At 39.4% G+C, this 144,179-nt stretch overlaps 1 protein-coding gene and 2 long non-coding RNA genes across 4 annotated transcripts; 2 read left to right on the forward strand and 1 right to left on the reverse strand.

Annotated features, from left to right (window-relative positions):
• Nucleotides 1-5,419: 5,419 nt before the first annotated feature.
• On the reverse strand, nucleotides 5,420-9,873 carry LOC130432388 (uncharacterized). The gene is made up of 2 exons (XR_008908461.1): nucleotides 7,450-9,873; nucleotides 5,420-7,200 (listed from the first exon to the last, which is right to left on the reverse strand). It is a non-coding gene; the product is annotated as an uncharacterized LOC130432388 (long non-coding RNA).
• Nucleotides 9,874-12,979: 3,106 nt separating this feature from the next.
• Nucleotides 12,980-16,515, forward strand: sox4b (SRY-box transcription factor 4b). The gene has a single exon (XM_056763107.1). The coding sequence runs from the start codon at nucleotides 13,496-13,498 to the stop codon at nucleotides 14,630-14,632; it is 1,137 nt and encodes a 378-aa protein (XP_056619085.1). The 5' UTR covers nucleotides 12,980-13,495; the 3' UTR covers nucleotides 14,633-16,515.
• Nucleotides 16,516-19,966: 3,451 nt separating this feature from the next.
• LOC130432304 (uncharacterized) lies at nucleotides 19,967-96,122 on the forward strand. Of its 2 annotated transcripts, XR_008908456.1 has the most exons (6): nucleotides 19,967-20,080; nucleotides 21,657-21,826; nucleotides 23,673-23,917; nucleotides 67,395-67,717; nucleotides 73,930-73,972; nucleotides 93,503-96,122. It is a non-coding gene; the product is annotated as an uncharacterized LOC130432304 (long non-coding RNA). The 2 variants fall into 2 exon arrangements; XR_008908455.1 differs by lacking the exon at nucleotides 23,673-23,917.
• Nucleotides 96,123-144,179: the final 48,057 nt, after the last annotated feature.

Genomic DNA, 144,179 nt, shown 5'->3' on the forward strand with positions numbered 1-144,179 from the left:
TGGACCTCTGGGTGGATCAATGTCAAAATCCATTTCATCAGTAGGAAACAGTAGGTAGTCGCTAGGTTGAAGATCAATGATATTTGCTGATGATCGTAAATCATTAGCAATCGTTCTTAAAACACCCGCCATCTTAAACAGGGCTAGTTGTAGCTGTAGCATTTCTAGAGCTGGCCAATCATGTTTTGAGAGGGGAATAGGACCGCCTACCTTTTTAAAATACGGACACAGAAAAACAGAAATAAATAAATGTAGAAATGCAGAAATAAATGTAGAAATACGGAAGTAAAAGTATGACAAAAAATCTTATAAAGTTGATATTTGACAGATTTATGTACGCAATTGTATTAATTGATTGATTGATTTAATTTTTTATACATTTATGCATGTATTTATCAATTTATTTAATTATGCATTCATTTATTTAATTATGTATTCCTGAATTTATGCATGTGTTTATTTATTAATGCATGAATGTGTGTATTAATATATTCATTTATGTTTTTATACTTAAGTAATCCTCCATATTCCAAATTTTCTCAGCTTTAACTGACAAAGAATTTTTATTCAACCTATCATTGAGATGGGATTTGAAACTGCTATTTTCTTTTTAAGTTTAAAAAATATAAAGTGTTGAAACTGGCCTTTAAGTAAAGACTTGCTTTCTACACTGTCATGTCGTAATGAAAATATATTTATAAGGAAGTATTAATCATTGCCAGGTGAGCAGTAGGGAAAGACATCATTTTTAACTACTGTGAGCCTCTTTCATGGACTCGCAGTGGGAGTTTAATGAGACTAAAATGGCGTGAGGATCGCAGCGAAGCTCAAGGTGTTGAAAGACAGATCACATGGTGTTGCTTTTTTTCTGTTACTTCCAGTATACTCGACTTTCACAAGGATAGAGCCGAAGAAGCTTCTCGCTCAACGGCCAACGAGAAAGAGAGAGAGAGAGAGAGAGAGAGAGAGAGAGAGTTTTTTAATCTTTTATTAGTAATATTGTTTTATTTGGAAATTAAATCCTTCTCGTTATGTGTGTGTTTGTGAGTATGCATTTTGTAAATATATTCATGTTAGTGAAGTACCTTAAAGCCAAAACCAAAAGAAAGAGAAATTGCGAGGACGAAAACCTTGACAGAGTATTCTATCCCTGTCACCTTGAGAAATCAGAGAGGTTGTCATGGAGCCCAAAGTGAGACGCATTACCGATGCTAATATCTGAACAAAAAGCAGCCGTCCAATTAATCGTCAGGGGCACGGGGGACACGGGTGGCCACAATCCAATTTCCAGCAGGCATTTTCACCCTCTGCTCCTTCTGTAAGCTTTGAGCTTAAACTCCTTAAATCCACCAGGACCCCTGCAGTGGATCCACTCCAGTTCAACTCACATTTGAAAAAGAATAAAAGGTCAGCAGGAGTTCACAGGAAGAGGGATCGCTGTAGAGACCTCCCATCACCCTGAATATACACCTGCGACCTGAAGCAAGTGTACTGAGCCACGGTTAAAACAGTTTGAATCTTATTTATGGTGACTAGCATCACACAAGGGATAGAAATACTTTTAAACACAGTGTGCATTGGTGAGCATGTGAGTCTGCGTATTTATTACAAATTATATTTCTTGCATTTAAATCTTCCTTCATTAGAAATCATTAAGGCCAAATAATCGCTTGCCAGGCTTTCAGAAGCCATTTTGGGAATTACTTTAAATGTATATTTCAAAGTCGTTTTCTGTCTGGTTATTACATGCCATCAGAGAAGAACCAACCGAAAATAATTTATTTTGTTGTTTAAATAAATAAAAAATTGTGAGATGTTTGGTTTGCAAAGTTTGTGAAATATATATGTTTTTGTTATTTTTTGTCATCTAATGAAATGGCAATAGCCATTTATGACTGGTGTCTGGCCTAAATGTCTATAAAGTGACCTATATAGGGTTACTTTATTATAGAGCAGCAATAAATAAATGATGCTGACAAATGTTGTTTTTACAGACAATTTAATATATATTGAAAATGGACCCAGTGACATAATGAAGAGATCAGATATTTGTATATTTCTGTGAATGTGTGGTTGTTTGCAATCATGATCTCTGATTGGACTCCAGTCTGATGGGTAATAATGCCTCCACATTCCCCATCATTTCCAATAATAAGTCCATCTGCTCACCATGGTGAGCCCGTCTCAATCCATTTACACTAATTTACGCTTTTGGCCACCTCACATGCAGCTACACATCTCTCCCTCTGTGACATCCCTCCTCTCCCACATCTCAGGTACATTGAAGAGGTCACTTGGGACCCTCTCCTTCCTGCTAACCCACTTGGAGGCGTGTGTCTGCCCATGATCAGATCTTTCCATTCCAATTATGACCAGGCCTGCAGACGATCCAGCCCGGACGCTCTATGGGGAGATATTGATGCCTCCGCATATCAAACAAGTCCACTGTCTTTATCTAAAGCCCTGTTGATGGTGAAACCCCCAGAATTCAATGCTGGGCTAGGGAGACCTGTGACAGACCACCTGGGTGGAAATGTTTGCTGGTGATGATGAAAACATATGACACCAAAGCGAGCTCCCATGGAGATGATTTCACGTTCTACCTGAAGTTGTTTTTACATGCTGCAACTCAGACCAATAAACATGGTAGAAAACAACAAAATGCATTGCAGTTAGTAAATACATTTCACAAAGAAATGACAAGTCTGCAGTATTCACAGGGGATTATGTTTTATCCTTAAATTGATACTTCAAAAAGTGAATACTCTTGCAACCATTTGCATGACGAGAAGGCTGATGCAACATCTGTCTATTTGTTTGACGGACAGTAGACTGAAAAGTTATGGAAAACTGTCTCAGAACAGCATGCAAGAAAGTTACAATGTGAATGTATATAAGAGTCAAGAATCACTCATAAATATTTTGCAATACAGAAAAAGAAGTGAAACCTCAACACTCTTTCAAAACCTCCTAAAACTGAAATTAGTTAATAAAACTAATCGATTTGCAGAATCAATACAAAACAGACATTTCTATCGACTTTTATAAGTTTATAAATAAAACTGACTTGACTTGAATTGAATTGCAAACGTTATGATGGTCTTCAATCCTTACTTCTGTCATCCATTCTCTATTTAGTATTTGAACAAATAGGCTGTCCAACCCCAAATTCAGTCTATCTGCTTCAGCTTGCTGTATTGGGCTGTGCAAACTACACCTCAAAGACAGTGTTCACACTTTCTGGAAAAAGTAAAAAAAAAATGCTGCCTTAAATTCTAAGGATAAGAATTGGGACTTGGGAAATAATTGAATGTGTACTTTTAAATGTCTTGACTTGAAATTAAAATTCAACTTTCAAATTAATTTATTCCAAGTTATAAAGTGAGTAGCAGTAAGAGATGTTTGACTAGATGTGGCTCTGATGAGACGTACTGTACCATTAAAATATTTCAAGGACCTGGAATTAATGTTGATTAAATGTGTGACTTGAAAGAATTGTAGTTTAAGCATAGTAAAGTAGGCCTTACCTCCTAAAGATCAGGCAAAAAAAATCCCATTTTGTACATAAGAAGAAATCTACATAAACATTATCACAGTCATACGAGACAGCCTAATATTAGTGCTTTTGAAGGCGGCGCAGGCTACTGTTTGTTGAACTGTCACAGCTCTGCTTTCAGCTGAAGAAAAAGAAGCTTACACATGTGATTGACAGAACATATTTTTCAGATACTTTTGAATGATAAATGAGCACAGTGTCCACAAGAGCCGTGTTAATTCAAGGCTCTTCAAAGCTGATGGACAGGAGTCTTGCCGTGTGAGCGTGAGCCATGCAAACAAGAAAATGTGATTAATCACCATGTCTGAAATCATGCTGCTGTCTGTCATGTCTTTCACAAGTGCGTAACAACCCTTCTGCTGTTTCCCAATGTGTTTAGAAGAACAGAGCGAACAGACGCTCAGTGTTATGAAATTAAAGGCTTGTTTATTAGCCAGTCAGATATTGATCCATTACCACCCTGCGTCTCGGACCAAAAACATGGCATTCAAGAAAAAAATTAAGCTTGTGTTCTTTAAATGTCACACAAACCATTTTCCCTCTTTAAGGTGTTTCTTTTTTTAAAGAATAACATAACCCATTCATTGTATTGAATGTAATAGATGCTCATTATGTATTGACATGATGTAAGAACATTTTTACTGAAATGTCAAAGAATTTATATTTATCTAAGAACAGGGGTTTGGAGACTTCGGTCATTGTGCTGGTATGTACATACAGTAACATGCAGTCGTATGACATTTTCCACTGGATACATACAGTATTCTATCACATGGTGTGCATGATATTTGACGCAACGAGACAGAGAGACATATTGAGGCTATTAGAACATTGATGTTGAAATATTGATTATAAAGATCATGCATAATTGTACATTTATGATATGGATGCTTAAAATGAAAATTATGTCATGACTTATTCAACCTCATGTTCTCCAATGTATGACATTATGAATATATTAAAATAAAAGGTCCTTTAAAGTATCTTTTCAATAAAATCAAAACGATGGGGACTTCAAGGTTTAACAAAGTTTGATAAAATTATCATAAATGTGATATGTGGGATATATGAGAAACAGAATGAAATGCATATTTTTATTCTTGCCTATTATTGTTAAATCTTACTTGACAGTTAAAATCACTGAACATTCTGCTAAGTCACTTTTGTGTTTTATTTAAGAATGAGTATCTCAAATGTCTCCAAAAATGCGAATACATAAAGCCATAATTTTCTTTTTTGGTGAACTTTTCCTTTAAATGACCTAAAATTGAGAAAGCAGTCATTGCTAGCTGAAAAGATATGAGATTTTATTCACAACAAGATCAGATTGTTCCTAGATAATATTATCACAATCAAAGACTTCCCCCACAAAACATCTAAACAAAAGAAAACAATTCTGTCTGACATTTCAGCATTTATTGAGCCATTGCCCTGCCATTGGGTGATTTAGAGTCGGAAGCACAAAATGATCTGATATGGCAGTCTAGCTTCAGCTCCTAGAGGTATAATATGGTGCATGGCAACGGAAAGGCCAGTGGTATTATGATACACTAGTATGTGATTCAGATAGAGCGGGCTGTAATCATGATGTCTAATATACTCTTCTGTTATCCACACCAAGCTGATTTGTCTCTTACATGGACATAGATGCAGTTCAAAGGTGAAGAGCAAAGAGATTGATGGACATCCTGTGATTAGACCATGATGGCATTTGGATTGTTCTTCAATGCCTTTTTGATGAAAAGCTTATCTGAACAATTTAAGAAGTGTATGATGAAATGCCAAAGTTTGAATCCTAAACAAATGTGTTTTGTTTTTTCTGTTTTGTGATTTAGACACAAGATTGAAAAAGATGAAATGTCATGACCTTATAATTGGTTTTATTTATTTGAGTTACAGTATATATTGTAATCCAAACATATGTGTGAAATCAGGTATGCACATAAAAACAATTCACGCACAGTTTAAAGATGGGGTAACATGCTATTTCATGCCTATTTCACTTCTTTACACTGTTAAAAGTGCTGGCTTCTCATGCTTAACATGGTAAACTTGTTAAAAAACGAGGTGGATGTATGACGTAGTGTTTCTCCAGCACACCAACTTGTTTTGGAAAGTTTTTTATAAGTCTGGATCACTGTTTTAATGGCCATTCTGCCGGAAAAGCATGCCCACGCGTCATTTACCGAGCGAAAGACCAGGCTCACGCGCTATCTTGAGAGAAAGAGCACGCCCACGCATCACGGCCATCAATGGCAGTTCACTCGGCTGACGGAAGTTGAGGTGCGTTTGTTTGCTTCCTGTATTTGGGTGATAAATGTTATATAAACGGTGGATATAACGCTGGATTTGGAGACCGTTTGAAACTGATAGATGGTGCGATCCAAGAGCTAAAAGATGCCGGACTTGAACCACACGCGGTCAGTCAACTAAGTAATCTGTCTGTGTTTTGTTCCCAATCATCATGTACGTAAATTATGTAAATAACACGAAGGGATAATGCGATGATGTATTGTGTATTTGTATTGTCTCCAGCAGGTCGTACAGCTGTATCTCTCTTTTATGAATTTGATCAAACTAAATATATTTACATATACATTTAGTCATTTAGCAGATGCTTTTATCCAAAGCGACTTTCAAGGTGGGTAAACAATGGAAGCTATTGGGTCAAACATTAGAACAACAAAAGGCATAAGAGACATAAAAACATCTCTCACAAAGCCTACTACAGTGTACAGAGCCAAGTTTAGTTTATCTAAGCATGTTTTTTTTATACTCTTCGAAGATACAAAGTATATACTACTGTATAGGCACTCACGATTAATATGAGATTTGTGGAATCTGTGTCACCCCATCTTTAAGAAGGTACCATAGAAAGGCACTTTAGAATTTTTTCATGTGGGGAGGGAGTTTCATCGGATCTAATCAAACAACTTTTTTGAATTTCTGATTCTAAACTCATTTGTGATCCAATAGTTCAATTTCCAAGCATATTAGATCGTGGATTTAACAGGTTTTTTTGTTTCTTGACGTAATCCCAGATTGACTTGAGGATGGATGAGATCTTTGCATTGGCCAGATACCCTGTTACAAGACTCCTTATTCATACTCAAATCTTTGCTGATTATAATATTTGATCGTCATGTTTAAAAATCTATAATAAAATGTCCCACTAATACCATAACGCAAAAATAGTAATAAACTTCTCAAAGAAACATTTATTTTTGGTAAAGAATCTAATCTGACTTTTTACATAGTACAGTATGTCTAATTCCAGAGTTTGAGACGTATCATAAAATATATATGCCAAAATAAAACAATGAATATGGTTCAATCTAATATAATAATGGCTAATATTTGTATCTATGCTTTTGGAAAATGGAATTTAAGAATTTATCATATATTCATTACATGCAAGTATGTGACATATCTGTGAAATTCATACATAAACATATACATTATACATCTGTTTTATATTATTTCACATATATCTGATTTCTGTATATGTTTGTCTTCTTTTGCTGTAAATAACTAAATGTAATTTCGATGCTCTCTGTGGCAACACATTGTTTCCTGAAGCCATTGTTCTTCACCATTACATTCTCATCTCAATAAATCCAGCGTCCTGCGTCCCAGGTGAAGTCCTGCAGGTTGGGTTTGCTAAATGTATGAAAAATATCAAAAACAGTCTCTTGGATATATTAGTCGCACAACACACTGTTCACAGAACAGCTTTACTAATACAGACAGAGGCAGCGATACAAATAGTACGAGAGGGCGATATAGAAAGATGTTAGTCAGACAGGAGAGAGAGTAAGAGAGACAGCAAAGCATATTACACTCACAGGAAAAACAGGCGGTGGAGAGGAAAGAGAGCATAAGGCAAAGGATACTTTCTATCGGTAATCCTCGAGACATGTCATCGAAAGCTTATGTTATGGTCCATTTGGCTCACTGTAGTTTTGCTCCCCACACATCACCGAAAAAACGGGTGTGCAGGTAGTCGCAGCAGTGGAGTCCAAACCCCGATAGATGTTTTTCCCCCAGCGCCGTCTGATAAGAGCGTCTCAGAGTGTCGACTAATTCACCATAAAAAGGCAGCCGGAGCCTGAAGGATGGATACCTGCTGGAAGACAACCGGAAAAAAGGAGGAAGCGGATGGAAAGAGCCGAACCCCAAGAGATGTGGCAAGGCGTGCCAGTTTCCCTCCAGCAGCTCAGAAAAAGAGAGCGAGTGAAAGGGTCTGCAATCCCTTCGATTCTCCACACGATGGCTGCCGGTGTAGAGCAGCTCTGCTAGTTAAGAGCTACGCAGCTGTGTCTCTCTCTCTCCCACTCTCTCACTTGCGGCTTCCAGACAGTACTGGGATCGATTTAGGTCAGCTTGTCTGGGGCAACTATCTTCCCTGAAAGCGGGACTCTAGGTTTCTATTATCCAGCTACAGGATGGTTGTGTCATATGTGTCGGAGAAGAACTGGGATAGGCCTGTGGTCACAGCCTTAAATATGAAGCAGAAGCGCCATCCGTGTCCAGTAATCCAGTGCGACCCAAGTCCTCCACAGAGCCAAGATGCTCTCCTTTCTTCGGGAAATACAGCATATTTGGGATCCCTGTGAGTATGCTTACCCTGCACAAGTGCCATATTCCCAATTGACGCCCAGCGTACGGATCCAAGATTTCGCAAAATTTAGCTTCCAAACTTCTCTGGAGCGATCGCACGTTCCGAAGAAAGCCTTCCAAGCGAGAAGAGACTTGAAGAAAGAAGAGTTTGGCTGAGACAAGACAAGAGAGCCGTCCCACTCCCTCCCTCCTAAAAACAGAAGTGAGTGGAGTGTGTGTAGGGTTGGAAGTGTGTGTGTGTGCCGTGGCTGCCGCAGTGCGTCTGAGGGGAGAGAAGAGGGAAACACTAGCGGTCCGGCTCTGCCAAGACAAACTGGGACTGATCACAGACTCTGCCATCATTCTGTGCAATCCCCAGACAACAAACCTAGAGGTGAGGAAGGAGAGAGACAAAGGGAATGACTCGAAGATTGAAAGTAGAGGGAATTCCCTTTGACCACCATGGGTCCAATCCAGATACCTGTAAACTCAAGTAGGACTGGACATCTAAAGCTAAGGAATTGAACCGATTCTAGGAAACCTTGCATCTCTGGATCTGTAAATGTTAGTTATACAGAAAGCTATTACTTCTTATCCTAATGCTGTGCCTGCTTACAATTATGTTAGTCTAGTTAGAATAACATCAATACCACAAAAGGAAAAAATACAATTTTTTTGCTTACATTGCAAACATCTTTCTTCCAAATCCTCAAACTTTCTTTAAGAGATGAGATGGATGAACTAAAAAAAACTCCTGAATTAAGTTAGCTGACAATTATTTTACCTCAGCTGTCAAAGCTACATTGACCCCTTGCTCTTTTGAAGTCTTTCTGGTCTCTTTTACATAGGATACCTTTGTAAATGGTCTTGTTTTCCATCTTACAGGTAAAGTTTGGCAGACTGACTGGACATTAATTATTAAGTGACAACACCACCTTCACCACTTTCTGATCTGTCCGTGTCTATGAGGAAAGGCAGTGTGGAAGCATTTACACCTAAAGCCATCCACATTTTCCTAAACCAACACTTTGTAAGGTCAACGCCAATGTTGTAAAGACAGCTAGAAAGATCATTGGATTTGTTGAATAGACGAAAGATGGAGCTCTGGTAATTGCTTTGCGATCTAAGGTCAATCCAAAGGAGCTCTTGTGCACTGTGGTCAGGTGAAGGTGTTAATACACCATATGTTTCTATAAATGACCAGAAAAAATGCTTTGTCTAGCCAACACCACCTGCTCAGCATACGTTTCATACTCTGAAGATTAATTCCAAACGCCTGTTTTTTCAATCTATGTATTTTCAGTACAAAAATATTAAATAAACGCTAAGATTGTTAAAATCATATAGACACAGATCTATTTAACAGAAGGGACAACCTGTTACCACATATGTTACAACTCATGGCAACATATGTTTACATTACCTCATGTTTTATTTTTACAGCGACTCATCAAGTTAAAGCAACTCATCACTTGTTGAGATTTAAGTAAGATTTGATTAAGTTGAAATGACTTGTACAGTCAATTAACTCAAACTTACATTGGGAAAAAAACAATTATTTTACAGGGTTGCTATAAAAACAGCAAGGCCGCAAACTATTCTATTGATATATTTGTTTGATTTTTGCTTGTAATATTAACAGCTATTTTTGTTTGTGTAGTCAAAGTATATTTTTGATCCATGATGGAACATTGAATAAAATAAGTTTTCATTGTGCATTTTCCCGACAGAACTTCCTTTTTTTTTTGGTGTTTTTTCACTCACTCAAGGTAATATTGAGTGCTTTTTAACATATGAGCATCAGCTGTTAATCTAATATATTTGTTACAAATACATCCTCACACTAAACGTCCCCGACACGATGCTCTCAAACTCCTTTATACTTTACAGTGGTGGCCATAGGGTCATGGAATTTGAGCATTTTATCTCTAGATGTCATCTGACCTGTGTCACTATATTGCCTGGTGGCAGGTTCCCTTGCCACATCTTTCATACACTGTCATCTCTCACCATGCATGTATGCACCTACATTAATGAGATTCAACTAGGAAACCTGCCACCATCTTTTGTCATCCGCGTTTAAAAGTCCCCTAGGAACAGCGAGTTAATACGTATGGGCATTACACACAGGGGAACGCAATGTAGACTCCTTCAGGAGGCAGATAAACATCACTCCAGTAGGTTTAGGACTGTGACAGTATGGGTTTTGTTTGTAAATGTCCCAGAGGATTTCAGCCATCTGACGACAATGTCAGACCATGCTTCCCTCCATTGGCATTTATTAGAGGGACTGTTGTTTAACCATTAAAACTTTTTTTATGCAAGCTCTTCCATGTTAACTCCCTGTATAAAATGGCATGATGAAAATTAACTATATCAGTGACAGATGCATAGGCCCATAAAAAGACCAACATTTAATCTAATCTTTCAGTGGGTATCTGTGTCTCTCACATCTCAACCCAACCCAGACACCAACAGATGTTTACACTACCCCCTGCTAACTTCCAAAATCAAAGTTTGACAACAAAAGTCTTGTCAATAGGCATGTCGGGAGCCATGACTAGAAATGATTAACTGGGTATTACCAGACAGCTGCTCGGATGATAAGATAAGATGGATCTAAAACAGCTGTTCAAATATACTTTGCATGATATGATGATCAATATCTTCATTATAGCAGAGCAGATGTTCGGTTCTTTCTCAGTGCATGACACAGATTTATGTACGTGTGTGCTCCATGTACATGGTGTATGTCCACACAGTCAATTCACAGAAAACATGGATCGTCTTGTACATACTTGCACTCAATGGACGACTCCCCACAGTCTCAGAGTGAACTTCGGGAATGATTCAACCATGTGCAATCAATGTGATCAATAATCAGTTTAGGTGCTGGTTGAGCAATGTAGTGCTGGATGAAAGAACTTTTTGTTAGTTGTTGACATTACAGGCAGTGACACTATACTGACATGAAACACATAAATCTCTGTTTAGATATGTTTTTTATTGTTATTTATAGATGTTTGAAACCAACATGCAAAACCACTGCTAGATTTTACGATAAAATAATTGATCCTAATATTTATTTCTATTGTTTTTTTACCACCAACATAATGAATAAAGTAAAGTACTATATTTACCACACAAAAACACTTCCACTCAATTCCGCACTATATTAATGTATTATTTTTGTTTTGGTTATTATAATAATGGATAGGAAAGGCAGTGCGGTCTAAATTAGAGAAACCCACAGCACCTGCTGTGTTGCGCAAGTTTACACGCACGAGTTCAGCTGCACCACGCGCCAACACGAGCCATAAAGTAAAGCGCGAGGAGACTCTTCTCCGCGCACCTGCCCTGGAGTACAGATGTAGACAGTCGTTTGTTGAGTGCTTTATCATTATTCACCACAATGTTGTTTTTAAATGTCACTGTGAGCTCGAAAGAAATACTTCCAAGAACCGCTTGGAAAGAACAACAAGGCTTTAAATCAAAACAATGGTCGTACGACGTCATATCATTAAAAAGGAAACCATTACAGAGACACCCTGTCCGTGTTTTATTGCTAAACATGACTTATAAGATCGTTTGTGCTGTTGATATTCTCATCATGGACCCAAAATTTCTCTATTTAACGTTTTGTGGCTGATTTACAGTCAAGTTAATGTGAAGTGACAGTCCCATTATTCTTTAAAACCAGATCTTAAGCCTGTATTTTGGCTAAACAATATCGAGGATGTAAGGCAAACCCGTTAAGAAATAATCGGATGGGCGTTATGTAATTTGACAAAGATACAGTCTGTTGCATTTAAACAAAACGTGTCCCTTGACTCCACTCTGCCATCTAGCGTCACCCTCATTCACCCATTTGCTCAAAGTAGATTTGGACCACTTCCCAGACTCTTGTAGGGCTAAATAACGACTGTGCAAACCGAATTTGTTAACATTCTAACAGGCTCGTTTATGACTTCTAGGTTCTAGCCCAATTTAAAACATGCCGTCCAGCCATCTCCACGCAACATAATTAGGCATTTGGTGCTGCATGGAAGGGGGATGCAAACTTCCCGTGCATTCAACCAGATCTTATGTTAGCCTATATATATGGTAGGTAGATTGTTGCTTTGCCTTTGCTTTGAATGTCAATACTACTGCTCTTGCTTTTTCTGTGTAGGGTTTAAGGCGTGCGCTCTGTGACAAAAGGACCGCCCGTAAAATGAGCAGCTCCGCCTATCTCCGATTCAGACGGAACATTAATGTGCATAGACACGAGACAGGGACTCAGTTACACAGGTAGCTCTGCGATTCACTTCTTGAGCCTTGAGCTTAAGAAATAGTTATCGGACAGCACATAGGGGATGGATAAATGTGCACTGTGATAAACAAAAACGTCAATATAAAACTATGGTTGCGTTTATATAAAATAAATGTTGTTGTGCAATATTTATATTTAAATCATTTTATATACCAAATAATAATTCTTATAATTTTATTATATAAATCAATTACAATATAAACTGCCAGAACACATTTAGCAGCATGCTTACAGACCTCAAAACAGTCCGTGTTTCTGTTTCAAAGCATCGGAAACACAGCACAACATCGCACCTCTCTGCTCGACTAGCAGAAAATGAGATATACACATACGTGTGTACCTTTAAAACTAAGTTTATCGTGTATACTGGAATGAGGTCAGAGCCAAAGCTCCTCATTGCACGCGCTGATTATTATTAGATTCCTTTTTCGACCAATGAACCGAGAGTGGGCGTGTTTTGGCGCAGGGAAGGCTAGAGACAGTTGCTGATTGGCTGGGAGCTGTTGCTATTATACCTTTGGAAACGGATAAAGCTGCATGAAGCAGAATAGAAGTCTGTTGAAACTTACAGACTGCGTTTAAGCGACGGAGCCTTTTTGCTAGTATTACACCCTGTTTTCCCGCATGGTTTGAACAGGGGAAGGATATGCAGACGGAGTTAGACATCTTCAGAAACTTGAACAGAGCTTTGCTGCACCGCAGCGCACACACTGACGCTGTGTACTCGCACAGCTCCGCTCATGTAAAAACTTTCAACTGCTCATCGACTGTTACAACATTTTATTACTGGATGCACGGACACTGTGGAAATCGGACACTGTATTAGCTCGTTGAGTTACATGAAAAAGCCCCGAACCAGAACTTTACTCACGCAAAGCAACAGCACTGAACAAGGTTGAAAGCGGGTTTTCCGTGGTTCAGCCAGCCGTCTTGGCTCTCCTCAGGACTACTATCTGTCGCACATCACACTGAGTTTTCTGTAGCGACACGTTGGACTCGAGAGGGCTATCTCTCAGACTGTTGTAGCGATGGTGCAGAAAACGAGCAGCACGGAAAATCCAGAGGCGCTGTTTGCTGGGGAGTCCTCGGATTCCGGCGCACTGGAGCTGGACATGGCTTCTTCACCGACCCCCGGTTCCACGGCATCCGGGGGTGACAAGCTTGACCCCGGCTGGTGCAAAACCCCCAGCGGTCACATCAAGAGACCGATGAACGCGTTCATGGTGTGGTCGCAAATCGAAAGGCGCAAAATTATGGAGCAGTCGCCGGACATGCACAACGCGGAGATCTCAAAGAGACTTGGCAAGCGCTGGAAGCTGCTGAAAGACAGCGACAAGATTCCCTTCATCCGAGAGGCGGAGCGGCTCAGGCTCAAGCACATGGCAGACTACCCCGACTACAAGTACCGGCCGAAAAAAAAGGTGAAGTCATGCGGGTCCAAACCGGGCGAGAAGGGAGAGAAGATCAGCGGGAGCAGCTGCGCAAGCGCCGGTTCAAAACCGTCCTCGAGAAAGAGCGGAAGCCCCAAATCAACAAGCAAACCCCACAAGATCGTTCTGGCAAACGCCAAGGCTGCGTTTCCCGAGCAGGGACCCGCGGATCACCACTCTCTTTACAAATCCAAGTCAGTATCAGCTTCCAAGCAAATTCCTGACAAGAAGACGAAGCGGGTTTACATCTTCGGAGGCAGCAGCGGCTTAAGTCAGTCTTCGGCAGCTGTGCCCGCCAGTCCGACATTGAGCAGCTCCGCCGAGTCCAGCGATCCACTCAGCCTGTACGAGGACGGCGCGACTAGCGGAAAGGAGGGCGCCGATTCCCCCAGCAGCTCGACATCGGACCGCCACAGGTACACCAGCATGCGGGCTTCTTCACCCACTCCGTCCGCTTCGCACTCATCCGCCTCGTCGCAGTTCTCCACTTCTTCAGACGAGGAACTCGACGACGACATGCTGGACATTAATCCGAGCCCAGGTTTTGACAGCATGTCACTGGGAAGCATCGGATCCTCGGTGCTGGACAGAGACTTTGACATGCATTTTGAATCCGGGGCTTCTCATTTCGAGTTCCCTGACTACTGCACCCCTGAAGTGAGCGAAATGATTTCGGGGGACTGGTTAGAGTCGACCATTTCAAACTTGGTGTTCACTGCTCACGTATTGAACTAGGAAAAAGTTCAGGAAATGCGTCCGAGGAAGAAATTTAAACAAAAAGGGATAGCAGACAAGTGTGTTTGTAAAATAAGCCACCATGTGACGGGTCCCGCCTGAAAGACAGCGGCAAAGCGCTGATAAACAAAAGCTAGAACGCTTTCGTTGAACGTTGACAGGACGGAAAAGTGCAACATTTTGTCGCGAGAGGGCTGAAGTCATTTTGCCTTGTTTGGCACGAGACAAGAGGAAGAAATTGCCGAGGAGTGACTGGGGTCCTACTGAGAAAATTCGAAACGATAAAACGGAAAGTGAACTGGAACTGGGAAACTGTGATTGATTTGCACGTACACGAAGACTGGCTGAAGTCGTCTGTTTTAATCATTTGTACTTAAAAAAGAGACTTTTAAGAACTTTATTGATGCGCCTTGTGAACTTCATTGCTTAAGAGGTACTGACATATAGGCTGTGTTGGGCTGTTTGTCATCATGGCGGATTTATAAACAAGGTGGGTTTTCGAAAGACAAAGCATTTTTACAAAAAGAAAAAAGAAAAAAAAGAAACGCATGTTACTTGTCCTCTCTTGTATTGAGATTTCTGTAAGACTGTCGAACAGTTAAACTAGCGTTAGGATATTTAAATGGATAGATGGCGCTATGTTTGATATCCTACTCACAGGAAAAAAAATCACCAGCTGTTTTCATTCTTAACTTCAGGATTCAAACACAAACTCAAATCTGTGCTGAACTTTATATACTCGACAATTCAGGACCAAAACTCTTTAAGTTGTTTGTTTCCGGAGGTATTGAGAAAAACTGTTAAGTTGTCATGGTTGTTTGCTTTTCGGTGTTCTTCAGATGCCATTTTTATATGGATGTATTTATATACCGGCCAAACAGTTTGTCTTATTTTTATGTTCTCCCGCATCAGTCTGTCTCCTTCTCCGAAGAAGGGCTAGAGTTTTAATCTTTGTTTTTTATATTTAAATGTAGACTTTTGACACTTAAAGAGAGGAAACGTTTGATTATTTTCTCAGTGTATTTTTGTACAAATATATATAAAAGGGGGAAGGGTGTTGATCGGTGTAAAACGCTGTTCGGATTTCTTAATTTTAAGAGCCAGGTGGGTCGGTGGTCTCTGAATCGACCCCCTGTTTCATGTTTACAGTCTCAATCTGCAGGCGTCTTAAAGACACACACACACACACACACACACACTCTCTCCAAACCCAGTTCAAGCCAACATGTGCTTCGTTTCTACATTTCCTCATCTGATCGTGCCGAATTAAACAGATTGTAGCTTTAAAACGATCGATTTTCTTGACGTTTTATATATCGAGAAACCACTGGATGGACATATTCAAATGGTCGATTTGAGTTTCGCGATGATTATGTACTGCGTTCCTCATTGTATTTGAATATTTAATCTTTTCTACTTGTCAGATAAGTATAGGTAATTGTTTTAGTATCTTAAGGCATGGTAAATAGATTTGTATTTCCGATTCAGGTTTATAGCTGTTGTGTTAAAAAAAGTAAGAAAAAAGAAAAATCATCTTTGTACAGCTGTATCATAAGCAAAAAGATTGTGTGTTTATGTATGTTGTTGCGCTTTATCTCGACAGGCACTAGAATCTTTATACATCCTTGCTTAGCCTACTTAATTTCGAGATGGTTGTTAAGGATTTTTATATATACATTTGAAATATATTAACTTTATTTTCATCCATTCTGTGCAATATGCTGTGTAGAAAAATTGTTTTGTCTAATCATGCCACAACACATTTTGAGGGGAAATCTCATGCCAGCTTATCGTGTCAAGTCACTGCCTGTCAGATTGTTCATATGCTCTTGTACAGAACTTTTTCATAAAGGAAATAAACTCAGCTGGAACTGAACCCTAAACACTGCTCTGTTGACTCACTTTCTCATTTGCATAAGTGGGCGTGCCGGTCTGTTCTCCAGATAAACCGTCTGCCTTGTCTGTTTGGACTTGCAAAACACATTAAATATCTCAACGAATTTTTACACTCACGTAATGCCTAAGCTGTATGATCTCTAATATCCTTTCATTTTATGAACAAATATGTAAATATCTATACTCCAACGTGTGTTACTAGGTCTGTGCCTGTCACAGTAATTTAACCTGTGCTCCAGATACACCCTGTATCTGAATTCACACAACAACACATCTCTTCAAAACGCACTGCAAGGTGATACATTAGGCTTCCTGCACTCAGTGACTGGCTGTCTCGTAGACTGCACCTCCCCCTACCCCAGACACAGTCTGGGCTCTTAAAGAGGGGGATGGGCTGCTAGGGCCCTCCGGCACCAAAGACAAACTAGTATCAATTTGACTGCTATTAAATTCTTTTTATACTCTATGAGGTTCATTTTTAACATGACCCAGGTGAGTGATGTCATTATATGTGATCAGACTTACAAATGCATATGAACTTAACAAATAATGATTATAAACTGAATGCACCTGCAAAACCAGCTAGGGCTTTGCTGATTGTCCAGTTCAGTAGAATATCTTTTATTGTACAGTCTGTGCACATTCCTCTCGCTGGAAGTGTGGGAGTTACCACAGTGCCCAAATAACAACTCAGCAGGGGGCTTCGGCCAGATCTCTTCTGGAGAGGGAGGGGTGTCAGACAAGAAGAGGAGAGAAACCTGCTTGCCTGTGTTTTGCAGTGCAGCAAAGAAAAAGAAGGCGGGGAAAGAAAGCATGTATACCCTGTGCAGTTTTTGCGTGGGCGTATTCATTGTCTTCTAGGCAGCCATTGTATTTGTGTGTCCTCCATAAAAAGAAAAAGGTTTATCTTTCATAAGACACTTCCTGGCAGCGGCTAGAGTGTAAAATGGGACAGGTACCAGTTTCTCATTTTTATAACCTTGGAAAATGACAGCAGGGATATCACAGGTTTACAGTATCTTCGATGATGCATAACCAAATATAGGCCTTAAAACATTTTAACCAGTTTCGTGTAGACGTGAGAATAGATGTAAGATTTTCTCTTGCTTCTGCTATTGGAAATTATAATACTGGTTACTGGTTAGTGAATTATCGTTCACTTTTTTACTGCTTTTGTTTCCTTCTGTTTTCAAGTCACTTGCAGGTTGGGAGAGAGATTCTTTGGATGCAGTCTTCAATCTTAAAAATAATGTGTATTTGTATCACTTTCAACAACTGGCTTATGAAAAGCCAATGATAAAACAATGGCCAATTACATAATATATGGAATATAAAAAGAAATATGTGAAATTCTCTCATTTCTTAACATTTTAACATTTTATGAGGCTTTAAATGTATTTTTTAATGTAGGTCCAGCACTCATAATTCTTTTTTAATGCATTTATTCATGTTTGTAGTTTGTTATGTTGTATGCATGTAAACAAGTAGCCTTAAACTTTTGTAAAATTGTTTTACAAATGGTGCAGATACAGCTGTATGGTGATCCAAAATTGCACTCATTGAAACATGCGACTCTGTGACATTGAAATATTTAAATCTTAACTGGCGGACCCCCCAACCCTTTTGAAATACGGTTGACATTTGCATCTTAAATGGAGGTTGGATAAATTTCAACCACAGTTTGTTCCATCTAGAACTGTTCCACATTCCACAGAATGTAACAATACATTTGGTTCAAGATTATTTAGCCCTAATCCAACCAAGTAAAGCTGATGTGAAAAAGTAGAATTTCTAAAGATATTTATAAAACATCACCCATATTGTGGACTGTGAGTGGCAGAAAAATCATGTCAGTGATGTAAATGAGATGCATTTAATAATATGCTAATGGCATTAACAAAAGGTAATAATGATAACAATAAGACAGGTTTTTACTTGACTGTGTTTTACCCTTAATTGTTGACACTACGTTATTATTGATTCTTTTTATTAAAAAGTCTACATTGTGGCTCCAGGAATGTGTTTTTTTCTCAAAGGAGTAAAATGTAAAGACACACAAGTATCGAAGACAAGAAAGCTTCATTGTGTACATTGTGTAACATGTTAAGAACCATATATTGCTCACTTCCCAAACTTCAAATATTACAAATGGCAGTATAATGTACCCAATGTATCAAAAATTATACATTAGCATTATACATTAGATTTGCTGACATCAAGCATGGAAATGAAAAAGCAGGCCTTCTGAGTAAAAAACATTTGACTATTATTCACATATTGTTCTTTAACACGACACTTTTTAGGTTGAATGTTTTACTATGGTGATATTTGTGTCAGTCAGGGTCATTTATCTGCAACTCTTTATCTCTAATATTAAATATGATAAAACAGTGTGCTGATACTAGTGATAATGACCTCAATGACCTCATATAGGTCCGAGAATTTGTAACAGCACAAGTTGCACCAAGTTTGTTTATGAGAGTAAAATTTACAAGCATGCAAAAAAAAAAAAAATTGCTATATTTCTTATTGATTTTGAGCTGTATTTATACAAACAATCTGTTTTCTTGATATTTTTGTAATTAAATACAATCATGTTCATATTTTAAGCGTAAGCTTTTTCCTCTTTTGGAAAATGTAGGATTTACATTTTAGTTAAATCGTTAAAACCTAGACTTTATAAGTTGCACATTGAATCTTTCACAGTTTTCTGTTGATCTTATACATTTTTTTTTAATGTGGGACCACTAGTGCATGGTCCTGTTCATTCCTTTCATGTCAATCCAGGAGATTTTATTTAGTTTATTAAGAGGGCATGTCATATACATAGGAGCTACTGTAACACGTGGTGGCTATGACACACATGCTGACATCATAGCAGAAATGGTGTGTTTTAACGAGTGCGATTTAGGTCGGCTAATAATGTGTGCTGAATTTTTATTTAATGTTTGCGCACATCCAGATCTGGTAGTATTATACGACAATTAATTCAACTCTTTCACGGTTTAACCTTGGCCTATACTATTCACTGTAAAAACTTTGAATTAAACCACTTAAAACAAGTGCAGTACCAAAAGTTTAACAAAACATCAGAAAAAGGTCTGTTAAAAATAACTCGATGTAATGGTGCAGACTCTTGAACTGACAGTTATTTGACAAAAAAACGAAAACGAAAATATAGCTCACTTTGTGTTACAACATGTTTGTACTGCAAATCCTTTAGGAATAGAACTGGGTTGCAATTTGGACCCAAAATGTGCACGTTTACAGTTTGAGCCTAAAAAGACTTTACCGAATGTTTGTACCATTCAGGGCTACAAAAATAACTAATTTATTGATTTGTCGGAGAACTACAAGAAGTATAGTAACTTGCTCTCTGTGTTGTTATTTAGTTATATGTGGAGGGCGGGACTCGAACTGAAATGAACAAGGCGCGGCCAAGAACCCCCTTCACACGTGTAGACAAAGGGACCCATCAACACAACCTAAATATGCACTCTAAAAGTTTTTCCGTGGACGCGACTTTACGCCAAGACCTCGCAAAATGCTCAGGTGAGTTACTTGCATTCGCTCATCATACTGGTTTCATGCCCAAATACATTTCGTCTTTGAATTTGATATTTTAAAGTTCTCCAAGAGTTGGTACGTCAGCTCGCAAAGTTGAACACAAAGAGGAGCGTTCCTTTGTTCAGCGGGGCGCTTTGAAGGGCGACTCTACATGCACAAATTAAATAAGAAGATGGAATAGCGAAAAACTTGAGGCCAAAACCGAAAGGATCTATTTCGTTGAAAAAGCTTGAAAGTTATTTTGCACTTTTGTGTCATGTGGGACTGTAAGGATGACGCAGGAAGACAAAGCTGTCAAAAGTTGATTGGCGAAGGAAGTTGAGCGAAAATTACGCACGGAGAAGTATTGCGTTTTGTTTGCGAGAAATTTCGTAACAAACTAACACTATACATTGTTGTGTTTTACTATATATGTTATAGTGTATGATTGCAGTCTGAAATCTCGTGATGGATATCTTCAATTATCTGAACAAGGATAGCCTATCTATTGTAAAATTTCGCATACTTTCACATCTTCTTATGCATTAAATCGTTCACTAATAATGCATTTGACGTTTTGGTGCCACTTTTAATGACTTCTCATCGCAGGATTGATGCATCTTTAACATTAAATGTCTTGATTGCTTGAAAGAGCAACAGGTACAATGTGCAGTCGATCTTAGTCCTTTGTTAACTTAGAAAGACACGATGGAGTTTCTTTGTTCTGCTGCTGCCAAATACAGAATATGGATGCACGTTAAAATAAATTATTATTTTGCTAGATACAAATTCCATGTTTAATAATAATTTTGCAGTTGACCTGCAAAAGTTTATTTAACAATATATTGCGAAAAAACACCATATGACAATGTTTCTCTAACTTACTGCCAAAAAACTTTGCTCCTCTGATAGAGTCATTTATTTTTTTATGAATGATCAGCTTTAATAGTTTTAATTAAAAATACTCCGTAAAATGTTACAATACACAGTAACTAGAGCACTTTTTCATAGTTTCCAAGAAGGACGTCATCTACGTGCAGGTTTTAATAAACTGGCTAGCCTATATTTGAGTGTTTATGCCTCCTCTTCTCATAATATGCACGTTATTACGGATAATACACCCTATTTATAGGATACACTTGATGTGACTTTGAAGGATTGTATATGTTAAGTAGTTCTGGACAAACCGTTCACAAACTTTTTAAATAAATTACAAAATATTTCGTCATATTTTACGCTTATATAAAGATTAATTCATAAGAGAATAATACACAATGTATGGCAGACCAGTTTTAACCATAACTTAAATAAAACATTGACAAATGCTAATGCAATAATGTGTGAAAGTAAAAAGCTTTTAAATGAATATTTTTTTTGGCTCAGACTGTTCAAAACTTACAGACGTTAAACTACAAGAGGGCCCATTTGCAAAGGCTTAAATATTCGATATACTGTATGTAATTATTAAAGCCTTGCAAAGGTTGAGTTTAGCATTTCTACTTTTTCTATGGCTAATACTAAAGAGAGAACTCAACTGCTTTAAATCTGTGTAGCTCTTCAAATAATATTATTTATGTTATAGGCCACATTCAGTTTTGGGATTATGAAGAATGGATCGCAACTTTTGTCAACGGACAAGCTTATACGGATACTTGAACGAACTTGTATTATTTCTCTTTAGTGGAATATAACTTTTCTTTGGGATTATTCGGCTGTGTGTAATGTGAATGGACGTCCTGACATAAACCAAAGGTAAGTGTGAAACGCTTTTGGTAACCTGTATAACTATTCAAATAATAAGGCATAAGCAATATATGAATGTACAGTAATTAATACAGTCAAGTCTGTTATTATTGTTAATGAACGTGTTACCACACTTTGTTATCTCAGTATAGTAATACAGACAGAGATATTTCTGCAATTAGTTATTTGTACATTAGGCATTGTCGTTGTTTCCAAAATTAAACTTTAACTCAGCACTTTTACTCTGCATTTATTTATTTGCGGGATGATTTGAGTCTGTGACGGTCAATCGCAATTCATTTACATAAAGGCTACATAGGCATTTTCAAACGAGGGTGGTCAGATTTCTACATAAATCACGTGTTGTTGTCATTAATATTACTGTTGTTTTTATAAACAGCCATTAGCGGCTTTTCATTCAGTTAAAAGGGGCTCGTGGAGCAGTTTTTTCAGCAAGTGTGGCGCTGGACAGCGTCTCTAAGACTGGCGGGATTGCGGGAGTAGAGTCTAAACCAACCAGGAAAAAACATTTACAGCGGCATTGCAGCAATTTCTTTCATTAAATGAAAGTTTGGGATGAGTAATCCTATCATTTCCCCCTAACTCTTTACGACAAGTCTAGGATAGAGTGAGCTCAGACTGCGTCGGAGCCATCCAAGCATTTCGCCTCACGGCGTCTCTCCACCATGATGTCATTAGTCTCTGGTATGATGTCATTAGCAGCCAATCAAACGCGAGCGGGAATAGTGCGAGCCAATGAAACAAGAGCGAGGGCGATACGGCCCCACCTACCGCATCCCCGCAGCGTGCGGCCGCACGTTTTGTCCATGTTGGAGGTCGTAGCTCTGAAATGAAGTAATGAAGTAAACCAGACACAATTGACATGGACATTTTTCTTAAAAGAATTCAGTGCCATATGCTTGATGTGTAATGGTTCGTTTTAAAACCCAATGTTGGATTAGGTGCATAAAAATACACATTTGTCTAAATTAAAACACAAAGAAAAGCCTGTAAACATTATAATGAAAACTCAAATTTAAAAGCAATCTCTTTTTTTACATGCTAAACAAATATTGATCAGAAATGCAGCATTATGAGGACTGCTTTTCTCCTTCTCCAGTCAACACACATCAGTGGTGATGATGTTATTCTTTGTACCATACTAGCAGATGGTGCCGTTAGGTCAGGATGATGTGATTGTGACTCTTCTTTATTTGTATGGAAACTATTGACTAACCAACAGAGAGCAGAGTGTGATGTCACATCTGTGGCTCGGGTTTATACAGTTTACAGTCTAGGCGTAAAAAGATCTCCCAGCTTCTGTGTTTTTTCTTTCGCGTTGTTCCCTATTCACACCCCTTTCTGCATATCAATGTGCTTTGGAAAAGCACATTTAGACATGCATTACTAATTGTTCTGACAGTCTACCTTCTCACTGCCTGTGGTGGTCAGTCTGCAAAATAAAGTGGAGTATCTGGCTTAGTTTTATTTTCAGCGCCTGCCGTTCACAGATAAGTGAAAATGTTTTGTCTGGGCACTAAATCGTATCCAGCAACAAGAATGCATTATTTCTCCAAGACATTTTTGGAGTGATTATTTATCAGTTATACATTTGCAGTTTTATGTTATTATGAAAAAACTGCTGGGGCCTCAAATAGTTTTTGTTCAAAGACTTTTAAAATACTTCATGCTTGACAAAGGCCTATCCACTGGTGTGATGCAAATTAGTACAAACTATTCGGCAAAACAGCATTCAAGATAAAAAGACGAATGCTATTAGTGTGCTATTTTTGCATTTGAACACATAAAAGAAAATTTGAAACTGGAAAATTCTCTGAACTGTTTTTTTCTACAGCCACACTCCCCTCTGCAGGGTCAAGTGTCAGAATCTAGCCGTGTTCACAATCATCTGCTGATGCAAACGGCTATCCTATCATAGAGTAGAAGAGACCACTCATTCACACAGGTTGAACCATGTTGAGAGTTCAGGAGCAACATGAGGACACCACAGCTCTTTACTCAGAAAGTGGAGAGAGATATAGAGACAGATCCAGACATACGCGTGGGAAGCATGTTGTTCGCTCTTCCAGCGATTCGCCGGTAGGTCACTCATCCTTGAATGCATGTGTAATGAATTGGGAATCCATAGGCCATAGGCTGACACACCTCAGAGAGTTGAGATAAGTCATTATTACTTAAAACAAGAATGAAATGTGTCCATGTGAAAAAGACACACATAACACCTAATAGAGTACCGGAATTAAAATGAATCCTTGACCTTTTGTAAATGCATTGGTGCAATGATGTCATTCAAAGCAGGTGTTAACAATGTTTAGAATCTAATTGCCTCTTTGCTAGGTGTTGTTCTCTCAGATATGCTCTATTAAAGATTTAGTAGGAATACTTATCAGATTGCTGCATCTGTACTTGAATTAATGTCAACATTATAAGTATAGATTTTCTTTTCCGATATTTTGAATTGTTATTGGGCCATCTCATTAACTGTGTCACTTACTAAACTTCATCATAAAAATTAATTATAGTGATAGATCACCCAAAAGGGAAATTTCTTTCATTATTTAGTCATAGTCATGTCATTTCATACCTTTTTGATTTACTTTCTTCTGCTGAACACAAAAGAAGATAGAAGACACTGGCCATCATTTACTACCCTTGTTCGAACACCAAACCACCGAGACATTTCTCAAAATATCTTCTTTTGTGTTTCTGCATAAGAGCCAGCTTTTGTACCACACGAATGTGAATAAATGATGACAGAATATTCATGTTGGGGTGAACTATCCCTTTAGGTGAAAAAAGTCAGAAAGTCAAAAAATCCCATGTATGTCCTCCTCTCTGGGTAACTTGTGTCACTATTACAAGTCGCCAAGCAACATTTTAGCCTGTTTTAAATAATCACTTTAAATCAAAAATACACTGGACTTTCATAGACGTAGAAAACGGGGTTTAGCAATGTGGCAGAAACAGGACCGCAGAGATTTCTGAGCCCCCGACTGTATTTTACTCGTGGCTCCATACATTACAGAAATAGTTCTGGGACTGCACTACATTCTTCTTAATGTCTTTTGACTATCGTTGTATTTTTTCCTACTATGTTAGTCAATGGAGGGGGTAAAATCTGTCATTTCATAAGCATTCTTCCAAATATTATTCTCTGTGTTCATCAGAACAAAGGTGAGTAAATGATGACATAATTTTCAGTTTTGGGTGAAGTATCCCTTAAAGCTTTTGAAATATATGGGCTGCCTAGAATAATTACCACCTTTCACCCCTGTAGCTAATGCGGATAGCAGCAGTTGCTATGGTAGGATTGGTCAGGGGGTTTTTGAAAGGAAGAAAGAAAGAATCCATCCACCCACTTTTTTGTTGTTTCCTTGCTTCAAATCCCCAGCAATGACTCGGGTGCTGTGGTATGCAAGTCAGTAAACCAGCCCCTCTGTCAGCTGTTAGACTTACATCCCTCTACTGGGAAGTTCAAGTTCTCCACTTAGCTGTGCTTGGCTGTTTGCTGTGGATACTTTCTAACACCACTGTGTTGTAACAGCTGTGTAAGGAATCTGCTCAGGGTGTGTGTACCTTGGCATGGCATAGCTGCGCTGTTCTGGGTAGATATGGCAACTGCAAGAAATAAACTAATAATAAAAATGTGGCATTCGCACTGCTATGGAATAGTTTCTCTTATAAATTTACTTCCCGCTGTCATAATGATTCAACACCCACCTGTGATTTAAACTTCACCTAGAGCTATTAGACTACAGTGTTGATTTAGATATATGCGTAACATGGCAGTCATGCGTGTGCATTAATTACAACGTACAAGCATTTTTATTTCATGAATACATGAATATTTGAATAAATCAGCTGGAACTGAAATGAGATCTGTATCTAATGAACTACAAAAATGTGTGTCATAATGCAAGGCAAAGTCAGTTGTGTATTTAAGTCCATTTTCCCTCAAATTTAAATGCTGAAAACCAGAAAGACGTGATGCAGTGGCCAAAGAAGTTAATCTAATTGTGTATATAGTCAACAAGTATAAAATATAACAGACAGAATGCAGGAATCTCTGTGCAGATGGCTTTCAGGTCAACAGACAGATGCTTAATTCTGAAATGATGTTCTTTGGAATGTTGAATTGTGGAAACAAAACATTACATTGACTTCTCAAAACCTCTTTTCAATTTTCAGAATTTATCCCACAAATAATCGCATGTCTTTAAATTCTCCTTATGTGATGTTTTGTCTTAGCAAAAATTTCAATGCGATTTATTAAATTTCATTTTTTCAAGTGATTGACAGCCCTCCCGAAAAAATGACTGCCGTTACATCTGGATTTCATACCATGTGCAGGGAATTTTTGACGATTTGATGACTCATTTCTACAGTTTAAAGACGTTTTTGCATAAAACTGAATCATAGTTGAAGAGCCAGTACTCAAGGATAAAGTAGGCTTGTTAAATATATTTTCTATCTGTCTAACCCATTCTAGTGTTAAGCATACCAAGAAAAAGCCATCCAGTGAGAGGGATGCAATGCAGGAACTGCATGGACAGTAAAACTCAATTCCCGTGTGTGGGTTTTTAAAGTCCAAATGCTCTCATCACATGCACAATTAACTCAGTCAGTGCTCAAGCTCTGTAAAGCTGCTGTCATAACGCGCATTTCAGCCTGCGGCCATCCCGGGTCAGAGGTTACTGGGACGTCAGAGCATTAAACACATGTGTTACTCTTTTCCAGTCTGTCTGTCTGTTCTCACGTTTGACAAATTAAGGTCATTCCTGTCATAGGTGCCTTCAAGCGGTGTGGCAGTAATGATGTTTGTCAGTACTGTGACACTACTTTATCCTGCCAGGTGTGTCCATAACGTAAGAGGGGAAATTAAAGTGCTTATGTCAGCTTTTGGCCTCTTGCTGTGGGAGGCTGCCAAGCCGGTTGAATCTGAATTTTGTTGTGGCCTGCAAAGGTCACTTGTAATTCCTAAGAAGAGGGCCAGGTTATGAGATTTAGCCCAGTTAGCTCACAGTCTCTGAGGAAACATGAGCTTGATCTGTAACAACATGAAGCCAAGCATGGAAAGAATGAAATGCATATAGTAATGTTCACTCTGTCGACTTACATTATGTGGTCCAGTCCCCGTACGTAATCTAGAAATACTTCAAGACTCAAGAGCTTGCCAGACTTTAATGTAGGTTAGACAACTTTGCCAGGCTTTATTGTTAAAGGTTCAGACCAGCATTGGAATTGAGCATTTTGGAGGGATTGTAGGTCATGCTTGACACCTTAAATCAAGATCTCCAGCTGGGCCTTAGCTGCCACAAGGACTGCAGGTTTGTTATTAGGCCAAATGAGTCACGGACTTCACAGCCCAAGCCACGCCAACACAATGTGTTAACATACTTGATACTTTGCCAGAGACAATCTGTCGAGTGCAAATGCAGCGTCATTTATTGACTGAATAGGTGTTTTTAAAAACAAAGCACATAACCTGTTTTTCTGGCTCAAAAATATGCACGTTTTCACAAGTGGGATATTTAAAGGAGAAAATGACTATAATTTTAAATATTTTTTCTTCTTTTGTGATACATGACTGCAAAGTAATCTTTTAGTATGATACATTCATTCATCAATACGTATACACAACATTGCATTTATTATTGTATATATATTAAAAAGAACAAGAACAGAAACAAATGAAAAGTGCTGAATAACACTACGAAAGACTATTGCTGAGAAAAAGTATTTCCAGGGGTACCTGGGTAACATATAAAAACTGAAAAAAGTCAGTTTGAGGATTAGTACAAAGGATTTGAAAAATGTATTGATTTGTAAAAATGGTACCAAAGCATGGTAACAAAGTATTTTATATTATCTAAATATCTTTTTATGGCCTTCCAGAACCTCTGCCGTAAAAGACAAGAAATGTTATGGATCTGTGATATGGATCTGCGCCTGTAACAAATGATCCCATTACTATCTCGAAAGATCTCAGCCCCATGTTGTTCCAAATTCCCCCTTCCAAATCTCAGTGGGACCCCTGCTTCCCCCTGTGCTTTCTGCAGCCTGGCACGGCAGCCGACGAGAGTGCGGCTAATGTATGTGCATCGTGCCTGGAGGGCTAATCCAGCGCTTCGTCTGCTTCTCGGTAAAAACAGTCAATGATGCATCAGACAACAAAACCAATGAGCTGTTCCTCCGGCACTGGAAGGCAGCGCCGCCACACGCAGCAAGAGCAGCCGCTGTCGACAATGGTACAATAATTAAATGCGATAAATTATACATGGCGAAGGATTGGGACTGAGTGACAGCTGCAATGAGAGCCAGTGTGAGGCGAGCCAAGAACGTCAAGGGCTTACGCCATTTTTAAATGTTTCAGGTGACCCTGAGGATAAGCTGAAATGTGACTTTCTGACATGAGGCAAACATGTAATGTGAGAGCGAGCGGGAGTTGACTGTTGGGAGGCTGAATGCGGCGCTGAGAGGATATTGGCATTAACAGGTTATGGGAGGGGGTTCTCGTTATGAGGATGAAGCACTTTGGGAGGGCAGTGATTACACTGACATTTTTACAGCCCTGGTGAGGGCAGGAATGTCACGGGAGGGTGGTAGTTACAGTCCACTCCACCGAGGGGAAGATGGTACCCTCTGGCCCTTGACGAGTTTTAACTTTCCTCTGAGAGCCAGGTTACTTATCTAGCCAGGCAGGCGAATGTGTGAGCCCACTCTGCCCCCGGTGGTGAACGGTGGTCATGCGCCAGCAATGTTGCATGATTCCTTGCATGGTTACCTCACACACAGAAAGGTCATCGAAGTACACAAGGAGCGCTTTGTGGTTTTCTTCAAGTGGACGTGTAAATCAACCTTTTTTCTAAATATGACATCTAAAATATCAAGTCTGTGACTTTTCTGAAGGTTTTTTAGAAATATTTATATTTATTATTACATTTAATACAACATCTATATATGAATGTATATATTAATAATATAATATAAAAATTTGTCACATTTGTATTTTATTTTGCATAAGTTGAATAAGTTCATTTTTATGTTTTTGATTTTTTTCTTTTAAAGAGATATCGAGGCTTAATCATTGTGAGAGGCGATGATTTAATCATTGTGATAATTCTTCTGATTCTGTTGTTGGTTTTATCTTTTAATTTTGAACACTCAGAGGACAGAAATAATGTCATCATAACATCTTCAATTCCCACATGACTGTATATAAGAAAATATAATGACACCATAATTAAGTGATGCTTGTGAAGGCACTGAATATTAAAACTTGTACACTTCTAAATTTTCCCATATGCTGTGGGGCTGTTGAGACGAAGGTCGGTAAAATTACAGAGTGGTCGGCATGTGTCAACAGACATTTCTTTCACCGTTTGTCACAGTTACACAACACGAAGTAAACACTGCGGCCAAAAACACAGCAAGGCAGGGCTTTCAACCATCATAGGTTAATGCTTTTTCCATTCAACAACTTCGACATCTGTTTCGCACCTAAACAACCGCAACATGTCAACTTGCTGTGTTACAACTTCCTGTTGAGTCGCAGTGCATCTGAGTCTTTATGGGGATAGAATCCATTCGACACGCACACACGTGCATTTCTCACACACATGCACACACCTACTATCTCACCCTTGCTGTTTTTCCTACTATGCCGGGTGGCAGAATATGTGTCAGGTTCAGAAATGCTGATGCGGTTTGCACCCTGCCTGGCATGCAAATGAGAGCATGCCAGCCAGTATTGACTTCTCACTCCCTTCCAAGTGCGCCGTACCAGCCTGCACGCGGCAGGAGCTGCTCTGCCATCACATGCTTCACCCAGACTTTGGGTGTCTGATGACAGGACTTCTGCTGTTTCCGCACGCCGCGGCGAACGCGTCTGCAAATGCGAAGCGCGTAGTGGGCGGCCGGCGCTTGCCAAATGTGCACTTTCTTGGCCTGTGGAGACATGCTCCGCCACAGTCGGCGGTCTGTCAGATCAGTGGGGTCCCTGTGTGTCAATAGTGGTCACATTTGCATGCGGATCGAGTGGTGTGCCATCCATCCTAATCTGTAGGGGATGGAGAGTACAGACAGGCTCCTAGCGGATGAAAACTTTTGAAATCTCTGGCTACCTGTATGGACTTCCGTGCCTTATCAACAAAGATCCTGGTTGGCCTGGGAACAGAGTTAAAAGGAGCGCCAGGGGTCTTTAAAGTTTATCTCTGCTGAGATTTCATATCAAGGCAGGTGTGTAGCTGTTTTGCGAACAGGGCGAAAGAAGCAATTTCATTCGTATTGAACTCAGGACACTGAGGTATAATCAGAAGCATCTGGTGGGAAGTAAATAAAGGAGGATGACCTTTGGAGTTATAGTCTCGAGGAACAGGAACGCCACATAAAAAAGTTCACTCAAAAATAAAAAGAGAGGTTTTGAAGGAATCTATGCACCACAGCAGGGGTCTTCAACTACTTTTCTTTGAGGGCCAGAATCCAAAAGTATAAATAGGATGCGGGCCAGTTTTGTACCATATCCTCAGTAATTTTGTGTTTCTGTTATTTATAGCGATTTGTTCATTTTATACCGTTTTTTTGATGCTGTTACTTATAAGTCATATAAACATGCACACAAATATTGCATCCAGTATTTGTGCCTTTACATGATATTTAATATAAAAGGATATTGTCCTTTGAGATGTATTTTACATTCATTAATCTATTAGTTAACCCAAAATGAAATAGCTGTTTATTTACTCACCTTCCAGTCCCCCAGATCATCCGAGATGTGGGTGGCATTGTTTTCAAGAAGATATTTGGTTGAATTAATGAAAGTCAAAACAACAAAAGTAAAAAACGGCAATACATTCAGCTCAAAAGTAATCCCTGCTCTGTGTGATGGTAAACTGGCATCTAATAAAGCGAATAAATTGGTCTGTGTGAGAAACTGAACGCTATTATCGCATCTTCGTGTGATTCCAAATGCATTCATGTGCCCCCGCACTTAGAAGGGCAGATCCTTTGTAGTACGAGTTCTGGAGGGAGATGAAGAACTTTTTTGTAAATATAGCTGTTTAAATCATTCCTAATAAATGCAGTAATAAACAACAGAGTTTTTCCCTGATCTCTGAGATCTCTTATCTCCCTTCCTGCAGTTATGTTCAAGGGCAAAAGATGCGATTTAGAACTGTTTAGTCGGTAACCGACTGCCTGCATGTGGCTGGGAATGGCGAATCTAACATTGTAAGCAAACATTATCTTGGACAGACCGATCAAATCGTTTGATAAGACGTCAATATATCGGTATGAGCCGCGGAAACTACTTTTGTATTGAATGTAGCAGCGTTTTGGATGTGGCGTCTCAGGAGGCCGTGCATTTCTTAAAGCACACGTATCTTAAAGTCTCTCCACTTACTTGAAAAGGCGGGCCAGGTAAAGATGATTGGCAGGCCGGATGTGGGCCGTAGGCCGCAAGTTGACTAGGCACAATTTTTTTTAATAAAAAACTGTTCACTGTCAAGCTAAAAAATGCACTTTTGAATATGTATGAAAGAGAAGATAAGATTAAATACATTTTCTTCTGTGCAGCATTGTTTAGTTTCAGAAGTCATCATTTATACTTATATATTTGCCATTAAAAGAAGACCCTTTAGGTGAAGTAGCTGTTGTTTTATTAGAACAATATTACAATCCTAATGACCATTTCATGCCAAATAACAGTTTTTTATTTATCGAAGTAATTCTTAAGACTTATTAAGATAAAATATGATTTTTTTATAGCATCATATATCTCCAGTAATACCACTGTGGTCTTTACCTGACATTGTTTGCATTTGCATGTTTTACGTTTTCACACACAGCAGAGTCAGCTGTTACTTTTAACAGCCAATGCACAGTTACTCTGTGGCCCTTGTTTGCATTCGTAGAGAATGGTCTTCCTCTCACTCATTAACCTTTCCTAATACCCTGCATGTATTAATAATGATCTGACGAAAAGGTCAGTGCATCCCAGCATGCCTTGCAGCACCAGCATACCCGCTTCCAGCAATTTGATTCCACAGTGTGAGAGACTGCCACGGACCGCTTGTTACGGGCAGGTTGTACAGTCTCCCCATGTGGTGCCATGTGGAAGTGATTTCTCCTGAAAAATATACAGTGATTTTAGACAATGTTTACAAGATGGGCTTATATGTAAATACTTCTGGTTTATTGTCCAATGCGAACTGACAGCTCGACTCAGGTAGACTTGTGTTTCATAACCCTGCCATTTTAATTGCAGGGCCAGAAAATGTAATCAGGCTAAGAAGAACGAAAAAAACAAGACCACCCATTTTATCGTCCATGTAAACAACATTCATAAGAAAGGTCACATGATTTAAAAAAAGCCATGTGTACAACCAATACAAACTGTTGCTTTTGTTTCAGTTGTGGGAACATATACATGCAAATCACATAAACAAAATATTTTTCATTGACTATCATGTGACTGTCAACTGTAAAAATAAATAGACACATTTGAAGAGGCAACTGGCTCTATTGAGACTTATCAATGGAATGCTGTGCACCCAGTTTTTTGTGTTGGAAATTTTAATTAATTTGTGCGCATCTGGAATATCAGGCTTGCATTTACCTCACAGCAATTTCTTAACGGACACAGCACAAGTTATCACTGAATTTCACAACCAAAGTAGGGAAACCAGTATGGCAGGAAACTCCAGTAGCGGTTTCCTCTGTAAAATATAGATTTGAGTTTGTCAACAGTCTTAACTGTATGCACGCTTGACTGTTTTAACTCTCTATCAGATTACATCCCAGAAAGCGAATATGTGAAAAAACAATACGCAGTTGTCTAGAAGCAGTGTACCTTTTGCGAAAACCGGAATGCCACTTACACAAGACATTTTAATATCTGATTGGTGGACTTCTTTCACAAGGCTTATGGAAAAGGATCACTCATTTGATCAGCTTCAAATAATTTGTTTGTGCAATCTTGACTGGCAAAACAAAATAAACAGCGCAAGGTGAGCAATTAAATGAATTAAAGCAATTTAAACACACGAAGACATTTCGCTTAATAAACCATTTCTGTAAGCCACCCTCTTAAAGCTTAGGGGGAGCTCAGTGCATTAAAAACGTGCAAAGTAATTTTGTTTACGCTTTCTTATGTTGTGTGGACGTCAGTCTTTATGTGACGTGTTAAATTTTGATAAATCATCTAGTGAAACAGGTAATCCAGTGTGTCGATATTGGGGATCATTGTGCACATGCACAATGTCTATTCTGAACAATTTAACGGACTATTCATCCAAAATTACTTTAATTGCATGCACAGCCTCCACGGAGCAGAACAGAGTTGCTGAAGTTGCTCAAGGGCATGCTGGTGATAAAGCGAGATTGTGATCTCAATAACTTGCCAGGTTCCTTGCCATCACAGATCAGGATTAAAACTGCAACGTGTTCATTACGGGACTGATGTCATTCCAAATCTACTTCCAAATTGTCACAAATACTTGAATCCAAGGTTTTGGGGCTACCATGGTATCATTGTTTTTAGTGGACACAGTACCAAGACAGTACGATGCTCCTCGGTGATGTACCATGGTACTAACAGTACATTCAACGTTGGAGTACCATGTAAACACTGTTAATATTGAAATCATTTAGTACAACTGTACATAGAACAATCTGATACATTACTGATACGGTAACGTGGTGCCATCACAATATATTCTTCTAAGGTAAGACGGGACAAATATTTTATTGCCTTAAATAATATATCTAGTGCCTGGAGTGTTTTGGAACATGACTAGCTTACATGACACTGTGCATGACGTCAGGCAGTGCATTTATCTTTCCGTATTCTGTTTCAGCTGTCTTTGTGCGTTAACACAAACATGCATTCTCAGGTCATCTACTGCTGATGTGTCTCCAGATCTGTCTGTAAACACTGCGATTATGTGGCTATTTGTCTAGAATATCACATTTTAGTGTCAGATTTGCATGCAGTGATAGAGTATGTGAGGACACAGGGGCTGTGAGAAAATACGCATGTAATGTGAGCCAGTTCAAGGCTGAAAAACAAACAGCTTGTAAAGTTCACATTTTTTCCACTTTCTCACCAGGTGACTTAAGGACTGTGCTTTCTCTCTCTCTTCCTTTCTCTCTATCTCTTGAGGGAGGTTGTTCTGTTTGCAGGTTAATTCCTCTCATTCTTTGCTCTTTAAACAGGAACTTATTCAGTGCGCAGCAAATTAAAGGCTCATTTCATTTACGCATGAGTTGTCCACATTCAAACATCATCACTGTATCATTAAAATAAATTCTTTGTTGGTGTGGCATTTTGACATGATAACCTCCTGTGGAGTTTACTGTAGCTTAGTGACTCTTTTTACAGTGAAAGTGCTTCTTACGGTTTTTAAGCCCAGTCACATCTCACATAAGCAGTTTTTTTATCTAGACTTACATTATTATCTCTTGCTTGCATAACCAACCTCTCGGTGTGCTGCTTGATAACAAAGAGCCTCGAAACTTCTCTGTCCTCAGTTTAAGATCAGTGGTTATTCAAAGACTAATGTTGTATTTAATCTTTATGGACACTGCTTTGGCATTTGAGATGGTATGCGTGTGTCTCAGCAGCTGTAATCAAAACTTATGTTGGCTCCACCTGTCAGATCTAATTGTGTACCCTACAGGGAGTTTTCGGGGTTAAATTAACCTTGTCCAGTCGCTTGGAGTGACCTCCAGTGTGGCTCGTCTTTATTTAAGGGTCCCTGCACCAACAAAGTCTAGAGTGGCTTGTTTACCGTCACAATCAAACAAATGGTCAGTGCAACCAGCCTGACTGGACTTCTAATGCAGGAGGTTAAGATGATGCTAGGGTCTGTAATGTGAATGTACAGTATATTGTGCTGGAACGATGAACAAGACCTTTAAGGTGCAGTTCAGTCAAACAATTCTGTTTCGATTTACTCACTCTCATGTCATTCCAAACTTACTTGATTTTCTTTCTGCCATCTAATCAAGCACAAGATATTTGGCACAAATAGGCAGATGGCTTGTTTTGTTTTGTTCTAACAATGAAAGGGAATGTTGACCGGAGGTTGTCATGTCCAAAAACATTAGTTCGGTCCATTAAAGACAAGATTGTGCTATTGTAAATAGTGCTAATTTCCATTTGCTAACTACACATTTAGCTAACTATCTAAATACTGCATATTATTTATGCAAATAGTTTGTGGAAAGCAATTTCTTCATTACCCAAATGAAGCTATGACATTTGCATATTTTTCTTGCCAGTAATAATAATTGATAATAATTATTAAAAACTGTTTGGGTCTTTAAATAATCAGGATTTAAAATGTATCGCTAATGTCAACATAAATGAAAAATATGCAAACCCAGTTTCGGTTTGTTAAAGATTCATTTTGCGCTTTGTTGGGTTGAACTTAATGTACATTTGGATAACACACTTATGAGACGTAGACAATACCAGCAGCACACGTAAAAAACACACTGAGTTTCTTTAAATGATTTATGGGAAGCAAATGCCATTAAACTTTCTTGCCTGCTTTGATTGATGAACTCATGTGGCTAGGTTACTTGTCATATAACAGATGCTTAAAAGCAACTTAAAGTGTGCTAATTGTGGGGATGGTCCTTCTGGAGCAGAGCTGTGCTTAATGGCTTGATTTAGGGAAAAATCTGGATCAGTAAAGGGGAAGGTTTGCATACTCAATAAAATATATATTTTAAAGAACGTTGGTAACCAGACAACATTGGACAGCATTGAATTGCATTTTATGGACTCAATACCACTGGGACAGTTATTGAAATATCTTCTTTTGGGTGCAACAGAAGAAAGTGTCAGATTTGGTTGCTCTATCCCTTTAACAATTGGCCCATCACCACATGTTCCGTTTTCACATAATGTCTATTGCTGTATTACTTTATATTCTATTATGAGATTACACAAAATCTATTGAGTAACAATTTTATCAATGCTATTCAGTCCGGCATAGCAGAATTCAAGGTGTACAGTTGCTTTGGGCATCAATGTGAAAACATCATAACAGCAAAGGCGCGCCCACCAGTCGCCTCAATCACCCTTCATTTCCAATTGCCTTCCTTCTATACATACTTTTATTGTTCCAATGTGATGACCTGCTGTCAGTAACTGCAAATATTGAATCTTGATAACAGTTATGAAATTGAAGACATATACGATGTCCTTCCCTCAGGAAAATATTATCATGTCAGAATATGTCTATATTAAGATATCTAGCATCATAGTTTTAAAGAAATATGTGCGTCAAATGTTTATATCCATTTGCGCGATTGCTTTTATTGTTGAGATACACGAGACCGCGACATACGCAGAAAATAGAATAATAACAGTGTCCATAACCAAAGCCAAGGAGGCTGTTTTATTTTAGACATTTGTTTCGTTTTGTCAGATTGTCAGTGGTAATGATAAAAAAGAATTATCCCATGTTTCCTTTGAGGTTGCCAAAGCTACAGCGGTAAAAGACTCGGCCATTATGAGGAACTGAGTGTACCATGCTGCTGGCTGGTTGAAAGCATGCAGCACCGTGGCAGGGCTTGATGTCCTTAAGGCCGTTGCCATTCATCTTTTCCTACTGGGTAATCAGAGACGAACAGGCCGCAAAACTGGGTGACCTGCAGCTGAACCTGAGTGGCTGACAGATCTTGGTAACAGAAGCTTTCATATGAGGCTTTTAATGTATTTCATTTCGGACCACAAATGGATCGTCCTGCAGGATCAAGTGATGTCGAATTGATGTTTAGTCCCTTTGTGTGAAAAGAATAGAGCGGGAGACGCTGCTGTAGCCACTAGCAAAATAATCTTTATACGAGCCTTCAACATTTTTGATTATTAACCTCGCGTGGGGGAAAAGGTCACTGAAAGGAACATGCAAGGTTTAGAGTTTGTCTGTTTGTGACTGAGGTCTTCAGGAATGCAAGAAATAGTTGTTGTCACCATATCTCGTCCGGCTCTTTCATAGCTCGCGGGAGTTTTTCAGTGATGTTTCTGTTAAGTATCAAGATTTGTGTGATTTTTGATTCATACGTTCACAGGTAAAATAATTTACATGCAGTTAGGGAGTAGATTAGTTTGTTTAGCATAGTTTAGAATCAAATCTGAGCAGAACCTGTGAAAAAGCTGACATCTTACCTGATTTTGAGAGGAAAAGTGTAAGCAAAAGGCCATGTCTCCATTAACTTCTTTTCACTGTCTACAGTTAACTATTGAGATATTAAAGCTACACCAATGTTGTTCATAAGCGCAATTGTCTTTATAAGTGTTGTAAATAATGTCCCTGTATAAATTCCCCATGGGGAGTGCAATACACGTGTCAAAGCTGATGAAACCAGTGAATGCAGAAACGTTGCTTGGAAACCATTTCACTCTCTTCCGGGATGGGCGGAGCTGTGTGTACCGACTCGAACACAAAACTTACACAGTGTGGTTGTAGCTGCTATGAGGCTGCTCAGGGAGTTGAATTCGTCCAGTTAAGAGTTGTTCTACCACTGAAATAATTTTTGAGACATTAGTTTAAGGTAAAAAAACTACAAAGTGTTGCTTTAAAGCAGAAAAAAATGTGTGTGTACGTTTGCATGCCTGCATCAGCATAACTGTGGTTGTGTCCTGCTCATGTTAAAAGTGTCATGGCAGCAGTGTCTATGTGAACGCCTTCACACGGCACTCCAGCCAATTTTTTTCCCCTTACAGATCAGGGCTGGCACACTGGTGAGAGCTCTGGAAGGTCATTCATTCTGACTTCAGCAATGCCAGAGGACTGCTGCCAAGACTTGGTGATACATTCTCAGCAAAGCTCAGCAGTGATCTCCTTCCTCATGCAAACCCGGCCCACTGCTCGTTACCATGCTCTCCTACTTGAGCGAGGCTGATGACAATGAGGGTGTGACCAAAGCTAACCGCAGATAGGAAGTGTTCAGTTCAGCACTGGGTTAGTCCCCAGATGGCCCATGAAGATCAAAGCGTGTGTGCTGTTCACCTTGCATGTGAAATCAGCTGCGGGACTAGACCAAACCCCTGGTGGACACCTTGGCTCTGGACAGCCGTTATGATTGGCTGCGGCTCAAGGCAGGTCAGCAGGAGAGAGCTGAGAGTGCAGACTTTGAGTAGGTCTTTGTATCATTTGGCCCAACTGCCGACCAAAGGCCACATTTGAAGGATGTGTATGTGTTAATGTGGGGTTTCTATGGGGTTAGAAGAAGGGAAGAATTTTATGTGCTCTAGATTGCTCTCAAAACTTTTTGTCAAACTACATTAAAACAAATACTGTATAATAAATTATGTTTTTGTATTTTGCAATACATTTACCATAACATTATTTGCTTATTTGTTCTTATTTAATGTTGCTTTTAGCTAATGAACCTGAATTAGTTTGAATACTTATTATTCATTTCTGTTGTGTTATTAAAAAAAGTCTTTCTAACTAATTACTCTTAAAAAATTTGTTTAATTGACATGATTCATTGAGCTGCATTATTAGTCAACTGATATTGGTGCACACTGGAAATAATACCATATTGATGTATGTTGGTAAACATTGTTTGTTCTCAATTATAATTCATTTATTTGTTTACTGATATGAAAATTCACGGAAAAAATTGTCCGTAGTGCGTGAGTGAATGAGTGAGTGTGTGTGCCCTGCGATAGGTTGGCACTCCATCCAGGGTGTATCCTGCCTTGATGCCCGATGACTCCTGAGATAGGCGCAGGCTCCCCGTGACCCGAGGTAGTTCGGATAAGCGGTAGAAAATGGAATGGAATGGAATGGAATGAAATGAAAATTCACACATGAGATATTTAATATGTTAATTGCTTGTCGTAGTCCAAAGATATCTCACTTTTGTCTCGACTAGAGTTTCAGAAGTGATCTCAATGTCACAAGCTGTGCTCAGATTTGCCATGTCTGACATAAAAGGTCAATTTAATTGAAGATTTCAATAACTCAAACATGTCTTATCAAATTTATCTCAAACCAAATTATCTTGGTTGAACAATGTACAATGTTGCATCCACTATTTCAGAAAACAAGAGACAAGCTAAAACTTAACCTAACAAATAACAGATTCATCTTATTTCGTTTTTTTCAACTAATCAAGGTTGTGAGCCTTCTGGAATCCTTCATGGACCACAGTTTAAGTTTACCTCAGCTCAAGCCTGTGTGTATGGCCTTTGGTTTGTATACTCAAGTGCTGATTTTCCAAGCTGTTTTGAGTGGGAACTTTAATTGTTTAGCATACTGAAGTGTTTATAAAAGACACACCTGAGCTCCGCTATCCTGCGGCACCAATAATAATAAACTCCTGTTAAAGAGAGGTTATGATGGAAGTCTGCATTTTCATTGAGAGGAAAAATGTTAATTAGACACAGCTGAACAGACCCCACAGCCCGCACACACACAGCTCATAATCCAATCCTGGCTTATAAACATCGCTGGCAGTTCCTGCACCATCTTCCTGGGTGGCCAATCGGTCAGTCTGAGAAGGTTTAGGGAGTAAAAGAGCAAGAACTGTTTTTCTTGGGTTCTGGCTGAAGACACACAGCTCTCTCGCCCCTCATATACAAGCTGCGGGCTAGTAGATTTCCGGTCAAATGAAAAGCGTTTTGGGAATGTTTAGTCTTGATTTAACAGGGACTTTTTAATCAAGTTGCTCTTTCGGAGTAACGCTGCAGTCACAAGTCAAAGCGGGGCACATGTCATCATGTTGGCAAACAGATACGTTTGATGTTTGTTTTAATACTCTTAGGTCAAAGCTGTTGGGATTTTTTTTTGCTGTCAGTTCTGGTCATGTTGAATGAAGGGCGTATTTACAGAGCTGCTCCCCAGAGATGTGCGGCTGGTTTTGGTGTAGAGTGGAGATCTAAGGACCCCGTTCCACTAGCCGACGGTGACTTTAAACTCTGAAGTACTTTCTCTTTAGACCACTTGTGGTGTGGCTGTAAGTTTTGAAATTATGCTGAGAGGACATGTTTTTTTGTCAGTTTCCCCCTCTACTTTTTTCAGAAAAAGCGTGCGTATAAATGAAGAACACAGCGTTGCATGCACTGACTGGGTGGTCAAAGAAGATTTTCATTTACTCTGTCGAAATATTTATGTCAAATATTTATGTCAGGGTATTTTTGTCTCAAAGCTAATTTTCCCTTCAGCCATAGGCGTAAACCTAAGTCTGATGGTTTCAAATGTATATTTTTCATACAGGCAAGGCAAATATGAATTGTGTGATTACCAGCGTAGGGACGTTCAAGAATATTGCTAAAATAAAGTCAAGGTTTATTATATTACCTCAATGATGTCAATGACTGCACATCATCACAATATCACTATTTCAATGGACATTAATGAGGTGGCATGACAGCTGTGTGTTACTGTGTGTACATGTGTGTGATGTGGCCTTCAAATGCATTCATTAGAGTACCGTGGTCAAGGTCAGAAGTCTGTTTTATATTAGCTGCACAACACCTGATAAGACCTAGAGAGAATGCTCACATCCCATTCACCTTAATGAGTTGCATAGCTAGCGCATTCAGCCCTAAATGTAAAAAAACAAATGCTACCATCTTTGCTCACCAATAATTAATTGGATGTAAAAAAACTGCTGTTGCATTTTGAAATGAAATTAGCAGCAGACTGACTGCTGAACGGGAGGAGTTAAAGGATGCTCCTGCCAAGCCGTCTAGTTTGCGTCATTTGAGATGGATAGTCATTTTTAAGTGCTTTTTCAGATTTTAACTGAAGATTAGTGGGATACATTAATTTTAAAAAGAAAACAACACACAATGATAAGATATTTACTATTGTTATTTTTAATTTCACTGGTTCTTGAAGAGTTAACTTCTTGGATGGATTATGACGGTCTATATATGGTTTAGTATAGTTCATTGTAAGGAATTTCTATAAGGGACCAACCTGGACACAAATAAAGACATTATATTTCAACTTCAATCAAAAAAATATAAAGCTAAATTGCCTTACTCATGTTAATACCTGCACCCCTGACTGATAGATGCACATCTCTACTGAGGAGTATCGTAGTAGCAAGTGGCCTTATTCTATATTGATTCTTGCAACGGCACCAGCCTTTGTGTAGATTAAACATGCTTTGGGTTTTACGATTTGCCCTAATATGGTGATTCATGTTTTTAATTGATTTAACCTTTCCCGAGGTGCTCTGTAACCTCCTTCACCCTGTTCCATTATTGATTCGCTCACATACTGTGGGCCGGATGAAATAAATCTAAAAGATGATCTGCTTTGATTCCCTTCCCTTCCATATCCCAGCAAAACATTGAAGTTCAAAGTAATAGTTATAAAACCAATGGTTAACTTCAGAGGGAATGCAACTTCTGCTTAATCTTTCATTAAAGCTGCTGTATGGCGACTTTAAAGTGATGACGTTTGTTTGATGAGAATAATTGGGTCTGTAACTGTGTGTGTATAACGGGCCCAGATCATCAGCACAGCTTTGATAAGATTTTCCTGATTTATTGCTGTGTTTATAGAGCGCCACAAGGATTTGCATTCTCTCTGGGAGAGGCAGGATGACGCCACTCCTGGTCGCTATCTCCCTCACCGCCTCGATCCCAGAGACCCTGTGCAGGGTCAAGTGGCCCTGCTGCTGTATCCATCAGACCCATCACGGAACCATTACTGCTGTTTATTTTCAATGGGAAACAAGACAATTGCCAAAAGATTTTTTTTCACATAAAGATGGTTCATTGCAACTAAAATAGCTACAAACCACATACACAAACCCCTCTTGTGCAGGGTTCTAATAGAGCTTCTCTCTTGTTATCCTCCCCTCTGTCTTTCTGTAATATGGTAATGAGTGATTAACTCACTATCACGGCTAGACTGAGTGTTGCGCTGTAGGCGAACACTCTGAATGCTTAGATTTATGGAGACTACATACATGAGCCTAGTCCCATGTAAATAGGATGCATGTATACTGGCAGGGAATGCAAAGCACGTGCACAGTGTGTACGAACAATGTCATTTTAATTTAGACTAGATGGGACCACCCGCTGACTTGCGGCGATTGCCTGGGGCTGTTTTACCAGGGTAGCTGGGGGAGGATTTATTTGTTCATGGTTTTATGTAGATTGTTATTTGCCCTTCGATAATATCTTAAAGTTTTGGGTCCTGCGTTTGCACGGACATATAGAAGGGCTATGCTAGAAATTCTTTGTGTTATACAATGACCTTGTACATACATAGGGATGAGGATGTAGGCTGCTGCAAAATAGTCCAGATGGTCCTCAAAATATGCTTTATTTATTTTTATTTTAGTTTCCTTTTTAGGGTTAGTCTCCAGTTCTTACATTTACTTTTTTTTACAAAATAAGTAAGCATCAGATGCCTGTCATTTAGATGAGAGGGAAAACGTGTATGCACGATAGACGTCTGGTAGAGGCATTTTTTCACTGACAAATACCAAATTCCATCTGTTTTAATCTGCATCACTTATCTCTTCCTTTCACCCCATTAAAATGATGGAGATTAAACGTGATGCCTCATCTGTCAATCAAACAAAGTCCCATCACTGTCTTTCATGAGAAAAAAGATAAATGAATATCACTCTCTTTCTTCTCTTGTGCTTTCCTTCTCTAGTTCTTTTGTCTTTATCTCGTCCCTGCTGTGGTGAAATGACTGAGCTTATGTATGTGTTGGGTTCCTGGTGCCGGGGAGCAAGTTGAGGTTATACTCACTCCGTCAGGACACCCTGTAGAGATTTGAATTTAAGCCACAGGTAACTATTAAATTCCTGCAGGGGCTTGGAAGAGTAATTTAAGAGGCAGCAGTGGCAAAAATTGAGGTTTTACCAGAGGTACCTGCTCATTTTGTCAATGAAGAAACGAATTACTGCACAATGAGTAGATTTCACAGTCTTATCCTTTCGTGTCTTGTTCTTGTTCAATGACTTCAGTGTTTTTGGAAAATGTGTTATTATAACGGTGTGTCGAACCAGAAATGTACGGTTTCATATTAAGCTTTCAGTGTGACAGAGTAAGATTTAAAACACCAACATGTATTTTAAAACTGTATTATGATTATATAAACACTACAGCTCTGGTCTGTAATTTGGCTCTCTGTCGCCATCACTGTTTGAAACATGAAACATGAAATTGCAGCTTTACGAATTCTTTCTGTCATCATTTACCCACCTTTGAGTTGTTAAAAATCGTTATAAATTTCTTTGATCTGATTAACACTGAGAAAAATATTTGGAAGAATGCTTTTAACCAGAAAGATTTTGCCCCCCATTGACTACCATAGTAGGAAAAAATACATTGGTAGTGAAAAGTGCAAAAGTGAAAAGTTTGCTGCCCTACATTCTTCAAAATGTCTTTTTTTAAATGTTCAACACAACAAGAAAATGATAAAGTATTTTTCCTACTATGGGTAGTCAATGGGGGGCTAAATATTCTGGTTAAGAGTATTCTTCCAAATATCTTTCTCTGCGTTCATCAGAACAAAGATATTTATACAGATTTGCAACAACCGGAAGTTGAGTAAAGGATGGTTGATTGTAGATGAACTATCAACAAGCAAAATAAACTGAGAAGAACCATTACTTGGCTAAACCTGCCTCTCGAATATTTTGAATATAGACTGCGATTCCGAGCTCAACCGCTAGATGTCAAATACGTTTTTTTTTAATGCGACCAAACTACAGAAACCATTCAACAAATTGTTTAATAAATTAAATGAACATACAACATTATAAATAATAACATATATAATAAAAAATAAAAAATAAATAGTTATATTGTAAGACACTGACAAGACCGATAAACAAACACAGACAGGAAGTTAACTGCAATCCAGGTGCACATGTCCGATGAAACGGTCTATAAAGGTTAACTAAAGTCACTCCCTCTTTTGTTGAAAGTCAGAGGTCTCAGATTAAGATTGCTCAAACTAAATTAATCTGTGTGATATTTCTTTGACTGACTTCAGAAACAGAGAAACAGTCATTTATAATAGAGGGAATTCGGACGCAATTTGTATTTGTTCATCTGTGGGCTGTTGTATATGATGCATGTTTATGTACAAGCTTGTTAGAAAGAAAAAGCTGGTCACATCTAATTCCCTAGAGGCCATATGACTGACAGATAATATCAAATTGTGCGTGAGCTGGTAGGGCCATTAACCCTTTGTAGTTGTTTCACTTAGCCAATTCAACAATTATGTAAAAAGCTTATAATGATATAAACGTGGCATGGCCTTGTCTACATTTTCCATTTGATTTATGTATCATCTAATCTAAACGTTTTCTTTAAAAGCAGTTAAGAGCAGATCTCAGATCATATTTGAATAGAATTTTTTTTTGGAGGAGATCTGTGTTCCCATTTCGATGAGTCAGCACTGAAGCTTTAGCTCAGACTTCAGTCATTTTCTGGGGGGTCTGTTTTTGTGGTTCTTTTTGATCTGAAACGCATGACTTCAAAGACTTGGCCATTACAATAATTCACCTTTATTGCTGTTCGCTTCAAATGTCCTGGAACGGTTTTAGGACAGTTTTAGGATTTAACGACACTTTTCCTAGCATCTCCTTCACTTTCAGGATGTTTATTTTTTCTCTTTGTTTCTTCCCTGTTCCACAAAACATGACATTTAACATGAATTTATAATAAATCTGAATGTTACTGTGGATCTTTAAATATAACCAAAGACTGTGACCACATTGTTGAATCTGGCGAGAATTTGTCAGAAACAGACTATACATTTGTTTAGGACAGACTATACAGTGCAGGCACATTCATGAATTAGAATCAAATAGATTTTGTAATATTTCCACACTTGCTTTTCAAGCAGTGCTGACAAGATCCAAAGTGGACCATATGACTTTAACTTACAGGACTCATGGGACAATAAATTATTTAAAATTCAAATATTAGTAGAAAACTATATGAGAGATACTATGCAAATACATGATATTATCATCTGTTTGCCAATCTGGAAAACTTGTTGTGATTTGTGGATCAATGTAAGAATCTCACTTTGTTGCTCTCTCATGGCTGATGTCTTCAAACAAGCAGTTATTAAAGACAGACAAAATCTCTCGTAAGAATTGCATGATCAGGCTAGTATTTTCATGTAAAATGTCTGTGTACGGAGAATTTTAACATGGTTTCATTAACTGTGGGATCCCATCCTGGTGTATCTGTTCTATGTAATCTAGATTCAAAAACCTTGAAGCCAAGTTACAGCGTCTGTCTGTCACTTTTATTAAAGCCTTTTTTATAAAAAAAACTCAAAAGTTCCTGCCAGCCCGAGACTTTCGTCAGACAGATTTGCGTATTCGCACTGTTCTTCTCTGTACGCCCGTGTCACAAACACTGCTTCGCTTTTTGCTTCCTGTTAACGTCTTGTCACTTTCTGAAGGAGATTTGTGTCCTGCTTTGAAAGTTGCCCCCTGCACAGAGAAGCAGCAAAGGATTGCTTTAGCTCCTAAACTTTGAAGCGTTCACTGGCTTTCTGTGAGCATGTCTGTGGCACGCTGAATGATGGGACATGCTGTAAACAAGTTTTCAGATGGCCTTCCTCCTTCCCGCACTGCACAGCATTACGAGTCATGCAGCTCAGCGTGATAGTGTGACTGGAGAATCACTTTAACACACACACAGACGTTGTGAGACATTAAAGCACGCCAGCGGTCAGATCCTGTGGTTGAATACAGATTAAATTATCCTGATGGGACATATTGCGCTCAAGTTTATAAAGCCTCATAGTAATTAACTCAATCATAAACAGCGCTCATATTTCATTTACGTACGACGTGCGAGGGGTTGATGAGTTAATGGTCCCCATCTGAGGACAGAATTAATTTTTCGATCAGATCTGCTGTCTGAACCATAAATGGACCTTGAAATAGGATGGAATGAAAGATATTCCATGAGGATAAGAGCAAACCGTGACGTATCCAGAGCTGAGCCCAGTAAATCTAATTTGAAAGCTATTTATTACTTTTAACATTGACTCTTTCTGTAATCTATGCAATTCATCCTGCACAGGGGGCGGTATTCTTTCTTGGTTTATTTATTGTTCTGTTTACAAATTGATTAATTCAGTGAGGTTTAGCAAAGTATTCCTATAAGACATATTACCGGATAAACAACCCTTAGGAGAAATAAAAACAGGCATAAACCACACTATTGTTGACAAACACTTTAAGTGTATAGAGAGTATAGAAATATAACATGAACGGGCCTGTATAGCCGACACAGTCTCTTGTCAATTATAATCTTCTTTCATGACAGTGAGGGTAAGTATTAGGTGGGAATATGTTGTTTCTTATTCTTTTAATGTATGATTTACATCATAGAAAAATCATACCTTGTTAAAGATTTTGTACTCTCGTGAGGTCTGATAATTTGCACATATTGTATGAACTTGATGAGAAATATTTCAGTTTATAATGGAAATGTATGATTTTTGATTCCAGACTCTGAAATCTTAGCTTGTTGGAGCTAAAATCAAAACTCTTGGAATCAAGTCTCAGCTTGAGACATAGTTGAGATTTCTTCTTTGGATACAAGGATCTGCTAAATGAATAAATGTAAAAGTCTTAAAGACACATTTTGTGAGCAGGAAACCAGATGTCCAGATGTTCATAATTTAATCTTGAAAAAATGTAGACAAACACATTAGAGGTTCCTTAAAAAAGGCCATATTCTGTTCTTTTTAGCAGCTTATTTTTACACTTCGTCAGGGTTTCTTGCACCCAAAAGTTATAATTAAGTTTTACACAACCATTTTCCACCCTCTCTCTGACCTTTATAAGAAAACAAGCTGTTTTATCTACTGTATCTTTACGATTTCTGAATGGAAATCGCCTTATTACTACACTGTTATGAAAAAAACTAATCTTTGTATATAAAATGATTATGTCCCCACCAACTTCTGAATTCTATACAGTTACAGTATATGTTAATCTGCTAAAGGTTATGGCATCATGGCCATTTAGGTTTTTGAACAGCCATTTTTGCATACAGTTCATAAAAAAACTGGGTGGACAGGGTAAACCATGTTGTTCATGTTTCCTTACATCTCCTATTTCAGGAGCCCAAAATATGAAACTCTTAATTAATATGTAAGGGATAATGTACAGGCAGCCGGTTGGTATCGCAGAAAGAACTGGTATCTTGAGGGGCATATTTCACGATAACAGCCGGCTGCTTGTACATTGTCCTACTTATTACAAGGCTACTTGTCACACACGAAAAACTGGAGATGATATGTGAATTTGAAGTATTTTATTAGCAAATTTTTTCCCACTACTTACGGTTTTAAGGAAATTACGTTCAAATGTCACGAACAGGCAATTTGGTTTAATCGTTTGTAAACACAATGTCATTTATGTTGTTAAAAGCCATATTTAATTTGTAAAAAAAACTGTCAAAATGATTTGCTGCATCCGGGTTACCATGTGTTATTAGTTTTGAGGGGTTGTTATCTGAGAATAACGAACCTGCAAATGTCGCGACTGACCCAACCAGAATCAAGCATTCCAACGAGCCGTGTAATAAAAGCCCTTTATTATTTGAACCACGACCCAGATATAAACTTTCCCAAAAGGGCATATTATATTCACACAAGACCACCTAACCTGAGCTCACATCACAGGGTCAAGGTAATGTCTGTAAAAAAAACCTGTGTGTGGCCACTGCCTTTACCCCTGAGAGCATCTCTAATCTTAGGCCTCTCTGTGTAGAGCCAAGCTATGTCTACAAATACACTGGATTGGGTCTAATTAAGCCCTCAAATTCCTACATGGCTCATTTGATAGACCATTAAGTCACTTTTTCAATAAGTAAGAGACGTAGAGGGAGGGTGGGGACGGCGAGCGAGCGAGGGGATTGGAGAGAGACGTTGAAAGTCAAAGGAAAGAAAGGCACTCACCTCCAGGTCTACACCAATGACCTTTATTCTCTCTGAGTGCTTAATTAAAATGAACCGAGTGTTTAATTCCGCATGCCTGCCTCTCTGAGTGCGACACCCAGTTCTTGCAGAGCGATCATACAGTAGCCTTACATAGATACCGCTACCTGGCAGTGGTCACTTGAGCCTTCTCTGATAAAGTTAAAAGAATATCCTCTGGGTCTGATTTGACATTTAGATTAGACGTGTTTTGTTCCCTCCTGAAGGCCCAGGTCTTAATTAGCCGAGGTTGGAGGCATTTATCTTAATCTGAGTCGTACCGCTACGAACGATATGCTAATTTTAGAATTTACAAAGAAATCTTGTGTTGCTTCGACATAGATCTGAAATTCTGAGTTTTTAGATTTGCTTTGTTCTTATTTGTTATCATAAGGCCTACAAAATTCCTGTTTTTTTTATGTGTATAAGATGAGCACAACGTAACAATAGAAAAATCTCCATTCCCTATTCAAAAAAATCCATTCCATATTTGTAAATGGAATATTTAGGAAAATTTGAACATAATTTTTGCCACCAGTGATGCAAAGTACACTACCTGACAACAGCTTGTCGCTGTTTCTGTCTTGTTGTTGATGTTGTGATGGCAGTTTACACATCTAGATCAGGTGCATTATTTAGAAGATTGTCTCCTTCTCAGCTGCAGTACAATCATTTCTCACACATGCAAAGAGGAAACCAAGAGAAGCTATGACTGAACGGTTCTTTGCGGAATCAAAAAATGGTTCTTATGGCATCACTGTGAAGAACCTTCGAAGCACCTTTATTTTTAAGAGTGAATTAACACAGTGAAAGAGGTTGCAGTCTTCTTTGCACAGAACAGGAAAATATGGATGACAAAAAAAAAATAGACGAAGGTTAGACAGGCATGTTTTTAATAAGTGTTGATAGCCTTGTTGAAAAAAACAGCATTTCCTGGTTTGTTATGTTTTGATGCTAGTTTGCTGGTTTGTGCTGGTTTACGCTGGTCATGTGCTGGTCCTTAGCTGGTCAAACCAGCATCAAAACATACCTAACCCAGAATATGCTGTTCTTTTTAACAGTGAGGATTATCAGTAAATCTTAGAACTGATTGTAGCTTGCCAATACTGATCTAAAACAAGACAAATATTGGGCAATTATTTTAAACATGAAAGGGACACACGATTTCTGTTTAACAGACAGCATTAGGTGTTTAATGTTAAGAATCATACACAGATATTATGGTGCTCTACCACTGCATAGTACTGCACGGAATGGCGCATTACAGCTCACTTTTGGGGGATTTTCCACTGAGTACAGTACCTAGTACCTGATACGTTTTTTAGTACCACCTCGGTTAAGGTTCAAGCGTACTGTACCGATACCAAAATGTGACGTGTTTACACACTGATCACTGACTGGGCAGAGAGAATCATTACCAGCGTCATTGGATTTGCAACACATAAATACGCATTTTAATACGTAATATTGGCATTTCGTTATATGCTTTTTGACGGTAAAATGGAGATTGAAATCCTCAATGCAATGCTAAATGCTACATTAGCTGACCCTTGTGCGCCGTCGAGCAAACCAAATGCTCGTTGTTTGCTCTCTGCTGTATGATTACCCAAACTCTCTAGTATTTTAGCAGTATTTTGTTTTGCTGCCATCCGCCATCAGTATGCTCCATTACTCCTGTGCTGTGTGTGTGTTTGTCGCGTTCACAATGACGCTACGGCTGTATCGGCGGCACAACCCTGATGATAAGTTTATAATACCGAACTGCTGTGGAAAAGCAAACTGAGCCGAAGTGAAATGTGCTGTACCTAGCCGAGTCGTACTAAACCTGAAGGTACCATGCAGTGGAATTGTGGCAATAGACCATCATTACTTCATATCAAATAAATATAAAACATCTTAAATCATTTTACCAGATGGGGATAACTTAAGCTACTTGTCAGGGCGACAAAGTGAATTCAGGGCCCCGCCCGAGCGTTCCTGGTCATGGCTGTAACAGAAGTAAAACTGCTTTGGCTTGCCTTGCCTGACAGATGTTGTGTTGGGCTTTGAGGCTTGGTGTCCGGTTTAATGGAATGGTTTGGAAGCAGCCCCAACTGGGTCCCAACAATGTGTCTGAGTCGTCCCCTGCTCCCGCATAGGCCATTCAGCGGCCGTTCTCTGGAGCCTGGCCATTCTGCAGTGGAAGCGATACAGGCCACTGGTGTGATTTTCACCCCCACACAAGAAACAGGCCATTATCTGATAGAGTTTCTGAAATGTTCAGCAGATGTCGTGCCTGGAGGCTCTGGACAGGCGGCTTAGATACAGACGCAGACTCGCATTCATTCACTGTCCACACAAACACCCATGTTCCTTCACTGCATAGCTTTAAAATAGTTTTCCCAATTGTTTGTTAATAGGCAGAGCAACTATTAAAAAATTAATATGAAGGTTATAAGGTGTTACACTATCAAAGCATTGCAGTTTGTTGGACCATACTGATCAGTCTGTCAAAGCAACATTGGCTAAACCAATAGATGATTTACGGTTGGGGACCCTGGGATCAAAACTGCTCACAAACAACACAGATTAAGTATATCTACACTTTTTTCTTTGATCATTGAATTATATTTAGTTGTGTTAATAAATCAGAAACAGTGTAAAAAGGGTCATTTGTTATTTTTAAAACTACGTTAACCAAGCACCATTCATTGACAAGAATTGCAGGTATCTCTTCATTTAGATTTCCAGTCACTGGTGCCTTTGAAATTCATATATGTGAAAAAAATATATCTACAATGGTCCTGGAAATCATCAAGAAGCCGAAATTGTACATGTGATATTGTATTCGGCAGAGGTCCTCCCTCTCTCCCGCCAATTCTCTGGTGTTCATTTTTGGTTTTGAGGTCCTGGCTGACAAGCCATTTGACCGGTAACAGCCCCCCTTGTGGCTGTATGGCGCATCAGAAGGTTTTCCCTGAGGATATGTAGTCAAAAGATGAGCATAAGGACCTCCTAGCGGTCGCAGAGTGTCTCTCTCGTCTGCAAGAAAACCGTAGTTAAGGATCAACCTCGCACATTGGCCATTCGGCGATGCGATTAGCTCATTCTTTTACATCCTTATTATTTTTTATCTCTTTATTTCACTGCATATCCATGCCATTTTCTCCATCTGTGTAATCCCACATCTAATCTATTTTTCATGAAAACCGCAAAGTCGATGCATATTAAGTGGAGACAGCTTTCTAAACAGCTCCCATTCGGGTCACTTTCAGGCATCAGATATCCACGAACTGGACAGCCTTGTTTACTAGAACTCCTTTACCTGACTTCCTGTCTATGTCCCCTGCTTTGTTCCTGAGCTTTTGTGTTTGGCTGAAAAACAAGTTTTACTCTATAAACACTTCTTCTCTTTCCTTTGGCTCTGGGTCTGTGGCACAGAAGCGTCTCAGACATCAGACACCCTGTGTCTTTAAGAAGTCTAGAAAACACGGACGCTCTGCTTTGTTTGCTGTTTATCGAGGGGTCCTGTTAGGCTGCAGGGTGACTTGGTTCTTTTCAGAGTAAGCAGAGAATGATAAAAAAAGCTAGGGGCGACTCCAGTGTAAGGTTGTTTCAGGGCTCTAATGAACTCCATTTCCCGCAGCGCTGGGCTGAAGTTTCAGCAGCAGCGGTTCAGGTGAGGTCAGCCCACACTGGGCCACAGCCGGGAGGGAGGGGAGCGTCTGGCTCCAGCCCAGTCTAGAGATGCTGATAGTCAATGCGGTACATTTGTCCAGATACAGTATATAAGACTTGTAATGCAACACTGCCTGTATGTCGAAGCTCTAAAATATTAACCGTCACTAGGCAAAGACAGGAAACACTGTAAGCCAAGCCAAATCCAATCAGGAAAGATGGCAGTGTGCATTGCAGTTGTGTCTGGGCAAGATATGTTTCACACGAGCTTCTTGCTGCTTTCTTCGCATGGGAACTTAATGGCAAACGTTACTGAAAAGACAAAGTTGAAGTAATTGCAGTTAACCAGCTTGACCATTTTACTCATGATAAAAATAAGCAAAAAGGTGAGGATAGTTTTATTTCGGGTGTAATTAAAGTGTGTGTGCCCCTGCTTTGGGATCAAGCCGGGGAAATGTCAAGCACATTATCTGCTAGTGAAGAGAATATGTTAATAAAACAAGAATATTGAACACTTGAGGCCAATCAGATTGGAAAGTCGCCTAATTTGCATAATATGGTGATTAAACACACAAAATCTGATCGTATAGCGATGACAATTAATCCATTTTAAAACAATAAATCACTAAAGCTAAATACGGTCTAGGCAGTTTTTAGCAGGAAAGAAATGTGCTTTAACACATAAACAAACTCATGGCAGGCTGTATGCAATTATCTTACTATCAATTAACATAGCCGGCACTGTAGGCTAACTTCACTGTTGAAGTACATCGTTTATCATAGCATATATTTAAAAGCTGTACAATCTAATGAGTGCTGAGTTCAGAAGAGTGTAATTATATATCTCATTCATTCCGGAAAAGCTTTCATAGTGTGTGTAACGCTCTAGTTCCAGACCGATCGGCTGTCTAGTCAGCTAGTGGCTTTTTAGTAAGAAGTGGTTGCCTGCATTTAGGTTAGGATTATGTTTATTGAAGTCTGGCACACTTTAAACCCTGTTTTGTCCACCAACTACAGTTTGATTTGTGATATGTACAGTTTTATAGGCCGATTATTGAATGCCACTTACTTTGCAAACTTCACCAACTATTTATTTAAATTGCACATTGTAGCAACCTAGAACCCAGTATAAACATAATTTCCAATTGGACCGGCCATCTGCCAATCAGATTTGTACTTCATAAGTGAGGGGACTGTGGGCGGTGCATAGGCGTACTGTCTCAGGCTGAGGCGTTTTAGGTGTAGTTGCCATGCTGAACAGAATTGAACTGGGCTTGTCTTCTGGTTTGGCCATGGATGAAATTGCAAACTGTGGTCCTGTGGTGAAGTCCAAGTGTGCAGCCTCTTCAAAATCATGCCGTCACTAATTTCCTCACTTCTCCACTTGTTCTGTTTTCTCGCCTTGTCACACTACCACAGTATTTGTGTTACGGTCCATCTCAGCCATGGGTCAATAAACATCAGTATATAAATGAAACGAGGTGATGAAAGAATGAAACGATCCCTCGTAAGAAAACATCTGTGAGAGGAGTGAAACGAGAGATGCACTGTGAAATACAAGGTTTTGAAAATAAACGATAACGATAAGATGTTTTCTTTTGCAGGATCTGGCAGTTTAGCATTTATTTATTGTCCATTATTCATTTCTTATCTTTCTATACTTCCTCTTTGTTGGCCCGGAAGGACCCCTGCTGTGTGTTTACTTTAAGGATCCTTGTTCGGTGTCATATCGTACAAAGCAGGATTTTGAGCAGATGTTGCCTGTTTCCCTAAAGCATACAAAGGCAATAAGGAATAATCTCTTTCAGATCAAACCTAACATAAATCAGTGCAATGCAAACTCTCTCCAGACTTTAACACAGTAATCTGCCCTCATAAGGAGCCATTACAGACGTATAATTCCCTAGAAACCCAAACACAGAGTAAACTGTGTATACACTCTGCAAATCTACTTCCCTCCCACAGTAAACACACACACTGAGGTCACGCAGTGTAAGAAGGCCTGGTCTGAACCTCGCTCTGGTGCCAAGCCTTACACCTCACAGATAACAGGCTGTTTTTATGGCCCGGGCTCGGAGGGACTTTCCATTCCACTCTTTCATACCCTGTTGTTACTCTTCACAGGAAAAGTTGCACTAGGGCAGAGAAAACCAGCAAGCAAACTAACTTCACACCCCTGACAGGGGCCTCTGACACCCAGCTGTGGGGGTGCGGGCCAAGCTTTAACTGCTGTTTGTGACGTGACATGACATGATGTTCAGGCCATGGCATCGGCAGGTTCTGTATGTATATTTTATTCACTGTTAAAATGCTGTGTAATATTTATTGCTTTGACAGTATATTATGTAACATTTCACCTCAGGTTGTATACTTAACATAGGGAGGTCAAACATTTGATGCTAACTTTGATTAGATTAAACAAACAGATGTTACAGTGTAGATGTTCTTTACCAAAGGGGCTTATTACAACCTACGATAAAGTAATATTTGTTTCAAGCTGAGACACAGAGAACTAATATAAACAGGGCTTCGGGCAACTCATTTATACTATGTTTTACAATAACAAACAAACCCCTAATGTCAAAAAATAAAATTGACACAATTTCTTGCAAACTTTCATCATTTATCTTCCCCTGGATCCGTGTAATTGCTGCGAGAGAGATATAGAGAGTAGTGAAGAAAAACCCCAAAGGAAAAGTATTCCTAGCTCAGGAGACTTAATGGCATTTTTTGTAATGTTTCATTTAAGTATCAACTTTGTCCTGGCTGTTTCTCTAGAATGCCTTAGGAGAAAAGAAAATAGAAAAAATGAGACAATTGTTGACTAACCGAGTGTTAATGTGAATAGAATACTAGGCTGGATCACTGTAGTCAAAGATAATACTGTATATATTAACAAGATGCACCACTGCCATAACAATGAATAGGGAGGAATGCAATCTTCAATACAGCGGCTCTAGCAACGAAAGTCCCGCCTTCTGGTAAGAAGGTCCAATCGTCAGTCGATAAAGAATGACAATACTCTGGGGCGGGATTTTTGTGAGGCACTTCACAGCTTGTGCACATCCGCAGTAGCTGAAGCGACTTTGAAATGGTGATTTAAGCTTAGAAATCCAAAGTTATGGTGAAGTCCATATCAGGTTATTGATCGGAAATTTGCTGTTTAATTTAACCGATTTTGGAAATATCTGCTTTCCACCACTCAAGTAGATAGGACTGTTTACTTGCTATAACATAGAGGCGTGGGCAAATATCTAGTGGGATGACTTACGTTAACAAACTTTGCCGTAGTCGATTAGTTGTCCAGCAACCGACTAGTTGTTTATTGAGGTAAAATCTAGATTTTCATATGGTTAAGGCAAAGCATAACTAATGAAACTTTGTTCTTTTTGAAATCTCCTGACGTTTGTGTCAGGTCTCGGGTCTAGCACCTTCTTATTTTTCTTCCACTCTCCAGGCTCCGAGAATGTCGCCTCTGGAGTGTCCATTTAGTGCCCCCCTCCCCTGGCCACCACGGCCGAGCGCTGGAGCCATCTGCCCCCTCTCTCTCTTGGACTATTGTGTGTATTTCTCAGCATAAGCGGTTCATGATTGCCTTGTGTTTTTTGCATTTTGTCATACTGAGTGTTTTTCTTGGAGTGTTATTAAACTCTGCTGTACCCTGCACCTGACCCCGAGTCATTCGTCACAGTTTGAATGCAGACTTAAAATATTAGTTTGGAATTTTAGCACACTTTGAACAGACGCATAACAAAATATGATCTTTTCTTTATATTGAGGATCCAGGATTAACTTTTTAGATATTTAAAAGATCCCATTTGTGATTTTTCTTTTCCATGGCCAGGATCCATTTCCATTTAATGTATTCCCACAGACTGTGTCCTTCATGCCCTTTTCTCCAATGTTGAGCATGTGTTTCTCATCTTGTCATGGCCTATTAACTAAAGATTAGTCAATTCAGAGAGTGGACACTTATTGAATTGTGCTCGACTCTCTGAGTCTGTCCAAAACACAAGCATATGGGTTTGTGAATTATCGTCTAACTCTAGCTGTGCATTAGTGTCTCAGAGATTATTATGACCCAGGCAGTTAAGACAGTGCTGTGGTCCCCAGCTCAGTGGCAGCAGGAGTGGTGTGAGGGAGGTTTAATGAAGTATTGCTGTTTTATTGGGTTATTAAGTGCTTTTGTGTGTCAAGGCTATTAACCTTGAGATAATGTTAAATTAGAGAACTAAACCCAGACAGGAATTCAAATGCATTTGGAAACTTTTCCAGCCTCTTTCTAGAAAGCATTTATCTTTATTTTCAGAATACAAACAGCACGTCCTGATCGACGGGGTTGGGGGGAAGACAGATACCAAATGTTATTAAGGTGGTAGAAATGATGGTATGCTAATGAGTTTTGCGGCTTCTCGCTTTCTCATCCCAGTGTCTGTGGTGTTTAGAAACCACTGTGCTTGTTGAGACTTTGCTGTGGCTTGGATCTAAACCTCTGTCGCCCTTGTGAGGTGCATTCCACAGTCAACAAATGCAATAAAAGGCCAATTTGTCTGCCGTGGTACCCTCAGGAGGGCTGATTTGGCAGCTCGGAGGAACTGTACTGGGAAACAAACACAAACACTCAGATATGTTTTCTCATCCACGTATCATGGAAATGGCAGGCATAGAAAAATGGTGCACAGCGTTCACTGAGGTAAAATCACAGGCAAGTGTGTTAAGCGATATTTGTCGGTCCCCATGAGACGTCTGGCAAATCCGAGCTGAATATTGTTTGTGTGTAATTATTAAAGAATATAAAACAGAGGTCACAGAAATTAAGGCTTTAAGTTTGAGCCCCTTTTGGTTGAAGTTCATGTCCAGGCTTGTCCACATGATAGAAACGTGTTTGTTGGGCTGCAAAAACGCTGCGCTTTTATGTGTGTGTTGTCCAAAATATATTTCTTCTTCTGTTTCACAGTAGAACTCCCTGTGTCCAATCGTCTGTGACCGCAACCAACAACTAAGCTAAACACTCAAACGTGGCAAGTGTTCCTATGAATAATTACACTTTAAACTGTTTAACTATGTTGTTTATATTTTTATCAAATGTTCCCCGTTTCACTTTATGTTGTAGCAACATGATAGATGCGCATTTACAGTAAAGGCATAGTGTTGAGTTAAAAGTAGTAGATGTCATGTGAATTTACATGGGCTTTACATTTATGTGTTTTTGAACATGTGAAATTCATTCATTTTCACAACGACATTGTCATCTAAACATACCCTCAGCTACATGCTCTGTTTCCTAGCTGAGACTATTATCCAGACTATCCAGACAGATTATCCAGACAGAGTATTGAGATTATCCAGACAGTTGGCAGACAGTTTGCCTGACCAGGTGGTTTTGTTCAGACCTGTGTGTATACAATGCTAACACAATCAACGGTTTGTTTCAGGACTCCAATTTCTCAAATGAACAATTTTACCTGTGCTTTAATCTTGAGGAGGTCAGACTAATCATTCTGTAAAAAATGTTTTGTTGCTGCAATCCCCAAGAAAGGTTGCAAGCCACAAGCAATGTTTTAGGTTTTTGTGGATTTATTAGAAAACTAAACCTGCTGATTCCACTTGTCCTTCCCATCTATTGTTCTTCTAAGAGCTTTTATGAGGTCTTCAAAGAGAGTTGGGGTTTCTAGAAAGATGAAAAACAAGCAAGAAATACCTCAAGGGACTGTCAAGCTCTCTCACAACCCCCTTGTGATAACATCAACAAACAGGCACATATTACTTAAAGGCCTATGAACTCAGAAACCACTCCCTACTGTTTTGCCCGGGCCTAATTGTCATGTAATAATCCTCTTCTGTGTCTGACCTCGCTTTTGCAAGCTCTTGGGTCTACAGCTCTAGGCTAGAGTGCTCCACAGGCTTGGGTTGGACTCCAGCCTTGGGAAAGTTGTGTTACCATAGAGTTTAATAGCTGAAATTGGTGTTCCTAAATTCTGGTTAAGAAGTGCAGATTGCTGGGTGTTGTCTTTTGATTCTAACAGTAGACAGATATGTGCGGGGTGGATGCATGCATGCATGAGAAGCGACAGAAGAAAGGCGAGCAGAAGAAACCAGTAGAGGTGGAAGAAAGAAACACAAACAGCCATTTGATGCAGACGCTGCTATTTGTGTTCTGCTGTTGCTATGTCTGGTCTTATTTATGTGCAAGAGTAACACCCTGACATAGTTCAAACTAGTGCAGCATTGTAGTTTTCTTCCCAGCATGCTTTGCAGATATTCACTGTTGTTGCATTAGTCAACATAAGAAAAGAAAAAACGTTTCAGAGTGTGTTAGTATTAATTTGGAAGTGTGTTAGGTAAAGGTGTTATGGTACATTAACAGTCATCAGTTTCATTAATGGAGGTCATCAGATAAATGTATTGTGGATCGGGGTCTGACAAAAGTTTTATGTGTAGCCCCCCAATATTTGTATGTTTTGCAGCATGATTAATTGCTGCGTACATTACAAATCCCATTTCGTCTTTTCTTCTATACAACGAGTAGGTCAGACATAACATGCTACGTCATGTCTCCGTTATCAAGGTCTAAAGATGGTTCACTCTGAGGACATACTGTAGCTATGTGGAAACCTACCTCACTCTCGCTCTCTGTGACCTGCTCACAATGCGGTAAACCTGTTTACCCTGATGACTCAGGATTTATTTCGATCTGTATAATCTCCTGTGGGCAAACACACTCCTGTTTTCTCAAGTGCTAACATGCAGATTTTGACCCACTTATGTTCTGAACACTTATTATTATAGATCACACGCATTATGTTGCGTAATGGCCAATTTCCAGCGAGGATAGGACTGCACACACTTTGGTCACTCTGATTTATGTCACCAAGCTATTTGCTAATCCTAGGAGACAGCAGCCTATGCGCTGTGATTGTTTGCATTGCTGCCCTCATAAAATCAACCTCGTTGCCATTAACGAAACGCACTTGGTGACCACAGGGGTTGACGAACGAAAGAGTTAAACAATTGGATGGTTAGCATAATAGCATGGGGGTTTGAGAGCTGCGCTGACCTATTCGAAGACCTCTGACCTGCCACTTGAGGGACCAAGCGGTCTATCGCTGAGGGGGTCAAGAGGTGGCTAATCCATTACCGCAGCTAGCAGGAAAGGACAAGGCGGACGGTGTTTACGGCTAGCATGCTCTGAGTCATTATATAGAGGGCCTGTAGTTCTCTAATTGAATCCGGAGCAGGGCTAAGTGTGCTAGAGGTTGAGTCATTAGGGTGCTTTTATGCAGTTAGCGTGTATTGCTCGTCCTGGGTCTTTCATCAGCCGTGACAGTTTCCTCCGCTCGCGTTTCGACACGCACATCGTGCTTATAGGCGTGCAGGGCATTCCAGAAAGCATGAAAGTTCATATGGGCCTTTATTACAAATGAAGTCTGCAATTATTGTGTTATATGTAATGTGCCCTTAATTTGATGATAATCACAGAGTAAAGTGGTATGAAGACCTAAAACAACTAGATTAAACACAGCTCTGTCTGGACAAACTAGGATTCTCTCATGCTCAGCAAACATGAGGCGGTGAATCAGGCGAGGCCAAAGAGAGGGAGAAAACAGAGAGGCACGGCGAGAAAATGTAGACAACATCTACTGTCATACAAGGACTCTGTAGGTTTGCTTTCAAGTCTGAACCCGGTCTAGACACCACTGCATGAATTTAATCAAACCTTTCTGTGAGGGGGCTGATGAGTTGAATCAAGTGTTTTATATAGAGCTAAAACTTTCTGGGAAGGAGGGTGCAAGGACTGGAATTGAGAAACACTGCTGTAATGGTTTCTTGCATTGTTATGGTTTAGGCTGAGAATTGTGTCTATGAGTATGTTATTACAGCGTACAGTCTAACCCTTGTGTTCTATTTGGGGTGGGAAGGCCCTTTAAATATTTCAAAAAACATATTTAACATTGAAGCATAATGTTGGTATGTCATGGCATTTTCTAATCTCCCCAGAAGTGATTTTAAACCAAATGTCAATTTGATAGCATGTCCACCGCGAAAAATAACAAATCTGTTTGGGGCCTCAGAGATCCAAGATAAAAAACATAAATAAATGCAGTGAGTTTCACATGCTAAAACTGGTGTAGACACTGCAGAAGTACACTCCAAACATTTGTCTGTTTATATTTGCTTTACTGTATTGTTCTGTGTATTTTGACCCTCAAAAAGAAACAATGTTACTCCATGGAAAGAGGAATATCTATGTTTACTTTTGTGACACAAAGTCTCAACAAAATATAATCTGCTTGGTTCTGCATTCGCCAGATTGAGAAACAATTATTAGAAGTTAAATCTCATAAAATCATTAATATACACACATTCTCTTTAAATATAAAAACACATGAGCCCTAGAGAGAGATAGAAGCCTGTTGTCATTTTTATAATTGGTTTCATTGATCTTATCTGATGGGAGCCATAAAAGCAATAGAACCGGTTACTGTGTATGTAGGGTGTTATAAAAGGACAACTCACCTTAAATACACTCAGTGTTTACCATCCACATTCACTATTAGTGAGTACAGACCACAGTGTCCCTGAGTGACCATATTATGTGCTTTACTCCTATTCATCTGAGGAAATGCAACCACCCCTATGGGAACTCGGTTTCTCTGATGGGTTTGTCTATGCTTCTTTTTCAGTTCGCATTGTCGGGGAAGTGCTGGTGAATGCTAGAGCATTGGGTTTGCTACAGTCAACATAAAATCAACATTTGCTTTTCTTATTGACGTCACCAAGCCAAGAATCAGGGTTTGGCTGGTGAGCCTCTGCTTGTGGAGACTGTAACTTCACCATTGTGCTGTATAGTCATTCAAACGTAGGCATACCTGTGTTTTTTAGCAGAAACTTGACATTAAATTATATTAATGTACATAAAGTAGGCTATATTACACACTGCACCAGTCTTTCCTGTTGGGCAGCCCCTCCAATCACCTGTCACCAATTTCCATTGCATAAATTGAAGCCTGAAGCTGAAAAACTGAAAACTCAGGAAAACATCACACTGCTGTAGCAAAATTGGTTGTGAACATAATTTATTTGCTGAATTACAGAAATATTTTGTTTTTAATGTACTGAAAAGTTTTGTAAGGGTCCCGATTTTACCCAGTGTGTGTCTGTAACCCAGGGTACACACACTTATATCGACACATATTCATAAACAATTTCATTAACTCTGTCACACACACACACTGGAACACAATAGATAGTTTGACATGAGGGACCCCAAATCCCTGCACCCCCGCCGCCTCGTGCTGAATCAGCTCATGCAAAAGTAGGTCACCAATCCGTGCTGAATCAGCTCATGCAAAAGTAGGTCACCAATACGTGCATATCTTAAGGAGTGCTGAGAGGAATAAATAGCTAAATCAGATGCAATTTTTGTTCAGATCTTATTAAAACCAAACAAACATATGCCACTGGATCCCTCCACACAACAGAAACAATAAAAGCAGCTCATTTTTAAATTACTGTACATTAGAAAGGCAAAGGTCTGGAATAAATGATTATGCAATTTTATAAACAGTTGTACAAGTGACCGTGTTGCGGCCACTCTCGACGTGACATTTGACCTTAACCGTTTAGAATAATAGAATGTTATTTGCTTAGGTTTATGTGTGGTTTATGATGCCCATATGACATTTCCAGAATTTATATGCAGGTTGAGTTTTAAAGGTTTTCTGGGGGGGTCTGTTTGAAATGATTTACAGAGAATTCTCCTCGGTTCTTCTTTATACATGCTAACACTAGTTAATTGCTGTTAATTGCTGCCAATTAATGATTTACACCCCTTTTCATTTATTATTCAAATGTTATAAAAAGCAAGGGAAAAAAGAAAATAGATAAATAAATATAAAGAATAAAACAACAAAATAAGGTCTGAGCCCCAAATCCATTTGTTAGAGAATTCATCACATAAGGTGTGTGCCAATGAATAATAAATGCTTCGTTGACTTGTGTCTGTGGACTAGACGGCAACTCATGAATTATGTATTGTTATTCTTGGCTAAGCATTCAAACGGGACGCAATGATGGCAAAGTGGCACTAACAGCACATTCTGTTTACAGTTTTTCTCTCTCTCTTACTTGCTGTTTGATCTGTTCCTCGTTCCTTATTCTTGAGAAGGAATCATTTGCCGGCACAGTAGCATATGTGCACCGCATTAGTCAACGGCCACGCGGTTACTCCTATATCAGCACTTTAGTGACCGGGTATCTCTAGGACCGCTGACAAATGACAGAAAAGGAGTTAAAGTGTGATGTAAGAGATTGTTGGTTAGCGATGATGTGTCACACTGTTATGATCACTGTAAATTATTTATAAAGAGGGGAACAAAAAAATTGAATGCTGTGAAAGCGCAGGCAGCTTCAGGGGTGAGGAGTTGATTCTTTTTGACTAAGGTGTCACTTTTACTTTTTTGTTTTCCTCTGTTGCATCTGGCATATTGCTTCCAATATAAACCGAATGGGGTTTTTGAAAAGGACAACAAAAAATAGAAAAGTGGAGACAGGAAGAGCAGTGAGTTTAAGAGAGAGAGACTGTGTGGTTGACTTCTCCACCCTTTGACATTGGGCCATTGAGCCACATACTCCCTCAATGTCTCTTCCAGAACAGGGAGTGTCTACATGTGATGTAATCACAGTCTGTAGAGGCATTACAATTACAGATAACTTTTGCTAAATTCATTTATGTGTTCAAATATTCTGTGCTGAATATGTGGAACAGGAAAAGAATAAAACAAATATAAGATTAGGCTATATATTATTATTATTATTTGTAGAAATAGTAGTATTTTCTGATACGTCTTTATTTTTATATATTTTAATCTTTTGAAAGTCGCTGATGTGAGGTTATTGTGAGGGGTTGCCAGGGCGTCGCTATGTGTTGCTAATGTGTTTTGCGTGCATTCATACAGTTTCAGGTGTATTTATGCAGTTTCTGAGGTGATATGGTATCTAGTCCATAGATAGGTTTTCATGCAAATTTCAAATGTAAAAACTTTGCTGTAATTTATTAAAAAGTAATAATTCTCTAAAAATATCATTGATAGTAGCACAAACAGTTGTATTATTCAGAGTATATGCTTTTTGTTAGGGCTGTGTTCAAATCCTTACCCTAAGTATGAATTGTAATAATAATGCATCTTGCCTTGGCATGCACCACTTAAACTATGTTATCTTTCAGACGTTATCTCTTAGATTATTGAGACCACAGCTTTAAATTCATTCAAAGCTTCGATTACACTATTAATGTGGTGCATTAGATGAAACTTACTTTGTTCATGTTTTGACACACAGTCTGTTTTTGGGTATACGGGGCAACACCCCATTGACAAATTATTTTTACACTTAAACACATGGTTTCTGAAGCTCAAGGACTCGGATCTTGTGTTTGCAAGTCTATGCTAATGTGAATTTAGACTTACTGTGATGAAATTCATTAAAATTATGCTTTAGATGAGGGAGATACAGTTTTTCATTTGACTGTGATTGTGGGCAAGACAATTCTTTTGTGGCCAATATGACCAATCAGAAGAAGATTTAAACGCTGATCTTTTCAGAGCACAGAGCTGAAATTACGCTATTTTGATTTGTGGAGTAACTCATTTTAAAATCAGAACTCCCCAGAGCATGTCTCATTGGTCAATTTGACATTTTACCCATAAAAGGAATGAAAACGAGAAAGCAAGAAAAAAACTAAACCGTCATCCAATCACAATTAAATTCCCCGGGTCCCCAACCCCCCAACTCCCTAATGTGTCCACCCACCACAATCCAGATTTACATAAAAAAGTGCTAGCAAAAATCACGTGTATAAAGCATGTTTGGTTGACATGTACAGTATCAGTAATACACAGCCATGTTTCTACACCCACTTAAGATTAAGGTGTATGACAGAAATAATATATTCACATCCATAGAGAGTTAAAAATAAGCAGAAAAAACACGTCAGATGGGCAATTTGAAGCAGCTGAAAGCAAGAAGCAATTTATCCTGGATTGGATGGATCTTTTTCTGTGTTATGATAATGTCCACATAATTTATTCTCGTATACTGACAGACAGACACAGAGACGCGGCCCCGCCTCGCCTGCCAGCCCTGTTTGTCTCACAAAGTAAAAACTACTTTCCAAAAGAGGAAACAATCGCTAAATTGGACTACCGAGCATGAATTTCTGTCGATGAAGTTTGGAAGAAGGAAGAATAGAGATTTTTTGGGATGCTGGGAGCCTGTACAGTCAGTTAGGACTTGGCACAGCAACACCCCCCTCACACCTCCCTGCTGTACGTTTGGAGGCTGTGTGAGCAGAATACTGATGAGGATGTTTTTTGGGGGATTAATTTCCATTTGGAGACAGGGAGTGGTCCCCCCTCAGCAATGTGGTGGGGGTCCTCCTTTTGCCGTTACGGTTCTCCTTCTAACATTTTGAATTGCAAACCTGACTTATTCACATAATTGCAACCACTGATGTGAACAGACATCTAAATACACGCTTAAAAGTTACCATCGTACAATATATATGCTTATCAGAAGTGTCTGCCCAATTTTAGCATTCAGCCCCATGTTCGGTGGGATATGTGGGGCGAGACTCTCTTGCCTTAGGCTTGGGGTGAGCGAGACTTACAGCAACATTTTTGATGGTGAGTAGTTAACATACTGGGGAAATCCTTAAAAAGCCTTCATGTGATTGATTGCCTTGTTTTGTTTTAAGGTAAACCTTCCTGATGTGTGTCCTTACATAGGTTTCAATAGCACGCACAGTTCTCATGTGAATGATGCTTTATTAAACGGAATATTGGATTTAGGAAAACCGAACATAGATTTTGAATTGAATTAAAGGATTGACAGGCCCTTGCCATTGCTGTACAGAAACAACATCCTTGCATTGATTTGCTTAGTCATCAGGTTAAAAACCAGAGGCTTTATTTTGTACCGTAGCACATGTTCTGTTCTTTAAATTCTCTGGGGAATTACATAAATGCATAGTCTGATATAAACAGATATTGCTTGTTCTGTTCCTGAACAAATATCTGCTTTGCACACACAGCAGCCCAGGAGCGTTTTTATTTTTCAACCCAGGCTCAAAGCGCCTCATGTTTTGAAAGAGAGAGAGAGAGGGTGCCACATCGAAACCCGGGCACGTACGTACCCACATCAACTAGATTAAGATAAAAGGTTTTGCCATTCACAACAATCTCTGCTATTGCTCTCTTTTAATATAACGACCAAGTGATGAATACACAGTTCCATTTCCAATGAAAGCAATGCCGCCATGCATGTCCACGTTATATATTTCTATCGCCGCGTGATTGTAGGGAACCAGCGTATGGATTTTTCCATATATAAATGAGCAATATAAATGTTTATTATTATGGCACTGTTCCATCTGCACTTTCCGCTTTCAATTATTCCGAAGAAAAGACTGGTGCAAACCATCAAGCTGGGTAGACATTTTCAAGGATGTTAAGGAGTAGAATTACTTTTTTATAGCAAGTTGAAAAAGTGAGAGAAAGCCGGTGCTACTCAGTTGATGGAATCTGGATTTGAAACTCTTTAAAATAACAATAAAAATAGAATGAGGGGCCGTACGATCAGACGTCCGACTGATGGATCATATGCATACGCGTGCGTATCCTCAAAGAAGACTTTCTATATCCCCAGCTATATTAAAGTGACTTTCAACAGCATGCCAACACACTTGAACCGGTTCGGAGAAACAATGACCTTGGTGGGTTGAGGAATGGATGAGTTTTTAAATAAATAATCAGGCATAGCGCTCCTGGCACAATAACTACCTGACACCCTGACAGGGATTGACAGGACCAGAGAGAATGGGTGAGTGCAGGGCCGCGCTCATGCGGAGAGGCGCTTGATTGCCACTCTCGCTCGCTCGCTCGGGTGTGTGTGTGAACGAGTAGAGGAGGAGGGCGCATTTAAATTCCAGACCCTCAAAAAACACGACTCGGCTTTCACCTGCTGTCACCTTCCAATGCCTTGACAACACCAGGCGTGCAATTAGAAGCTTATGCAAGACATCCCAATTTGCGGCTTTAAAATGCCACTTCAGTTTCCTCCACCTCTTTGATGACTGAACCTTCAGTGCTCATTTGACTTTTGTTAAATACGTTTCCTTTAATGAATATTACTGGAGTGAGGGATGCTTATTGATAGTTTTTTGAGGGTTGTTAGATATTGTTTTTGCTGTAATGTTTTAAAATATTAAACATTAAACACTGCACCGAATACGAAAACATTTTATACTTGGCCAGTTGTGTCATTACTGCTTTTTTGCCTCTAAAATGCTTTAGATATAATAGATTTTAAGACTTTATGTGTAAAGACTCTATTTAAAGTAAATGGTCTACAAAAGGTTCTTTACAACTGTCACATAAAAAGCACACTCTTAAAAATAAAGGCACTTAACAATGCCATAGAGGACATTTTTATGTCTAAATGGTTCCAACATTTCTGTTTCAAGGTACTTTAGATTATAAAAAGTTAAGAAATAGATGGTTCTTTAAAGAACCTTTGACTGGATGATCTTTGTGAAACCAAAGATCAGTTTGGTTCCCATATCTCCATTTTTATAGTCTACAGATCATTTTTACACTACAAAGAACCCTTTTGTTAAACATAAATGTTCTGAAGAAACTTAATGTTCTTTCTGGAACCATACAAACCAAACAAAACCAGTTATTATCTATTTCCGCTATGCACTCATGTGCTTTGCAGGTTGCATAATTTCTTGTTACTTTACTTCTTATTGAGTACTTTTAAGAGTACTTCCTAGTTAGTATGGCTGCATTGCTTGATACAATATCCAAGTTTATGAATAGAAGTTGCTTAAAAAATGTTTATTTAGCATAAAAGAAAAATTCACACTTGCAAAAAATATATCAATTGTAAATTGTGAATTAAATAAAGTTCAAAGTGATAACGAATCAATTATAAAGCAAACTCGGATACTGATTAGTCGTACACCTTTCCAGTTGTGCCAATAGTCACAATATAGTAGCAGAAATGATGCAAAACACCTGTTCAACACACTACCACACAGAACTCACACCTGATATTCTTGTTGCGTAGCAACATTGTGATTAGTCAGGGACTTCATACTCCAGTGGGAGGATGGAAGATAATTTTGCTTAATACAATATCATTTTAATGATAATTAGTGTCTCTAATATTTTTAATGAAGTGATTGTTTTATTAAAAAGCGATTAGGCACTCAAGGCTGTGCTACCTCAGAAATGTGAATGTGGTGCCTGTTAGCCACAACAATATTCTCAGTATTGTATGTTCTGCTGTACCTCATTGCTAAAACACAACAAATTGTTCAAATTTTTATTTTATGAGCTGCTTTTTGAAGCTGTTGTGAAACAACCTCTAAATGCACCAGTTAACACACATAAATTGAATTTTGTATTAATGCAGCAAGGTCATATTTTGCTTGGCTTGCAGCTGAACAGGCTATTGAATTACGTATTACATGTGGGAAGAATTCTTCATTGTGATTATTCATACATGTATTGCCACTATTTTACAGAATCAATAAACCCGTTGAAGCTGGCTTTGCAGTGATTTTTACCCTTAATGCTTAAGGCAGATTCTTCAGAACATCCTCATGATGCATAAGCCTCCTCTGTATTTCACAAATCCTTCACAATGCATACATTGTGTAATTACGATTTGTAATATAACTGTGATATAGATTGTAAGAGAAAAAATATTTGAAATAAAATATTAAATGTTGAAACCCCCCAGTTTATCTCTCACCCATCAGGTCACCCAATACTGAAACATAACCTTCATGGACGTCTCACTAGGGTAAATGGTTGACTCCTGCCATGTTTGGTACATTCTGTGACCGTATCTTCATTCACTGTGTATTGCAGGCCAGCAGTGACATTTGGTGCAGTGAAGGGGCTTCTCATGAAGTTATTCTTCAGGCTGTAATCTCTATGGGTGTCCGGTTTCAGCAGCGTGGCATATGCCAGACAAAGCCTTCCTTTCAGACGTGCAGGTCAGACCCGGGGACGCTCGCCGATCTGCTCTGGACTCTTATTCTCCTCCTCTTCCTCATACGGCTGCAAACAGTGGAGACACTGTATGGAACTTACAGCACAAAGGTTACACCGCTATCAAAATCTACAGGCCCTCGGATGAACCAAAGCACCAGTGTGAAGGGATGAACGGGATGTGAATGCTCTGCTTTGTGGTCAGTACCTACTCTATCTGTTTTCTTAAAGTGGGAATATACTATACGACTTTTAAAATCTGAACAGATTAAAAAAAACTAGAAATCAAACAGTTGCAGACTTTTTGAAGGTTTGCAGTGAAAACAGGGCATCACATCACAAACAACGCTATATAATCTGCAGACTAAGGCAGACTTTCTGCAACAAGACCAGACTGATATTCTGGGTTATATCTGAGCAAAAGACTTAGTGTGTATTCCAGTCTTTCGTTTGAATTTGTAAGTTTTTTTTTCTTTATTAAGCAGAAAAGTTAAATAGAGAATGAGGTGAAAATAGAGGAACCAGATTAGGAAATGGTTAGCCAGAATTTTGGTCGCCCATAATGCCAGTGCTGCCCACAACACTTCTTGGGTTCTTACACTGCAACCCCCCCCCCAAAAAAACATCATGAATTACATTTTGACACATTTTAGAAACATTCACTTTTATGAATGCTTTTTGCTCAACAAAAGAAGTTCACATTTTACACTACATCATAATTATTCCAAAAGCATGTTTTTTGTCATACATATTATTTGTTAGGCTTTTGACAGCCAAACAGTACTCAATGTTCATTTTAAACAGTAGGTAAAATCACTCGTAGTAAAAAGTCTGCATCCAATGAATGACTGGATGCTGGATTGTTTCTCTCTGGAAATATATTAGCTGCCTCTTGTACTCACTGACCCATCTTTCTATAAGTGTGTGTGTGTATGTGTGGGTGCACCTGCTCATCTGTCGTCAGTATTCAAGTGTGGTCTCCACTGTCTGTTTTCCATCCACACTTACTTGAACAGCAGACCACTCATCCAAGGACGGCAACTATTTGGAGCAGCCCTCTCCACTGTCAGACAATAAAGGCCTCACGCAGTGGTACTGTGTCTCCGAGGTGATTACATAAAGGAAGCTGGCCTTTCTCGCTGCAGCTGCAGAGAAAGAGAGAGAGAGCGTCTGTGCAAATTGGAGGGGGTGTTAACGTATACCAGGACAACGCAGGGGTGGATTAGAACAGCACAGTGTTCGTAAAGAGCGGGCAGCTTGGAGATTGAAGGGCGGGGGGCGGGCTGCAGGGGTCCCAAACACAGGGCTTTCTTCTCCGGACCACTTGGCATCCCTTTATATAGGCGTCTGGATGTGGGTCAGAGGGCACATTCTTTTGGGATCACATCATTCGGCCGGCACAATTCTGCACTCGTTGGCCCCGGACCCTTGTTAGGGTGCTGTCAGGTGAAGGTGGCCAGGCAACAATTCCTTGTGACAGTCAAGAAATGTTCTTTTCTTGCAAGGGCAGTTGAAAAATAGGGAGAGGGAACCGGATTGAGAAATGTTGCTCAAACTGGATTTGAACTGTTTGCACTTGCAAGGACTCATTGTGTCAGAGCATAAGGGCTGAGGGATTGTCAGGGCGTTGTAAGGTGATTACTAGGGTCTTGGGTAAAATATAAAAAGCCCAGACCCACATTGTTGGCCCCTAGGTCCATACTTTATTGCAATGAGTCTATTTGACTTATGTACATGAAATACCACATCTCACACCTTGAGGTTAATGGATTTAAACAAACCCTTAATTCTAGGTTTCAGAAAAGCAGAACTGACACTTACTTTAGCAAACACCACTAATACACCACTTTTGTAATAGGTTCACTGTTTGTATTTTGTTTGTCCTACTCAGCATTGTTCAGCGAGTTCCCGGCAACGTATTAACAAACGTTTTGACAGCTCGTATTAGCATATGCATGAACGTGTCAGCCTGTTGTGTTATTCACCTCCCTTTTGTCATTACCGAGTAGAGGGGAAAAGTCTTGAAATGTGCTTCCATAGGAATGTAGCTTGGAACAAGACTTTAAGCTCTGAATTGACTGACCCTATTCAAAGGTGGGAGCCAGGCCAGTTGGCATAAGTAAAACCAGGTGCAAAATCTGAAAAGATTTGACAATACTGCTCCTATTGCATTACAATTGATGAGAAAAAAACAGACCAATCTTCCCATCAGTGACCAATTTGCTTGTGTTACAAACACAGAACTGCATGTTCAGGTCTAGTTCCTGTGCAGGATGTGATGCTGCATGATAAACAACGGCATATATCTTGTATTCATCTCATGATGAATCTCATATTCATGTGAAACAGCTGATTCGGGTGCTTTTCGCCACGTGCAGACACAGTCACTATTACAGCCATATTACACAGTTGTTTATCGATGCTTTAGCTTGGAGTGTGAAATGTGTATGTGTGTCTGGCCTGCTGGCTAAAGCCTTTCATGTCACAGACAAGTACCCCAAGGAACCCCAAGGCATGTCTGTGGTCAGAGGTGGAAACCGGGCCACTGTCACCGCTTAAAAGAAGGATGAGGTGGGAGAGACAGGATGAGCGAGTGTTAGAGAGATACAAACCATGAGTTTCAGTTCTCACTGACCCTTTATAACTCTTTGGGGGCGGCACTCAATGTTTGCAGGTACCTTGTCTCTGTTTTGGTCTTTTTTTCATAGTTTTTGCTTGGCAGTAGAGTGTAGAGGGAAAGGAAATGACGAGGGATGGGGACAGGAGTCAAGAAAGTATCCCCAAGCCTGGATTCGAACTTGGGTCACCCACAGTGCATTTGGTGCAACATGTGAGTGCACAGTCCACTGGACCACTGGCGCTGACAATGTGTAATAATTTATGTTGTCCTATAAATTTAATTTCAACAAAATACAAACTACTTTTGAATAGCCTCTACAAGTAAGGTCTGACACCCATCTTTAATTAGCCAAACCTTGACCACCTGCCCTGGAAAATGGGTTTAAGCATTGTATCCATAAACCTTTCTCGTTGACAACCCCTGCACTAAATTATTCAAGTTTAGAAAGTGCTTACTTTTAAGTCATTTAAAAACCTCCAGCACTTCCTCAGGACACAAGTTGATAATAAGTTTAAGATGTTGCTGGCCAAACAACTCCTTTCAGTACAGGGTTGTCTAGCTGGATTAGCCTATAACAAGTCCCCCTGGTGTGCTTATTTCGCAAATCTGTGGTTTTGTTCGACTCTTGCCTGCCCCAACCAAAATCTCCCCAGCTAATGCCCCACTCACATCCTTTCACCTGTGCAAATTGGGCTGGGAAAATGTTCTCAAGAGGCGAGCTGAGAAAACCCAGCATTTTCACCACTGCGGGAGGCAATTTAGAATTTTCCTTGACGTGCACATTTCTCCATTTATAAGCTAAAGAGTTAGGAGATACTTACAAGGAAATGTATTTGAGTGCTGCACCAATGTACTTAAATAGTAAACTAATTCAGGGCGCTCTTGAAACTCATCACACTTGATAATACCTGCTCGATGATGCCTCTTCAGGAAGAAGCTTATCTGGAATATTTTAAGCACTGGGAGTTACATTGGCTGTCTTTACAAGACACAGTGACCCATTTCACATGAGATGGATGTGCTATAATGAACTTCCTGAATTCCAGCATGGGTCAAATATCATGGTAATCCCCCTGAACACAATACATTTGTGAGAGCTTGAGTCTTTAGAGGCTGTCACTGGGGGTCTGGACTGTCTCTGAGTCAGTGAGTCAGATCCTGCCTCTTTTCTTCCATCATTACCAGTGTTGGTCATAGGTTTCATTCAGCCAGTCAGTCGATTATTCTCATTTTGCTCATGACATACAGTATTTACATAATTAAAGAGGTTTCACGGTCCAAGTATTTTCTAAGCAGGAGGGAAGGAGGTATTAGGGTCATTCTGATAAATGGGTCACGTATGCATGTCCTGTTCGAAGGTAGTTTAAAAAGTATTTTGATGTTAAACTTTCTTTTTATACAGAATATGTTTTCAACTAATATTATTTTCCTTTGTGCATTACTACGTGATGGGGATAATGCCCTAAAAAAATGGCATATGGTCTGTTAATACACAATTGGAAATTTGAAAACAGAAGAAAGGCCAAAGAAACAAATGACATCTAAACATAGCATCTAAGGAAGATATACTAACGTTTTTTTTTCTTTATTAACATATATTTTACACACATCTAAATGGGGGAATGCGACAGATAACCCACTGTACCTCACTGCGAGTATGCGAGTCAGCGTGTGCCTGGAGGTAGACATCAACATGCATTCCATCTCTGTGATGTCACGTCTGAGAATCGCAGCTCTCACGTTACCCCGTCAAAGGCAAATTGTGTTCTCTAACAATGACAGCTTTTTAGTTAACACAGGCCCTAGCAATGACAGCTTTTTAGTTTTAAGTAATTAAGCATTGTGGACAGCACACATCACATGAAGGGAAACTTGCATGAACAGCATCAGTCTTGTGCTCAGTCTGTTGTTAGTTACTGCTGACAGCTTGTGGTGCCTTATTGGAATGAGTCATCTGAAATTTTGTCAGTGCATTAACCAGTGACAAAAATGTGTGTTAAATGTTTTTAAATGGCAAGTGTAAGACTAATGACATAGATGGTCGACAGCAGTGAGGCCTGGGAAAGAAGGCGAAGAACAAATAGTCAGGATGTCTTTTTCTCTGCTATTGGAAATATTGACATTCCCTGTGTTTGACCTTGCGTCACAGCTGAGTCAGGAGCTCACAAGCTGAAATAGTTCAGGATAGAGCCGATGGGGCCCACACAACGTGTTGAAGTTAGATCTCCAGGGAAGACTACAAAGCATTACCATCATCAATGACTGTTTGTGAGTGCTGATGGGTAAAAGTCAAACCAAAGATCAGCTGAAATGCATTAAATGCTGCCAGTGCTTTACACCTTAAAGCACTTTAAAGTTTTATTCCTATAATTATTCAGCATATCCCCACGACTTTAATGCTAAAGCTAATGAATACCATACTCTCTCAATCCAGATGGGAAATCACATGTAATGGAGAAAGTTCACTCTTGCAGATATCCTTTCGGATGATTCTCAATGCAATACTTTGAATTTAAAAACCTCTGCTTGCCTCAGAGTGTTTATTGCAGTTTCTGAGAAGACTTGAAATATTGTTATAAAGTCATCTATTTAGCTTGATTAGCCCACAGCTGGCTAACATTTTTCTCGATAAAGAACTTTCTAACCACTAATTTGAAATGGTTCCACTTCTATTGACTGTATGAGGGAAACACCGTATGCCCTGGCCAACCCCAAAAAACCCAGAAGAAGTGGGCAGGAACAGAGAGCACCCACAACACAGCCAAGTGTGCATGTCTGTGAAAACAAGATCTTTGTTTGATTAGCACTCTTAGCTGTTTCCAGGCTAATGCTAACCCAACAGAGGCTTTTGGAGACTAACATGATGCAAATGCAGATGTGAGCTCTTCTGTGGTTGGCCACCTCCATGAGATGTGTTTAATTATGCTGTTTCCCACTGGCAGAGGCTTATGGGAATCAGAGGAGAATGGGTTTCCCGAAACTCCCCACTGAATCACACTTTGTTAGTGTTTACAGTATGAACTAATGATTCATTTAAAAGAACAATGAGAGACATACACTTATTTAAGTCTGTAGCGTGTTGTAGTGTGACATAGTTCTGAGACTACAGGATATTAAACAAGGTAACATTTTATCTGTTGGGGCTATTAGGTTCCTGTTGAAAGAAAACCGCATATCCTAGGTTAGGTAATGACCAGCGCATGACCAGCTAAGGAGCAGCACATGACCAGCTTAATCCAGCCCAAACCAGCAAACCAGCATCAAAACATCCCAAACCAGCACAGGCTGTTCTTTCAACAGGGTAGCTCAACTGGTATTAGCAATGGGTAAATTAATTAAAATAAATTTATAAAATATAGAAATGAATTGCACTGCACATATTAAAACATTATGGCTCGGTTTCACAGACACGGCTTAGTTTAAACCAAACTATCCCTTAATTGAATTGAGATATTTATGTCGCTTTTAAAAACTTGCCTTAGAAGAATACATCATGAATCTTGAGAAAAAATAATGGCACTGATATGTTTAAAAGCTAGGATATCTTGTGTAGGCTTCCTTTCTGCAGTTTCAAATACTTGGCATGTACATTTATTTGGGACCCTCATAAACGGCTTTGACAACTTCTCATTACATTTGGGAAATGGGCAAATACAAAATACTAAAAAATAAATAACAACCTGCTAGTGGCCCATTTGCAAATTTTATTTTTTCGGTTGTTATGTGTGTATTTTCACAGCAAGACAGGATAGTTTACTGCAGTGCTAAATGTGTCATAATATTTTCCTTTAGATTGGACAGCCTGCTGCAGAAAAGGAACAGGATGATTTGGCGGGTAAGTATTCCTGTTCACTTCCTGTCCATTGCATGTCTGCAGGTTTTGATTGTACAGTGTGACTAACTTTTTTTAGAAAAACTCAACTCCAAAGAAGCAGCTGTAAGCATCTAGTCTCTTAGCAAATTATAGTCTTTTCTGTCCAAAGTTAGGGTTTCCGGATATTTGTTCTCAAACATGTGCTGTGATGATATACTTATAAATAATATGAGCTTGGATACATTTCTTACCAAGGTATGAGGGGCAGGAAGATAATTTGGGAAGTCCATGGTAGGATTACACCCAAATGATAGGTCTCTATTAGTCAAAATTTATGATTAAAACCGTAGTTTGTCTTATTCCTGGTTTTCATTTTAGGTTGTATATTGTGTACTGTTGACTTTAGGTGGATCACAAAGGTCAACTAATCCAGCAAATACAACTAGTAGTCCAACTAGTTCTTTCCAAAAACTGAGTGTGCTGTGCATTAGCTTTTTGCTGTCTTCTTTAAATGCACCCCTATTGATAACTGCTCCTACAAACAACTACAGAATTCAATCTTTGACCCTCTTCTGTTGCATTGCATCTCAGTTTTTTTCTGTCTTGCTTAATGTTGCAATTTTCAGACTTCCTGTTGAGGTAAAAAATAGTTTCACTTTGAAATATAAATATGTCTTGAGACTTCTGCATTCTGTTAATTTACGTTGTGCTCCATCAAGCTGTTTTAGACAAAGGAATCCAAATAAACACTACCTAAGAAACACATCTGATGGAAAAACTTAACCCAAAACTTGCTGAAATATACACTGCTGTACCACCAAAGATATCTATTTTAAATATAGGCCAATGTACTTTTACCTAATGTTCCTAGTGTCTGTCTATTTGTAAAATAACAGTAGACAAACAACTTGTTAAGTTCACAGTATGCTAATATTCTCATTAGACAGGCCATTTTCTCAACATTATCATAACTTGCTTTCTAACTTGTTTTGGTATTGTCTCAGTTAATATTTTGGAAAAAAGAGGTCTCGTTCCGCCTGAACAATGATGGTACATGACATCATGCAGTTGAGTGATTATCATTCATGAGCAATATTCAGATCCAGTTCCACATGCACGGTTACAGCCACGGGCGTAGTCTCTTTTGACAAGCGTCACATTTAAAGCTCACAGACACCGACATTCGATAACTTCCTTTATGCTCCTGCAGACTTCTTGCAAAATAACGAGATTCCTAAACAACTCAAATATGAAAAGAGAAGCAAGGCATGTCTGCAGAAACTCACAGACTAACATCAGTTTAAAAGTCGGAGTTTCCCTCGTGTGTGTTTGTGTTTTGGAATGCTCTCATTATCCGGCTGTTTTACTTATGCTTAGGAAGCGCCTGTCAACAAGAGTCTGCCGGAGGGAGACAGACACTGAGGCAGAGAATGTTTGCTGTTGTGTGTGTGTGTGTTATTGTTGTATGTGCGTGAATACATAGCCAGCAGGCCCAGTCTGTCAGGTCAATGGGTTTCTTAGTCGTTTGGAGACTCCAGGGGTGTGTGTGAAGGTCGAGGAGTGAGGAGGTGTGTGTCGGGTGGCATGTCGGGTGTTGACAGGGACTTTGTGTGTCTGTGTGAGTTTGTGTGGGTGACCTCACGGCACATATCCAAGCTGTGCCAGGACAGGAAGTGGAACAGCATGGAGACGCTTTCCTCTTCACAAAGCCTGTGTAGCACCAGTGACCGACACTGGTCTTACTTATTACCAAATCTGGTTGGATTTCAGCATCAAGCCTCTGTCTGTCCATGTTTGCCTAGACAATGAGAGGATATAGTTCATTAACCACAATGTAATACAGTGCGGGTCAGTAAACACAATGGGCTTTTGTTTTTTTTATTGGTGGTGAGGTTGTAGAACAGCCACGTTTGTGATTTTATCTGTCCTGTTTAATAAAGGTCATTGTAATCCGATTTATTGTCTCAGATGAATTATCATGCAGAATTCCCAAATTATTCCAAGGGATACTGACTCACTTTTGTTTAATGTTCTTGTTTTGTCAATGTATTTCACTGTTTCCTTCAAATAAGGAAAGATGAGACTATGAGAAAGAACTCTGACCCTTGACCTTCAATAAGAATCAACATCCTCTCTGCTTATACCTCTAATGGGCTCCAACAAACGAGGCTGTTTGTCATGTGCTGCATGGGAGGATGTTATCTCAGAGTTTGTACTCTGGGTTAAAACATGCATTAGCCAGCACCTCCGAGCCCAGACATCAACAGCATAACTTAATGTATTTTGTGTCAGAAGAGACAATTAGGCTGCATGCCCATTCATATACAATAATATGCACTCCGCTTGTGATGGAAAGTGACTTGATACCACAGAACCTTTTGCTAAACCGTATTTTACTATAAGCATCTACAGTAGTTAATTTCATTAATTTAAGAACATCATGCAACCTTCTTTGTTACATACTATGGGAATTGGATGGTTGCTCCTGGTAGTTCAGCTTGCCTGTGATTGGTTCACAAGTATCATATGTATCGGATGTTGATGATATTATGGTGGCAAACAGGAAAGCAAAATAATTTCCCACACCTCAGTTAAAAAAATGTGCAATATAGCACTTAAAGTGGTTCTTGGCACGTAATCATAGGGAAACCACTTTAAGTGCTGTATAGAACCATATCTTGGTACTTCAGTGGTTCTTCAGCGGTTCTTTGGTATGACTGGGGTGCTATATAGAACCGCTGAATGACTATACAGGGCCTTAACAGGTTCTTTATATGGAAGCATTGTGTATGGCTCTTCAGCAGTTCTATATAGAACCTTGGTTATGCCAAAGAACCACTGAAGAACCTCTGAAGAACCATTGAAGCACCAAGATATGGTTCTATATGCACCTAAAGTGGTTCCCCTATGATTACGAGCCAAAAAACACTTTTTAAAATTTGAGACGTATTAAACAACTTAATTTAATAATGGCACTTCTGAAACTTGTCAAAAATAAAGATGAAAGACTCTCTTAGTCTTAGCACATTTTCTATTATTAGAATACTGAAGTATGTTTTCTCAGAGAAGAAACATCTCAGGTCAGTGGTTACAGTTGTTTTCAGAGCTCTTGTTTTGATACATATGGCTAATCAAGAGAAAAAGAAGCAGTTTTCTGTTGTTTTGTGATCTGATGGCAGTTAGCTCACAACCCACACTCTTTGTCAAACTTTCCAGCACTGATCCAAGGCTTGTCTTTACGGACATATATACTTATTTGCACACCCATACCAAAAGGCTTCACAGTGACTTCAGACCCACAGCTGACATGATCCCAGGGACAGATAATAGTTCCTCTTCCTCAGGAAGAGGGAGCTCTGACTAGGTGGCACGAAGACCTTGTCAAACAGGATGTTTGCAGTCAGAGATGCAGTGTCTGTTAGACACCTGCAGTGGGACGCAGAAGAGTTCGTGCAGTAAATGAAGATGTTTACTCTGCCTGCTGTGGTCGAGTAATCTGCTACCGCTGCTGCTGAAATGAGACAGCGTAGGCCTTGTGTGGGAACTGTATCTATTTGAAAGGTTGCAAACTTAAAAAGCAAGGAGAGCTCTAGTGTTTGTGTGTCCTTCCCTCATTCCCATAACCATGTTTTAAAAAACAAAACAAAACATGGCTTTACTAAAGTTGAAACCAAAAAACATGGTTACTGTAGTAAAAACATGGTTACCACAAATTACCATGGTTTTGAAAATGTGGTCATTATAGTAAAACCATTATTTTGCCAACAGTAACCAATGCACCTAAAAAAAATGGTTACAACACTTTTACCACAGAAAAAAAAACATGGTTAATGTTCATAAGGGTTCATCTGGTATGACTGGGGCCTCAGTTATAAAATGTGCGTAGGCACAGATTTGATTGTCCAAAATTCCACGGCAACGTTCATGTTTATAAAAAAACGTCTTTTACATGGAAAAGTGCTTAGCAACACGTAAGGGTCTAAGCAGACGTATGCACTTTCACTTGTCCGAGTGCTGCAGGTTTTTAGCCCCTAGTTTTCCCTCACAATCAATTTGGTGCACAGATGCTTTAACTGGGTGATCAGCTGGTCTCCTTGCCATATAACCAGCCATAGCAGGTTTAAAAAGGTTTAAGTTGTTTTAGTAGTAAGCTGAGACCAGTACCAATTTTGATAATGCTTAGTGGTAATGCTAGTTTGATATTAATGTAAAAAACAAAAGTAACAACCAGCAAAACGTAGGAGGTAAGAATGTCTAACTAGCACTATGCCCGTGTTAAATGGTAACATTGCTGGTTAAGCAACTCGAGAAGCCTGGAGGAGACACCGGTATCAAAAACAAAACAAAGTTGGCTTAAGTTGTCACGTCTGCCTTTATCAGTTTAAGTGTTTTGTTGAAATACATACTTAACATTTCAGTCTTGAATCACTGTCCCATAGCATAAAGAAAGGTAGCACACTTTGAAAACAAACTCTTTTGTTTCAAACAGGAAGCAGTGGGTTGTCACTAAAAATATTTCCTGCATGTCTGTGCATCTGTAAGGAGACAAACCAAGCTTTCATTTACAGTATTACTGATGAAAGATTAACACTACCTGGCATCACCTTCTATCCTGACTGCGTTATTAGTCACTGATAAATGTTCTCAGTCTTATTTGTGTCAATGACTGTCACCACCAGACAAGACAATGACAAGCACAGTTTGCCTCTGGAGTGTGTCGATCCGGGGTGTCGCATTAAGGGCGTGACAGTTCAACGGCCGTGCGACCCTCTGCTGCGAGCTAGTTTCTCTTCCCGTGAGGTGCCACTTACATTTGCCTTTTGAAGTGCTTGCATTTCATTAACAACCATCACAAAGGAAAGTAAATCCTGGATGTCGCTTCTAAGGGTTGTATCATTAGGACCAATGGGCCAGTAACAGGTAGAGGGTTACGGAAAGAGACGATGGAAATTATTCTGAGGGGACATTTACACAACAATGTGTTAATGTAAAAACTGAAAACTTTTTAATGTGTTTTTCCTTTCCATTTACACAACAACATAATTTTAGGGGACTGTAAGTACGAACGTTTGAAAAGGGGTTTCATAGTGTAAAAGTGTAAAAATGGTGCCGTTATTGTCCCCATGAAATCTGTGAGAAAACAAAATTGTGCCAGCGTTAACATGTGCATTACATGTTTAGTCAATTGGCATGCACAAGTATACCCAAAACAACACATTCTTAGCAACATAAAAACAACAACACATACTCACTGTTTTTATTAAGCCAAGATCTTCATGAAATTCAAAGTCTGTCACAAACTAATTCTCATAATTATATAACTGCAGATTCATTGCCTTTTAGATGAATCATAAGGTACATTTACCATTGCACAGAAAACTGCAGATGTGACATGTTTAAAAGTCAAATTTGAAACTTTTTAGTTTACCTAACATCACGCTGTTATTGCATCATTCAGTTCAATCAACAATCGCAAACAGCTAAAAAACACGCGTGTGCGCGTCTTATCTCTAATCCATTTCTAATCCAAGCCAACAAAAATCAATATGCCCTCATTCCTCATACATATCCCACCTAAAAGCTTCATACATGTTTGTAAGTAAAAGAACACCTTTCAAATAAACAGCAAAAATAGACCACCATAGCTGACGCAATTCACAGAAAGCGCAACAGCATCCATCCATGCAGAATGTGTTCATTCAGGCAGGACTACTGCACCACACAAGCTTCCCCTGTGGACATTACTGGATCTGGGTTTAGATTTAGCTTCGGAGTCCTGCAGAGCCGCCCAGATGTCCAGACCGAATTTACGAGCAAGGGACACCATTACGCAATGTACTGGTAGTGGTCAGCGCTACGCTAAACAGAGGTTGATGACTCATACTCTATTCTATTCTAATCTGGGCATCTCTGTGGGAATTAGAGCGAGATAAAAATCTGTCTAGTGTCTTTTTTCCAGTTACATATGCGTATGCATTGATACAACATTTTTGCCATTCTATATCCTGAATATTTTTACTTTCTATGCAGAACTGCTCTTCAAGATGTACTTGAAAGCTGGTCTTCAGCATAGTTTCACTGCTGAAAGAGGGAAAAGGAACTATTTAGTGACCTAAACTGGTCGACAGAGTCATTTAAGCGCCTCCTTTGAACAACGATAAACAACACAAGTTCAGCCAATCAGCGTTTGCTTACGTCATATCGGTTACGCTTGTTCATATCCTGCTGGTTTTGACCAGGCCTCGAAAAAGGAGCTAAATTGTTCCACCTAGAAGGCTCTCCCAAACTTAAATTCCGGACAGTTCCTGTGCCGGGAACACAACAAAAAAGCCGGTACTTCTGGCAAGTCGTTCTGGAACTACAAAATCGTCCCTGTGGTCCGAAAGCCCCTAATAAGTAAAGAGATACTGGTATACTCTTCAAAAGGGTGCATCACAATGCCATAGAAGAACTATTCTACCAACCTTTAGCATCCAAAAAGCCTTTCTGTTTCACAAACGGTATTTTCCTGTGAAAAACTTTATTTTTAGTTTATAAAAAAGTTAGAGGGATAGGGTTCTTTGGGGAACCAACATGGTTCCTTTATGGCATTGATGAACCTTTTGTAGCACCTTTTTTTGAAAGTGTATGCTGGTGTCCCCACCAGGTTTTTTTACTAGTAAGACTACCTTTGTAAATACGCTTGGTCAGAAAAGAAAACATTTTGCTTGCCCAGCTTCACAAGCTTTTTCTCTATTCCTGTTCTTGCCTTTTCACTTCCCCTTACTATTAAAATTTAGCGTTCTATTGGATGGGTGATATTGTTGCCTCCTTTATGATCATATATTTGTTTATTTTACTTGTGTTGTCCCTTATTTTGAATAAAAACATGCTTGACTGAGCTGCTCTTGAAAGGAAGTTTTTTAACTGTTTAAAGAGTTTTAAATATAAACACTCATCCCATTAAAGGCACAGTCAAAAGAAGCATTCAGGCTTTAAAGTCCCAGTTTTTTCCCCATTGTAAAATTTGTCTTTTTACCTCGTCTGTAAATAGTATCTGCCTCAGAGTTTTCCTTCTCTCCTTGACTGCCTCTCATCCTCTTGCTAATTTTGTGCTGTCTGACCTCTGATCAACTGAACATAAATGTTGCCTGCATGGTGGCAGGGTCACAGGTCGGCATTGATTGGCCACTCAGCAGGAAGCCACTTTGACATTTGAAGGCAAGTAAGGTGTGTTCCTGTGTACAGCCCCTGGTGCCGTTTTCCTCTGAACCGTAGGGTAATGCGGCTAGAAGTACCAAACATGTCTGTCCTCATAAAAATCTCTTGTTTTAAAAGCAGCAACCAAAAGAGATTCATTTCAAACATTCATGGTGTGTCTGACATTTCTTGGGCCCGAGGGGGTTATATGTCTCTCTGTGGGGTGATTTTAAGGGCAACGGTGCACTTATTAACATATCTTTTTTATTTCTTTAACCAGTACATGCATAACAGTTCAAAGTCTGATGCATTGTGTAAAATTGCATCCTGTATACACCACATAGAGTTAACACATTTTCTCTCCCATGCTTGTATGACTCCGTGGAACACAAAAGAAGATATTCTAAATGTCTCTGTGGTTTTGTGTAGCCAATGTAGTTTGGTTACCGACATTCTTCGAAATATCTTCTTTCGGAATGAGATGAGGGTGAAAAACGCTCCATTTTGGGCGGACTATCCCTTTATTCATGCCAAGCAAATTATAGCAAGTACAATTTTGAATAGAAACAATGAAGTTCTATGGCCTTTAAACTGAAAATAGTAAAATGTTGGTCTGAAATAATACTTCCATAGCACATGATAGTGTAATAGTTCAGTTAATAAAACTTCATCTACTGTATCTCTAGTGTAGTCATTTTGAACAATTAGATCTAATAAAAAATATATTGGAGGTGTTAGCATTTTACTATTTTTTTACAATCTGTTATTGTGTGTTAGGAACCCTTTAGGAACATATGCCATTGGCTGAAAACAGTTCTGTTTTATTGTAGTATAAGCTCTTTGTTTGTGCTCTTGTATGGACACAGATCTGTAGGGGAACTGTGACACCTGCTGTACTGCTCTAATATTCCACTAGTGTTGCTTAAATCAGTATTTGCATTCATTTCTGAAAATGAAACAAAATCACTCCTCTATTGTAAAAGCAGATTATTTTATGATTCAATGTTTTTATACATTCATTCAAGGTCTGAATCACTGATGTTTTATTACAAAAATAATGAATAGCTAAATTTCATGACAGAGCATGGCAACGACAGAATATAACATACTAGTTTGCATATAGATTGCACTAAATGATTAAATGAATATGAAATGTTAAATGCACATGAACTGTTTTAAAGGATATTCCAAATGTGAATGTCAGTGTGTTTGTCGACTCTGTGCTGAATTAGCTGATACACATAGATCTAAAACAAATGGATTTTTTAAAAGAATTTAAAGTGTTTGGCATAAACGTCATTTTTGTTATTACGTGCTTCCCTGATTCCTGTAGTTGTCCTCTCTTCGTACTTCTCTAACTGCATCTCTTACCCACTATCAATGCTGTTTTATATCATATCCCTCCGCCGTGTGTGACTTGCTGGCACTGCACACACCGACTATCTGGAGCTCTGCCGCAGATGGTATTTTCTGCCAGCGCTGAGCTCTGTTTCATTGGCTGTCTCTGTCCACAGCAGCGCTTGACCCACTAAACTTTGTAGTAAACCTGAATTCCCTTCACCTCATTGGCTCCTGTTTTATCATGTGACTGCTCAATCATCAGCACGCCCTTCCTGGTTGGAAGAGAGCACGTTCCCAAAAAACCTTGATCACTGAATATCTCAGCTCGTACATCTCTTCTCGGGAGCAGAAATTTTGGTGCTTCTTTGCCTTTGGCAAACAAACAGCCCTAAAATCATTATGATTTGTGGGTATATACAAGCGGGCAGGAAATCGTGGCACAGAGCAGAGTCGCTTTAGATGCATTGTTTATTTTCAGTTGTATGTTTAGTTTTGTTCAATATTTCCCCACAGACCCTTTAATTTTCCCTTTCCTCAAACCCCTATCATACACACACCCTGTTTTACTCTCTTTGCTTTCCCATGCCCTGCCTCCCCCAGCACAGCTGGTTTGGATCCCTTTAACAGATCAAGTATTTCAGAACATAAATGTTTTTCCTGTGTGTAGGAGAGAACAGGAAGAGATCACATGGATACATGACATGAAACCCACTATAAATCTGTCTAAAACCTTTTGAAAGCTTTAAAGAGTAAGCAGCATTTTTAAGGTCCTTCTTTGGTTTATGGAGTGTCCAACAACAAGTTTATGTATATGCAAGGTGTAAAAACAATATTATGTCAGTTATTCTTACCATACTTCTGTCTGACTCTCAAATGATTCGTTCCGCGATTCATCCGTCTAGTCCACTCCTATCCTCTAGCCTTGTATCATGTGATTGGTCAGATGGTGTAGTGTGTTGTGATTGGTCAAACGCGATAATCATGTGTCGCAAATAGAATTCCTACCATCATTACAGGATTACAGTTTACAGGTTGTTGGTTGTCATATATATTATGTGCAGCTAGAGATGGCGGCGATTTTACCTTAGCAGTTTGAGCCCGAGTCTGACAAAGAAGCATCCGAGGACGCTAATCCACAACAAACTCCACCACGACTGGAGCAGGATGTTTCTCAGTGGCAAGTGACAACTATTGTCATAAAAACTTCCAGTGTTACAACATGCATGTTGTGCTTTTGCTCATTAATTTCATAAAACATTCTATAACGTTCATAAACGTTGAAAGTATTTAGAAAATTAATTGATCCTTCTGCAGATGCCAGTAAGAAAAAGGACATTTACAGTTCTCTTGTAAGAGTATTATACATGGACTAGTTGACACGCCATACTGTGTACGGTGTTCGTATCTTCAGATGTTATTACAATACAGATAGAACTCGACTTATTTCTTGAAATAAATACTTTGAGAGTTAATAGAGTTAACAGTTAAATTAGCCAAGTTAATGGCAAGATAAATGTAAATGTAAATGTAAAAGATAAACTGTAACACCCCAGAAATAACGCTACATGGTAATGATAGCGTTATATGCATTAGCTAAAAACAGACATAAGGTACACAAATATTTCTTGAAGTTAACTATTTCACCGCCATTGACAAGTTATCTTTAATTAAAAAAAAACGGTTCCCTGCCAAAGACGAGTTATTGCAGCACTGTACTGTTATACAGCAGGTGGCGCTGTTACACACCTTTGAGGAAAAGTACTGAATCCCAGAACCTAGAACATTTCATTTTGGTGTAATCTGGGCAAAATCTTTGACAAAAGACGTTAATTATCTCAGCTGTTTAATCAAAGTGATGCATTTTTCAAGAAACCTACCCACATCTACGGAGTGATAAAAAAAGAACAAATGAAGATAGAAGAATACTGTTTATTTTGTTTAAGAGACTCTGTTCTTTCATTGGACATATTATATACATATTACATACATTATTTACAGAAATGTACTGTGAGCCATTAAAATTGGGTGAGAATGTAAAAAAACGCTGGCGTAGGCTCGCAACTTTTTTTTTAAAGGCTGGCGGGGAAAGAGATAAGACAAAAGTCAATAGTCACACTTACAGGTTGTGATTCGGTGGAGCTAACAGGTCCAAATAAAGTTGGTATTTCCCCCTCTTTCAAGGATAGTCGTTTCACATGCCCTGCAGTGAACGGGCCAAGATTATTGAAGCAATTGTCGGTGAAATGATGCGTGCACAGTAAAACCCTGGGGTTATACTCCTTTGGTATCGTTTGAAAAATGAATTGTAACCATTGTTCCCTCAGAAGTTCTTCCTTTGGTAGTTGAAATGAGTCATACTTAGTTTCACAACGTAGAACAAAGGTTCTAGACATGATACACTCGCATCACGAACGAGTGACAGTGTTTGGAGGAGGAGAGTGAAGTTTTCGCAGTAGTCCCAGCAAAACATAGGCGGGAACTATGTCTAGTAACGTAGACACGCGGCGGTACTAGTTCACGTCTCGTTTACGTGCACTGTAAAAAATACATGTGAAATCTAAAGGAATCCACTGTGTTCATGCACTGGAAATAACTGTATTAGGGGTCACAGTGAATTACTGTAGTTTCAATGAGAAATTACAATACTGGTCAAACTATTCCGAAAATCACATTAAAGAGGATGTGCTTTACAGAGTCATGGTAATCAGTTTTGTCCTGTAGAAAGTCACAACAACAATTACTATGTGAAATTTACAGTAAATCCCTGTGTTATATGTATTATATAATTAAATATATATTTTCCCAGTTCACAGGTATCACAGTTAATCTTGGAATTGAGAAACCTTTGTGTGATATTCAGGGCACCTCTGAAATAGGACATAATCCAAAACAAAGTATGATCATTATTTAAAGGATACAAATGTCTTGCACAAGCTTTTAATAGCTTTTTTTCATTTGAGTCTATCCCAACTAGACATTAAACATTGAACTGTTTTATAACCTTCTTAAATAATTTTGTGAAAATAGACTTTTCTCAAATAAATAATTTATTGATTTGTCATGAGGCTTTGTTTACATGCAGCAAAAATGCATGGCATTGACACAGGCTTATGATGTAGGCTACTGGTGGTTCTAAACTCCATGGCCCGTGACGTCAACTTCCTGCAGCCTTATCCCTGATCAAACTCACCTGTTTGTAACTCCCAAGTATTGATTTAAACGTCATGCAGCACTGCGCAAATCCGATCACAGAAATTACATCAAAATACTGTGACAGGGGAATCTGAGTACAGCTTGTTCCGTAACTATTACAATCGCACTCGCGGTACTTGATGTTAGACGCCATCCGGGGGCAGCGCCGCTGTCGCGGACGGCCAAAGCCTATAGATACCAAGAGCCGAAACTCAATAGAACGTTCCATTGCAACATTGCAAACGCCCTGTGATTTACACCGTTTTTCAACATTTTGTTGTTTGTTTAGGAAATGTTTTCAAATTGTGTTTTACGTTAAAATAGTGACAATGTATTTGTCAAACAGTGTGATCCACTTACTAATAAAGTGCTGTACCTCCATTGAATTTTACCGTGTTTTTTTTTCTTAATGATATTATTCTTACGGTCAGAAACTCTAAGTCGTAAAGATACCAAACCAGAATAAGTGATCTGTGATTCATTTCGGTTTTGGCTCTAGGTTCACTTTTAAGCAATCATCCTCAGAAAGTAAGTAAATTAAAACCACATTAATAATTGTATTTTTAAGTCAGGGGCTGTTTCCAAATCATCTACATTATCTGTAAAAAACACAGTAACTAACTGACAGCCATTGATAAGTAACTTACTGTAATAAACAATCACAGTTACTAACTGGCAGTAAGTAACTGTGATTGTTTATTACAGTAAGTTACTTGTCAATGGCTGCCAGTTAATAACTGTGATTGTTTTTTACAGTAATTTACTTGTTAATGGCTGCAAGTAAGTAACTGTGATTGTTTATTACAGTAAGTTACTTGTCAATGGCTGCCAGTGAGTAACTGTGATTGTTTATTACAGTAAGTTACTTGTAAATGGCTGCCAGTAAGTAACTGTGATTGTTTATTACAGTAAGTTACTTGTCAATGGCTGCCAGTTAGTAACTGTGATAATTTTTTACAGTAAGTTACTTGTCAATGGCTGCAAGTAAGTAACTGTGATTGTTTATTACAGTAAGTTACTTGTAAATGGCTGCCAGTAAGTAACTGTGATTGTTTATTACAGTAAGTTACTTGTCAATGCCTGCCAGTTAGTAACTGTGATTGTTTATTACAGTAAGTTACTTGTCAATGGCTGCCAGTTAATAACTGTGATTGTTTTTTACAGTAAGTTACTTGTCAATGGCTGCCAGTAAGTAACTGTGTACACATTGTTAATGTACAACAAATCGAACAAAGAGATCGGCATTGCCATGGCCATAAGTAGTTGTATTTACTGTATATGCCAAAATCACCAATTAAGAATCAATGATGTAGCATTTATCGGAAAATATATATAATTACATACATAGTTTTTATTTTGCAGTTTCCACATTTCAAAATGTTGCTGCATTAAGTTGTTTATTCCATAAACTGTACATCTGTTTAGTCTTTCCTTTTCCTTTCTGCAAGATGAATGAAACAGCTCAAAATAACGAGAGCATTAAATTTCATTTCTAAGCAATGACAAAATGGTAATTACTGATTACAAGGAATGTCAAGAGAGACGCATTTAGATTAAAATAAACAGTTGTGATTAAATGGAGGCCGATTGACATGCCCAATATTCATATTCATGGGCCCTTTGGGAATTAAATGCAGACTAAAATGACTAAATCAACATCATATCATCTGTTTCAAAGGGGTTTTTTGGGTGTGTTCTTAGGTGAATGTTTTCAAATTGACCACTTTGGCCCAATCAGGATGTCCCCCTTCTCCTCTATTTGTTTGCCCAGGTGGGCTTTTTTAAAATGCAGCTACCCAATCGGACATAAATGAACTCATTTTCCTTCTTTTGACGGACAGTTTTCCTCCGCAGGAGTGTCAGTGTACTTGGCAGGAAGCCTTAAAATGCATGAATCCACACAGACTGCCAAGAGCAGGCCCACCTGTTAAAGCAATACAAACTTTACAAAACCACCTGGAATTCGTTTTTGAAGGTGAATTTACTATAACGTATCCAGAATGCAATAATCTTCCTCTTTTGGCATGTACTGCTGCTGGCGGTGATTTGGTAGATGTAACACCAACAGCATCGAAAGATATCCGCGCTTAGGTAATGCTTTGGGAATATTAGTAGCTCTGCAAATCTCAAGGCAATAGACCACCCACCTCAACCTGTTTTACTGGCTCTCTTATAAATTACCATCATATCACAATCAAACCCCCCTTAAGCTTTGCAGTGCTCGGCAGGGATCTACATAAGCTCCAGCGTACATCTGAAACAAATAGCCATTTAGTTATGAAAGGTCAATTTGAACCACACATGCTTGACAGAGGGGCCAAAGTGAAGTTCATGCATCTACTCAAACAGATGAGTTCATAAGCCATATCCACATTATTCAATAAGAAAACCTATGCTGAGCCGTAACCAGAATGCTGCTAACAAATGATCCCTTTTCAATATTCTCAAAATGAAGAATTGCAAGTTGAATCACGTCTTAAGCTATCGAATGGAATCCATAATAATTGCTTTCTGTTTTTATATGTGATTGATATAAAAAGTGATCAGCACACTGGCTATAATTAATTTTTGAAGAAATTTAAGGCAGGAAAGCTCTATTTAAAGCTCTCAGTGTGGAGAGTGAGTGAGTGGATGTCATACGGTGAAATTTAGCAGCATGACACAGCGGCCAGCGCTTGGGTGGAGGATGAAAAGAATATATCATCAGCTGGAGGCAGCAGAAGCCAGGGCCTAATTCTCACCGCCTGCTTCCTGCTTCGTACATGAAAGCCCAGGGGCCACCGACTGCTGTGGCCCTGGACTGCGGGTGTTCGTGGTGTTCCGCTGATCCTCGGATCCGAAAGAGGCAGGGGTGTGGGAACCTTTCTCAGTATCTCTTGCGTTTATGCTGAACTTGGATCAGTGCATTTCTGTTGTTTGTCTGCGTTAATCAGAATCAATGTTTGGCTCAGATAGCCCCTGCTGGTAGATTGTGTAATTTCACCAGTACGTAAAGAAAAAACATCTCTATAATGGCTATTAAAGGATGTTGTGTGTTTTGACTAAATGACCAGTCTGTAAAAAACAGGCTCAAAATCGAATTGTGATTTTTGTTATGTGTAATTTTCACTATGATAATTTTTTTTCAGTCAATATTAAAAATATCAAGGTAACATTTCCGCACAATGTTCTTTACATTATGTAGGACGGGTTTAAAACAAAAAATGACTTTAGACAGGTTTTCACAGACTGGGTCTCACATTAAAGTGTAAAAAGACAAAGTTATGACATGGTAAAGTAAATGTTTGTAGCCCAAATCCTTTACATTTATTAATTTGTCAGACACTGTTGTCCAAAGCGACTTACAAGTAGGAGAGCATATAAACAATAACATTTTGTCATCAGTCTAAACAGTACTGTTAGTTTACAAGGCCACGCTACTAGGAGATTAAAGCTGGAGTAAGCAAAGGAGAGAATGAACAAGAATATTTTTGTTTTGTTTTAAGACAGACAGACAGAGGTACCTTTTGTAGGTACCTTAAGTGGTGTATAGACCTCTTCTGCGAGATTAACACCTGGTACTGTGCATTCTTGTTGTGCCATCATCCAGTCAATGTGTTGTCATGATGTCATTTCTTGTGGCTCCAGAGTGAGTTGTGACTTTTAAATGACGCATCAAACAGTTTTTACATTTTTGAGCCAGTTTCCTAACGTGTGTTCTCTCTTTCGGGTTTTAAGTTAGCATGAGCAACAATGGCAGCAACAATGGTTGACACTAAATATGTGCACAACACAACAAAATTACTGTATTAGTGTTCAAACAGTATTTGTAATCAATGTCTGTGTTACGTCATTTCTCAAGCCTGACTTTAGACTGTATTCTGTCAAAAATAACCCCCTGAAGAGAAAAAACGTGTCTAACTGACATGTAAATCAATCAACCATAGGTTGCTTGTAGGGTTAGTTTCAAAGAGACTTGCATCCCCAAAGTTGCATGCCCTTTTGGCAGGATATACCCAAGAACCACATCAGATCCATGTGGCACAGTGCCATTAGACCAATTGTCTACTGCAGGTGAATATGGCAAAAGTTACCAATGCCATCTTACAGCCCTCCATCCCAGCTGATGGCTCAGTACTGTACAGGAACCTCAAGGGCATCTATGCCATTCTGACACCTGATATAATTTCTCCAGAACAGACTGACTGTCACTTTATCGATTCCGGGTGCATGTTTAATCACACAAACAACATCTGCAGTTTATAAAAACCTGCTTTGACTGAAAACCTCATGTAGACGCAATTACACTCAAAAGGTAATTTGGTCAAAATGTCCACCCTTTTTAAATGAATTTATTTTATTATCATTATTACAACAATAATAATTATAGTAAATCTGTAATATAGACAGACAGACAGACAGATATATTGATAGATCGTTCTAGAGAGGCGTGCAGCTTACATTTGCTTTTCAAAGAGAATGCATTGCTTTTCAAGTTTGAGAAGCGAGGCTGTGTGAAAAATGGGTTTTATTTTGTAACAAGCTATATTTGACTTACTTGTTATGATGAAAACAATAAGAACTCTCAGACACTTCAGAAGAGTGGATGACTGTAAGACAACACTGACGCACAAACAAACACACGCCCACAGCTACCACCTCTCCAGCGAAAGCCACAGTCGACCGGCTGTTGTTTTGCGAGACTTAAGGGTTTTGGGAAAAATAATGAGCTCATCGCTCTGCCCCCAAGGTACCGTTGGCAATTACCATGATCCATGCTCCTGCTCAGCGGGGACCCACTTCTTTCTCAGGTTTGTGGGACAGAGAAAGAAGACCTTCGCAGGGTGCATGCATTCTTTTCTTCTGACATCTGGATTCAAGGGGGGCCAGATATTTAAACAACACGTTGGTTGCTAAATAAGGCCACTTATGCATACAGATTTGAAAAAAGTGGCTCCCATCCAGGACTAAACTAATGTCCTTGAAGTCGAAGTTGAATGTGAAAGTTTGAACGCAAACTTAAAAAAGATAAAGAACAACAATGATTTTGCCAAATGCCCATTGGCATGGGTTTTGTGTGAGCAGCAAGGTATACAAATAAGGCGTGTGCTGGCTGTTGTTGTTGGCAAATCCGATTCATTATGTGCTGCCTGTCACATCTGGTCATGCTCAGAGGTGGACAGTGGCATAGAACAACGACTGGCAATGTTAAAATCAACCATTGGTGTCCACTCAAACTCCCCAATAGCCTCATGCATAAACGCTCCTCATGGTAAGTGAGACTGACATCATTTATAATTGACACTCTCTCATCTATGGCCTGAGGCATGGCTGAGGAAATTGTTTCCGTGGCCATTTTCATGTTGCTCGTCCTCACACCCATGCCGTAAAAGAACACTGCAAGTGTAATTCTTTATTAACGTTGGTTTTTAGACACAGCACCTGTGCAGCATCTGATGTTTTGAGTTCATCGGTTCGTTTCAATAAATAGCAGGTAATTAAGGAACACAAACTTTTCAAGAACTTTCGAAACAATGGGGTCACGCCAGGTTTGAAGTGCTTTTTCTCATTAGATTAAAAAAATGTAGCTACAAGCGACAACCATTGTGGTTTTCAACAGATTGGAAAATGAGAGAAAATTACCACAATTGCCAAAATTGGGGCGAACAGATGCAGTGATTTCCAACCAGAGATACATGTACTCCAGGGATATACTTACAGTAAGCAATTTCCAGGGGGTATGTGGAAAGATTTTGCTCTTGAAACCAAACTTTCAAAAGACTGTAATTAATAGCTGTCTTAGTCACACTCCTTAAATACATATACAATTGAGTCATTTTATATGACACTTTATCAACAATAAGTGGATTTGTTTGGATCTTCAAACTGATTTTACTATATGAATTTTTACTATACCGTCATTACGAGTCAATAATGTCCTGATATGATATTTAATCATATCTGTTTATTTGGCATCGAGACCCCAGATGTCGGAGTTGAAGTTTGCATGGGTAATGAGAAAAACACACAGCTCCATCTTTAACCCCAAGAAGTTAGCAGGTGCAGAGCTCAGATCCGCTGGTGTGTCACGGGCTTGTTATTAGATTCAATATTCTCACTTCAGCAATAAAGAAAAGGCTGTTTTTCATTACTCTGTGAACTTATTAACAAGCTTACTTTATCCTTAAAGGCTCACACTTAATTGCATTTGGAAAGGAAATGAGACTTGGCTTGAATGCCTAATGAGGACTTTTGAATATGATAAAGGCTACATTTTGGATTACATCTTTTATTTATAGTTAATTTTATTATATTACTCACAAATGGTAATCACTCACTCTTTTATGGAATTCCTCCCAATATGAGTCTCAGAAAGACCAAGAGCTTCAAGGATACCTAGGAAATGCTACATTTGACAACTCAACGTTCATTAGTTGTAGAAGATGCCCCTGTGTGATTGATTCCCTCACGTATTCAGGTCTCCAGCTTAAGATCAGATCAGCAGTCTTCGCTTGTTAACATGAAAGATATCACTGACTAGCAAACATGGTATCCGATATCCATGTTCAGTGCCCCGCACCTGTCAGGGAAGTGACAATTTATGCATGCGTGATGATCCTCCCCTATGGCACCGTCTGTGCAGAGAACTGCAGAGGTCTGATTGATGATGAGATCTAATGGTCCAGCCCTACCAAATCCCGTGGAGGACCACAAACACACCCCCAGTGGTTCAACCACAGACTCCTCTCAGTCTATACAGACCCACTGCACTACATAGTGAGTCATATGGCCTGTCTTTGCCGGGTGCACCCACGCTGAGAGAGCCTATATATCCACCTTTGCTCATGCCGACTCGGCCAATTACTACAGTGCGCTGTAATTTAATGTGTACATATGTGGCTCCCCGACAAGATGGTTTAGATTACATTTTGGCACTGATCGCTCTGAGAACATGGTGACTGTATGGAACAAAAACTCATATGCCCCCTTGTTGTGGCCAGTGCAGCCTACAGCTAATTGCGATGACGTAACCATAGGTTTTCTGAGCTTATACATGTGTCAATCTCACAAAGGATCGCCGGACCACAAAGTAATGGCACCATAATGTGCATAAAGCCAATCTGTTGTTGTTTATGCTTAAGGACTTTAAGCTGATTTGCAAAATGTAAGCTAGAAGAGGTTAGTAGTTTACTGTAGACTGCCTACTGTATTTATAATAGTATATAAAACAAACTCCATTTTAAATATTTCAAACATTGTGATGTGTTCACGCCATGTTGTTGGTAGTGTAAACTCTCTTTTTTTGTGTATATGTTGACCTTCATTTACATCAACATTCTAAATTCCCACAAGGCAACTATATGAATTATTACAGTGAAATATTAACTTTGAAACTTTACAAACATTACAAGAGTTTACAAATTGCAATTATGACTTTGACTAGCATGTGAACAATTATTACAAGTTAGAATCTCACAATTACAATTACTCCATCATAAAAGTACCTTTCTTATACAACATGACATCACGATATAAAATATTTATCCAGCAGTCATCTTGACTGTTATTATTTACCCATCACACTGAAAATGAAAAATCAAGAACTTAATCTTTATCTATTCTGCAGAATTAGCATGATAGTATAGTTTTTCAAATATAGCTTGAGGTCTAATGTCAACCCTCAATTTGTTTAATTGTTATTGTTACTTACAGTACATCCTTAAATATATTTGTTTTTTGGTGTGTACAGTATATATATTTGTTTTTCCTCCCAGTTGTTTAGTTTCCACAGGGTTCTGTAAGATATACTGCGAACGCCGCAGAATTTAACCAATCATCCGCTATGTTTTCTTCCCTCAGAAACTGCTTTTTGGCGCCTGGCTCAGTAAGAACATCCATCACTGGTGGGCAGGACACAGCGAGACACTGTAAACGGCCAAAGTTCACGCCGAAAGGAATGCTGAACTCCTCGAGAGGAGCCAAAGAACTCCAGCATCAGCAAAGAGGAGCCGAAGGATTCTCATCTCCTCTCTGCTCCTGTCCAACCCTAGAGGCCCGTGAACAATAGGCCTCTCTACACAGGAAGTCTTTACACCAGCCAGAGCTGAATCCCAGCAACTCTATTACCATTCCAGTTGCCACAGGGTGTTGAGCCATGGTGAACTCCGACCCCTGGCCTTATTTTCAAAGGCGATCTTTGATCCCTATTGTGGCTCAGCGATCCTCTCCGAATCTAGACGTGCAGAGAGGGGAGCAGGTGAATCGCTCTTTCTCTGCTGTTGTTTTTGATGTGGAACATGGTCTGAGGCGATTTCTCAGCATGTGCAGAGAGCAAACGCATTGCAAGGATGGAAGTCAAGAAATTTGGCTTAAGACGTCAAAATCAAAAGTCTACAGCTAGTGATTCAGATGTTGGCTAAAGTTTTGTTTGTTCCGTCTTGACGTCCCAATCGTTTATTCAAATGGTTTGCTCAAAGTCTACTTTGTTTTGGTCTTGTATCGATTAAGATGTTGACGATAAGGTCCAGCATCTGAAACATGACTATCTTTGGAAACTCATAAGTTTAGAGAACCTGAATCGAGTTAACATATTTAAAACAGCACTTCGGCCAAACATAAACATGATCTGTTAAGGCTGAAAGCACCTTGCGTCCTCCAATCAGCATTTAAATCAACATCACAAAATGTTTTGCATTTAATTCTGTACGTTCTCATTTGACTGCATATGATACTTGAACTTTTTTCTCTCTCACTCTGTCTGTGTATAACTGTGTGTAAATCAATTTGGGCTTCGGGCTGTTCTGCCTCACAGCCTCTTTTTCCTTTGATTTGGTTCCCACCGCTGCCTAGCAGAGGGCTACAGCCAGCCTTAAGTTCTTTAAGGGATTTGTACTCCCTCTAGTCTTAGCTTACCAACACCCGCATTGACTCTATCTGCCGCCCTCTGTGGGCTCCCGAACAATGCTGGGAGAATCTGTAAACTTCGACTTGATTATATTGGAGTACCGTCAAAGGAAAAGAGGCTTTCGGTACAGACCTACCTTCAGGGCAAATGGCCTTCAAAGGCCGTGATCAGAAACTGTTTATAATGAAATTATGCATAAACATTACAAACATTCGGGAATGTTTACTGCTTTCAGTTAAGCATCTACCTTACCCTTGAAAGACAACCTTGTAAACTGGAATTGAGGTTAATTTACGCCAGCTAAAATAAATGCCAGCTGAGATTTGATTTATTTGTTTGCTAGATCTGTGCTGACTGTATTTTCCTTTTTTTTCAAATGGAAATGTAATCATCTTTAATAAAAACAGTTTCAGACCCTTTTCCAACTGTTTACTGTTTACACACAATACATTTCCATGCTAAATTGTCTTGGCTTGTATTTCCCCGTTTAAATAACAACCTCACAAGAAACAGACGCACATGTTCACTATTTTTCTTTTTCGTTCATGTCGAGGAGAGACAGAAAAGAGAATTAGTGATTCTTTACATGTTCTCTCTCACCAGCTCTTCTGACGGTCTCATCTCATGTAATGCAGCGCCCCCTGTGAACACAGACAGGTACTGCAGGCTTCATTCAAGCCCGTGCAAGTGTGCATGTCTGGAGTTCATTTATGTGAAACAGAGTTAGTTAGCTCGCCTGGGCTTCAAAGAAACATTTTCCTGTGATTGAGGTCGACTGTAATGATGTTTTATGAACATGCAAGAGGGAAACTCCAGAGAAGAAATGTTTTAGCACCTCTCCCTTTGAACCTTGGGCTGTTTCTGTTCGTTCCCTCAACCTGTTTTATCACCTCATAAAGACGCAGGCGTGTTAGCGAACTTATATTTCCTATTTTTAATTAAAGCCAAAGTTAATGTCACATTTACCTGTTTAATTGCTACTACTTGACTGTAATGAATGGTGAACACATGCTTTTGTTGTGTCTTGGGACAAAATGGATGTCCTAAGTGTTCCTCATATACGTGTGAAATATAACTTTATTCAAGTCAATTGTATTTTTGAAGCGCTTTCCACAATTTTTATTGTTGCAAAGCAGCTTTACATACATCATACAAAAAAAAAGAATACAAATAATACTAGGGGAAAAATTTAAGAGAAGATATGGTATTAAGATACAAGTTTTTCTTTATGCAATGTACACTGATGTAAGTGGATTGTCAGAAACTGTAATCAATTAAATTAAAGTATATTTAATTTAGGTATATTAATATTTTAAATATTGTTCTCAGGACCGGGAGCCTAAAATTGCAATATAGCAGTACAATTTGAAATAATACCAAAATGTGCAGAAAGAATATATTTGTCAAAATATGTTAACGTGCATGTGTGTTGTTAAATGCAAGTTGTTAATATTTATGGATTAAACTAAATCAGCAGTCTCCCAGCTAGTAATGGTGGCAAGGAACCAAAACTCCACTATTGATGTAAATGTACAGTCAATACACCAAGAAATTCATGAATATACTTTTTTTATTAAATGCATATTCTTAATGTTATACCATTATTTGTTGCCTTGTCTTGTTTTCCTGTTTCATATATATATTCTGTTGAACATAATCCTGCAGTTCCTCAACATTTAGAGTATTGTCAACCGAAGCTAAAATTGTCAACTGTGTTGTACCTTTGTGAAGGCTTAAATATGTACACGTATACATTACATAAAATGAATGGAACAATATATTATCTTTTACTGGTAGAACGTTCAATATTGTCGAAATCTACTTTAAAACTGAATTAAACTGATCCAGTATTCACTTCTAATGTGCTTGATGTGGTTGCAAAGAATTTTCTAGATGTTTTTCTTTTTAGGGGAAACAAGTGCACTTTTATTTTGTACTGCAAATGAACTCAAGACAAAATACAGGCATATCATGTTTTTGCTGGTTTTCTTTTGTGTGTGAAGATCTCCGCACATCTGGTTTGAGTCATGCTGAGTTCAGGCTTTTCATTAGGCCCTACCTGCATGGAAATAGGAAGAAACAGACCTTCATTTCTCTTTCTCTCAGAGAAAAGGAGAAAAACATCCAGATACCATCAGCATCACATCAAACGTGCATGCTTGCACGGCTTTGAATATTTATCTGACAGAGGTGGAAAAGTTATAAATGGGTCATTTGCCTGTCGGTTGGACTGCTTAAATAACAGAATACAAGGCGGTTATACCGAGTTATAAGGACCTGTGCATGATCACACACTCATGCGTCTGTGTCTGTGTCTCGATAAGGTGTTGCAGACGCCTGCGTCTCACCATGAGTCCGCAGTCTCGACCATCTGCCCTTATTGCTGTTGCCCCATGGATGCTGTAGGCGTCAGTCTGCCTGTCTGCCAGCCTGTGTCTCAGCTGGTCAATGTGTTCGTCTGGGGCCACAGACGTGTGCAATGATTTGGTTCCCTCTCTAAACATTGAGAAAATGGAATATATCTGCTTTATTATAGTAATAGTTCAGTAGTAGTAGTAGTAGTCCAGGGTTTTTCTCCATATGATGGACTTCAATGGATACCGGTTTTAAAGGGCCAGACGATAAATAAGGTTCTTATCTATCGAAACAATTGCTTATTTTCTAAAAATAAATGTAATGCATATGCTTTATAAACACAAATGCTTGCTTTGAGCGTTATACGTGGTTACGTTGAAAACTTGTACGTTCAACTTGTAAAGACTGACTCGGTACTTCCGCCTACGTCAAAGCGTGACCTTTTCAACGTAATTATGTATTACGTGAAGTCATGAACGCATTTGTCTTTTTCAAGTATATATATATATATTTTTAGAAAATGACTGATCGTTTCACTAGATAAGATCTTTATTCATCGTCTGGAATCGTTTAAAGCCCTTTGGAGCTGCACTGAAACTGTAATTTTGACCTTCAACTGTTGGAGTCCATTGAAGTCCACTATATGGAGATGGATTGTTTTCATCAAAAAATGTCATTTCTTTTCGGCTAAAGAAACAAATACATAAACATCTTGGATGACATGGGGGGTGAGTAAATTATCTTGAAAATTTATTTTGAAAGTGAACTACTCCTTTAAGTCATCTGTTACGAGCATGAACATATAGCCAGTACGGAGCTGATCCTAAGACATATGACATATTTAAAACATGGGGTGCAGTTTTTCTCACATCGTAAACTGTATCTGTATAAATACACAGTATAAGCACCAAAGTGCCAGCTGGGAGATTTTGGGGAGATGCATGAGCGGTTCAGATCTGACTATCTACAATAGAGGATCTATGGATTTTTTTAACTGTGATGTTCTCGAAATTTAAATGTAAGTTGTAGACATACTGTAGACACATTGTACACAACTCAGTTATAGATGATCTTGTTAGGGTTTACAGTTTACAGTAGTCTCATCGGATGTAACTGAATATTTATTTTAAATTTAAAGTCAACGTGAATCAGAATCAACCCTGTTTACCTGCCTGATACATGTGTCTGGTTTAGATGATTCAGCAGTGCACTTTAACATCAGATGTTCTACATTTCAATGAGCTTCATCTTTTGCTTACATCACCTAAACCTCATCATTTATTTAACTAAGTAAAAGAAAATAATACATTGAATAATAACCTTTACCTTTAAAAAATGTTGAGTTGCTTTTCTGCTTAATCTTTTCTTTACCAATTGAAAAGGTATTTATGTTGCATTATATTTAAAGCATTAGATTATAATTTTAAAAAGGAGCCTAAATATAAAGAATTCCGAATAGTGTATCAGATTGATGTTTTTCCCAGACCCTTCCAAATACTATAGTGTTTTGGAACGCGCTTTTCAAAAAACATTCCAACATTGCATTGCTCCACAAAAAGGATCCACATGCAGTTTAACATTTATTAAACAAGACAAAAATAAATACAGAAGAAACAAACCAGGTCACAAAGAGAACAAACAACACGATACATCAACAACTGGGAAACACCATTTACCACGAAAAACTACAAAGGACTACAAAACATGGCACAGGACAGGAAGTATTATAAAAGTCCATAATACAAATGGCAAACATAGACTGGATCCTGAAACTAACAGTGTTGCTTATAGTTTACATGGAAAAAAATGTGTTATTTACTTTTGTTTCTTTTTCTCACCTTGCTTTTGCTCACTCTTTCCAGGGCGTTGCCTGTGCTTTTTTAAAAAAGAGGTTGTTCTTTGACCTAATTTCTTAAGCTGTTATGCTTTCTTTCTTTCCATTGTAATAATAAAGGATGCAATACTAGCTTCCCAGAGTAAATCATCTGATTGCTTGTAACGCAGTAACCCAAACACCATACTTTTTACACTGTGGCTTATTTAAATTAGCTTATTTTTAACAAACTACATTTTCAAATGAATTTTCAAACATTGTAGTTATATGCGGTTCACCTCGTTTCTGTGACAGACATGACGAGATTTAACTCCGCCCACTAAAGTAAACACAGCCGAGCATCTGAAGTGGCTCAGTTAGACTGCACTCAGATTAATGGCCTCAGGTGTTTATTGGTGTATCATGTGCCTATTGCTTGTTAAAATCTTATGGCATGTTTATTTTACTTTGCTCAAGCTCAGATGGAATAAGGGGCCTTTTTGATGCTTTTGCTGTCCTGAATTCCTCTTTAACCATAATTTCCATTTTAAAAGATACAAGCCGCAATTTAAGAAGCTTTATTAACGAATAGCTTATGGATGTTCAGCCATATGTTGTTAAATAAAACATGCAGTCTGTTAGACAACTTTTAGGTGCCAGTTGTTAGGTTATGACTATGCTGAATTTCAATGCCTACGAAGGTCACAAGGGGTCGGTCGACCTGGGTATTACATAAAGTGCAGGAAAACAGAGCACAGAGGCTTACTGAACCAGCCAAGGAAACTGTATATTAATCCTCTCCCAGAAGGGAATATTTCATTGCACCACATCTGGCAAAACACAGAACACATTTATGCATGCGTGTGTGTGAGCTTTTCATGTGGCATTTCTAAGCTGGTATGTGCTCTGGAAGGCCTTGGAAAGATATTAAAAGATGTCATGTCTTGTGCTGGACAAACACGGATGTCCAAGATGATGAAAAGGATTTTTTTTTAAATGTGTTTAAAACACATGAGTTTAGTTCCTAGAAATATGATGTCTGTATTCATGTTGACTTTGTGTCTTTTATCTTTTGTAAACTTTTATTTAATTACTTCACTTCCATCAAATTCTGTACCCTAATCATCAAATGAAAAGTACAAACATATTTTCCCTGAAACACAAGCCGCTTGTTTTTAATCAAACATATTTTTCTAAGTGAAGCATATTATCAAATTACTTGAGTTTTTTAAATATCAGTAATGTGACATTTAACAACCTTAGCTTCCCAAGCAATATAACAAATGGAAAATTACCTGATGTTTTTAAGAAACATACTGATCTTGTTCTTGAGGGTTTGCATGGTTCTATTCTGTGATCATTTTATTGATGGGTCATTTATGTTCTCAGGAATTAAATGAATACCTCAAGCCGTTAACTTAAAAAACCCTCCATTATTCTTATATTAAATTCCTACGCTATTCTGGATTTTGAAATATGAAGTGATACTTATCCCTCTACTGCAAAAAGTCAATGTGGGTGTATGTTCACAGCTGTAGGTCACATCTCGGTTACCACTCTACATCCAGGCGTCTGGTGTTTTGATATCCTTCACAGATCTCTCAGCACAAGGTTCAGGCTCTCATACATGATGTCATCCAGAGTCAAAAGAGCTCACGGACTCTGGAGATGTGGATAAGAGAAACAGACATTTCTCAGAGAATCTCAAGAGAACGGACAGGTGATTTTCTCAGACTCCTCAAAATAATTTGAAACTTTTTTCCCCACAAAATGACTTCCAAAAAACACTTGTTCTTTGCTCCCTAGGCCATGTTGTCCACTTTAACTTGGATGTGATAGCACATGTGTGTGTGTGTGTGGGGGGGGGGGGTTAGTGGGTGGCCTTCGGAGCAGCCTGGCAGCAGCTGGCAGTGACTCTCTGAACTTCCTCATTAATAAATGATCACAGACTACCATCTGGAGAGGGCCCAGGTCCTGTGCGTGTGCGTGTGTGTGGAGTCAGGGTGGCAAGCACCAGGGCCAGTAAGATTTCACCCTTTCAAACAGGCTCCTCATCTGCCTGGCTGCTGGGGTCATAAAGACAGAAAGAGTCAATCAAGGCCATTATTGTAACACTCGACTTTAAGTTTCGCTCCACCCTTGGTCTCTGGTTATTTTCCGTTGCTTTCTTTCTCTCTCTCTGCTCAAATGCTTTCACCCCAGGTGACCCATCTAAACTCCCTCACCCATTTCCTGTAGCGGCTTTCACTGCAGCCCACATGTGTTGCTCTTGTAAAGCAAAGCACATGGGCGACTTTTCCTTCAGGAACAAAGGATGATTTATATTATCTCTTTCCGAACGGTTAGATTTCCTGTTTCAGAGTCACACAGTCTGAAATCTAAACCCGCCATCAGGTTTCTTTCGACAATCTTTTTTGGAAGCTATTTTTTTACATTTGCCCAGTTACCAATGGGAGGCATGTGTTTACAGTGTAAACATTATTATTATGACTAAATTAGTTGCATTAGGTTAAACCAAAGATAATACATGTCAAGAAGATTCACCACTGCCATTACAATAAATGGAGAGTAGTATCACGCTCAATATGGCCGCTCTAGCGAAGGATCGCCACCTTCCAGTAGAACGATCCAATGTTCAATCAATTAATACTGTTGATTCTCTGGGGCGTTGCTTATGTGAGGCACTTGACAGCCTGTGCGCTTTTTAACGCAATTTAACCGTAGCAAACAAAACGCTGTTGAAAAAAACAGCATATGCTGTGTTAGGTATGTTTTGGCGCTAGTTTGACCAGCTTAACATGACCAGCTAAGGACCAGCACATGGCCAGCTTAAACCAGTACATGACCAGCTTAAATCAGCAAAAACCAGCATCAAAACATACAACATTTTCAACATAGAGGTTATGGTACAGTACATATCACGGTTAATCATTGATCGGGAATATGCAGATTTTTGCCAGCGTTTTAAGAAATATCTGCCTTCTACCATCCAAAGAGATAGGACTGTTGACTTGCTATGACGTAAATACACAAATTCATTAAATGGACTTTGATTACAAACAAAAGCTATATTTATGGGTCAAAGTATATAGAATAGAATTTAATGTAACCACACTGTCACAATTCTGATAAAGCTAGAATATAGGTACATGCATTTGAACTAGATCTACTTCACATTCATACGATTTCCCAACTATTCTTCATAGAAACGCTGTTTGCTAACAATTGCCAGTTTTATAATATGTGTGGATGACAATGGTAGCTAACAGTTCTCCTTCAGAATATATCCATTGTATTTTGTTTGCTTTCCACTGACTTTAATTATTTAAATCCTCATAAACATTAATGATAATGCTATGTGATATTCAGTATTATAGTTTAATATAAATGAATATTTCATATTTCCACTCCGGTGTAGATAAAGAAGGGTCTTGAATCTTATTGTCGGGGCTTTTGTGGTACATTAAACATAATAAGGTTAGGGCCACTTTCTAGTAACACTTCAGCCAGAACATCAAGAAATCTTTTGGATGTAAGAACACTGTCTTCTTCTCTTACACATGCATAGACAGTAACACATTTCCCCATTTAGATGCATTTAAATGCCACATTCCCTGAGATGGGGTTACGGATGCATCATATTCACTTTATCTGTTCCGAACCATTTCTCATAATTGACCAGTCAATGTTTGTATTGCAGGAGAGGAGCTGCAGCTATTTCCATTTATTTACTTCCTTCATGTTGGTATTTAAAGTATTTCATAGACTCATTAGCATAATTTCAGAGCTCGTCCAAAACTTTTCCTGTCGTTTAGTTGCAGCAATGCGCCATGAATCTTTCATGAGGGAGGTACGGGGTCGAGCCCTTGTGATTGTTTTTCGCTCAAATGAAGATCTCCACAGAGCACCTTCTCTCATTAGCATCTTCTCTCAGCACGTACTTGAACGCTTTTTCTCTCTCTGGCTCAAACTCTTTCTTTGACCTACGTTGATTTTCTTTATTCAAAGGACGGAAAGACCTAGTGTTTACATTTACTTCGCCCCTGAGTTTTATCAGGCCTGGTGCATTTTAATATTAATTAGATTTAAAAAGCCTGTGATTAGCGTTATTATGAGGGGTCTTAACCTCTAGGGCGCACATTTGTTACTTGGACCGTGACTGTTTGACTCCACTGAGCTTGAAATGAGGCGACGGGGGACTCTCACAGGCAGTAGCACACATTAAAGTTAAACTTTTGTGGTTAATCACAGACTTGCTTTGTCGTTCATAAGTGACATGGAAAATAATATTTTTCTGACATGATGAAAAGTTTAAGATGATGAAGTTTAAGGCAAAATGTTACAAAGATATGTTCTCTGCAGTACAGTACATTGCATACAGCTAAAGAAAATAAAAAATCTGTTTTAATCACTATCTTGTTTTATGGCATATAAGTGCATCGAGTTATCCATCCAATGTGCTGAAATACATGTTCATGTGTGAGCAAAAATGAATGTGATATTAAAAGGATTCAATACTGCTAGTTTTTTTAAGTAAACCTTTTGAGGCCACTAAAAAAGCACTTTTTTACACAAATATGAATTAAATAGATATTATAGGTACAATAGACTGTTTGGTTGTTGTGAAAACAGTACTGCATGGTTCTTTAGAAAACGGTCGACTTTTAGTCTGCCATTAACTCTGTCAGCCATCTATTCTCAAATGTCCAAGAATACAGACATGATACTTTCATTTCAAGCTCTCTGGGTGAAATGGCTGGCATCTTGAACTCTGCTGTTTGTCCTTAAGTTTGTAAAACTTTGAAAATGGAACAATCACATCTTCAAGCATTTCGAAATAGGGCTGAATAACTTTTTTTCCGACGTGCTGAGATGAAATGGACACACTGTTCCGAGTTACTCGTCCCCATATGCTCTTCTTTCCCTTTTGAGATGCCAATAGTTTGATCTAAGCTAGAATTTCTCAGTCTCTATGGCAACGAGGCTAATTTTATCAACGGCTATTTGTGTTGGCATCTGATGTAATAAGGAATGAAAAGATGTAACAATTGTACAATCTCTATAAATGTAAATAAACATCCGCACTGTACAGTCAGTCAAAGCACTGTTACAACAACATTTGTAACATTCTCAAGGTCGACTGAAAGTATCACACTTTTATTTAACATGTGATGCCACCTCCCCTCTGCAGAGCATCTGCCCTGACTGTAGGTTTAACCATGAGCTGTCACAGCGAATCCGGTCCAGTGGTCCACAGGCCCATGAATCGACCCGCCTGTACATTAATAAATGCTTACCTGTCAGCAAAACTGCTAGTGCATGCAAGTCATTAACAACATAATGATCATCATAATAGAGCCGGAGATTATCATTACTGTAATCATGAATTTAATTGTATCAGAAATATTAGCAACATTGTGTTTGGTGATTGGTTGACTTATTGAGGGGGTCTGGGTTACGGCTCAATATGAAATAACTCTCGATTTAGGTCTACCTTGAAACCTCTTCTATGTAAATATGAGATTATGTCCAAACCATCTGCAACAAGCAGCAGGACATTTTGTTGGTTGTTTAGCTGATTTCTATTTTCCAGCATCATGCGGGATAGCTCCAACCACAATGAAATCTCACTGGTCCAAATGATCAAATGATGAAGTCTTTATGTGCCACTTGTCATAGCAGACATGGGGAGACTCAAGTGCGGGGCAAAAACAAGGCTTTATTGACAGGAAAACAACTCCACCACAGTCCGGGAAATAAAACACCACAGACGACCCCCTGCGGGCCCCGGGGAAGAATCTGTAGAGAACTGGGTCCGGGGAGGCAGCTCAACCCGGAGCTCACTCGGCGAGAGAATCTGTAGAGAACTGGGTCCGGGGAGGAATCTCGACCCGGAGCTCGCTAGGCGAGAGAATCTGTAGTGCCTGGTAACGGGTGGAATCCAGGAGCAATGGTGGAGCCTGGTGAAGCAGGAGATCGCAGTCCGGAATGCCAACGGGATCTGTTGTATGTGCAGCGGGAAAGGTTACAAGGCAGGGCAGCAAGAAAAACAGAGAATTAGGATAGTTGTCTCAAAGAGCTAAGGCTAGGACGTGACAAGGCTAAGGCAAAGGCTAAGGCTAAGGCAAAGGCTAATGACGTCTAGTACACGCTAGAACGTAGGCAGTCTGAGCTGGCAAAAACACGCAATGGTCAGACAAGGAACGAGGGAAAACAGAAGGGTAATAAAGGTAATTCTAAGGCGAGGTAATAGAAGGCAGGTGAATGTGATAATAACAAACAAGTCACCGGTGAGGGGAAAGCCCTGACGGAGAAAACACGAGGGCGTGGTAAATGACGTAGACACAAAGACAAGAACGGGATCATGACACCACTAGTGTTACCAAACTTGCTTAAATAAGTTTTCTTGCAAATCTCCTGTTTGGACTGTCGCTGGTTGAGCTGGAGTTTTGATAATATTATAGAGTGTTAAAAATGCAGAGTTTTATAATATTTAAGATTTTTTTTATGATGAATACTATTGTTGTGAAAAGAACAAAACCTACACTACCAGCACTGGCCGCATTGTCTGTGGTTACTAAATTGCAATCAATAATAATTTCATTGAAAACAAAATGTGAACCATAGTGTAACTATTTAACATTAAAAAATATCATTTAATGTTTTTTTCTTATTTTATGTGGTCTTTCGACTTCAGCTTTCTGTCATTACTATACATTTTAAAACCTGCATATTTTTTTTCTTTTTTGTCTTCTGCATAATACATTAGAGTTAAATGTCAAATGCTTCACTACCCTGTGAAGTCCTCCTTCATGTGATATTCTCTTATTTGATGGCTACTGCATGGGCCCGTGGGGCTAGAAATGCACAAAGCCTGATAACTTCTTGGGCTCAGAGCACTTAAAAGACTTTTCAATCATTTCAATGTGACTGCTTTGTTTTATACATGCTAGGCAGAAAGAGAATTCAATCAAAGGGACTGCTGGACTGAAGCCTTCTGACAACTCCTGGTAAAAAGAAAAGACGCAGAGATACGCTTTTTCCCTATTTGTTTTTGTGTGTGTCCTCTTTCTCACTCTCAGTCATCTTTACCTCAGTCTAACACTCTATCTTGAACATGTGAAAATTATCAAACGGGAATCTTCTCACCTTGCCAGTTTAACAGTGACAAAAGCAGTGCTTCGGATGTGTGGCAGACCTCCTGTGGTGAGAGACAATCAAAGTCTGACAGCTAGGAGATGCGCTAACCTCTTGTGAACTGTTTTGATGATGAAAAGGATATTTAAGGTTTGTTTAACTACTAGAAAAGTATATTCAACTAACTTTCAAATTTGTCTAATGAATATGCAACAACTGATTTGCAAGATGATGGAAAGAGGTTCAAACTTTGTTTCTGCTTTTATTTAGACAAGATAAAGATAACCATAGAGTAGTGGTTCTCAACTCTGGCCCGCGAGATCCATTTTCCTGCCGATATAAACTCTGATATAAAACACGTGAACAATCTAATCAGCGTCTTTAGAAATAGATGCTTTCAACTTAATGCAGCGCTGCGCAAATCTATCTGCATAAGACATTTAAGTCAATTCAAGCACAGATTGCTCCGTACAAATTTGAATCGCTCTCGCGGTAACATAATGTGATATGCCAAACAATCTGCAGAGCCTGCACATTAAGTTGAGGGCGTCTGTTCCTGAAGTCGCTGATTAGCTTCTCCAGGTGTTTTATTGGGCCAAAAATCGCCTCTTCTGTTTTTGCCAAGTGGTTGTTATCCTTAGGACAACATCATGTTGACCCTGGGACATTTAAATCATCCAATCAGATTTCAGAAATAAATTTACTGTTTATTTCAAGTTTAATCTTCCAACCAGGATTAGGTGCTTCTAGACCATTGTTTTTCACGTATCATTTCCCTATGATTTTAGGGGTAAATTATGGTTATGGTTGGTGTTTGGTGTTAGTTTAGGTTTTATTTATAAAATTGTTGTCCTAAGGTCAACAAAATATGTTGTCCTGTGGACATCAACCACCTGGTAAAATCAGGTCGAGTGGCAAAAATCGGCAAGGAAATGGATCTCGTCGGCCAGAGTTGAGAAACACTGCCAGAGGTACCAAACGTGCTGCTTTAACACCAACTATTTAATTTAAGAAAGTTCTTCCATTTTTTTGACGATGATGACAGTTTGGATAAGATGAATTAACAATTTTTTAGAACTCATTTACTACTTTTACTCATTTTGTAAAATAAAAGACATAAATGTGTTCATTAACAGCATTTAAAGTAGACAGCATTTTAGTTCCTAAGCAGTGCATGATCTGGAGAACAGGAGCATATCTCTGACTAGGCTACATCATTTACTTTTTAAACAACACAAATTAAAGTTGGTCATTCACATACTTGTTGGTTTTTATTAAGAGAGATATGTTAATTCTCTGGATGTGGGCGTTATAGAGGTAAGAAGTATATGCATTATTTAAGGATAGACGGTTTTAATTTTAAATTAACTAATAATTACCTTTTTGTTTCATTACATGCCAGGAAACTTGAGGCACAAAGGTTGTAGATGCATCAAAGGCACCAGGCAGCTCAACAAGATTAGCAAAACTGGCTTGCTGCATTCAAAAATGAGGTGAAATTGTGGTTTAACACTCTAATATCCACAATCGCAGACATTTTCATCCAGATTCATATCTAATATTTGAAGAATTTGAAGAGTTTTCGTATTTCAGTTATGGGTACAACACAGGTGTTTTTGATTCATATGGGAATAAGAAAATGCATGTGAATCAGTGTTTAGTACTGTCTGAAAACAATCTTTTACTATTTTGTGTTTGTAGAAGCATCCACAATATGCCTAAAATAAAGCAAAACCTTTAAGCAAGAAACCATCAATACAAATTTCACATTTGCATTTGACTGGTTACATTGTTAAAATTGCTATTATCACACTTTCGACTTCTGAAAAAATTGTCATTGCTTCAGGCTCGGTGAAAGAAACTAATCCTTAATTGTGTACGTGCTCGGCATGCACATACTATTACACATCTAACTCCAACCTGATGGGGCATGAAGGATCCATATCCAGCCTTGCTGTTAAATGGATTTATGATCAAAGCTTCGTACAAGCGTATTGTCTGCTGCGACGTTAGTCACACACTGCTGGACTGGATTTGATCTCCTTGAGGCTTAGAGGACTAAAAGCAGGCAGACGGCAAAAAGGGAAAGATGGAAAAAAGATGACACAGGACAGAGTGAGATGTATTCATCTCTTGGATCATCTACTATTGTGCCGATCACTTTGACGATCTTAAAGGTTGGCACTAGAGTGTTGCCCATCACAGTAATGATGTTGCTTATGGGTGGAGGCTTAAAGCTTAAAGGGCCTTAACATCATCCTTGTATATTGGTCCTGTATGTTGAAGGCATTAACCCTCAAGTTTGGCACTGTGCACAGGAAAAAATAAAAACCCAGACAGTTCAAATATTATTTCTGTACTGGAAATTTGAATATCACCGCTGTCCTTCTGAAACCTCATATTTTGTGATTTTAATTGTTTTGTCATAAATCATTATTATTAGTCACCCTTTATGTTTGTCACAGGGTTTTGCAAATATCTAATCAATAAAAGCATTAAAGTGAAAAATTCTGTCATCATTTACTTACCCTTTTGTCATTTCAAACCGTTATGACTTTCCTTCTTCCGCAGAACACAAAATAAGAAAGTTGGTAAACGAACAGCACTTAACCAATTTCAATTCTTTTGAATGGATACAAAATCAATGCAAGTGAATGGAGTCAAGTAAACAACACTCATACCCCTTTTCCACCAGAATTCCACCAACGTTAGCGCGGTAGCTGATTTACTCTATTTAATTTACTCTGTACTTCTGCAGAGGACCAAAGTGCAAGAAAACAGTTTGTTTCTTCCTCAGACCAGTGTTGCTTTTGTTTCGTGTCCATCGTGAATTGAATTTCAAAAATGGCGGTCAGTGTTTGTCACTGGTCAAGGTAACCCCGCCCCCAGCACCTGGCGCAAGTATTTCTTACTTCTAGCCCAGCAACGTTTCGGTGTTAGATAATAACCACTTTTTCTGGTTCGGAGCTGGTGTTTTGGGTGTGGAAAAACAAAGAACCACTAAGCTTTGGCTCCGAACCAGCACTGTAACTGCCTTGGTGGAAAAGGGCTATTATACAACAATATACTCTTTTGTGTTTTGTGGAAGAAAGAAAGTCAAACAACTCCGTATGTAATCAAATTTAGTACCTTTTAATATTTCCCGAAAGAATTTGTACATACAAGGTGTCAGATGCAAAGCAACAATTTATTACCAAATTAATAATTAAAATATACGACAAAAATAATATAGCATGTAACATTATATAATATAATCCAAAGGAAAATCTAGCATCACCAAATGGTAATCCAAACATTTGAACTGAACACTGCCATCTACTTTTGGTCGAACAAACAGGACAAATGTGAAAAATATCAGCTATAGTTTGGTCAAACAGTAGGGTTTTAATTGTGTTTACATGTTTTAAGGGAAATCAATATCGATATACAAACAGTTTACTGCATACGAGTATAACACCCAACAAACCCTCATCATAGAAAACAGTGAGAGAGGTTTTGACATGTCTTTGTTTGGGGACAATGTATTTTTCACATGCTGAGACGGTTGCTCTCCAGTGGGCGACCGCTCTCATAAACATACGGGTCAAGATGAGCCCTGGGGTTTTATCCTGCCCAGACCAATGCGAAAACTCAGACATAACCAAACTCTCCTGCGGTACTGCTGACGCGTCCACTCGCCTCTGGGGACCCAGGGGAAACATCTGAGTGATGGCGCTTATACCTCAGAGATGGCCCTGTCGGGCTATATGTGGAGCAGAGCATCAGAGGTGGACTGAGAGAGGATGAAAATTGTGACCCTCAGGGCGCCCGGGCCTCTCCTCGTTGCCCCAAGCCGCCACACAGCCATTGTAATTGGGGGCCGGCCAGCCAGCCTTCAGCTGAGGTCCCAGCAGAGCCGAACAGGGTTCAGAGGTTAGTTTGAGATATTCTCTCAGTTCACAGGGGAATAGACCTCACCTCTGGAATCTTCCACACCACCAGTGTTTCATGAAAGACCTCACACAGTAATAATAAAAATCTTCTCTTATGCTACAGTGAATGCTGATGTATCTGCAGATTTAAATACACATATATATATTTCTGTTCATATAGCTTAGTTATGTTAATATCATGCTACAAACATGAATGAAATTCAGTATTGCTGTGTCAGAAAAATCATGACAGACAAAATATTACAAATGACTTATTCTAAGCTTTAAGGTAATTTGCATATATCACATAACCATGTTCCGTGTTGGCATTAGTTTAGTTCAGCACAAGATATAGAAAATAATGCAGAAACTGGCAGACAAACCTGGCAATCCCAAACAAAATAAACCTCCTTAGGCTGACACTACCCTGTGCCCAGCTGACAGGCAGCTCACCGGCCCTTTAAAACCTGGGTGACCTGTCAGTGTTTCTCTTGACCCCCCCTCCCTGTTAAGGCAGCGTGGCAGGAAGGCCAGGCAGCAATGGCAAGGTCCTCTCGTCCCCCAGGAACTTGTTAGGAGGACAGCTATCTGCCACATGAGCGGGGAGAGCTGTGGCTTAGTGTCAGGGGTCTCTCTCTTGTCCAGGTCTTTCATGCCCACCTGTCTGCCCTCGCCTTTCAAGTAGACAGCATGTGGAAAGCTGTATGGGGCATTGACACCATGGAGGTAAGGAGTTTTTGCACAAGAACTGGGCTTAAATCAACAGCCAGACAAACATCAGAAAATATTTGCGAATATTTACAATATTTAAGTAACAGTGCATTAAAGAACATGATATAATACTTACTGTAGTCAAGGCTAAACATCACAGCGGTTTTCTGGTTTATATTAAACAGCCTTTTGTACATTATTACTTTAAAAAGGGTTATTAGATCATCGACTAGCTAAAACATTTTTATTTAGAAGTGTCGTTACAATGTTACAGGGTTTGTTGGTGCTGTAGTATGCAATGATACACATAGTACATTACCAGAGTGTTTGGACCAATCAGCATCTATGAGTGAAGTAACCATTTTAACATTGTTATGGAGCTTTGGTTAAACTTGTTTTCTATTTGACTTTAGTATGTCAAATTACCTCTTAAAATTATCTTGATATGAAAGTGTTTGCGTTTTGGCTCATGAAAGGTTTTAACTGCTAAGTTATATTCCATGGAAAGTCATTTCCAACCACTCTCAGGCTTTTAAAATTGCTGCTTGAAGTTTTAAATGAGTTCTTAAAAAAAAATGCTTTTGATAGTTAAAAATATTCTAGTGCTGATTTGTAATGTAAATTTCGCTGCAAATCTCATCGCTAATGAAAGCATATCTAAGAATATTAGACGTCGTGCCTGCTCTGAAAGATTGCCTTCCAGAAATACAACTTCTGCCATTTCAGCGCTTCTTATTAGCGAGCACTCCCAAGCCAATAATGTGTAAGATCATCTGAAGTGAGATTATGGGACACTCGGAATTGACCTATATAGAGAACCAAAGAAATCTGCTCTTCTCACATGATATTAAGTATGGAAAAAGCATTAGCTGATTTTGTTCCACATGAGTCTATCTGCCTTAACACTGGGCCGTTTTCTCATGCATTTCATAATAACTGGATGGTAGAGGTGTTGGCATATGTTTCCCAGGGTGAGGCCTGTTCTGCATTGTTCTGAACGGATGTCAGGATATATTAGGTCCAGCTGGGATGCGGTGGGGAACCCCCTGCTAGGAGATTCTGCTGTCATAACTTGTAATTACATTGAAATCGCCAGGGCTGCAGACGTATGAGAGCGCAGGTGCATGCGGGGGTCAGGTAGAAGAGCTATCTCTTCCATTCAATGCACAATCGCAGGTTTTAGATTAAAATAAATCAGGCCACATATATATCCAGGCTGTGCACATGCAAGACCTATTTCGCACAATACACATGCATTTAATGAATTTCACCACCATGAATAACAATATAATTTAATCTGGCCAGACATAATAGTGCCCACATAATTATTATAGATTTTATTAAAGGAAATACACAGTTTGTTTTCTGTAAAAAGACAAAATAATGTAAGTCCCCTTTTGCATTTGGACTATAGTGTATGTGCTGCTTAAAGGGGTGCTGCAACGATGTCTCATGCATTCTGACTTCTTTACAATGTTAACGTGCTGTCTTCTCATGCTTAACATGGTCAACTTTTCAAAAAACGAGTTGGGCGTATTTCTTAGTATTTCTTTGGTCAATACACTCCCCCAGCGATCGTACAGGTTTCATAAAGTTTTTTTTGAACATATACAACTGTTTTGTAACAACTTTTTTGCAGTAAGTGAATCAGATGTCTGTGTTTTGTTGACAATGTGCTTTAGTTCAGCCTCCCCCTCCCCCTGCATGCGCTGCATGATTTCAGAAGTAATCGTAAAGCTATATATATCTTTTATAAATGTGATCAAACTAAATACTCTTTGAAGAAACGACATATGCAATACTACTCTACAGGTACTCAAGATTAATAATAGAATCCCTGTATGTTAGGGCCGCTTTAAGCATGTGTTACAAAACCTTTTCAAAATTGGTATATCTATCCAAATTTGGGATACTTTTTTATTTAAAATGCGTAGAGTTACAATTTGTAGAGTTACAAGGTGTATTTGAGATGGGAAAGAAATGAAACGGAGAATTTGAGACTGCTGATAATTTTTTTTAATGAAACAGCACTGTAGTGACAGAACCGTGAAGCGTCTCTAAGACACCCAGAGTCAAGGTCACACATCAAAAAAGTATGGGTTACTGTAGAATTTTGAATTTAGGACTCCTATGCTATTTATACAATCTTATTGAATAAAGAAAGTGAATGTGAATGTTTGTTAATATAAAACATTAATGAGTACCAGGACTTGTATTATTTAAATGATGTTACTACTGAAGTGGAAACTAATAGATAATTGGGCACTGATTGGTTCCCTGTATTTTGTAAAGCCCCCAAATGCTCAATATATCAACCCGGCTTTTGTTGAGTCTGGAGGGGTTGCCATGGAAACCTGGCAAACCTGCAACCCCATCTTTTTTTTTATATGGCATTACCATTTCTCATATTATACTTTTTGCCTTCTGTCTCTCAACTACGGTGTCTTTCTGTCTTTTAATTGGAAGTTGATACAAGGTGCACAATAGCAACTGAAAATACAAAATAAAATCAGAGAGATGAGATATGACAAATGACTAATACCACTAATTCCAAACTAATAACAGCACTGACAGGGATGAAGAGAAACGTGCCTTGACATAAATCATAATTCACCTCACAGACTCATCGGTATCCATTTGACCGTGACATGAGTTACATCTGTCTCTCTGTTTGCACAAAGCAAATATCTGACAAGCCTCAGCTGTTTTATTGGCCCAGCAGTAACATACTGAACCAGAACTAAACAGTAGATCATCCACATTTATTAAACTGAGATACAGAGAGCTCCAGCTGCACAGCAGGACCTGATCTCAGGAGCGCAGGGCACGAGAAAACTCATGAGGTGACCCGCACACAGTCGGGTGAAGGAAGACAACATTTTAAGACCCAATTATTTCCCTGAACATGTTCTCCGATACATGCGCCCCAGAACTCAGACCTTCTAGATTTCTGAAGGGTTCAGAAGCCGTGGGCAGCAGACCGTGCATGGACTTTGGAAAAGGTCACTGCAGCTGTGGGTTTTGTTTTATTTTGTTTGTTCTGAAAGCTTTGTGTCACCGTGGTAAATGCTCTTGCACTGCTGCTCCAAATTCTGCCCGAGGTCCGATTGGGAAGATGTTGTGTCTGTATTTTCCTGTGGTTTTGATCTAACACCTTCAAACTGTCTCGAACCCCACAAAATTACCACATACTGTACCACTAAAAAGCTCAAAAGAGGTTTGGCAGTCAATAGTCTTGCCAGGAAACCCAGCTTAAAATGGGTCTAATGGATTGTGCATTAGTACATCAACAGCAATTTACTCTAGCTCAGTCCGTGCTTTTTCCCCTTTTGGTCAAATTTCATTTTTAGGGTTTTTAGAAACATCAAACAGGTCTGAGAATTTAAAAGCGGTAAATGGGGGAAGATCACGAGAGTCAGAGTGCAGGGTGTTTTTGCGGTGGAAAGGTTTTCATGTATAAAGCACATTTAAAACCCCAAGTCCATTTTTCAGAACCTAAGAATGTATTGGTGCTGGCCTTGTAAGGCATAATAGTTCATCTCTCCAATCTGTGTATTTTTGGCAGTTGGCATAAAAATACAGATTTTTGGCTGGTCTGAGCAGTGGACTACAGAAATAAACATCTTTATTTTTAATCCGAGTTTTAACTTTGAATAAGAGTGGAGCATAAAATACATCTAAAAGCTAAAAAGGAGGTAAAATGCTTCCAATGTAAAATAAGCTTTGAACTGCATGAATGTAAATAAATTATCTGACTTAAACTATGAAAATTAAAAAACTAAAACGATGAAACTGGGGAAAGATTACACATCAACATATAAGTAAATCTTTTTTTCGACCCATCCTATATTCCTTTCCAAAACATCTTTCTTGACTTTTCCTCTTCTTTCTCGTTTATCAATAAGTATACCTTAAACCCAAGTCCCATCTGTCCCATCTAATGTTACCATAACAAAACAAACCAAATTTAAAAGTAAAAGAAGTTCCTTAAATGTAAGTAAGTATGGTTTATTTCTAAGTCAATAAAAATACTGATTATCGCCTAAAAGAAAGCCCAGGCTCAGAATTATTTCTGGCTGGCTGGACTGTAGGGGGGCTATCAGATGATCTGTTTGGACACAATAGTAATACTTCATTGGATTGCATTTTTTTCTGTGATTAAATTGACAGACCATTACAGCATTTGCAGTGTTGGGAGTAACGCATTACAAAAGTAACGATATTACAGTTATATATTAGTTGTTGTGGTACAGCAGTAATATAACGCATTACTAAGAAAATGTGGGTAATATTAAAAGCCTACCCGTCATCTCAGAAAAAATAATTTTCTCCCTGAAATTCTTTGTTTTATTATTGACCAACACATTCCATTTCCAGAAAAAAACTAATGTGTGATTAAAATATTATGATTGTAATGCTATTTCCTGTAACTGTAATATGATGGTTGAAATGAATGCAACGGATTCTTAAAAATAATAGAGACTAAACGAAAGTAGTTTTACCCTGTCATAACATAGGTAGCATTATATGGGCTCTACTTCTAACATAATTTACCAGATGGCTTTCTGTCTACTTTGCGATTCTGACAGCGATTCTGTCATGAATACTCATGGTTAGAACCCAATTGCAGGCAGAGGCAGGAACAAACAAGGAGGTGAAGGGGTTAACAGATTTATTTAACAAATAACAAGACTAACCAAACAGGTAAAACAAAACCCACGTGGGGGAAAAAACAGGACAGGTATATATATAATTTTATACAACGAACAAGGACACTAACTAACTAAACTGATAAAACAAACACTTGATACAAAACACTAACACTGACTAAACTACACTTACTTTGACACGGAACAGGAACAGGAACAGGAAACAGGAACTGCAAATAGCATACGTACAAGCAGGGCAAACGCAATGAACCGCACAAGACAATGAAACAAGAGGACTCTTAAAGGGAGACAATGACAGGATAATTAATAGGGGACAGGTGACACAGATGAAACACTAAGGGGAAGCTAATGACACGAAATGGCGGGAAACACAGACGAGACTCGGGGAGAGTATGGAAGCCCAAAAGGTCCAAAATCTCTCTCCCCACATGAAACAGGGAATTCTGTTTTGGTTCTGCCTCAAGACCAAGAATTAGCCAGACAAGATAGGCAGAACCGTGACAGAACCCCCGCCTTAAGGAGCGACATCCTGACGCTCCTCAAGGAGACTCACAGGACAAGACAGACTGAGACATAGACAAGACTAAACAAAACATGGAAAACAAAATCAGTGGCAGACAGGCAAGAATCAATAGGGGATTAGGGTGACTTAATAAAAATAACAAACAAGGGAGGGGGGGTGGGGGCAAACAAGAAGACATGGGAAGTCCAAAAGGGGGAGGGCTGGGTGGGAAAGTTCCAGCCCTTGGGGACGCGCCAGGGCGCGGAGCCCCAGGAGGCTTGACAGGGGTAGTCCTGGGGGGAACCGTCCTAGTCCCCTGCAGGACTGGAGGGCTGGACCACGGCTGGAATGCCGGGCTGGACCAGGGTCTGAAGATCAGCCTGACAGGGTTGGACGGCGGCTGGGCAGCCGGACTTGACGGCGGCTGGGCAGCCGGACTTGACGGCGGCTGGGCAGCCGGACTTGACGGCGGCTGGGCAGCCGGACTTGACGGCGGCTGGGCAGCCGGACTTGACGGCGGCTGGGCAGCCGGACTTGACGGCGGCTGGGCAGCCGGACTTGACGGCGGCTGGGCAGCCGGACTTGACGGCGGCTGGGCAGCCGGACCTGACGGCGGCTGGGCAGCCGGACCTGACGGCGGCTGGGCAGCCGGACCTGACGGCGGCTGGGCAGCCGGACCTGACGGCGGCTGGGCAGCCGGACCTGACGGCGGCTGGGCAGCCGGACCTGACGGCGGCTGGGCAGCCGGACCTGACGGCGGCTGGGCAGCCGGACCTGACGGCGGCTGGGCAGCGCTCTCTGACGGCGGCTGGGCAGCGCTCTCTGACGGCGGCTGGGCAGCGCTCTCTGACGGCGGCTGGGCAGCGCTCTCTGACGGCGGCTGGGCAGCGCTCTCTGACGGCGGCTGGGCAGCGCTCTCTGACGGCGGCTGGGCAGCGCTCTCTGACGGCGGCTGGGCAGCGCTCTCTGACGGCGGCTGGGCAGCGCTCTCTGACGGCGGCTGGGCAGCGCTCTCTGACGGCGGCTGGGCAGCGCTCTCTGACGGCGGCTGGGCAGCGCTCTCTGACGGCGGCTGGGCAGCGCTCTCTGACGGCGGCTGGGCAGCCGGACCTGACGGCGGCTGGGCAGCCGGACCTGACGGCGGCTGGGCAGCCGGACCTGACGGCGGCTGGGCAGCCGGACCTGACGGCGGCTGGGCAGCCGGACCTGACGGCGGCTGGGCAGCCGGACCTGACGGCGGCTGGGCAGCCGGACCTGACGGCGGCTGGGCAGCCGGACCTGACGGCGGCTGGGCAGCCGGACCTGACGGCGGCTGGGCAGCGCTCTCTGACGGCGGCTGGGCAGCGCTCTCTGACGGCGGCTGGGCAGCGCTCTCTGACGGCGGCTGGGCAGCGCTCTCTGACGGCGGCTGGGCAGCGCTCTCTGACGGCGGCTGGGCAGCGCTCTCTGACGGCGGCTGGGCAGCGCTCTCTGACGGCGGCTGGGCAGCGCTCTCTGACGGCGGCTGGGCAGCGCTCTCTGACGGCGGCTGGGCAGCGCTCTCTGACGGCGGCTGGGCAGCGCTCTCTGACGGCGGCTGGGCAGCGCTCTCTGACGGCGGCTGGGCAGCGCTCTCTGACGGCGGCTGGGCGGCCGGACTTGACGGCGGGCTTGGTTCCGGCTCCTGGAACGGGCTTGGTTCCGGCTCCTGGAACGGGCTTGGTTCCGGCTCCTGGAACGGGCTTGGTTCCGGCTCCTGGAACGGGCTTGGTTCCGGCTCCTGGAACGGGCTTGGTTCCGGCTCCTGGAACGGGCTTGGTTCCGGCTCCTGGAACGGGCTTGGTTCCGGCTCCTGGAACGGGCTTGGTTCCGGCTCCTGGAACGGGCTTGGTTCCGGCTCCTGGAACGGGCTTGGTTCCGGCTCCTGGAACGGGCTTGGTTCCGGCTCCTGGAACGGGCTTGGTTCCGGCTCCTGGAACGGGCTTGGTTCCGGCTCCTGGAACGGGCTTGGTTCCGGCTCCTGGAACGGGCTTGGTTCCGGCTCCTGGAACGGGCTTGGTTCCGGCTCCTGGAACGGGCTTGGTTCCGGCTCCTGGAACGGGCTTGGTTCCGGCTCCTGGAACGGGCCTGGTTCCGGCTCCTGGAACGGGCCTGGTTCCGGCTCCTGGAACGGATCCGCGGCCGGAACGGCCGCTCGGACAGTCGCCTCCCCACGGCGCCCCCCCAAAAAATATTTGGGACTGGGTAGCACCGGACTGGGTAGCACCGGACTGGGTAGCACCGGACTGGGTAGCACCGGACTGGGTAGCACCGGACTGGGTAGCACCGGACTGGGTAGCACCGGACTGGGTAGCACCGGACTGGGTAGCACCGGACTGGGTAGCACCGGACTGGGTAGCACCGGACTGGGTAGCACCGGACTGGGTAGCACCGGACTGGGTAGCACCGGACTGGGTAGCACCGGACTGGGTAGCACCGGACTGGGTAGCACCGGACTGGGTAGCACCGGACTGGGTAGCACCGGACTGGGTAGCACCGGACTGGGTAGCACCGGACTGGGTAGCACCGGACTGGGTAGCACCGGACTGGGTAGCACCGGACTGGGTAGCACCGGACTGGGTAGCACCGGACTGGGTAGCACCGGACTGGGTAGCACCGGACTGGGTAGCACCGGACTGGGTAGCACCGGACTGGGTAGCACCGGACTGGGTAGCACCGGACTGGGTAGCACCGGACTGGGTAGCACCGGACTGGGTAGCACCGGACTGGGTAGCACCGGACTGGGTAGCACCGGACTGGGTAGCACCGGACTGGGTAGCACCGGACTGGGTAGCACCGGACTGGGTAGCACCGGACTGGGTAGCACCGGACTGGGTAGCACCGGACTGGGTAGCACCGGACTGGGTAGCACCGGACTGGGTAGCACCGGACTGGGTAGCACCGGACTGGGTAGCACCGGACTGGGTAGCTCCGGACTGGGTAGCTCCGGACTGGGTAGCTCCGGACTGGGTAGCTCCGGACTGGGTAGCTCCGGACTGGGTAGCTCCGGACTGGGTAGCTCCGGACTGGGTAGCTCCGGACTGGGTAGCTCCGGACTGGGTAGCTCCGGACTGGGTAGCTCCGGACTGGGTAGCTCCGGACTGGGTAGCTCCGGACTGGGTAGCTCCGGACTGGGTAGCTCCGGACTGGGTAGCTCCGGACTGGGTAGCTCCGGACTGGGTAGCTCCGGACTGGGTAGCTCCGGACTGGGTAGCTCCGGACTGGGTAGCTCCGGACTGGGTAGCTCCGGACTGGGTAGCTCCGGACTGGGTAGCTCCGGACTGGGTAGCTCCGGACTGGGTAGCTCCGGACTGGGTAGTTTCTTTCTCCTCCGCCGGCCAGTGGGACTGGCCGACGGTAGAGTGGCCGCAGGAGGTGCTGCGGATGAGGGTGCCGAGCTCCCCAGGGTAAGGGCGGCCAGGGCGCGGTCCTCCGGGACGGTAGCCACGGGGGTGGACACCCAGTCTGGCACTAATGGCCAGGGATCATCCCGGTTGACCACATACCTGATCATGTCGCCCATCCACAGGGAGCTCAACATCCTCATCTCAGACCGTCGGAGAGGCTCGGTGAGGCAGCAGTTAAAAATAACCTTGAGCTCTGCCTCACCGAACTCAGTCTCCCTAGCTGCAGCCAGGAACTCCCGAGCGAACTGCCTGATCCCGCGATCCCCCTGCTTAAAACCCAACAGGAGTCGGGCCTGGTGGGACCGCAAGGAATCGTCCGCGGTTGCCTGCTGGGTTCTGTTGGGGCGGTTCATTCTGTCATGAATACTCATGGTTAGAACCCAATTGCAGGCAGAGGCAGGAACAAACAAGGAGGTGAAGGGGTTAACAGATTTATTTAACAAATAACAAGACTAACCAAACAGGTAAAACAAAACCCACGTGGGGGAAAAAACAGGACAGGTATATATATAATTGTATACAACGAACAAGGACACTAACTAACTAAACTGATAAAACAAACACTTGATACAAAACACTAACACTGACTAAACTACACTTACTTTGACACGGAACAGGAACAGGAAACAGGAAACAGGAAACAGGAAACAGGAAACAGGAAACAGGAAACAGGAAACAGGAAACAGGAAACAGGAAACAGGAAACAGGAAACAGGAACTGCAAATAGCATACGTACAAGCAGGGCAAACGCAATGAACCGCACAAGACAATGAAACAAGAGGACTCTTAAAGGGAGACAATGACAGGATAATTAATAGGGGACAGGTGACACAGATGAAACACTAAGGGGAAGCTAATGACACGAAATGGCGGGAAACACAGACGAGACTCGGGGAGAGTATGGAAGCCCAAAAGGTCCAAAATCTCTCTCCCCACATGAAACAGGGAATTCTGTTTTGGTTCTGCCTCAAGACCAAGAATTAGCCAGACAAGATAGGCAGAACCGTGACAGATTCTTAGTTAAATTATGCAATGAGCCTTCTCTGTAATGCTTTCATTTGAGGCTCCATTTATGTTTCACTCGAGTATTTAAACACGTCTGAAAACGCTGACTGTGGGTGATCGACAACTCATTGATGCACTTTGTTTGCCTTTATACGAAATTTCCCTGAACTCTTTGTAAGTTGCTTAGGATAAAAGCATCTTCTAAATGACTAAATGTAAATGTTTTACTACTGATGCCAAAATACCTCTATTCAAAAGAGATGTGCAATTATAATTGGTCAAATTATGTTATTGTTCTTTCATAAAAAGATTTTTGTGACACAGTTGATATTGACATGACTTTACCACACACAGGCCGATAGATTTATTCAAAGCTTGTAGCAAACGCCTACTTTGGCCCGAAAAAGCATAATGTCATTATTTACTAAAACACGCCGTAAAATTTGCGCTGAAACGATTTGGACACAGTTGTTTTTGCAACTGACCTTATGGCATATGCATTTGTTTCTTCTTCATACGCAAACATTTATGGGAGAAGATTTAAATGAATCACCCGACAAGATTTACTAAGGTTTGCACTCGTCATTGTACTGGTATCTGCAGCTTTATTTAACAGCCAAAAAAGTAGATTAGTAGATTGCATTAGTCATTTCGAGAATGAGATATTGCACCTGTGTTTTCTTTAATGTGCATTTTATTTTTCGTAAATAACCCTCCTACATTTCCACTCCCATCTGCTCTTTTCTCTCAAGCTATTTTGCCCTATTTAGTAAATATGTCCCAAAGAGTCCTGTTTACTGTGAATCTAGTCCACGGGCTCACTATAAAAGGTTTCTTAGTCAAATTGTCCTTCCCTACTGATGCCTGAACTGCCCAGCATGATGTAGACTGTTGCGTGACTACAATGCAAAGCCTCTCCTAAAAGTTCCCAAAGGTATTCTCAAGAAGCAGTCAGTTTCAACATGATGATATGTATAGTGGTTTCAGGGACTATTAAAATGTCTGTCCTGAGTTGGGTTGGTGTAAATGCAGGCGAACATCTGTTCGACGTTGAAGCATAACAGTTGCTTCAAAGTGTTAAATCAAGATCCACGGTAGATCGACTTTCAACAGTTACTTCCAAGTACAATAAGAGCCATAGCTGTCAATCTCTCTCATAACATTCTTAGAAATTCAACCTTAGTTGCAGCTCTGTGCATACATAGGCAACAGTGATTATAGGCTTACACATTCTAAACTCAGTATCCCCATACTGACAAGACAGTCAAAAATAGAGCTCAAATAGTCAGTGTTTGATGCTGTCACACCCGACCTTGCCATTCCAAAAAACAATCCCAAAATATATTTCTCTATTCTAAAATATACATCTCTACCAATCTATTCTTTGGTTCACCATTAAACATGAACTTTCTGTTGGAAGTCTGAAGAGTGTGATTTATTAGCACAATAGAAACATGATGAGATGTGCTTTCCTCTACCTCAGTGGTAAGAGCATTGCGTTAACAACACAAGGTTGTGGGTTCAATCCCAGGGGATTGCAAATACCTATGTACAATGTATAGGATGAAAGCGTTTGCCAAATGCCTAAATGTAAATGTAAATGTGCAGTGAGGAATGTAAGTAAATGTATAAGGAAACATAGTTACTAATGTGTGTACTATCTTAGATATTCTGCGCTCCGCTGGTGCTGGAGTTTGCACTGTCTGCATTCTTCTTTAGTCGTGTGCTGGTTTGTGTTACATATTTTAATTATTAGTTATATATATATATATATATATATATATACATATATATATATATAGTATTGTTGTTGGTTTATTTTTTTTGTTGAATGTTTTGTTTCTTTAATTTCTAGTTTCTTTGGCACTGTGAACGATCTTTTCTTTCATGTGTCAGTTGTGTTAATTTAAGTTTGGAGATCCTGTTATTTTGTTTTTGTTTGGTTGTTTGTTTAGAATGTAGCCTCGGATCATTTAAAAAGGCTGCCAGTTATCTTTTTTATTTTTTCTACTCTACCCTCCTTTACAATATATAACTCTCTTTTACTATAGAATGTACATCTCTTGTGATTGTGCAAAGTAAGTTTGTCTGACAATTGATGTGATCATTTGGTAAATTTATTTTAGTTACAGGAGCTGAGGTCCAGGGCAGGCAGCTAGCCAGTCTTCTCGTGTAGTGGTTGTCTCCCGTCACTGAGTGCTTTGTATTGATGCTTGACTTCACTGTTTGTGTGTGTGTGTGTGTGTGGTGACACTTGTGCACCTAGTGCTACGATTGAGTAATTTATGAGATGTGTGCGTGTGTGAGTGTGATTTGTGCTACTGGTTTATGCCATGCAGCTATTATTAATTGTACCAAATAAAGTTTTGTATTTTTGATAACCACGCTTTGGACCACCTTTCTTACTCTAGTGAAAATGTGTGCTACCTTTGTGGGTCATTTACTGTAGTTCTCCGGTAACAGGGTGGTGTAGTCTGGTAAATTGAGATCTTGTTAGTGTTCCCATACTACATCGCTACACTTGCAAACATTAATCTTTTTCTGAAACGTAACTATTGATGGTGAAATTAAAATAGTGTCTAGTGTGGAAGATGTGCTTCAAAACAATGGACAATAAGAATAAAATATTAATGTCAAGGGTATGCAATTTAGCCGCATCTTCCATTCGAAAAAAAGATGTCTAAGATGTCATCTCGATTTCGTTTTTTGCAGAAGGAACTGCAGACTCTGTAGAGCAGTTAGTCCATTTAGGGCTACTGTTTAGAAACAACATGGCGAATTCCAGACAAGGGGACCTGAAGTGTATGTACAGTAGATAGAGATATCTCATTCTAAGATAAAAACCTAACGCTTCATTATGTAAAGTTATTTTACACATCTGAAAACATAGTTATGCATATTATATTACATTTCTGTCAATAGATCCTCCCAAAAAATACACATTGGACCTTTAAAGTGTCTCACCAATGAAATATTCCAGCAATAAAACTAGAATTTTGAAGACCGCATTCTGCACCCCAGTCCCCTACATTCTAAAAGATGCCAAAACAGCACCACATATTTTTGATGGTTCCTATAGTATAACTTCGACACACACTATGTGTAATTTGTATGTTTCTCTATCTTTGCATGCTACAGGAACCCATACTGCTGCTACACCAGTATTTTTTTGAAAGGTTTAAGCATGGCAGCTTTATTTGCTCAAGGTTCAGGGTCGTGACTTTTGGTAACTTTCAGTTTTCTACACAATCTTCTTTTGTATCTGACGAATGGATAAACTTCATAAAAAGGCTAAATGTCTTTTGTTAGGTCTTGTTTTTAGAAGCAAATCATACACATATCTCTTATATCATTTACAGGCTTCTTGGACCTTGCTTACAAAATCAAAAAGATTTTGTGGATGCTCAAGGGAATTTATCAAAGTAGTTGTGATCATGTACAGTGGTGTGAAAAAAAGTATTTTCCCCTTCATGAATTTTTGTTTTTTTTGCATATTTGTCATGCTTAAATGATCCATATCATCAAACACATTTTAATATTACGCAAAGAAAACCTGAGTAAATACAAAATGCAGTTTTTAAATTATGGTTTTATTTATTAAGGGATATGACAATCTTAACATTTCTGACCCTATGTGAAAAAGTAAGTCCGGGCTTTGACTAGGGCAATCCAAAACCTCTATTTAGATTTTCTTCAGCCATTCAGAGGTGGAATTGCTGGTGTGTTCTTGATCATTGTCCAGCTGCATACCCAAGTGCGTTTAAGCTTGAGTTCACAAAACGATGGCTGGACATTCTCTTTTAGGATTTTCTGGTAGAGCGCAGAATTCGTTCAGTCGTCCAGGTCCTGAAGATGCAAACCAGCCCAAGACCATTACACTACCTCCACCATGTTTGACTGTTGGTATGATGTTCGTTTTATGAATACTGTGTTAGTTTTCACCAGATGTAACGGGAAGCACACCATCCAAAAAGTTGAACCTTTGGCTCATCAATCCACAGAATGTTTGCCTAAAAGTTTTTTGGGATCATCAAGATGTTTTTTAGCAAATTTGAGACGAGCCTTTGTGTTCTTTTAGGTCAGAAGAGGTTTTCGCCTTGGAACTCACCCATGGATACCATTTTTGCACAGTATTTTTCTTATTGTAGAATCATGAACACTCACCTTAACTAAAGCAAAAGAGGCTTGTTGTTCTTTAGATGTTGTTCTGGGATCTTTTATATCATCCTGGACGAGTCGTTTTTGTGCTCTTGGGTTAATTTGGTGAGCCTGCCACTCCTGGGACGGTTTACCACTGTTCCATGCTTTCTCCATTTGTGGATAATGGCTCTCACTGTGGTTCGCTGGAGTCCCAAAGCCCTAGAAATGGATTTGTAACCCTGTCTAGACTGATATATTTCAATTACTTTGTTTTTCATCTGTTCTTGAATTTCTTTAGATCGCAGCATGGTGTGTTGCTATTTGAGATCTTTTAGACTACTTCAGTTTATCAGACAGGTTCTACATAAGTGATTTCTTTATTCAACAGGTCTGGCAGTAATTAGGCTTGAGTGTGGCCACTGAAATTTAACTCAGTTATTCAATTCATCAAAGTGAATTCATGATTTACCAAGGGGGGCAATTACTTTTTCACATAGGGTCAGAAATGTTTAGATTGTTTTTCCCTTAATAAATAAAACCATCATTTAAAAACTGCATTTTGTATTTACTCTGGTTTTCTTTGAGTAATTCGAAAAATCAGCGCTTTTCAAGATAAAATTCTTTGACAACGTGACATTGAATTCCAGATCTTAGTGCATAAGGACTTTGCCATTTATATACATCTGAAACAAGATTGCTTTCCACAACTCTTATTTCTTTGAGTTGAAGCCCATTAAAGATGTGCTGTTGAGGAAATAAGCTTGTTTTGATCTTCAATGTTAGACATTTAGATTATTCCCTTTCCTTCAACAAAACGGATTATTAACATTATTTATTATTATCAGAATAAGACGAATAAGACGCATCACATGACACACTCTTTGTTTTTTCCCACTTAGGCCTACGTTAGTTTAGTTTGTTGTTCATTAATATTTAATAAAAACAAAACATCACTAAAACATCCTAACATACTTTTACTGCAACTTTAATTAAACTTTTATTGAAAAACAAAATAAGATGGATAAAAGACATTATAACACAAATAAATAAAAATCTTTGGATTTTCCCCTTGCTTTAAAACATTTTTACTTTTGTGGTTCACATTTTATGAACACACATCATTAAAGTAAAACAAAGACAAACTCATTTACATTGAACTCAGAAATGATCTTTTATAATCAAACGTTTTTTGGCGCTCATGTCTCTGTCATCCTGTCAATCATTGCGCTGTTTCACTGTCCACGCGCAATCTCTCCGGTGCTCTGTGCTGTGCACTGTTTGCAGAAGACGCATCTGACCGCGTTAAATGAAGAACACGGGCATGACGTTAAATAACTGAAAGATGTACAGAGATGAACTGATAATCGATATTTGTCCACTTGGACATTGTTTTTACGTGTCAATACTTTTAACATGTCAATTTTTTATGGTCTTTTTTGCACTTTGGGAAGTTTGTTTTCTCGATCCATTTGGTCATTTGACTGTCAAAGAGTGATTGGTTGACATATTAAATAATTACATATTTATTTAACTCGTGAAACTAAAACATTTTAGCTAATGACTTTTAGTTGCATAATTTATAACATTTTATTAAAAAAAACTTTTAAATAATATTGTACCCTTGTGCGGCGCCACTAAGCACCGCATATACTGCATACCCAAGATCAATTTTAATCACTTAATTTAAGCGGATACGATTTTTGTATTTGCCATATGTCATAATGTGTGATTTGTGAATGTCCAACAATAATCAAAAATATGCTTTTCATACCATACAATGTAGTTATGCCATTAGCCAGCAGGGGCTAACTGGCCCTAACCAATCAAGACAGTATTTTATATTCTCTTTAACCTACAGTACAATGCTTGTTTGCCCTGTTTAAAGTCATCTGAAATTTATGATGAGTCCGTAATTTGCTTTACACGGTGGACACTGTTTCCCAGGGAAATGTTTGGAGATAACGCCTTGGTCCAATCCAATCCCGCCCTGGGAAACAACCACACTGTACGCTCTGTGATAGAGACACTCCTGTCTGGGTGTTCTGGGTGAGGTTGTGTTTGTTGAGCGCCTCAGCCGTGGAAAGTCTGACTTCCTGTGCCTCCGCTGGAAGTGTGAGACTTCCTGCAGGTGTGCATACATGATCCACCTTAAAGCTTTCAAAACACTGATACCTTTTCAAAGGTAAAGCTGCACTGAATACTTTCAATCTGCAAATGTAGCACTTTTATGTAGTATTTAAAAACACCTTAGAACAGCTATGCTAGGTGAATGTTTGACACAAGGGGTCAGAGTTTGACTGGGCAAACCGTGAATATGCTATTGAGAAGAACGGAAATGCTGACTAGCAAATGTCCTTGACATGGATCATTTCTTGAATGGAATGTTTATCTTGTAAATATGACACTTTAAATCTTCTGAAGCTGATATCAGATTGATTTGTGCAAGTGTATAACCGGTTAAGTGTGTGTGTCTGTGCTCAGAGATGCTACAGCAGCAGAATGTTATTATCCGCGGTGGCCTTAAATGACACGTGCTTACATCATCACATGCTAGTCAGACACAACACACTGCGGGTGTCTTGCAGCTCATTGAGGGGGAGGATTTGCGCTTTAGAATGTGCAGGAGATTTAGAACATAACATATCTTCCTTGTCTTAAGCTGCCGTTACTCTATAGAAATCAATTTTGTTTTATTTACAATAAAAAGAAAATCCTGTGTTCAACTAATAACGCAAACATTCTAAACCAACCCAAATCTTTTTAAAATGTAACTAATATTCAAGCATTTACAAATATATGTTATTAAGATCATAAGACAAACATTTAGTTGGGTTTTATTATAATAGAAGTATACATCATCAAATTCTTTCCTGCTGTGATATTTTTGTCTATGATCATCTCGGAGAAAGATTTTAGTCGGCACTTTTCCATCTCCCTACAGATGGATACTGCTGCCATCAAGCTAGAGAATGTGGAATAGCATCCTGAATGCATTACTCCAGCATTTATTAAGTGAGACAATGGACCTGACATTCACCTCAATGACATCGTTTTCACTATAGAAATGTTTCAGTTTGCAACCTTACTGTTAGGTAGGCGAGAAAAATGCAAGAATGGAAAAAAGAGACAGAGAGAGACAGCAAGACCGAAAGATATTAAAAAGACAATGCATATAACAAAGCATCACACAGAATCAAAATACACAGAACTAAAATAAATATACATTAAAAGACTCCTCTACTTGCGACAAATAAAAAACGATTGTACAGAGAGTCATCATAACAGCGGTGCTCTTTCTGGATCTTGTGCATTCAATTTGCTTCATTTTGCAGCAGCGTGGTCTGTGCATTTTACTGTGTCTGCTTGCCGACTCCATGCTACTGGCTGAGGGGTCTGTCTGATAGTGCAGACTGAAACAATAGAAACCTTCTGCTGACGGTCCTGTGGATGCAGTCTGGGTACTTTTGGATAGCATGCAATACATGCGATATCGTCTAGCCATAGTCTGCACCGACTATCTGCGATTCTTCTCATAAGAGATCGTCTGAAGCCCAATGCAATCCTTTTTTTGTCCGCGATTATGCTGAGGAAAAGATTGCATCTTTTTGGAGAGAGAGAGAGAATGGAACTGTGATGGAGTGCGTAGGTGGTTTTGGTTGCTTCGGGACGTTGCTGTTTCGGGCTAGACGACAGTCTGTGAAAGAAACACAAAGAAAAATCTGGACCGGGCACCTTGTTCGTTTCATTGGGATTAAAATTTTGAAGTGAAACATGGGGCTGTTGTTGAGCTAGTGAAGTTTACAGGAAATGGATAAACATGCTGCCATTCTGATCTATTCCCCCTGTCAAGTTCCAGGCGAGGCTAGAATGGGGAAAGGAGGTGTAAATGCACTCTTTTAATCTCTTCACCAGCTTTAGGGAGGACGACGTCTCCCTGAAGCCACGGATGAATGGCCAGATCTGCGACCGGAGGTTATACTGTTTGGAACAGCCATTGAAGGCTATGGAACAGAACAGAAACTCCTGGTCCCAGAAAGGCGATCGTCAAGCCAGAGAATTATTGTGTGTTCATTTTTCCATATGTGCATGTGAGCGCAAAGGACAAAAGGGATGTTCTATTGGACAAATGATCATGTAAAGATGTCCACATGTGCGGATCATTGTTGTCTGTGACATCAATATGTTACATAAACAATTGACTCATTGGCTTCAATACCGTCATTCAATCTGTCAGTTTTATTTTTATACTGGGAGAGCTTTTAGATTAAAAGACAAATAACTGAGAAAGTGATGCATTCTGTGAATACAGTGCGTGATCGTAATCATATGCTTGTTTGTGGATCCTATAGCACTTTACAAAGAATCCCACTTTAACAAAAATTCAGATTTCCTCTTTCACTTATATAAACATAACTATTAGTGGTATTGGAAAGTGACTGGGGCAAGCAAAATAATCCGCTGGGTTAAATTGGTATACTTGACCCGTCCAAGCAGACGTTTAAGTGCAAAATGATTTCTGTAACTTTTCAAATGTGATCCGGAGGGCATGTGCATGTACGTTTGAGAATAAAAGCAATTTTTTTTTACAAAGTACCACTTTCCCCTACATTGTGGTCTCGACTCTGGAACAATTCATTTATTGGCTTTCTGCTCATTCTCATGCACAAACCTTTTCTGTTGAACTTGAAAACAAATGCACATGTTCTACACAACGTTTAAACATATCCATCCATCTGCTGTCAACAAAATGCTTCCTTATTATTCACAGCTTAGCCAATTTCTTCCCAGGAGTTTATCGACCTAAACATGTCTTTGTAAACTGGAATTATACTAGTTTTGGTACTCTGTTTGATAAAATGCTTGTCAAAACAAAATCTTCTTTTGTTCGTATATTTTCCTTCCTCTTTATTGGCTGTTGCTTGAAATTATAGCCGATTGATGAGTGTTGCCATTTAAGCTTAATAATAATATTTTTCAAGTTGAGTTGTTGGATATAATTTAACTGAAAATGTTATTTGACTTTAACTCATGTAAAAATAAGGATTTAAGATAACCTGCAATTTCATGTTTCAAACAGAGATGGCGATATAGAGGCAAAATATGTGGATTGCAGCTCTAAGATAACGAAGTAGCCGGTTTGAAATTTGTCCTCAGCTTTTTGTACACTATATAAAAACAATTTATTGATGGTGAAGTTTAGTGAGAAAATCAAGCTTACTGTACAGTTCTGACACTGTATTTTATATAGTCATTACAGTACAATGGTCTTTTGATTTGAGATGCAGAACATTCTGTGTGATTAAAAAACACGTGTGATTATAATTTTGAGTAAAATGATCCCAAATAATTATGGTAACCAAGATTGTGCAGCCATAGTACTTGTGTGTGTACTTTCTGTCACAGCACATGATATTCGACTGTGCCAAGATGATTATGGCTGAGAAATGCTGGCGGTCAGCTGCACGCTGGAGGTTTTCGCGTAATTGCATCATCTCAGCGGAAGGGGGTCTTTAACCTAATTATTTGTCTATGACCGAAGGGGAAATAGTTGTATCTCTGCTCAAAACAGATGAGAAAAGGAATATAATATTCCTAAAGCCATTAAATCAGCATAATTGTAGATGATGTAAGAGAGCAAATGCCATGCATGTCACACAGATTAAAAACAAATTGGAAGTCAGGCCTTTCATTTGTTCATTGTTTTCTAATTTTATAAATGTTCTCATCCAATGCTTTGATGTACACACATCTTACTACATGTTGTATGTAATATATTTCAGTTCCCTACCAGTTTGATCCAGATGTAATTCTTAATCGTCACATTTATATTCATGTTATGTTCACTACATTCATTATTTGCTTTCAATGTGTACATTTTATTCATTTGTGTGTTTCTTGGGAATTAATTTCATGACCTTCATGTTGATAGAGCCGTGCTCTTGAGCTACAGCAACACATTGTAAGGCAGGAACTAAATCAAAGTAGCAATAAAAAAACTCAGTAGCATGACCGTATGTTTTCTTTCTTCAAAAAAGCATAATATGATGTTATAAATGTAATTTGATAATATGGTCATATGAAATTAGGAAGAACTTATTAGTCAATTAAAATACATATTAAAAAACAGTATTCAAATAGATAGCACTGTCATACAGCATTAGAAGAGCCTGTTCTATTTAAAACAACGACCCGTAGGTCATTTGTGATAGCTGCTTATTGCAAACTACAGTATAGTTGTTACTTATTAAAGTTAATCACCCTTTAGCTGTTTCATGTTACACACTATTTCATGAAATTCCTTTCGACCGTCACTACCAATCATAGTACTTGTTTGTTTATGTGTATGTGTGAACTTTGTACATAATCCCTTAACTACTGTATTCACAATATTAAATTTGTAACTTGCTGTTGCATGTTTGCATTTGTCAGTTGTGTTGAAGAAGCGACATTCAATGTATAAATTTGATTGTTATGTGTTTTTCCATTTGCACTGTTAATGCTCCAGCTAAGCCAACAGGAACTTCTCATAAGTATGCACATTTGTGACCCTGGATCACAAAACCAGTCTTAAGTAGCATTGAAACATTTTTAGTAAAAGCCAAAAATACATTTTATGGGTCAAAATTATAGATTTTTCTTTTGTTTCAAAAATCATTAGGATATTAAGTAAAGATTGTAGTAGAGTATGCGGGGCGAGACCGTGGTTCGAGTCCGGTGAGTAATTGTGAATTAGCGCCAGCTGTGCGCACACCGGGCTCGAATCACATAGGAGATAGGGAGCATATAAAAGGAATGAGCGACCGGACCGTCGAAGAGAGAGGACCGGGCCCGAACTTGTGTTATGTTTGTATTTGTATTTATATTCATGTTTATGTTTTGTTCGCCGGCGGTCGTTCGTGAGGGGCCGCCGGCTATTATATTACTTTATTAAATGTTTTAAAATGTCTTCCGGTTCCCGACTCCTTCCTTCCCTTTTATGGAGATGTATTACAAAGATCATGTTCCATGAAGATATTTTATAAGTCCTACCTTAAATATATTAAAACTTTATTTTTGTGAGTGGATGGCCTGCTACAGTGCCTCTGAGGGACAACTTTAAAGGCGATTTTCTCAGTGTTTAGATTTTTTTGCGCTCTCAGATTCCAAAGTTATAAACGTCTGTATCTCTGCCATATATTGTCCTATCCTTAACAACTCGTACATCAATGGAAAGCTTAATTATTCAGCTCAATTGCAAAAAAAATACCCATAAGACTGCTTTTGTTGTCCAGGGTCACATTTAACCTGACACAAAATAATACAATTTCTTTAGTATTGCATTTTAGCATTAGCATTTATTAAACTCTCCTAAGGGTACTTTTGGATAGGACAATGACCTACAGTATAAAGTTGCATGGCTTGGAGGATAGGTTTAATTATAAGTCTGATTTATTTCACAGATAAATTTGACAATCTATAAATAAACAGTAAAGAAACTAACTTCTCCCAGTCCCTGTTGGCTGAGGTTAAATAAATGAAAATGACAAATGAGTAAAATAATTGTAAAATATAATACTCTTCATTAATATTTTATGCTGTTGTTGTTTTTGTTGCATCAAATGGGCATTAACACGCAACAATAAGCATGCAGATCAGAGATGCAAGAGCTGATGCGTCTTCACTGTGCACGCGTAAGGCAACAGATGTTGCAGGAAATTACAGCGATTATCCTTTCATTCATATTGAATTTCAATCACATTCATGTGGCTCTGTGATTTAAACGTGCCGTCACACTGTTACTTTCACATTTCTGTTCTTGTGAAAAACCATCTGTCCTTTCAGAGCCTGAGGAGCATTCAATCTTCCTGCACGTCAAGACGTTCCCCAAGTTCAGGACATCAGACAAACATTTTATGTTTGTTACCACACTGCCGGTGTGGTCTGTGACGCAATGCTGCGGCCGCAGGAAGAAGATTCTGTCTGGGGTTGATTGATGTTGGCCCTCTGCCAAGGTGCTGAAACCCCGGAGGCCTGTCAGGAGATCCGGAGGCCGACGCAACGGCGACTGATTTGACTGCAGCTCTAACAGGGTAGTATGTCATTGTGTCACCAGGCAATTGAGGTTATAATGGGGCGGGGCAGACAGACGGGCCATGAGGTCAGCAGACCGTGCCATCATTAGAAATGCAGGGCTGACCTACTTCAAACAGACCGTACGGCACTTGCTCTCGTCTCCTCACCTCCCAGACAGGCCGACACTAATAAAAGATGCAAGGAATAAAATTCATGTAGAGATGCAATCATTACCATGGAAATAAGAAAGCCAGTGGTGGATAGAAGATGCTAAAATGTTTGAACAGAATGTAAACACATACACGTGCATGAAGATCGAGCCTAAGGTGCTATAACAGCTAGGGTTTGTCACAAGGAGGGATCATTTACATCAAAATATACAAATACAAGGTGATGTGTCATTATGGATGTTCAAATCATGTTTTTTTGCTATCATCCCGTTTAAATATATCCCGGATTTCTCCCGTATTTTTTATATTTTCATAAAAAAAACCACTGGGCGAATTTGATATGTTTGCTACATTCAGTTTTACAGGTGGTAGTACATAAAACATGTAACAGCTACAGAACGTAAACCGTTCCCGGCGAAGGAGAAGAAGAATAACAACTTGCAATTCAAATCTTTCCAATTTTAACAATTACCAGTTTTTTAAAGGCATATTTATTCTAATTGAACCACATTTAAAACCAAGGGGCCATAATCTAAGCACATATACAGTAAAGCCTTATCATCTTTAAATGTGTCTTAAAAAATCCACTTATAAATTGCTTTCTAAGTCACCTGGGGTCATGGGTTACTGTGATTTACCATAGTGTTGTTAGGTATGACAAAAGCCACAGCATGTTGTTGCAGTTTTGAAACAGTGACAACAGCAATATGATAAATAGCACCAATGTTCTAGAAAATAACGGAAATTAATAATTGAAAACAACAATGCTCTGCCAAGTTATACATTTAATAGCTTTTTGAAGCACTGCCAAGCAATCTAGCCACTTGGCACAATAATACACAATGGGATCATAAGAGTGCATATTATGACGTTTGGGCTTCGAACTTGGCCCTGTTTTCAAATGAAAAGCCTATGGAATAATATCTCCAATAACAAATAATCACAATTCGAATTTGTAAAGGTAGGTTTTCCCCAAAAACATAAAAGCCTAATGAATCTAATCTACTTTAGCAATTTAATTTGCAATATCAAAGATGCATTTACCTAATGCAACTATAATGGCGTTCGCTCAGTAGAGAGAGCACAGTCAAGTGCTACAATGTAGAACAAGCAATTATAGGCACTGCACGGACAATACTCTCAAATACAGCTTGAAATGTCTCACAAGTGTATTACAGAGAGCAGTAAAGCTTCCTCGAGCCAATGCGCTCTGCTCCTTTGTGAAATCAAATAACACTGTTAAAGCCCAGGGAGATACACCACCACTCCAGAACATCACTCATCATTTCCAATGGTTATATTCACTCTGTTTGTATGTATATGCATATTGGAGCTGCAAGCAATGACAATGCAATGAATAAAAAGGTTATGTGCGGACACCTTGAGTCTATCCATTTTTATTTAAAGGGGCACTAAACCGTGTATGTTGTATATTTGGCTGGCTTATATTTGTCCCTGTAGTCTGATGGCATTCGGCTTGATGTCATGTGTCTTAACACGGATATCATAAAATGCTTAAAACTATTTTTAGGAATTATTTTTTTAATTCATTTTTATATGCACTTTACCAGAATATAAGTGCTTTTGAAGATTTCAATACAAATAAAGTATATTTTTACATGTAGAGAAAACTGTCATGATTAAACTAAAAAGCATTTGGTCCCAATAGATGTGCTCTTTAATGTAAACTTGGCCTTGGAATGTATATTTAGATGTCTAGATGTCTAATATTAAAAAATATTATAAATATAAGTGGCAAAAATTTTCACTCAAATATATAAAACCAATCCTGTGTTTGCAGGCTAATATTTTAAATCCTCCAATGATCCTACAATATAAGAAGCAATTCTCTTAGCATCATTTACTTTGATGAAGTCATTTGTGGATGACAGTTTTACAACACATCATTCTGTGGCTCCGTTCTTACCGCTGGCATCAGTGACATGTCACGCTAAACAAAACCAACCAATCAACAACCTTCAGATCCATCAGTTCTGTAATACAGTTTTGTATGACCTGAGGAAGTTTCGAGGTTTCATATAATGTTTAAGGGTGCGGGGAGTGGTAGGCTGACAAGGCTGGCACTATCTGATGTAAAAAGGAGCCGAATACCAATCAGTGAAACATTTTCGCTTTCTTTACTCGTTTCTTTTGGACTGCATTAATGTGACTGCGTTGTTTTGGTCATACATCACCCAAACAGGCAGAGCTTCATCTTTCACGGCCTGCTGATGACAGACGACACCATCGCTGTGAGAAGAGGCCTTTAATTCAATGTGCAATCAGTTTGATGGACAACCTCTCAGCTGAGCGCTGATGAACACGGTTCCAGTATTGCATACCTGTTTCTTATTCTGTTTGAGCGTCTGCAGGTGCTCCTCTACTACTTCTGCGCTAGAAGTTCTTTGGGCAAAACAAGTCCTACAATCAACTAGAAAACACATCATTTGCATTCTATTTTGAACATGTCAAAACCAGATCCTGGACTGAAGATTGAAAACTCCAGTGTTATCTATTGGATGCTGCACAATAAGATGGTTTGCAATGCACAATGATACAAAACAAACAGTCAAATTTCAACAGGAAAAAATATTTTCAATTTCTCTTTATCTGCTGTGGTAGTGTTTTTATGTTTATCATCTGTGAGCCGTGATAGTGTTCAGCTCGGTTTCCCAGCATGCAATACGGTATACTGTAAATAAATCATCCATGTTATCAAAAATGTTGGTTTAATTGGCATTACTTTCAGTGTGGAATTAAACCCAGGGAGAGATTTGAACTCTCTATCCAAAGAAGCAGAGGGGGAACAATATCTGACAGGAACATTCTCAACTATCAGAATGTTCCTCCTACTAAGCTGTAAGTTTTGAAATGGAAGATTTCAAGTATAGAACCCTGCACAATTTTTTGGTGGCCTATAGACGGTTTCAGAGTAACAACATAAACAATTCGCAAAGAATAGAGACCCTGTAGATTATTTTTGAAAACAAGGAACAAAAAACAAACAAGTAAATGACATTAAATAGCAAGTTAAAAGTATGTCTAGCCAGTAGTATTTTGGGTTACAAGTTCAAATTGTTAATTTAAAAAAATGTATATACAACAAAATTCAACAAATTGTTCATATCTGCACTTGCTAATTGCACTTCTGGTTAGACCTAAACTACATTTCGTTACACTGTACCTGTATATGTGTAATGACAATAAAGTTGAATCTAATCATCTAATCTAATTTAATACAATTATTATACAATTAAATAATGTTATAAATTAATATTAATATATTTAAATTAAATCTAAAAAGTTATAGTACTACTACTAGCCACTAGCCAGGGTGCATTTCCTGAAGAAACTACATAAGTAACTGGTTAACCACCATAGTACTTAGTTGTGGAAATTATCAATGTGGTTATGACTATTTCCCGAATGATGAATGATGGATATGGAACGCAGTCCGTGTTACTTACATCACCACGCAACTTTGTGATGCTGCTTGTGATTGTTTGTTGGAATGAGGGTTTTAGGAAACACTTAAATCGTTGAACTATGCTGGAATGACAGAACTTGCAAACATTGAAACTGAAACAGTCTAGTGGTTAATTCCATTAGAGACATGTTTCATAGGTTGAAGATTTGATTCCTACCCACATGCTTTTTTTTATTCATTAAAATATGCTTCTTAATGATAAGGAAGGATTAAGAGGTAATTTGGGCATTTCAAAATTCACCATTTCTAAAATAAAATCATTCTACAATAATGTCTCCAACAACTATTATCCCTCATATACTAATGGTGAGCCATCTGTGCCTGTGATTATTGACCCCTGCTGATTTAACAATCGTCCATTATTCAGGTGGTTCTAAACTGTTATGTTAGGATTTAAGCAGTGATAATGGTTATTCTTAAAACACTGTTAAACTCAAATAATAAAATATAGCGTTTCAATAGTAATCCTGTAGCTCCCTTGGAAAGCAATGTGTTATCTGTGCAAAGGTTGTGGGTTTGATTCCACACATACTGATAAAATGCATGAACTGGATAAACTGTGCCTGCTAAATGCATAAATGTAAATAAAACTACAAAGGCATATGTGTTTGATGATAAATTAATATGTGTGTCACTCTAAACTGCATTTAGACACAGTTTAGTTATTCATAATTCACTTAAGTTTCCTAAACTCTTTTCATAATTAACACTGTTGCAAAGCACCTAGAGAATACATTTAGTACTAACTCAGTAGAGAAATTAGAAAAAACATTATAAAAATCAGGAAAATTATAAAAATACGTTCCATAATACTAAATTCCAATCAATGTTGATTTTGCATACTCTTAAACAAATAAATGACTATTTGGATGTGATCAAACCATTGTATATGCTACCTAGTGATATTTAGTGATTATTAGTGATATTATGATGAAAATGTATAATGTATAATTGCCCTTGAAAACCAGAAACAAAATGATACAAGTAAATAAATATAACCTATGGTGCAGGCTATATACTTTAGGTTACATAAAGGTACAATTTACCCAAAAATTTGAACTCTTTTATTCACTAATCCTCATATCACTTCAAACCTATATGACTTTTTAACTTCTTTGGAACACAAAAGTTACTTTGAAGAATGTTGGTAAACAAACTACGTTGGCCCCTATTAACGTAAACTATATGTGTTAAAAAAAATCAAAATATCTTTTGTGTTCCGAATAAGAAAGAGTCACAGGCTTACTATTGAATGACATAAGGGTGAATAGATGATGACAATGTTTTTATTTTTGATGGAATAATCTTTTTAATAACCAATGTTTTAGAATGAAGCACTAGTCCAGCATTTATGTAGTACCACAACTTCAAGTGAAAACTTTTTTGTTTTCCTACAACCAGAATGCATTATAAAACATAACTGAAGTTAAGAGATTTATACTGACTAAAAGCTCCTTAATATATTCACTGGGAAGGCTGAAAACATATCCATGACTTTGTATTGGGTACTTTGGGGATTGTGCTCTGTCGATCGTACAGCACTGCAATTAAGTTTGATTTTTTAATGATATGCTTAATTCAAATTTAATCCCTGGTGGAGCACTCAAGACAGGTGACTTATTGACTTAGGAGTTTGTGCATTCAAACATGGCACAAAAATGATGTTAGCGTCAACAGATTTTAGTGATCCACAAACCTATTGAATATACATGTGCTTACCTTTTTTGCATCAAACCAGCGCTAGCATGACATCCATTAGTCATGCATGATTGCACTTGTAAAGAGATTCAGCTTTTAAAATTAGCTACAGATAGCTTATATCTCTAGAGAGCGTACATATTGTGGATTACTGCTGACTGGTTTATCTTGTTTCTTGCCATCTGTGACTTGCAAAGTTTAAATTAAGCAACACGGGTGTGTTTCATAATTACAGTGAGTGTTTTAGTGTGTTTCCACAACTTTTTAACTTTTACATTTATGCACTTGGCAGACGCCTTTAAATGCACTGTACTATAAACAATTTACATTTTGCATTTTATCGTTTTTTTTTAAATAAAGGGTGATTATGTGAGGAAGGATGGAACGGGAGATTGACAGATGGATCGGTGCAATTTCTGCAGTAATGCGGTCGCTGTACTGGTCTGTTGCGGTGAAGAAGGAGCTGAGCCGCAAGGCGAATCTACGTTCCTACTCTCACCTATGATCATGAGCTGTGGCTCATGACCGAAAGGACAAGATCCCGGATACAGGCGGCCGAAATGAGCTTTCTCCGCAGGGTGGCAGGGCGATCCCTTAGAGATAGGGTGATAAGCTCAATCACTCGGGAGGAGCTCAGTGTAGAGCCACTGCTCCTCCACATCGAGAAGGGTCAGCTGAGGTGGCTCGGGCATCTTTTCCGGATGCCCCCTGGACGTCTTCCCGGGAAGGTGTTCCGGGCATGTCCCACCGGAAGGAGACCCCGGGGAAGACCTAGGACACGCTGGAGGGACTATGTCTCCCGGCTGGCCTGGGAACGCCTCGGTGTCCCCCCCGGAAGAGCTGGAGGAAGTGTCTAGGGAGAGGGAAGTCTGGGCATCCCTGCTTAGACTGCTGCCCCCGCGACCCGGCCCAGGATAAGCGGAAGAAAATGGATGGATGGATGGGTGATTATGAAAGAGTGAAATTTATGTTGTGCAGTTACTGATGTAGTTTTGGCCTTGGGCAATACGGTAGTCTTGATGCTAGTAAACAAACGTTATCAAAAGACATGAGTTATCTAATTATTTGCCTTATTCTGAGTAAACTAATATTACGATCAAGGTGTTTATATAAGTTGCTTTAAGAATATACCTTTAATTTTCCCGTTTTACACATTACACTACATAGTTTGATTAATGGCATACGTCATTATGTCCATAAGCGACGCCATTCTGTGTTCCCTCCATAATTTCATGTATCAACAAACAGTTTGTCTTTGCAATGGTACCACATGCATTTTTTGGTGTTTCATTTATTTTCTAAAATTGTTGGCATCTTTATTTATCAATAAAGTATTGAGTTTGCGTCTGTACATGTCTTTGCATTGACTTTGTAAGTAATTTACTCGCTCAAAATGCTTTATTCGCATTTGGTGTGAACCCAGTGTTAGACTCTCATGTGTAATATACTCTTTCGCCCCCCCACACACACAGTCCATAGGCGTAGTGAGTTGTATACTATAAAACTGTATATTTTTTCTCCTAACCCAACCCCTAAAGATCGAAGAAAACATTTTGCATTTTTATCCTTTCAAAAATTATCGTTCTGTACAATTTATAAGCTTTTGTGCCTGTGAGGACCTCAATTTTGTGACACGGGCCCACATGAGTTGGTGTACATTCAGGTTTAGGACCCCACTAACATATAAAAATCAAGTCCACACACACAAAATGTCTGACCTCGGAGATCTAGTGCCCAGTGTGTTTGCAATTACTTTGACTGCTTGGGGTAGCAGCACACTGGAGGGGATAAAATCTAGTGCCATAATAACTTTGTATCTCTTCTTGATTCAGGATCCAAACTTGTAATGTGCAGGTCCCCTCTGACCTGGAGAAAGAGATTAAAAGCATCTGATTTACTTAATCTCAAAGATGATCTACTTTTACCTTAATTTAACAACACTGATTTAAACACTGTTAATATTCAAACTCAAATTCTTTTGAGCATTCATATTTTTGTTAGCAGCATGAATAAACAAAATGCCTGTTATTTACTTTATAGCACCCCCACAGCATTTACCTTAACAAACCTAATGAATATTCCTGAAACACAAGCTTATGACTATAATTGGTGTGTGAATGCATTCTAGGCAATACTTGTTTTCCCGTCACTTATTCTAAGGATTTTCAAAATTATTAAAATTATTTGTTTACACAAAAATGTATATTCTCATTTCACGGCCATTCAACAGAAATGCCAAATGTATATGAAAATTTAACTTCACCATTTTAAAGGGATACAATTTTTAAATTGAATAGGATTTCACTCACAAACTTACTTTTTCATGGTTTCAAAAGAGGTTCCAAAATATATACAGCATTTACTTTAAGAAATACGTAGCATGAGATTATGAAAATGACATTTCATGCAGTCTGTTCTGTTGCCGTGTTTACAAGTAAGCTGTCTGCCAAGTTGTAAATCGGAAGGGGAATAAATAACAAAGTTATTTGCTTGTAAAAATGGGAGTCGACTCTGAATCACACAAACGAGATGTGGAATAGTTCACCTGTGTATCTACGTCACTATACATAGTCCCCGCCTACGTTTTGCTGAGACTGCCGCGAAAACGCGCCCGTTCGTTATGCGTGTGTATCATGTTTAGAACCTGTGTTCTAGAGGAGTATAACCCCAGTGTTGTATTGTGCGCGCGTCATTTCACCGAACATTGGTTTAATAATCTTGCCGAGTTCACTGCAGGGTATGTCAAACGACGATCCTTGAAAGAGGGAGAATACAAACTCTATTTGGACCTGTTAGCTCCACCGAATCACAACCTGTAAGTGTGACATTTGATTTTTGTCTTAACTTCAAGAAATATTTCCGTACCTTATATCTGTGTTTAGCTAATGCATATAACGCTAACATTAGCATGTACCTTTATTTCTGGGGTGTTACAGTTTGTTTATCTTGCTATTAACTTTGCATTTTGACACATTTGCCGCCTGTGCACCTATATAGATATATTTGGGTTTCATATATATCATTTTTCATAACGTCGACTTTCTGAAATGCTCTATGTACCATGAAAACGCTCAGTTAAGACGAAATAATAGTATTTCTAACGTATTAACAGTATTTAAAGAACAAATTATATTTTATTTCATTGATGAGCAAAAGCACAACATGCATGTTGTCACACTGGGAGTTTTTATGACAAGAGTTGTCACTTGACACTGACTATCATCCTGCTCCAGTCGTGGTGGAGTTTGTTGATAAGCGTCTTCTTCCTCGTTAGACTCACGCTCATATTGGTACGGTAAAATCGCCGCCATCTCTAGCTACACATATAATACACATGACATCCAACCACATGTAAACCGTAATCTTGTAATGATGGTAGGCATTTTATTTGCGACAAATGATGAACGCGTTTGACCAATAACAACAGACACCATCTGACCAATCACATGACACAAGGTTAGCTGGTAGGCGGGGCCTAGACGGATGAATCGCGGAACGAATCATTTGAGAGTCAGTCAAGAAGTAAGGTACAAATAACTGCCTATTATTACGACATTATAGTGTTTTTACACATTGTATGTACATAAACTTGTTGTTGGACACTCCATAAACCAAAGTAGGACCTAAAAGAACATATGCTAGGTACTCTTTAAAACTTTTCATTGGTACTTCTTTCTGTGAAGCTACATTTTTATATTCTATGAGTGAATGTCATGTTAATATAGTGCTTCATCTCCTGCTTTGTTTAGTCTTGTGAAGCTTTTAAGTCAAAGTGAACTGATAATATCCCCTTCTGCCAAACTCCTGAAATCTGCAATGAAGATCACACCTTGTATGATTCCAACCCTAGTCTTGTACTTGGCGCTTTGGATGCTTTCATTGGCCGAGGCACGCCCAAGTGACTGATGACTGATCAGGTAAAGCAACTAATCCCTTTTGCCGCGTCATGTTTAGAGGCGTGGAAATGCCCCAGTAGTAACATACCAGTGTATATTTTAAAAAACGAGTCAAAAGTTAACAGCAGCAACAATGTTAATGAGTTTATGCCATGTAAACTGATGTACTGATGTAAACATGACAGCTTACTTCAATTAGGCAGCTTCACTTTGTTTCCAGGCGGACTGTTAAAAAATGTGACATGCTCGTCTCCCGGAAATATTGTAAAGTCAACCAATTAGATGACGACTTCAAACATGCTTAATTGTATCCAGAAAAGTATGCCTTAGTCTATGGGCGTGACTTCTGAGGATGAGACTTTTACACATACTTTTTTTTCGTTCAAGAGTTTCGTCTTAAGGAGGAGCTCCCTCCAGTGGCAGCAGCTTATTATGTGCTATGGTTACTCGTATTGACTTGCCGGGTACTCCGTTGCTTAAGATTGTTCATTTTTTATGAATTGATTAATTTGTATTGTTTTAGCATCAACAATTTCATGGATATTTATGGTTCTGAATATGTTTTGGAGCCTCTAACCCCACCCTTAAATGAGCACCGCTTAACCCAGTGGTTCCGATTTTTTTTTGCCGAGCCCCTCTTTTGTAGAAAACATGTTTCGATGTCCACCAACATACACCAACATAAAAACTTACACTTTAAGAGTGTAAGTCACTGATCTGACAAATGCCAATAAACAGTTGAATTTATAATGTTGGGAATCACAGCTGAAAATACCTATGCCCTGTTGCGCCTCCATTGGCATTACCTTACGCCCCTGTTGCCGGTAGATGCGCTAATTTACATTTATGGCATTTGACAGATGCTTTTATCCAAAGTTAATAACATTGCATTGTACTTAGTATAGCCTGGGGCGGACTGTCTCTCTGTCGTTCCGGGAGTTTTCCCCATGGCCCGTTAACGTATGGGGCCGGAACTGACGCTTGGGCTGCTCAGATGGACGTATTATAAATGCGAATGCATGCAACGCTAATGCAGAAGAAACACATATATGCCCCCCCTGTCGACAGACTTTTATCATGCATGCACCCCCCCCATTGACAGAAATGGTGGAGGGCCGATGTGGGCCAAAAAAGCCAGGGCCCATTTTTATTCCCATTCCAGCCCATACAGTATTTGTGTTTGAGTATGTGCAATACCTGGAATCCAACCCATGATCTTGGAATTATAGCGACATGCTCTAAGCACTGACTGAGCTACAGTAGAGTAAAGTATTCAATGAATTGTCTAATGCATTGTATTTGAGGTACAAACTGTTTTTCTTGTTGTATGGGTTCTGGAACAGGTTGTGAAAAAAAAAATGTATGAGGTGTGAATTCATATTGTATGAGTTGTTAAAAAATGTATGGTTATTGCAAAAATTCATACAGATTCATACAATTAAGCAAAAATTTAAAAATAGTTGCTTACTGCCATGATATTGCGTTGTGATTTATCTAAGCAGTCCACAATCATCTTGAAGACCCAATCCTCATGAGCACCAGAAAGCAATACTGTGCCATTAGAAAAAAATGACCTTTCCATTTACAAACACCCAATGGAGATAAAAGGCACAAAATGGACTGAAAATAATTAGATATCGTACACAAGAGATGTGATAATCCACTGCACATGACATCAAGATGCATGTGGGCCATTTCATGTCTGGATTTTGAACGTGCTTGACTCTTAATGAGGCAGGGAAGGGTTGTTTACCTCTCATCACCTCTTTAAAGCTTTGTCCAATTTGTTAGTGACCTCTGCCTTTCCATGCAAACATGATGAAACGCTTCTCTGCTCGCAGGCGAGCTTCAGGTGGGCTTCAACAAACATGCTGCATATTCCCCGCTGGCTTATTAAAAGCATATTTGCTTTTCAGATTCGTTTCCAAACTTCACAATGTTTTTTTTGGCCTCTCTCCCATAACATGAGCAGAGGAGATTGTAGATTAATGACCAAACAGAGAATCTCATTTGACACAGAGTCACTCTGGAGTGTAATACAAATTGCAAATAAGGTGTCGCTTTGAGCTGAAATGTCAGTACCCAAATTCACTTTAGTTTTGCTTGAGATTCATGAAAAGTTAAGGTTTGTTCCCTGATGATCATAACACTGGCAGGGATTTTTTTCTTTTCTTTTTTAGGCATGCAGGCATTTGTAAAAATCACTTATGCAGCTTTAAACTGTATAAGATGACATGCTTAAAAATAACTTTAATTAAATGAAACAAGATTTGCTATCATCAGTATGCATCCCAAATGTAATATGCTTAATGTCATTTTATTATTATTTGTTCCATTTTGGCGTATCTGCCAGATCGTTGGTGTAATTTCAGGTAATTCGGGATGCTGTCTCTGAAGATTTTCTTCCTGACAAAATGCCACTAGGCGAACAGGTGGCAGAACAAATATTCATGTTTAACTTGCCTGTTCCCCTAAGCTGTCTTTTCTAAAAGTGACAGAGACGTAGGAACATAGCTTATGATGAGAATTTGATGGGTTATATTGTAAAATAATCGGTTAATGTTTGACCTTAAAATACACCTTTACTAACTTAGTAGATCTGCTCATACTTACCTTGTCAGATCTGTTAGAAAATATTTCATATAGTGTGAGATTCCATT

This window comes from Triplophysa dalaica, chromosome 12, assembly GCF_015846415.1.
Source record: "Triplophysa dalaica isolate WHDGS20190420 chromosome 12, ASM1584641v1, whole genome shotgun sequence".
Taxonomy (NCBI): domain Eukaryota; kingdom Metazoa; phylum Chordata; class Actinopteri; order Cypriniformes; family Nemacheilidae; genus Triplophysa; species Triplophysa dalaica.

Bases quoted from the DNA above. Each gene is read 5' to 3' on its own strand.
- sox4b (XM_056763107.1), top strand. From the start codon at position 13,496: ATGGTGCAGAAAACGAGCAGCACGGAAAATCCAGAGGCGCTGTTTGCT.